The 144,179-nt window shown below is 47.7% G+C and overlaps 2 protein-coding genes across 4 annotated transcripts in view; one reads left to right on the forward strand and one right to left on the reverse strand.

Annotated features, from left to right (window-relative positions):
- The first annotated feature begins 3,433 nt into the window (after positions 1-3,433).
- Positions 3,434-87,149, forward strand: LOC119445029 (uncharacterized). 3 transcript variants are annotated; one of them, XM_037709357.2, is made up of 8 exons: positions 3,434-3,981; positions 9,931-10,399; positions 48,968-49,218; positions 53,326-53,480; positions 58,415-58,443; positions 58,929-61,744; positions 72,477-72,596; positions 80,833-87,149. In XM_037709357.2, the coding sequence occupies exons 1-8, from the start codon at positions 3,571-3,573 to the stop codon at positions 80,881-80,883; spliced, it is 4,302 nt and encodes a 1,433-aa protein (XP_037565285.2). In that variant the 5' UTR covers positions 3,434-3,570; the 3' UTR covers positions 80,884-87,149. The 3 variants fall into 3 exon arrangements, with proteins under 3 accessions (XP_037565285.2, XP_049519853.1, XP_049519854.1); XM_049663896.1 differs by having other exon boundaries at positions 48,974-49,218; XM_049663897.1 differs by lacking the exon at positions 72,477-72,596.
- Positions 87,150-101,030: 13,881 nt separating this feature from the next.
- The window catches only part of LOC119446102 (cytochrome P450 3A41), a 49,608-nt gene continuing 6,459 nt past the window's right edge, over positions 101,031-144,179 (reverse strand). The window contains exons 2-14 of the mRNA XM_037710452.2: positions 137,447-137,543; positions 137,162-137,214; positions 133,499-133,595; positions 132,891-133,010; positions 129,723-129,811; positions 128,274-128,419; positions 125,568-125,683; positions 124,605-124,680; positions 123,624-123,781; positions 121,176-121,264; positions 118,110-118,247; positions 112,683-112,845; positions 101,031-101,160 (exon numbers count right to left, since the gene is read on the reverse strand). Coding sequence (XP_037566380.1) covers positions 101,065-101,160; positions 112,683-112,845; positions 118,110-118,247; positions 121,176-121,264; positions 123,624-123,781; positions 124,605-124,680; positions 125,568-125,683; positions 128,274-128,419; positions 129,723-129,811; positions 132,891-133,010; positions 133,499-133,595; positions 137,162-137,214; positions 137,447-137,543 — 1,438 coding nt within the window. The 3' untranslated portion in view covers positions 101,031-101,064. The remainder of the gene's footprint in view (positions 101,161-112,682; positions 112,846-118,109; positions 118,248-121,175; positions 121,265-123,623; positions 123,782-124,604; positions 124,681-125,567; positions 125,684-128,273; positions 128,420-129,722; positions 129,812-132,890; positions 133,011-133,498; positions 133,596-137,161; positions 137,215-137,446; positions 137,544-144,179) is intronic.

Genomic DNA, 144,179 nt, shown 5'->3' on the forward strand with positions numbered 1-144,179 from the left:
AGGTGAAAGCACCGTCGCCGCGTTTAGTGTGGATAGCCGGTCGGCTGCACGCATTGAAAAGTACACGATGGCGCTTCGCTGCGAACGATTTGGCCCAATTTTATGGTAATGAAACGCGCTGACTGAATTGAACTGACAATATATTGCTCTCCAATGCCGCATTTTGTATACCTGATTAAATCAAGCAGGCACGGTGACTATTTGTCACCGCCCCGTTTCAAAGGGGATGCCATTACATCATCATCATTATTGTCAAATGCGGAGGGTTTCACCCAGTGAGACCTCGAGGTGTAGCGTACACCTTCCATAAGCTCTTGGATTTGAAGTGGACGGAAGCATCAACTGCTCAGCAGTTCAGATAAGCAAAAGACGCTTACAGTATTGATGAAAAAAAAAGCAGGGAAGAAATTGATACATCCGGATCCTTTATAGACATAAGTAGAGGTACAAGGTAGGTAAAGAAGTTTGGTGGAAGAGAAAAAGAAAAGAAGAGATGGTATGCAAAAATGCTAGAATAAAAGCATGTCTAGCATACCTGAGTAACTCAAGCAGGCTAGGTGAACATTTGTCACCGCCCTGTTTCAGAGGGGCTACCAATAAATCATCACCACCGCGGCTTTGGCAGCGCCGGCCGCGCGGGGAAAAAAGAACCAGAAAGCTCGCCTTCGCGCATCCGCGGCTGCACGGTAATGAGGAAGTAAATGCTTCTTTCGGATAAAATGGAATCGAATTGCGCTTTGTACGTATGCGAATGCTGCCTCTGAAACCGTGATGCGTTCAAGGCGTCCGTGTAGTACTCAGTAGTAGTCAGCAACTCCGCTTAACAAAGGGCTTCGTATAATTTGTGTGTGTGTGTGTGTGTGTGTGTGTGTGTGTGTGTGTGTGTGTGTGTGTGTGTGTGTGTGTGTGTGTGTGTGTGTGTGTGCGTGCGTGTGTGCGTGCGTGCGTGTGTGCGTGCGTGCGTGCGTGCGTGCGTGCGTGCGTGCGTGCGTGCGTGCGTGCGTGCGTGCGTGCGTGCGTGCGTGCGTGCGTGTACTCCTGTTTGGACTCTTTATACACTCACACAAAGGTTCGCTGTGTGTAGATTTCAAGTCTTTGAATCTGCTGTACCCCTTTTTTTTTACTTGAAAAAGGAACTCAAACTGCCATTCAACGCGGGACTCGCATTCACTGAAACGCGCTGGTTACAAAAAGTCACGATCCCTGTACAACGAAGTTAAAGTAGCAAGGTAATGCGCGCTTTACATCACCAATGTCAGGCATTTGTCTCTGTTTCGTTTATTAAAATTTCTGTCGCTGCGAAATGCAAGCAGTTAATTATTTCAGTTAAACAAGCTAGGTCTGTCCTTGTGAAGGACAGCACGTGAGCAGGATTGCCAGGCTGCTTCAGACAAGACCGACCGACCGACCCGATCCCACCCGTCCGACCAACCGACCGATCCGAAACTCCTCGTTGACAGACGAAAACGGCGAGATACCGAGATTTCTTTAATATTTTACCGGCAAACTTTATTGTACCCCTCCTTCCACGTGATGCTGATGAGGCCCCCCGCTGTGTGTAATAAATAAATACCAATAAACAATTAAAAAACTCGCCTGACTCAAAGGACAATGCTTCGCATTTAAGGGACACTACAAAGAAACACTGAATCCGTTTACATTGATTAATTATTTGTAAAGAACTCTATTTTTGAGGTTTTCTCGGTAGAAGTTGTAGAAACTACCAAAGTCCAGTCTTTGGCGCTGTTAGAGTACAAGGTGATCCATTTCTACCGCTTAATATTTAACTAGGCCGGGAAGACGGCATTACAGTTCATGACGTCATGGCTAACTGGTGCGGGGATTTCAAGGCGGCCTCGCCACCGGTCTTTTTTTTTTTTTTTCGACTTTTCTGGTCTATCGAGCGTCATCTCGCGGTAAGAGCGGCTGTTCTGGTATTGTGGAAGGGTAGTTCCCTAGCACATCTCAAATCAATTTTCTCTTTGGCGTCTGTTTAAAACCGATATAATCACAGAACACGACAGCACCCATTCACCGCAATTTTCGGCTAGGCCAGAGTTTCGCGTTTGTATCGTATTTTGAAGCTGCACTACTTTCGCATACTTTGAAGACGCAGCAGCGTCCACGGCTTCTGGCAGTAGTTGAAACATAACCCGTATCTTTGAGTTAGCATTACGTGCTCTTCACGGGCACCGTATTTACTCATATCGGTCTTCTCGCTGCTTCTAAATCAGTTCGGGCGCAAGTTGCAGCGACAGTGTACTGTCCTCTTCTCTCCATCTGTTATGTGTGTCTCTCGTTGCGCTGATTCCTCTCATCGCCAATGTACTAAGCGTTCGTCACTCCACTACATGCTATATCAGTGAGGTGACCGGTTGCAGCGACGCTTTCGTGGACTTCTGGGCTGTGCGCGAGGTGTGCTTGTGTCCGTGACAAACGACCGCCCGGTCGAGTCACTTTTTTTTTTTGCGCTTGCCTGGTCGGTGGCGTGTGTGTGGTCGACCTTTTTCTCATGCTTAAGCACTGTACGTGTAGACTAACGGGTCTTTTTCTCCTTTCGCGACGCTCTTCGCTCGCAGGTCTGCAGTGTCTCAGGTGGTGGCGCGAACGGGCGGCATCATCCCTGTGGTAGGTTCCGATGACTGGAGCGGCGGTCGTGGCGGCGCGCCTGCATGCCCTGGCGGCGTGAGGCGGCCATGCAGCAGATCGGTCAGCTGCCGCCCATGACCCAGGAGCAAGACGTTCGCACGGCGCAGACGCCCCCCGGTGCGAACGGCCCCAACGGCTCGGCCAGGCAAGATGGGTCGGCCCCGCCTACGCTGCAGCAGCGAAAGTCGTCGAGCGATCGACCACCGCTCTCCAGCGAGCTGCTGGAGACCCTCCGGCGAGAGTGTCTCGAGCGCAGTGTGTGCACCCGGGTCGCGCGGCTGCCAAGCGTGATTGAAAAGGCGCCGCAGCCCATCAAGCTGGAGCCGCCTTTCTTTAAGACGGAGGAACCGCCGTCGGTCCCTGTTTCTATTCCCAGGGCCACTACCTCGTCCAGGACCGAGAAGACGCACCTCAAGTCTCTGCCCCGGACGCTGCAGCAGAGTCTGCACCAACAGAACCACCATCAGCACCACAACCAGCACGTCAGGACTGCTTCGGGCAGCGTGAATCACGAGAGTGGTCGCGGCCACGAGAGCTCCGAATCGGAGCTTCGCGGGTCGAGGTCGTCTCCGTCGTCGGTGGAGCGTTCCCAGCATTCCCAGCGAAGAAGCTCCAACGCGGAGCTTTCTTCGCCTCCTCCATTGCATAGCGCTGTGCAGTCCCCGCAGCAGCAGCAGCACCAGCAGCACCAGCATCACCAGCAGCCACAGCGACGTCGGGCTGAAGAGGAGCGCCTTCACACCGAGGGCGCAATGGTGTGCAAGAAAGAGGACAGTGAAGTGCGCGGAAACGTCGCCAACTGCAACTACGTACTCAGTGATAACTACGAGAACTTGTCCGGTGACGAGAGTCCCGCGTCGCGCTCTCTGGAGACGTCGAACGTCGACCACAAGGCCATCGAACTTTTCCTGCCTCTCGTAGATGCCATGGAAGGGCAAGGGCAGAACGACAGCTCTGCCACTACTACGGCTGTTGCTTCGGAAGAGTTTCCCGAAATCGCCGGTGACGTCGACTGACTACGACGACCTGCCCGAGGAAGGCAGCCTAGTCATTGATGACGAAGGCGTCGATGGTGAACCGAGCGCAGCTAGTGGTGCTGCCGTCGCGAACGCTGCAGGTTCCAACAAGGGGGTGTCTGGAACAAGGATAAAGTGGCCACATCGGTCACCTACGGCCGTGACGCCGGATTCGCCACAGGAAGCATCGGCTGCTTCCCCCGCGCCGAGAGCTGACCACATCCCTACGTCCAGGAGCCAGTCCGTCGACGACGTCGCCGACACTGGCTCCAGGTGGCAACTACTCAAAGACCTAAAGAACAAAACGTCCAAGTTGGTGAGCGAATCATGACTGTGTATTGTGTGCATGGTGTCGTGCTTAATCAGTGTGAAGGTGCAGTCATTGTGTAACGTGTTCAGACCCCTGAGCGTGTGGCCCGAGTTTTTTATCGAAACATTCGGTTTGGCGGTGGTGTGTTACAACTTACAGGTGTGTTTAGCCTGGCGAACACACGGTGGGCTATTGCTCCACCTGAGCTTCTCTTGCAGTGTCACTTGGTAGGGTTCCTTTTTTTGTGTTCGCGTTCGAATGCGCTCAAAGACAAGTAAAAATGTTCTCTGCCTTCAGAGCGTTTCAGCAGCTGACAACGCTTTGTGTTAGACCCACCATGGTATTCTACAGCTTGGGAGGACGGGCGTAGTATTTTAATGTGTTAGCTCAGGGAGTGTCAGAGTAGAAGAAAGTGTACGTGTGTAAATTGGACCAGCCGGTCAGTTGGTAGAAGTACATATATATATATATATATATATATATATTGTAATGAAGAGAATGAGTCACGGAGGCTCCCGCGCTCGGACTGCGGGCGCGGGCAAGAGAGAGGAAGACGAAGCAGAAGTAAACCAGGCGTTCTGGCGGAAGGCCGATTGTCTGTGCTTCCATTCATTACAATGGCGCAGTCTACAATGAACCTGCCTTGAGGTGTTCTAGCCTTCAGTGTGCCTCGCACGGTGCTTCGGCGTCCCTCCTTCCCAGGAACGCCGTTCACGCTTCCCCCGGTATGGAGCCCGCCACCCTACCGTCGCAGGTACCCACTGCACCGTCCGGGGACGGCGTCCAAGCCTCCTCGGCGGCTCTCGGACAAGGATGTGCTGATGCCCTCGTCCACGCCATCGCCGAGCTGACACAACAGCTCCAGGATATGACGACCGCGTTCGCGTCCGTCGGCGGTTGCATCCTGCCGGGGAACGCCGTCCACGCTTCCCTGCCGCCGGCGTTCGTGGAAATACCAACGTTTCGCGGCTTTCCAGACGACGTCACCCTTTGGCTCCGAAACATCAATGCCTTGGGTGATCGTCATGCCTGGCCCGACCACACAAGGTGGCTGGTTGCAGCACAACGACTATGCGGTGCCGCCAAGGCATGGGAAAACTATGAAGGCATCAAGCAGCTTTCCTGGTCTGCATGGAGCGCAGCTCTGATAGCTGCTTTCGGCCCGCTTCCCTATGCCGGCGGTGAGTCCGATCAGCACAGTTCTGCGCACGGCGCTCCGGAGAGCTACCGCTTCGATCCTGCGGCAGGTGTGCCCAGCAACGCCTCAACAGGCTGAGCCGCAGGCTGCCCCGCCGTAAGTGCCGGCTCACCGGCTGTCGTCGTCGGCTCTACCGAAGACGGTGGGACAGCGCTTCGGGCCCTCCGTCTTGGACCTGCCCTGCCTGGGAACGCCGTCCACGCTTCCCTTGGCGAAAATAACATGCCCGGCACTTCTTCGACTCCTCAGCCACCAAGGTATGCCGTCGATACTTCCTTGGTGGTAGAACCAGCTGCCACGACTACCACAACGACCGCACTATCCGTGGACACCGGCCCTAGTACCTCGGGCAGCTGGACAAGCAGCCCGGCGGAGATGAGGCACCGCGATTTCCAGCAGCCAGCGGGAATATCCCGGCAAACCACTGCTCTTGCTGTGACCTCCGAGCTTACGCATTCCAGAAGAGCCGTTCAACCCATAACACCTGTTGGCGGAAGCGAAGTTCGAGTTCACGAGCGACGGCCGGCTACGCCTCTGAACATCGCGGGTCCGTCGAGCTGCGATGATGGGGAGCTACCGGTCCGCAACCGTGATCTGTCTATGGATCGCGCAGACGATAAACTTCTCGACCCGCCGGAGCCACACCTCGGGATTTCGCAGCAACCGTTGGCTGAACGTGTGACCATTCGCTAAGCACCGAGTGAGGTCTCACTAAAGGAAGCCCAGGCGGCTGGCATCGCTGAGACCGTAATTATCAAAGACCTCATCGTGCCGCCTAAATGTCCCCATCATACGTACAAGATAGCACAGACTAAAGCGCAGAAACAGCTGTTCCCTGGTTCAAGCGCGGAAAATATCGCGGGCTCTGACCAGGCATCGCTTTTGACTCCGCCTTCGGACATAGATGACTCGGCAGCAGTCGGCAAATTGTGGAGCTTCGCCGATTCGAGTGCATTGGCGAGCCTTGACCCGTCACCGGCAACGTCGCGAAGAGGCACACGATGGTTGAGCACAGCATTTCGCTGTGTGCATGGCGCATCAGTGCGGCCAGCCACTGTGCAGTGTGCCGTGCTTTGCCAAGTGCGACCTGGGCGCAACACTCAGTGCCGACCCCCAGAAAAGCTGGTTGCGCACAGGACGGCCCTAACGATGACGACTCCCATTCCGAAGTCATGTCGATTATAGATGTGCATCACCAGCACGCTCTCCCAATCACCTGAGCTATCTTCGGCAGCGTGGCCGAGTGTAATGAAGAGAATGAGTCACGGAGGCTCCCGCGCTCGGACTGCGGGCGCGGGCAAGAGAGAGGAAGACGAAGCAGAAGTAAACCAGGCGTTCTGGCGGAAGGCCGATTGTCTGTGCTTTCATTCATTACAATATATATATATATATATATATTACATATATATCATAGGAAGCCCACAAACATAGACACCAAGGAAAACATAGGGGAAATTACTTGTCCTCACCAATTGAATTAAGGAAATTACAAATTAATGGAAATTAAAGTGGATGAAAAAAACAACTCGCCGCGTGCGATGCTCTTAGCATTGAGCGCCGTTTACCTACCCACTTTCTGGGTATTTATGTAACTACTAGAACTAACCCTGGGAGTGTTAGCCAGCGCCACCACTCACAAGCCTTGGTGGCGGATGTGGAACATCCTTTCTGCCGCAGGCGTCACGAGTATGTGATCTTTTTATGTGAAGGCAACTGGTCAATAAACCCACATATGTTACCTGAAGGCATCAATGCTGCCGGATTCGTGACCCTCGTTAAGTAATGAACGAGAAGCAAGGGAACCGAGGCGCCCGATTTTATTAATCATATCATAGGAAGCCAACAAACCTAGACACCAAGGACAACATAGGGGAAATTACTTGTACTCACTAATGAATTAAAGAAATGTTCTAGTAGTTAAACATAAATACCCCAGAAAGTGGATGGGAAAACGGCGCCGCGGTAGCGCAATGGTAATAGCATCGCACGCGTAATGCGTAAGACGTGGGATCGTTCCCCACCTGCGGCAAGTTGCTTTTTCATCCACTTTAATTTCCATTAACTTATCATTTATTTAATTCATTTGGTGAGTACAAATAATTTCCCCTATGTTGTCCTTGGTGTCTATGCAGTAGCCGAAGACAGAAGAAGGTGAGCTTCATCCTAATAGGTATGTACCTATGTCATGGTGCTTACGTCAGCCCAGCACTTGATTAAGTCGTTCGCCGAACAGGATCACTTTGGTTTTGAAAACTTACGTCAATGTTTTATTTTATTTATTTTGAATTCATTGCACTTCATTGAAATTCATTATTACTAATGAATGTGGGGTTGTCTTTTCACTTGACGTCTTTGACTGCGTTAGCACTTAATGCAATCGCAGGGATGACGTTTGGCTCTACGCACGCGCGGCAGCAGTGGAGAGGTCTCTAACGAATGCGCATTATAAAAGCCATTTCTAGATCGGACTCAAAAAGGAACATGCCGAACATATCTCGAGAACGTCTGGCTTTCATCTGGCCCAAACGTCAGGAAATGTATATTATAAATAATTTTGTGCGTTGAAATAACCACCATACAAGGCAATCTTAATAATATTACGGATAATAATCTACCACCTCTTTCAGTGGCAGTCTATATACTGCACCGATAGGCGTGGCATGGAGCACTGTACTATAATCCGGAACGTAAAATGGCAAAGATTCAGTAGTAAAACCCGAAAAATTGACCGTATTAAGGTCGCTTGCATGAGGTTCGCAGTTCGCAGAATACTCGTATCATGCTGGACTAAAGCTGGAGGCTGTGAAGTTTACACAGATATGAATTACTTGGACGCATACTGTGGCAGTTTTGTACAAAGTGCCTCGACAAAGTGCACGAATGATGCCTTCAGAAAATTTCTCGTTAGGAATCTTATCGCCAGAGTCTGCATAATCTTGGCTTGATTGCTTTATATCCTTCTGCAATTTGAACAGTCACCAGCTGCCGAACATGCGACCTTCGCTTTCTGTCGTTGAAGAAATACTGGTTCTATTGGGCGGGGAAACAAAAGTACTTGGGGTTACGTAACATTGGTACCGTAGAGTTCCTGCCTGTCTTAGTAGTTTCTTGTGAGCACCGCATTCACGTACTATGAGTAACTGCTAATCTTGCTTCTGAAATTGTGATCTCGACAATTTCGTGAGACTTCGCTCATTTCTTTCATTAACAGTTTGGACAGTCCGGGGTATCTCTGAATTTCTGTCTTTCAGAAACAATGAAATTGTAAACATGGGTCGAAATTATATCTCCTGTCTCTGCGCAGCATATAAAGTTTCAGTTAGCGAATAAATCCTTACAGAAATTAAACAGTATGCTACCAATCGCGGTTAAGTTGTTCGTGTAGGAAAAGAAAAGGAAGAAAGGAAACTCATTTGAGCACTGTGCACTATTTTTGTTCCCGATGATGACTGGAGCCAGTTGAACTGCTCGACAACCTTGCCGCTTGTTACCGAGCCTGCATCTTTACGTCTAACCTGACTTATTTTATCGTTAGACTGGCGTTCGGCTGATTTGAGAAAAAAAATGGAAGTGCTGACCCCATGTTTCTGCGAATGAATGCTTGCCGGATAGGACACAGCACTTTCTCACCACGGGATAGCAAGGCACCACCTGGAACGTGTGTACATTATTGGGATGGCAATTATATGAACAATTCAGGCGAATTTTCACCGTCGCCGTAATGTTAAACTGCGAGAAGGAGTGGCTCGCGCGCCGTATGCTGCGGGTGCAAGGGCGTGTCTGAGAGGGCCGGTGAGCCGAGAAGGATGGTGGCTTGACGCGCGCCCAATGTTGGGGATAACGTGATCCAACGCGCGTTAAGGGAGTATATTGTGTTTCTTCACCTCTAGCCTGGCCGTGCGTGCGTATGGCCCTCCGCGTGGCTGAACGTGAACCCAGCCCGCGCGCCGTATGTTGGATGTTACATGCGGCGGGTGCTAGGTCTAAGGGCGAGCCGAGATGGCTAGTGACTCGATGCGCGTGGCCCTCTCGTGCGCTTAGTGTTGATGGTCGCACATACTGAGTATCCGAGGCGCGGCACTGTTGAAATTGTGAAGCGAGCGGCAGCACGAAGCGTTAGCTCTCCGCTGCCGTCTCTTCTGACCGCACGCACTTGCTGTCAGTGAGTGATGATAGTCTTCTAGGCAGATATGTGCATGTTTGCCTGTGGGTGTGACATTATTGCTTGTTTAGTTGTTAAACGAATGTTTACTTAAATTTATAACGTCGATAAAACTATGAACCTGACATCGTGTGATTGTCTAATACTTTGCTATATCGCTGTGAATGCTTCGCTTTACGGGCGAAACTGCAAGTTTTTCCCCCTTCTGTAGAATGTACTGTTCTCGCTTATACTGTATGCTCCCGCCAGGAGTGGCCCCACATACGGGGACATTAAAGAAAAATTCAGGTACCAGCTCACTAGCGCGATCCTGTTTAACGCGACGGTGCGCTGAAATGCTGGTAACAGCAATAGAAAACTACTCATTCTGACAGCGTTCCAGCCTACTAACCTGTGAGACAGACAATTCCAGGAGCGAAGCAAAGCTTGTTAAAAAGTGTTACCGACCGGCGCTTGCCCCCTCCTACCGTCCTTAAGTTATCTTTCGTTCGAGATTGTGCCAGCGGCCTTTCGCCGCAAACCCTGCGATTTACCTCGTGACTTTTCACCATCGTTCGCAGTACGTGTAGTGACACTGCCGACTTCTTCGTCGCAGGGCCTACTTAGAAAATCTACACCCGGGGACTCCACGAGAGGCGACGACTCGGGCGTTACACAGCCTCCGCCGCTGACGCCCCTTCAGGGAGTCGACTCGCCGCCGCCAGCCCGACGGCCGGGCAGGCGACCGAACCCGCGACCAGCGGCTGCCGCGACGCCCAGTGCTGGGGACGGCAACGAAGAAGACAGGGCTGGCGGTGCCGCGAGGTTGGGGCCAGGGCGCCTGTCCGTCGACGACCACGGTGACGGTACGTCGGCGGCGGGGACGACGCCCCCGCTTCGCAACGGTCCGCGTCGACGGTCCCGCTGGAAGGCGTCCGCCTCGCAAGAGGACGAAGACACCGGCGGCGCTGAAAGCGGGAGCACCGTGGATTACCAGCTCAGCTCGGACGAGGAGACGTCCAAGAGGAGCTCCGGCCAGCCGACGCCTCCTCCCCTTCCGCCGCCCGCACAGGCATCTCACATAGGTGAGAAGATGTGACGTTGCTTAGATCGACGGGAAGTTGAGCAAGCTGGCACGGGGTTCGTGTTCCTAAACGCGGACGTGCATCGACTGGCACAAGGAGGCACGAAAAGGACGGCGCAAACGTAGTGTTGGGTTGTGCTTTTCGTTCCTACTGAAATTAAATGTAAATTCTGGGATTTTACGGGCATGGTCTCATTATGAAGCACGCCGTAGTTAGGGGCACTGAGCACGCTGCCGGTATCGAACCCGGACCTCGTGCTCCGCAGCGCAACGCCATAGCAACTGAGCCATGGCGGCGGGTTTTTCATTCCTAGTTTCGTCTGTGTTAGCGCGCCTGCCTTTCAGTAAAATGTCGTTGTTCTTGTTTTGTTCAATTGCGACGTTATGGGGGAAATTTGGCTGTTGAAAAAGCCCACAATGACGAAATCGCAGATAAAAACAAACAGAAAGCACTGAACGGGAGAACAATATAAAAATAAAAATAAATAAAAATAGAACATTTCGAAATCTCCCAGAACAAAAAAAAAAAGCACTACATACCAAGAACATGACAAGAAGTTTCAAATACAGTGGACACCGAGTAAACGAAACTCGCTTAAACGGACATGCCTGATGAACGGAACATTGTTATAAAGTTTTTGACTGCACATAGGCACTCTGTTAGCAAACTTGGTTTAAACAAAGCCCTTTTTTTGTGAACTGTGGCTAAACGGAACTTTAACCGAAACTACCACATACCTCGTCGGCGTAGGGAACAGGAAACGTTCGACAAACATCTCAGATGGTGATGGATGGATGGATGTAAAACGAAATGTAAATGAAAGTCCTGAGGTACGCGACTCAGCGCGCAGCGGGCCGCTCCCATGCACGTTGGGACAGTCAGGCCATGCCCGACCGCCGCATCGTGGGCCCTCTGGACAGCCCATAGTTGCAGATGGTGATGTTATAAATAATAAACTAAATCGAATTCAACAGGCAGTTTGCGGGGAAGTTAATGCAAAATGAATATTTCGAAGTAGCAACGATGTTCCCATTGTGAGGACTCCGCTAGGCAAGTAATTATTCGTGCTGAGAAGGAAGACAGCACTACGGAGTAGGTACGGCCTTGCAGTATGACGCCAGCAATACGAGACCTCAGGTTATGCCATTGTTACCTGGTCTGAGAAGACAATTGAAAGTATTATCGGTCGAGTTCGAGGATAAGACTATATATATGATCTTATTGACGAACATGTTGAGAGAACAATTTCGTGCGCGGTATGTTTCCGACCAGATGGTAAGACATGCTGTTGAAAGTCTGCAGCTCTATATTGAAAACGAGGATCTGCGCAAAAATATCGGGAATTCTTTCGTGCATGGACCCTGCGCAAACGGAGATACAGTATCACAAGCACAGCGCAGTAAAGTCTCTCTCTCTTTTTTTTCTTCACAAGAGTGAAGAAAAAAACACACTTGGATGCTTTTCGAATCAAGGGATCCTTAGTGATTATTTTTCTTTTGCTTAAAGGAGTCCTGAACCACCATTCGGGCTTGTTCAAGAAAACACAGATAGCGGTGAACATGTCGATGAATATGTCGGTGAGCATGAGTAGGTGAACATGTCAGCCAAATCTCGCAGCCGTGTGGGGCGCGTGGAGCTCCGAAGCGGAGCGCGAAGTCACCCGTTTATCAAACACTCTATTTCTAACTGAAGTATTCTCCTCACTTTTTTCCGGCTGCTATATTTTGTTCAAATAGCGAATTCCCATACGCGGCTGCTATTGGCCAATAGCTGACATTAATCAAAGTGGGTCTTTCATAAGTGCGCTTCTTCGTACATTTACTGCGTAAATTTATTGACGCAGTTTAATGCCGAAGTAAGCGAACATCTGCGTTTCGAATAGCGATAGGAATTGCGTACTTCCGGAAGTACGACTATCGTATTATCGCAGACTATCGTCTGCTAGCGCTCGGCCGCGCCGCCCATTAGGAATGAAACTTTGGCCGCACTGCTTGTCAGTGTCGTAGCGGTCAGTTCTTGCAAGTATACTCTTAGTTCTGAACACTCAACTAGCCTCGAAACACTCGAAACGTAAGGTCAGACCAGACGAGTTACTGCTGGCTAGACGTGGCAGACTTCGCTTCGTGTTGAGCTCAGTGACTCCGGAAGTATTTTCTGAGTGGCGGTGGGGAGGCGGTTGACACGCACACATACCAAGAGAGCAAATGGCAACATTTTTGTATTGCCTTTTTGTGTGTGTGTGCGTGTGTGTGTGTGTGTTGAAAGAAAAAAGGGAAGCAGTGTGCTTTCTTTATTTTATTTGTTGAAAAATCGCGAGATGTTACGCTCATATTCATAGAAAAATTTGTCGCAGTTTCACCCGAAAGGCGAAGCACCAATTGCGATAGCAAATTAGTAGAGAGCTATACGGAGTAAGGATAGTAGTTTTATCAGCTGTATAAACTTGGACATGCAGCAGCACCAGCAACGCGCAGAACTGTTGTCGACGCCGTTGGCGTTTTGCCCGCGTTCGCACCGAATGCGCGCGGCGTTTTTATATAAATACGTTTTTGGTGGCTCAGCTAAACGTCGCCTCCCCTCCCTCCCTCCCGTCCCCCACAGCCTTTCGCGCGACGGAAAAAGTTGCGTTTGCTCTCCATATATGGAAAGGATTAAAGAGACGCTTAATTCTCCAGCCCTTCAGGGAGCACGGCGCAGAACGCGCGTTTGCTCTCCGACGTGCGTTCGCTCCCCGTGAAAGCGCGCGTCCCTCGCACCCTTTCACTCGCACATGCAGCGTCCGGAGCGCGGCGACGATTTCGTCGCCGTTGACGTCACACGGAACCTCACGGCGATGGCGACGGCGACGCCGACGGCAGAAATCTGCTTTGGGGTGTCCATATAATTGATATCGCAATAATTTTTTGTTGCCGTGCATCGCTAGCACTGTAGCACATTTAGCCTACACGGTTAATGCACCAAAATGCTCTATTATAGCTTTAAAATACAAATTATGTGTGCTATTTGTCTGGTAATTTTAGAAAATGTGTGCAAATGCAAAACAAGAGCAAGAAACACCTGAAGCTGAATTTTCGGCGAATCAGGGGCCGAATTCACAAAAGCTTTTCTTTCGTAAGTGCTTCCTTCCATTGGTGGGCCGCCTTTGCTAATGATATGTGCGGCGTCAGGATTGGCTGAAAATTTCTCTTACGAACAATTCAAGCGTAAGAAGGTTCTGTGAATTCGGGTCCAGATTTATTACTCTCCAGATTTGCGTATCTGTAATCACAAAAGTATCCATTCTGCAAGTTCTCTTTAGAAGTGCGTCCAAAGAAAAACTACGCGATTAGAATATAGCATAAAACAGAAACAAAACAATATGACCTTTATTCTTTCCATCTTTTTAACCTCAGCTGCAGATTAAGTGTAGATGAAAAACGGAAAGCAAATCTAACAGAAATGAATGCGAAAGTTACGAGATTCCTGCGAAAGTCGCGACATTTAAGTTGCTTCCATTGGCTGCTATTTAAAACGAAGTTTCATTCGAGAAGCCTTATCGTCAGAGTATGTTTCTTGCGTATTATGTCTGCATTGCGAGGACGGGGGAGTCGGAACAGGCACCTACCGCTAACAATGCAAAATGAGGAACCGAAGTAAAACGATAAAATTTGCACGTGCGCTAAAGAAGTGTAGAGAAACACGTATTGGCGTCCTTGTGGAGTAACATCTTTGTGGAGTTGGGTGTGGTGCGGCGGTTGCACAATACTCGGCTGTAACTGCGTCGGCTGTAACTCCGTCGGAAGTAGCAGCGTCGGAAGTCTTTACCACCTTCTCGCCTCGCGACGTTTTTATATAAATGCGCATTTGCTGCCGCAGCTAAACGTCGCCTCCCCTCCCTCCCTCCCTCCCGTCCCCCCACGGCCTTTCGCGCGACGGAAGAAGTCGCGTCTGCTCTATATATAGGGTGATTGTAAAGGAGGAAAGAGACGCTTAATTCTGCAGCCCTTCAGGGAGCACGGCGCAGAACGCGCGTTTGTTCTCCGCCGTGCGCTCGCTCCCCGTGAAAGCGCGCGTCCCTCACGCCCTTTCAATCGCACATACAGCGTCCGGCACGCGGCGAAGATTTCGTCGCCGTTGACGTCATACGGAACCTCACGGCGACGACGACGCCGACGGCAGAAATCCTCTTTGAGTGTCCATATAATTGCTATCGCAATAAAATGCGTATTCCGCACTGAACGTATACTTTCTCCAGCATATTTTGTGGTGACATGTCTATTGCCCGCAGAGCTGGGACCCTGGCTCAGCTTAGCCAAGCAGAATTACCTCTAGCTGACTTCCTTCATTTTCCTTTGTTCATGCTTCGCTATCAGACTCGCGTGATTTGCCAAACACGCGGTTGTCGGCTTGTTATCTTATCTGATGAATGCGAAGAAAGGGAACCGAGGGGCTGAATATTTTTCTCATCACAATCTTATGAACCAAACGAAAGCATACACGAAATTAACTTTGGTTTATTTGGAATGTAGTAATAATTGGGAAAAGGGAAATGAAATAATCGGAAAGGACAACTTGGCCGTCGACGGAAGCCGAACGCACATTTTCCCGCATTACGCTTGCGATGCTGTACCGGTTGAGCTGCGGCGGCGGTCATTCCTGCTGTCCAAGTTCTCAGCTATTTGTGTATGTGTACTATACATCTGTCCCTGGGACACGTGCACCAGAGACAGATGTGGCACATCCCCTCTACAGTAGGAGTAATGTCGTCGTACGTGAACCTAGGAGCCGACAACTGAATATATTGTTGTCTAGTTTGATACATGCGGCGCTGTTTTTTTTTTTTTTTTTTTTAGTAAGGGAATGGTAATTACCATCGCTTTCACTTTCCTAGTTAGCGTTAGGTTGACGTGCAGCTAGGCTCTCTTAATGCGCCCCGCCGGTATACCGTTTCGCAACGCTCAGCATTGCTAATGCGTAAAAAGTGCAGTGTCCTTTACTGCGACTTTTGGGAAAAGCGTAGCCACGTGCAGCGCTTGCCGATCGCTCAGCGTGAAAAGGGGATTTCGAAAGCAGCAAAGTCACGCTGTGGTTGTGACGCGGAGGGAAAAGCTCATTATGCGAATGACGTCGTTCGCCGGTTGACACTCGCTGAGCATGATTTAATGCCTCTAACTGTGCCTGACACTCTGCTGCCGTGATTGATTTCCTTTTTGACGTCTGCCCGTTGCGCAATCGGAAGACAAGAATGCTTAGGCCGCGTCACCGCGTCGGTTTTTCGTCTTGGCCTCATGCGTCTGTTCATTGTGGAGAGATGAGCTAGGCGAAGAGCGAGAGCGCTTTGGCGACACCCCAGCAGCGACGGCGCTGATACGTCTGTTGTGTTTAGTTGGAAGTGCGGAGCGCTTGGACTGCTAGCAGGAATGCGCGAGAGAAATTTTACGATCGCGAACTCGGCGAGTGCGGTAGGTGCCAGATTTGCTGCTGCTTTTCTTGTTGTGGTTGTTGTTGGCTGCGATCCCGCGAAAGGTATCAGTGCTGTTCTGTCGTGTGACTGTAATTCCGGCATCGGAAGTGGACGACCTGTGTGTAACGCTTAATTCGTCGGTACTGATGTCGTTGAAGGATTTGCGGTCGTAGTGTTCATAGAGGTGCCGAGTGGGTCGTTTCATTTCGTAGTTTCGTGATATCGTGTTTACATTCTTCAAAGACACTGGTACGTGACCCTTCAGAAGTAACGCATTGCTGCTGTTGCAGTTTAACTCGATTGTTTTTATTGATGAGGAGAGAGAGAGAGAGAGAGAACGAAAAGAGACAAGGCAGGAATTTAACCAGAAAACAGTCTGGTTGGCTGGCTACCCACGCTGGGGGAAGGGAAAAGGGAAGAGAGTGAATGCTTTATTAGAGATGGCACTTGGGCCTAATTGGAGAAGGGGAAAGGGCAATTGAACGATGAGGGAGAAGGAGAGACGCGGCGAGTGCGCTCACGCGCGCGAAAGGCACCTCGTAGTCAATGGCGGTCGCGCAAGCTATTCGTTCTCAAAAAGCGCAAAAAGTGTCGTCGCAGCTATCTGGGCTAATGATTAGTAGGGACGGTGTTCTAGTAGAGTTTGCACGGACATCACGGGTTATGACCTAGATGAGAAACTGTAAGAACAGGTTGATGTCGCTGAGGCAGACCAGTGCCATTGGCAGTAGCAGCCGGCGTTTCTTTCTTTCTTTTTTCTTTCTTTTTTTTTAAGTCCGGAAACATTTTTAACTAGAGATACTCCCGCCCAACTTCCTACCAGGAAATGTGTCACTTGAGTCACCGTAGGCCCTTATTTCAAACACCGAAGTCGGTTTAAATAAGACCCGCCGTGTGGTTGCTTAGCGGCTATGGTGTATAGCACTGCTAGATCCCCAGGTGGTCGAAATTTCCGGAGTCCCACACTACGGCGTGCCTCATAATCATATCATGGTTTTGCCACGTAAAACCCCATATTTTTTTTCGGGTTTAAATAAGCAATGGATGATTCGCAGTCTTGTAGCAACATTAGAGCATTGGCTTCGAAGACTACTTGGGCCATATTGTGGGGTGTCTGTCGTATTTGTAACCACGTTTCTCTCGAAGAAATTGCCAAGAAAAGTTTTGTAGATCCAGCGCATATGTGGGAATCTACGTCAAGCAAAACTTTATAATGAAGCAGATAATTAAACGCGATAAAATTGAATGCGTGTGAGCCATCGTGCCATTGTCATCCTTCGGTTCATCGCCGCATGGCCGCAGTTGTGGCCGGGCCGTCGTCTTCAGTGTCGTTGTCATCATTGTCGTCGTTCTTGGACTGTCAACGTCGTTATCCTCGCTGTCGTTCTGTTGTCTTCGAGTCAGCTGTGACTGTTTTATTTATTTATTTATTTATTGTGTCCCTTAAACTGTGTTGTTTGAGTAGAGTCGCATATTTATTACCCTGTTGAAGGAGAGATCGAGAGAGAGACGAAAGAAAGGAGACAGGCAGCGAGGAAAATGTGTTTCGCTACCCTACACAGGGGAGACGGGTGAGGTGGAAGTAGAACTTCCAAGAAGAAACTAGAGCGAACTAGATACACACAGAGAACGTAGGTACACATCTCAGCCGGTCACAATGACCGCACACTATCGTGGCCCAGGATCGCGTGCAGCACACCGAACACTAATTCAGGCTGCATCCGTTTGTGCAAATCTATTCTTAAAAATTACAAAAGCTTCCGACATTTACTTTCCTGGCTTTCTCTGTAGCAGGGCCTTCGTCTCCTTCTCGTCGCATCGTTAATGAGGGCGGCACGCATCCTAAAATGGTTTGCTCTGATAATGGTCTGTGCTTAGTAAGACAATTGCGCGCTACCTTCCTTCTTTTTCGCTTTATTATTATTATTGTTTGCTAGAGTTCTTGTTTGTCTTCTTGCATTCATCAGTCTGCGGAGTTTGTTTTTGGTCATTGTGATAGCCGAATCATCACTGGCTAGGCCAGCCGTCCCAAAGGAACTCCGCGCAGAAAGCTAAATCTGCGTTTCTGAAGTTCCTCAGTGTCAGGAGCCTAGAAAGTGTACTTCAAGGACGCAGCCTGCTACCGTTCCTACCGCTGAATTGTGTACGCGGTTTACTCAGTGCTCCTCTCACTTTCTCTTTTTATCTACCGACCTCTTCCACTCGTGCAGGGTAGTCAACCAGAGAAACCTCTGACCAACCTATCTGCCTTTCAATACATCCTTTCTCTCTCCCTCGGTGGCCCCTTTGGAATCCCGTCGTTTAATAAACAACAGCAACAACACAATTCCAGCTATGTCTTCTTCGTTATGATCGGTGCTGCCTTGTCATCTGAGCAGATGCTTTTCTGCTAGGTTCTGCGTAGGTGATGTAGGGCGGTTTGCTTTGTCAGCAAGCCGTTGTTGCAGCTTTCTAAACGATACGCTTAGGTGAGACTTTATTTCTCCATGTGGGTGACGAATACCCTAGTTCTTAGAACGCCAGCCTGACAAATATAGTCACCACTGTTCCGTGAACCCAACGGCTTCTCGCTGTGTATGTATAACCTCCGTGGAAACTTAGTGGCTACGGCGCTGCTCTGCTGAGCTCTAGGCGGCAGGTGGAATCCCGGCTGCGGTGGCCTGGCCGCATTTTGATGGGGCCGAAATGCAAGAACGCCCGTGTACTTTGGTTTACGGGCATTCTTAAGAACGCCAGCTGCTCACCCCTACTACGGCGTGCTTCATAATTGTATCGTGGTTTTGTCACGTAAAACCACAGAATTGTTAATGTGTGTGTGCGTGCGTGTGTGTGCGTGTGTGTGTGTGTGTGTGTGTGTGTGTGTGTGTGTGTGTGTGTGTGTGTGTGTGTGTGTGTGTGTGTGTGTGTGTGTGTGTGTGTGTGTGTGTGTGTGTGTGTGTGTGTGTGTGTGTGTGCGCGCGCGCGTGCGTGCGTGCGTGCGTGCGTGTGCGTGTGCGTCTGTTTCACAAAAGGGCTCAGCGAGTTCTAGCAGACTTAGAATTAATGTTTATTTAGCGGAAAGTTTAGCAAAATAATCGGTAATACTGAGTTGCAGTATCTGTTTGCTTAACATAGACATTCCGATGGCAGTCATGGAAGCGACATTTTACTTTTTGGAGCACATTTCGCAGCAGAAAAAAATGCCACTTTGGAGCAGCCGTAAGTGTTTTTGGAGCAGAAGAAATTCTAGTTTGGAGCAGCTATTGGTGTTTTCGTAGCAGACGGCAAAATATGCCATACGACTCCTGTAGTTTGAAGCATCGTAGAAGCATCGTAGAAGCATCTCATAATTATTAATATTTATTATGAAACATATTGCACGTACAATAATCAACGCAAATTGCAAGAAACAAACAATTAAGTAGATGGATGGTTATCGAACACACAGTAAAATGAGCTATATCTTTAAAATACCAGTACTTGTGGCAAAAATAAGATCAAACTGATACATCGCAGCACCACATTATAAAAGTAACCACGATCACATATAACCGTTGCCAAAGCAGCTGTTGATAATCGGTTGAGATCGAAGTAATCTCAGTCACTTTCACATTTCAACAAACTATTCTGCATGTCAAGATCAAAAATACAGCTAAATGAGCTAGTATATATTTAAAATGCTAGTTCTGGCAGAAATGAGATCAAAGCCAGCTGTACATCTGCATTGTACATCTGCAAGCTGTACATCACAATGTAAATGTATTCAGTCGCATATCACAGTTGCCACAGCAGCAGTTGCTAATCAGGATGTGATCGAAGTAATCTCGCACACATTTCGCCATAGACACCGTGGAGACTGTGCACCGTGAAAAATGCCTCGGCAGGCTCAGCTGCAGCCAAGGCTACGATTGGCTTCACTGCGTTTTCGAAAATGATGAAAGTATACAGCTTGTTTTCGGTTTCTTTAGGGCAAACTGGTTTGGTCACACGGTGGAAGTTCCTCGTCTTCATTTTCACAGCGTCGTTTCGGAGCAGGTTCGGAGCAGTTACTAACAAAAAATTCGTCGAGCTTTCCGCTCCGTGAACATGGTTAACCAGCGAAGCTGAAACGTGCTGCCCTGGTGTTTATCACTGGGTTACTACTGTGGGTTCAATAAAGTATTTCTCAATTATGAGGCTACACGCACGTTCGGCTGCGACGGAGAGAACGACGTCGCTGACGGTATGCCCGCAGTCCGCCGTTGTCGCTTGCGTTCGATGTCTCGAGTTTGCCCGGCGGCATGGTTTGCAGCATTTGCTCGCCATTGCCGCTTGCGATTCTTCGAAGTTACCAGATTTTCTTCTTGTAGCGCAAAAAAAAAAAAGACACGGACGTAGAAGAAGAACGGACACACACGCACACACACTTCTACGTCCGTGTGTGTGTGTGTGCGTGTGTGTGTTTTGCTCTTTAAGAAAAAAATCTGGAAACATGTGACACCAACTAGCCCAAATGTCTACACTGATGGACTTTATTTTTCGAAGTTAAATTGCTTCAACGTTAAATCTGTAATGGCTCATAACCCCTTAAACAATGGCTCATACCACCGTAAACGCGGCCTCTCTGTTACGACGACAGAAGAGAAGTGAAATTCCACGCTGGAATGATTAGCGGCATGGCAGCCAGCTGTGGAAGCCGACGACGACGAACGCGGGGGCAGTGGCACGAGCGGGTGCCGAGCGCGAGCCAACTGCGGAAGACGACGACGACGCTCGCGCCAATGCTTATAATGACAGTTTTCTGTACAGAGATGATTTCGCCTAGCCATATACGATTTCGCCTACGCATGTAAAGCTTCCCTTTAAAATGACAGTTTGGGGCCGCATGTAGCAGCATATCTGTTTTGGAGAAGTTTGGAGCAATTGGAGCAGCACTTCCATCTGTATGATCTACATTTTCATTCACATATTTCGTTTCTAATAACGCGGATAGCTTTCCGAAAGATACTGAGTAAGCATGTTGTAGTCGGCGTATAAGAAATATGACTCCGTAAAAGTTTTCGCCTTAGACTTCATTCGACATTGCAATCGCAAATCGATGTACTCGTGCATCTTGAGTACGTTTCTGTGTTGCTAAAGCTTGGCCTATCTCTCGCCATAATTTTTCAAACTTTTGTGTATTGACGAAAAACGTGTAGGGTTTCTAGCTCAGTTCTAGCTGGATCCTTCGAAAATTGAACAGGGATTGAGAGGGTGTGACTCTTCAGAACTTTTGCGACAATGCGGAGCTCGCGCCCGCGCGATGTTGAGCGTGTCGTGTGGAAATGAAGCGCGTGCAGCTGTGCTATTATTATTATTATTGTTACGTGTGGAAGGACACAGACGAAAGAGGCTATTTACAGGCTATTTACACAGAAGCCAGACAGCCAGGCCCACAATCGCTCGCACCAAGAGCACAGACACACTTCGTCGTCTTTCGCGCGGCGGCTCGTCTCTTCAACATCTTTCGATGTTATCGTAATACTACCCCCCCGGCGGCAAAAGCGCCGTCACGGTGCTGTTAAATATCCAAGGTGCTTGGAGAGGTGTAGGGTTTGAGCCGGGCGACGTGGACAATATCACTGGTGGTCACAGCGGAGGACGTAGTGGGCGTGGCTAGAACGATTTCGTAGGTGACATCGGTCACTTGGCGGAGCACGCGATATGGGCCTGTGTAACAGGAGAGCAGTTTTTCACAAAGGCCAACTTTACGCGATGGTGACCAAAGCAACACGAGGGTGCCGGGCGCAAAATGCACATCACGGTGACGGAGGTCGTAGCGTTGTTTCTGTTTTTCTTGAGACACTTGCAGACGAGCACGCGCAAGTTGGCGAGCATGGTCAGCACGGGCGATTGCATCACAGGCATAATCGCTAGTTGAAGCTGTGGGGAACGGGAGCACAGTGTCTAGTGGTAGCGTCGGTTCTCGGCCATACAATAGGTAAAACGGGGAAAAGCCAGCAGTTTCGAGACGGGAAGAGTTGTATGCAAAGGTAATGTAAGGTAGAGCGAGGTCCCAGTCACGGTGGTCGGCGGAAACGTACTTCGATAGCATGTCTGTAAGCGTGCGGTTCAAACGCTCAGTGAGGCCGTTCGTTTGTGGGTGGTAGGAGGTGGTAATTTTGTGCTGTATTGAGCAGGCACGCATGATGTCGTCAATGACTTTGGACAAGAACGTACGGCCACGGTCGGTGAGCATTTGACGCGGAGCACCATGCATCAAAATGATATCGTGGAGGAGGAAGTCCGCGACGTCAGTAGCGCAACTGGTCGGAAGAGCGCGTGTTACGGCGTAGCGGGTCGCGTAGTCCGCAGCGACGGCTATCCACTTGTTTCCTGATGTAGATTCCGGAAAGGGGCCGAGAAGGTCTAAGCCAACACGATGAAAGGGCTCGGCAGGGATGTCGAGTGGCTGCAGGTAACCAGCGGGGAGCTGGGAAGGCTTCTTGCGTCGTTGGCAAAGTTCACAAGCAGCGACGTAACGCCGGACGGAACGGGCAAGGCCCGGCCAGAAAAAACGGCGACGTACTCGGTCATAGGTTCGAGAGACGCCGAGGTGTCCTGCCGTTGGGGCGTCGTGAAGCTCTTCTAGAACGGTTGAGCGGAGGTGTTTAGGGACTACAAGTAGGAACTCGGAGCCGTCCGGATGAAGGTTACGACGGTATAGAGTACCGTCGCGGAGTACGAAGAGGCATAGAGTAGTATCGGCCGGAGAGTGTTCCAAACGGTCGATGAGTGCTCTGGTGTAGGCATCACGACGTTGCTCGTCGGCGAAATGAAGGAGCTGGGATACTGAGAAAACGGAAGCAGCACTGTCAGTATTGGAGGAGTCAGAGTCGTCAACAGGGTAACGCGACAAGCTGTCAGCGTCTTGGTGCAGGCGGCCAGACTTGTACACCACGGAATATGAAAATTCTTGTAGCCTCAAAGCCCATCGACCAAGCCGGCCTGTAGGATCTTTGAGCGATGAGAGCCAGCAGAGAGCATGATGGTCAGTGACGACAGAGAAAGGGCGACCGTAAAGGTAAGGGCGGAACTTCGCAACTGCCCAGACAACAGCAAGGCATTCTCTTTCCGTAATGGAATAGTTGCGCTCCGATGGTGATAGGAGGCGGCTTGCGTAAGCAATAACGCGATCCTGGCCACGCTGACGCTGGGCTAAGACGGCACCTACGCCATGACCGCTGGCATCTGTACGCAATTCTGTAGGTGCATCAGGGTCGAAGTGGGCGAGAATGGGCGGTGAGGTGAGAAGAGTGACGAGACGAGAGAAGGCAGTGGCTTCTGAAGTACCCCACGAAAATTGTACGCCTTTCTTCAAAAGATTAGTGAGGGGTCTAGCAATTGCCGCGAAATCCTGAACAAAACGACGAAAGTACGAGCATAGCCCAACAAAACTGCGAACGTCTGCGGCTGTCTTCGGAACCGGAAAGTCTCGGACGGCGCGAGTTTTGTCGGGATCAGGCTGCACTCCGGAAGCGTCGACGAGATGGCCCAGAACAGTAATTTGGCGGCGGCCAAAACGACATTTGGACGAGTTGAGTTGCAGCTTCGCCTTTCGAAATACATCAAGTATAGCTGTTAGACGCTCAAGGTGAGAGTCGAACGTTGGCGAGAAGACGATGACGTCGTCGAGGTAACAGAGACACGTGGACCATTTAAAACCTTGGAGCAAGGAGTCCATCATACGCTCAAAGGTGGCCGGGGCATTGCATAACCCAAACGGCATTACTTTAAATTGGTATAGGCCATCAGGTGTTACGAACGCGGTTTTTTCTCTGTCCATGTCGTCGACAGCAATCTGCCAGTATCCAGAGCGAAGATCAATAGAAGAGAAATAGCTGGAACCGTGAAGGCAGTCAAGGGCGTCGTCGATTCGTGGGAGCGGGTAGACGTCCTTCTTAGTAATTTTGTTCAAATGGCGGTAGTCTACACAGAAGCGCCACGTGCCGTCCTTCTTCTTAACCAACACCACAGGTGACGCCCAGGGACTCGAAGAAGGCTCAATGATGTCTTTATCTAGCATTTTGGTCACTTCATTTTGAATTACTCGGCGTTCCGACGCAGAAACGCGATATGGTCGTCGGTGAATAGGCGTAGCATCGCCAGTAGGAATCCGATGCTTGACCGCGAGCGTCTGGCCTAAAGGGCGATCGTCGAAGTCGAAAATATCTCTGTAGGCCGATAACACTTTGGAAAGGTCTTCAGCCTGAGTAGAGGACAGGTCCGCCGCAACCATTTTCTTTATGTTGGGATCGGCGCCCGAGGCTGGCGCGAGGGGCACGCCAAGCTCGGAAGAACCATCGGCTGATAAAGCTGCCACTTGATGGTCGCCGAGGCAGTCAACGTTGGCAAGGCAAATACCTTGCGGGAGAATTTGTTTTGCCAATCCAAAGTTGAAGATAGGCATGCGAGTGCAGTTATTAGTAATGGTAAGAATACTGTGAGGCACGGTGACGTCATACTGTAGTGGAATGTCGGGCAGAGGAGTGACGAGGTACTCGCCATCAGGAACAGGTGGGGAAGACAACAGTTCAATATAGGCTATTGACTTTGGTGGTAGGCGAATAAAGCCTTTGGGGCGTAAGCGGCACTGGGGTTCATCAGGAGGTTCTGCGAGAATCGGCAACTCAAGGCGAAGGGTGCTGGCAGAGCAGTCAATAAGAGCAGAATGTGCAGAAAGAAAATCGAGTCCGAGAATTAGGTCGTGGGGGCAATGAGCAAGCACGGTGAAGAGGACAGGAGTGTGGCGGCCGGCGATGCTGACACGTGCCGTACACATGCCGACGATAGGGACAGTACCGCCATCCGCGACGCGGACGACGCGTGCCGACGCTGGGGTGAGGAGCTTTCTGAGTCGTCGTCGGAAGGCAGCATTCATAATGGAAATATGGGCCCCTGTATCGATCAGTGCAGTGACAGGATAGCCGTCGACGTCAACGTCAAGAAGGTTTTGGTTCGTAGGCAACGTGAGCAGAGGATTTGAGGGCAGGGTCGACAACGCAGCTTCACCTCCAGAAGCTGCAGTGTCTAGTTTTCCGGCGGCATCCGGGAGGTGATAGGCGGCGACGAAAATCGACGGGGTTGGGGCGAACGAGACTGGTGGCGTCGAGGTGAGGGCGAGCGGCTGTAGCGACGGTTCGGAGCAGGGGCATCAGCGACAGTGGGTTCATGGCGGGAGGCATAGGGAACAGAAGGTCCGAAGGTGCGGGGATAAGCGGTGGCGTATGTCCGAGGAGGAGGTGGCCATCGATTGCGGCAGTGACGAGCGACGTGGCCGATGCGACAGCAGTGGAAGCAGATCGGCCGGTCATCAGGTGTACGCCATTCGGACGGGTTGCGGCGAGATGTGGCAGAAAGGGACTGCCGAGGGCGAGGAGGGCCACTAGAGAACTGGGGAACGCTAGGTTGAGACGTTGAACACACGGAGTTCAAACCCATGTTTTCAAATTCCTGTCTGACGACGGCCTGAATCATCGCAATCGTGGTAGCTGGCGGATCAGGAGGCGTCGTGGAGAAAGCTGAGGAACAGGCAGCCTCGAGCTCGCGACGAACAATTCGGGTTACGTCGTCACAGGTGGTGGCCTGACGCGGTCGACCCTCACATGTCGATGTAGCAGCAGTGTTGGGTAGCCGCGTGATGTGGGGTGTGATACGGCGGCTCTTAGCGTGTTCAAGGCGACGGCATTCTTTTATGATGGCGTCGACAGTCGAGACGTTGCCGAAAACAAGCAAATTGAAAGCGTCGTCGGCAATGCCTTTTAGCACATGGGCCACTTTATCTGCTTCGGACATATTATCGTCAGCTTTGCGGCATAGAGCCAAGACGTCGAGGATGTATGAAACATACGGCTCTGTAGAGGTCTGCACACGAGACGCAAGAGCCTTCCTCGCGGCAACCTTGCGCCCAAGAGGGTCGCCGAACAGTTCCCGAAGCTGTTCTTTGAAAGTGTCCCAACTGGTGAACTCGTCGTCATGCGTTTGGTGCCACACGCGTGGGGTGCCGCCGAGATAAAAGATGACATTGGCGAGCATAATGGTTGGGTCCCACCTGTTATTAGCACTGGCGTGTTCATAGAGCTTGATCCACTCGTCAACATCCTGTCCCTCGAGGCCAGAGAACACACCAGGGTCGCGATGTTGGGCAACCGTGACGATAGGCGTAGTCGGGCGAGCCGAAGCCGTTGCAGAGGCGGTCTCGTCGCCGGGGGGCATGGTGACAAGCTCGATGTACCGACCACTTCGGAGTTCCGTGGTGAGGACGGGGATCGCTAACCTCCACCAGAATGTTACGTGTGGAAGGACACAGACGAAAGAGGCTATTTACAGGCTATTTACACAGAAGCCAGACAGCCAGGCCCACAATCGCTCGCACCAAGAGCACAGACACACTTCGTCGTCTTTCGCGCGGCGGCTCGTCTCTTCAACATCTTTCGATGTTATCGTAATATTATTATTATTATTATTATTATTATTATTATTATTATTATTATTATTATTATTATTATTATTATTATTATTTGATTTGTACACATATACACACAAGGACACAAATGGATTAAGGAGGGAGCAAGCTGACAACTGCCACCGAGAGGGGCACAACGCCTGCCTACTCCTATAGGAGGAGGGAATAGAGGAAATGAAAATATGAGAAAAGAAAAGAGGAAATAAAGAAATGACGGAGACACGGACAGAACAAATAAAAAAATAATAAAAACAAAACAAAATACAAATAATGTCTATAAACGGGAGGCCAAGTCAGTGTCCTTCAGAAAACTTAGCAAGGCTCGATGGGCCTGGTCACGTCTTGCAGCGCTCCCCTTTGGAAAAAGGCAATCGTCAAGGGTCGCACATTGCAGCCCCATAAGTCTATACTCCTTAATTAGTAATGCGCGCTGCGCAACGAATGCGGGACACTCTAAAACTAGATGTTCAAGTGTCTCACAGGAGCCACAAAACGTACACGACGGGCTGTCCACACGTCCTTGTCGGTATAGGCGTTCGCGCACCAACACAGACCCAACCCTTAACTTGTATAACAGTGCTCTAGCACGACGGGGCAAGCCTCTACCACGAACGCGGGGAGGGAACGATCCGTCTGCAACACGCCGGTCTGGGTGCTGCTTTAGGAGGTGTCGGCGTATAAGGAGACGGGCGTTTTCAAACGTGCACGAAATGTCAGGGCAGTCACATTCATGGTGGGCACAGCTTGAAGCGAGGCGATCAGCCTCTTCATTTCCAGCGATGCCCACGTGCGAGGGTACCCACTGGGCAATGAGGGACACTCCACAGGAAGTAATTTTGCCCGAAGTTTCTTGGATACTGCACAACAATGGGCTATCGGCATCTTGTCTAAGTCTGCTGAGGGCAGCACGGGAGTCTGTAAGAATGATGACCTTCAAGGCGTTTAATTCTTCGTGTACGTATTTCAGAGCAACATCAATCGCTGCTAGTTCTGCAGTTGTTGATGAGGTTGGATGTAGTATTCTGAATACCCGTCTGATGCCAGTCGAAGGGCAGAAGAAAGCTGCAGAAGCGCCTTGCGCGTCGCTGTGTACAGATGCGTCCGTGAATATTTCAATATATCCTTCAAATTTTTCAAATAGGTGGGACTGGGCCAATTGAAATAGTGCCGGAACAGGCTGACTAGATTTTTTGTGGATTTCAGGAATTGTCAGATAAATGGGGAAGGAGCATTTGTTGCGCTTCTTCGGAGTAGTGAAAGAAGTAGTGTCTCGTGAACTCTGAGTAATGTCCACAAACAATGCCGCCATTTTCCCCATCCGAGAGAAAGGGCGCTGAAGCAGCCGATTAATCAGTGCTTGGCCGTCAGATGCTCGGTGCAAACGTTCGATATGGTGTAGCGCTCTCTGGTCTGCTTGCAAGCTCAGGGGCAACTGGTGCGCTTCCGTGAGTAGTGGAACAGATTGTGCCTCACGAGGTAAGCCAAGCATGACTCGGAGGGCAACACGATGGTCCCGTTCCAACTCAGACATCATATTTGGCGGCACGTTCAAGACTGGCAAGGCATACATCACGCCAGAGAGGACAGACGATTGGTATACCTGAAGTGCTGTCGTCTGGTCGCAGCCAGCGCCCCTAGCAGTCAAGGCGGCCACATACTTGAGTCAGCGACCGCGATTTGCACCGCACAGAGGCTAATGGCAGGGCGCCAAGAGAGGCGATCATCGATAATTACACCCAGGTAGCGGTGGTGTTGTACCCATTGTACCGGTGTCTCTCTGAGGTACAGCCGGCTCATGCTGTGCTAGATCGTTCAATGCTATCACGCACGCTGAAGGCGTCTGGAGACTGGGGAGGGCCTGTAAGGTGTTCTCGGAGTGCTTCATTGACGCCTACCAGACCTAGCGATTGCGTCGTGTCCTATCAGAACGCTTGGTGTCGAGCAGTCGTGGGCATTTAGAGGCGTGCCTAAGGGGAATGTTTATTTTGAGAGCACCCACCGAAATGCATTGAGAACGAATAGATCGTTTTACTCAGCATGATATCCACTGATTTTGATTAGTCTTATCGCATTCCGGAAATGTTGAGGCCTATCGCATGTTTAGAAAAAACGAAGCAGGATGATGACTGCAGGCATTTAACGCCTTTTGCTACTAACAGTTGTTTACGTGTTGAGTCTGCTTCTAGATATGTCACTGATGTTTGCTTTTTGTCTAAGTATGGCGGCCGTTGTGCACACATCTGTATGTAAACTTGTGCATTTGATCCAATTTCTCAAAAACCCAAGTACTTGCAGGTCGTGCATAGCTCTATTGAAGGCTTTGCGCAAGCTATATCTCTGCGTCGCTCGACAACCCTGTGGTGTTTAATACAGTTTGATCTCAAGTGTGAAGTAAACATGAAAAACGATAATTTACCGATCGTAGTGAGCAGATTTTTCATTTACAGCGTCAATGTCGTGTTGTCGATCTAAAAATAAAACCTGCAGGAAGACTGCTATGTTGGTTAACAAAGAAAAAAAAAAGAAAAGGCGTTTTTGTAAACTGCAGCGATTGCGACAGCTAAAGCACGAAAAAATGTATATATTGTATTTGCCACTCTTAATTATATCAAATCATTACCAAAGAGGTCATTTTGGAAAAAAAAGAGAAAGAAATGTAAACAATACAGCGATTGCTTCGAAGCTGTAATATAAAGCGCTATATATGTGTATGACGCTCTAAACATCTGTAGTTGTAGGGATTTTCAACAGTCTTTGTAAAAAAAAATCATGCTATGAACTTAAGCTCTGCTTTCTGGGATCCGCAGATCTCTATTGACTGTTTCTATTCAGATCTCTATTAAAGCTAAATACCTCATTAATTTATCTTCCTCTGCCATGTTTGTCTCTTCAATTCAAATTGGTTCAATTTGTTGCTTGATGAGAGCATTTTTGCATTTGAAATGCAGTTGGTATAGGGAAATCAGAGTCAAATTGGAAAAGCCTTGCCTCGGAGTCAAACCAAATTTTCCTTTTGAAATACTCGTGAAGCGCAGAAATGCTCTAATTAGACGGCCGTTGAAACCATTTGAATAAAATTTTCGCAGAAAATGTGAAATTATCATAAATTTGTTATATTCTGAAATCTGTTAAGTATATCGGAAAATTTTAATTTATAAATAATGTTTTTGAAAGCATTGTCGAAAATTGGCAAGCTAGCAAAAAGCCCACAAAATGTGCAAATTCATGACTATGTATTGAAAACATATCGCTGTTCTGTAAGCTGCGTCCGTTGGACTATATGAAGCGAGCAAATTTGATAGAGTTCACAGATTTTGTTATACAGTTGCCATTGTTTTGAGGGCTTTTTAAAAGTCCTGCTTATAGATTACTTGTATATTTCAGAGCGCTACAGATTGCATCAATCTTGTCCACTTTAGATGTTTCAATAAGTTTAATGTGCAGAATTCATTGTGATATACATTTGGGGGGTTTTTGAGTTATAGAGCTCTGAGCATTATTGCTGCATTCTTTTTGAAATTTTACGAGATTCAACAATTCTTGCAAGAAGAATTGCCGACGTGAGTAAAAATCTGCTTACAATTGGTAGATTAAAACTTTTTTCTATTCAATATAAGAAAAATCGGCGCAGTGGATGTTGCGAAAAACACGTTTTCAATTCGCATGTGCTTAGATCTCCTTTCCCATGTGCTTCTTAACTGGAAAAGAGCTTCGTTTTTGTGCCGACTCCAATTTTCCTGTTCACGTACACACGGGACGCTGCAGTGTCCTCATCAGGGCGGTACTGAACCTAATTTAAATAATGCTGTGACATTCAATGGGAAAGTCATGGTTGTTATGGCAAGTGGTCGGATAATTTCCATTTCGGCACATATGTTGCCCAAGTTTACAAATGCGGCAAAGTATAAAACACATTTCCGCATTTGCGTCAGCACTACTACGCAAACAAAGAAGAAAGCGGGTGATCAAGTGCCATGGAAAAGTTAGCGACCGAAGTGTCCAAAATTTCCGATATCGTCGAATAAATCAATTAGTCAAGAGGCATTGCCACAATCCAAGCTGCATTCAGTAGGGCGTTTGCGAACGCTTGCTAAGAGCCGATTGGTTTTATTCTACAGCGCTGTTGTTTGAACATGCAAACTGCGTAACAACAGTTGTAACACAGGCGAGACGAGATTCGTGTGAAGTGTAAATTAAACGGCTCTTTTAACGTGCTTTAAATGCTCCGTCAGAAGATGCTTCAGGAATCGTGCTGTGTGTTTTTGTTGTTGAGTGTAACAAATGTAATTTCGATGTCTTATTTATTTACTTTTAAGGTTTCTGCTGGCTTTAGAATAAATCCGTAAGCAGGAGTGGACAGTGAGACAATGTCTCTCTGATTAAACATTGTTGCACACTGTAATGTTACACACAGTTGCACTCTATGAAAGCGCCCTCAACACGCAGAAAAGTTTCCTCTTCAAATCTTGTCGGTATTTGTTGAGTACTTGTACATTTTCGATGGCCATAGTCGAAGTTCTGCGACTATGAACCACGAGAACATGACTATTTCTCTAAATACAGCGGATGGATGTCATTTAAAATGCCCGACAGTTGCTGATGAGAACATTTCTTCGTATCGCACGTATTTGAATAATACATTCTAGCGCTCACCATTGATCTCAAGGCAGGAGTGAGCGTCGTCCGTTTTGCCGGGGCACGTTGTATTACCATCATATGCGCATACTTTGCGGATGTGCGAATACTGAAACTTGGGGTGATCTCTCGAATGTGATCATTTGAAATATGCCACGGCGTTTCAAATGTGATTTTGCATACCGAACATTTATATATATTTTTCTGTTCGAAAACAAAATCAAAATGCATGGGAGAGACGACGAGATAAAAAATTGCAGTTTCGCTCATAATGCAACGCAGTGACGCTTTAGCTGGTGCTATTTTATGCGCAGTAAGCGTTGCACTATTTCGTCTGGCATCGGTTGAAGCAAACATTCGCAGGTGTGCGCGAGCAATCTGCCATCGGAAAAAAAAAAAAAAAAAGAAAAAAAAAAAGAAAAAAGCTTTTACGTGGACATGTGGTCTTCGTTTGCGGAGGTGGCGCTCTCTAGCGGGGGAAAAGTAAAGAGGCGCGACTTCTCCCTTCTCTTTCATATCCGGCCTTCCGCTTCTTACCGCTGGCTTCGTTTTATTCCGTTCTGCTCGGTGCTGGTAAAGAGATGAGAGCTGCAGTGCATGGCGTCAGCCAATGTTGTTCTTTTCTATTCTAGCATCGGCAGGCGCGGAACATTATGCGAAGTAAATCCTGCACGGTTTCGTGCGGTTGGAGTAAACCTTCGCAGGTGGGCGCGGATCAATCGCCGGTCCAGTTAAAGAAGCAAACTTCAATAATTATGGAAAGCTGGGCTGGCACTCCGGCCGTGAAATTTCGTCTGGGGCGTCAGCCCCTCACCCTGCACTGATAGCGCAGCCGCCATGTTAGAATATACTCGTATCTTGAGATGCTGCGCGTTACAGCGATCCGTTATACCCGATCGCATTTACTATGGTGCTGTGGGAGTTGTCAATATGGCTCTCGATATGGCGTCTCTGACGTCGCGTGAACACTCATGAGCAGCGTAAGGTTCATTACGTCATACTCTCATTTTTACACCGTTCGGAGATTCTCTTGTTTCTAAACAATAATCGTCATGTATACATTCGTGCGGACTTTGATCCCTTAGCGCTGCACGCCCGATGCTACAATAGAAAAGAATAACATTGGCTGACGCCACAGGCTGCCGGTCTGATCTCTACACCAGCACCGAGCAGAAGGGAATTAAATGAAGCCAGCGGTAAGAAGCGGAAGGCAGGATACGAAAGAGAAGGGAGAAGTCGCGCCTCGCAACTTTTCCCTCGCCTGAGAGCGCCACCTCCGCAAACGAAGAGCACATGTCCACATAAAAGTTTTTCTTCTTTCTTTATATTTCTTTCCCGAAGGCATATTGCTCGCGCACACCTGCGAATGTTTGCTTCAACCGACGCCAGGCAAAATAGTGCAACACTTACTGCGTATCACATATATCACCAGCTAAAGCGCCGCTGCGTTTCAAGCAAGCCCGATACTTTCTCGGCAGAAACAACGCTATGTCATGCTGATATGCTCATATCTTTCGAAACATTAAAGTAGTGGCGCCACAGCGTTAAAGAAAGGACGTGCACGCAAAAGGGATAACGATTATTGTTCGTGGACAAGATGAGACCCAGTGGGCGGAAACTTCTTTTTAGAGCGCACTCTTCTATAAAGCGTTCTACGGCTGACAAAAATTTGTCTCCGTTACACATTGCAAAAGGAGTTGTCACCCTTTGGGGTGTATCTTGTCCCCAAAATATAATCGTCATATGTCTTGCTTGCGTTTATATTTTGCGCTCGCTACTTTCCTGTCAAGAACGCTACGTCACTCTGATAACGCGCATGCTGTTCGTGACCTGGAAAGTACCGCGCGCGCAGCGTTATTATAATAATAATAATAATTATTATTATTATTATTATTATTATTATTATTAGTAGTAGTATTAGTAGTAGTAGTAGTAGTAGTAGTAGTAGTAGTAGTAGTATTTGTTTTGAAAACATATATACATTTGACAGGAAAGGGAAAGCGAGGAACAGGCAGGCAACTGCCACCGGGAGGGGCACAACGCCTGCCTACTCTTCAGAAAGGAGAAGACACAAGCGTAGAAATGGAAGATAGGAAGAAGGGTAGGAAAGAAGAAAGAAAGAGAAAGATGAAAAATCTCAACGCTTAACAGTGGAAAAACACGCAAGATAGATTACGATTATTGTTTGGGGACAAGATGAGCCCCAGAGGGAGCAAACTTGTCTCAGAGTGTGATGGAGAGCCGCGCAACTTCACATAATACCGCTCATGGTACCCATATAACTACGAGAAAACAAAAGCAAAAGAAAACCCGTCTACAGAGAGTAGCCGGACGCTCAGGCTCAAACAAAAGCGCGGACATGACAAAAGGTAACCCGAGGCAAGCGCGTCGTGTTGTGCCCCCTTCCGGGACAGTCGAAGCCGGCGACTGAAAATGAGCGCCGCGCCGGTAGCGCGCCCGCGCCGAGGGGGTCACTCAAGAACCCTGGGAACGCGAAGGAAGAACGTGCCTCGCACCGTTGTCGAGGAGGAGACGGAGGAGTGTCCTGTCAATGCGGGACGCGCGAAATCCGGCGTATTTCGACGCCGATGCCCACACCCACTGTCTCCCGGCAAAAGCCGGATGGCGGTGTTGGCTGCCGCGAGTGGTCACGTGGATGCGCCATCCGACGAAGGAATAGATCAGTCTGGTTTCATACGTCGTCCGGCCTGCCTTGGCGCCCTCACTCAGATCATCCCAAGATTTGGGTTCGATTTCGCAACGCGACTGACACCTGCGGATTTCCGGCAAAAGCTCGCCTGCCTTGAATGTCTGCTTTGGTAATGTAAAGCGTCATATCTACTTAATCCAGATATGTCTGCTCGAGTATGCCTGGGTATCATTCTTTTAAGATTAGCGTATAAGCTCTCAGGTGTCCTAAAGCTGTTTTTCGATTTTGTGATGAGCCGTGTTTGGTAGCACGGTAGTACATTCGTACCGTACTGCTAGCGCAGCGACATTGTAGTAAATATGCACCAGGAGCACCGCCATCTGCAAAGCTATGCGATGGGGCTTTGAGTGACATCGTCCTCCGCGGGGATTTCATTATGAGTATTTGACAGGCGGTTACTGATCATTTCTCAGCTATAATGGTTTGTTTTAAATATTGGCTGCTGGGCATAGAGTAATGCTGGAAGTACTTTCTTCGAAAGTTAACTACCGCGTTGCGTGCACTTTCGGCCCCGGAATTTGTCTTTAATTGCATGAGATAGCAGGATATGCCGTGATAAGGTTATGCGCACAAGAAAGTGGGAGGAATGAGGAGTCTTTCGAGTAAGAGTAGGTAGAGAAACAAGAGTCTTCGAAGCAGATGAGGGTGTATGGGAACTGATGCCTTCTTTGGGTTGAAAAAAAAAACTCACCATCCTGGCCCAGTTAAAGTTAATGTCCAGCGAAGCTGTTGAAAGCCACCACTGCAACTGCTGAGGGGGATATGCAATGCTTTATGGCTTTAGAATAATGGTAGTAGTGCTATTTTAGAGTAATGGTAGGAATGGGAGTAATGATAATTTTGACAGCACGCCGCCACCCATAGCGGTGCTGCAACAACATTGAGATCAGTTGTTAGGCTGGCTATTTTATATACAAAAGGCTAGGGACGTCACACCCCACGTCGAAAGCTGGCGTCGCCGTGGCAGTTTGCGCAACAGTAATTTTTACCGGGAAAAGCATGCGGGAAGCGCTACCTGCTTCGCATTGTTTTCACGAGCGCCTTTTCATCAATTATGTGGTTCGGATGCTTGTTTTGAACTTGTTCTTTTTTTTTATCGTAATGTATGCTGTTCTGTATGTTGAATGCGTGATTCTAAAGTATGTATGCACTGTTCCTTCACTTTGCCGAGTGCTTGTAGCCTCTGCCTTACGGGGCTACGAGCTATTGCATATTTTTGCTTGCATACAGGGGTATTAGCTACTGATGATGATAGTTTTCTGTCGACGGACGCGAAAATGTCCCCGACACCCTAGCCATATACAGCTTCGCTGTTAAAAGTGTCAGGTGAACTCTCCGTCGCCTTGTGTAGAGCTGGTTACCGATATATGGTTACAGAAATGAAATGGGTACATACCGAGTGTTTCAGCGAACACTTACAAAAAAAATTATAAATGTCCTGTGGCAGATAGCACAATTCAAGTCCATGAGCTGGTCTACTCGAAGAGGTGGACTTTGTTTAGACAATAGTTGAAACACATCATCGACCGATTCCCAAAAGTCATTAGTTAGTTTTAACTAATTTCCTTATGGCACATATGGTAATTTACAAATTCTAGCCGGGGAGTTCGCAAGGCGGATCCACTTAAAACGAATACTCAGGATGTCGCCAGTTTCGAGATATTGATTCCCGAACTTTTCGGAGAAATGCATTGGCGTTCCATTTACTTTCGTGCTCCAATGCATAAAACGACAGTTTTGTTAAGAAAGTAAAGTGTAACTACAATACATTTTTGGCGCAAGTTTGACGGCGCATATCTCGTAAATCTTGCAGTCTCACCCGCTAGAATTTGTAAATTGTAATATGTGCCGTAATATAATTCGTTAAAACCTTAAATAGTGATTTTTTTAATTAGTCGATGATGCATTTCAACTTTTGTGCTAGTAATGCATGCCTCTTCGAGTGGACGAGCTCATGGACTAGAATTGTGCTATCTGCCACAGGCAATTAAGAAAATTTTTGTAAGTGTTCGCTGAAACACCCTGTATATATCCAAGTGAAATTATATGAGGGTAGCGTGGCGTCATTTGCGGGAGATGTGTCCTTAGCCGTACCCCTTACATAGCTCCGAGAGCAGTTCTCGAGTCCGGCTGTGTATAATTACTCTGTAATTAACTTAGATAAAAAAGTTATACCTCCCTTCCACTCCGTGAAGATGGTCGAACAGCGAAGCTGCGTTAGTTACACCGAGTGTTACATGTGCTTGTGTTTCGCGTGATGCAATTGCGTAAACACAAGTAAACACAGATCTACGACACGAACTTATATTGAAACGTTGCGAGGTGAGAAGAGGCAGTGCCTTCCGACGCTACTCGACAAGTGTCCAGTTCTCTGGTCGAAACCTGCCGAGCCGCCGCAAGATGCATCGGCTGCAGTCACGGACACCGCGCGCGTTCGGCGCGAACGCGGGGAAACGCGGACGGCGTCGGCAGCAGCTCTGCGCGTTGCGCGTTATGCGAAAGGGCGCGCCGCACAGAAACACCTCTTGTACCCATCGCCTCTGCTTCTCGCGCCCAGCGCACCCTCTCATTGGTCGCCTCCTCCCCCAGCGCGCATCTCCTACTCTGCTGGTCACTTGACCTGCCCTCCCCCGGCGTGGCTCTCATCCTCTCCTGGTCACGTGACCTGCGTGACACAGGCGGACGGACGGCGCAGCCTCGACCTACAACAGTTCAGCTGTTGAAAGTATTGAATTCATTGATTATGTACATACATGGTGGTGTTATGAATCATTGGAAGAGGGAAAGTGGCCCACGTGGCAGTGTGGCTGCAGCTGTTTTAATTAAACCTGAGCCATATCAAGTCATTTCTATAATGGCCCGTGAATAGTGTTTGCCTGCACTTTTGAATGCATTGTATGTTGAGCGAATTGTAGACTAAGACAGCATGTGGACAGGAAAAACAAAATAATAATTGAGTCTGCTTCACCTGCAGTGAGCATGCGCTTGCTTGGTCCCGGCTTTGAAGCCTCTGTTCTATTTTAATCTCGAGGCTGTATTGTGTTATTAAATATGATTAAGCAATAATTTGCTTGGCTGACACATAAAGAGGGCCTGAAGCTTGATATTTCGCATTACAGATTCTTTCCGTAACTGTTATTTTACAAAACACAACAGAAATTGCCTCTCCTTTCCCTTGGTAGTAAATTGTGTTCCCGGCTTTCATAACCCTCAGTGAAGAAAGAGCTGCTGGCAAAGGAAGATAGTTGGCACTATACCTAAGCATAGAAAGTATATCTAGACAGGGGCATGGCATAATTGTGAAGTTGCACATCGGCCTCGATTGGCCCTTGGGACTGCGACTAATTAACCAGCGGGAATAATTAGCCTCCTTTGAAACCTGAATTATATAATCCGATAGCTCTTTTGTCACCATTCCTGACATCATAAACTTCACTCAATATTGCATTAGAAAAATATTTCATAGCATATGCTGGCACAGTTTTCAGCGTACTGCTCTACAAACTCTGCAGTTTGCCCGACGGCATGGGTTACACGAGCAGCTAGTTTACGAAATAAGGCAACCTCATCACCATGTGCTCGAGAAAGGACACATCATTGTATTTCAGTGGTTGCCGAGCCACTGCGGAATTCTCGGCAACGACAATGCAGATGAAGCTACTCGCTCAATTCACCGAAAACATCAGCGGGTGCCTATACCGCTCTCAAGAACGGATCCTTCGTGACAACTTCAATCACTTGCTCGCCACATCACACTTCTAAGATGGAATTCCCCAGGTTTCAGCAACTCACGCTTGCACTCTCTCGACCCTAACTTGCTACTTCACCTGCCGACTGGACTCTCCCGTCACGTCTAAGCATACTTCTAAGCATGCAGTGAATAGCAGTGGAAAGATTGTCTCCTTGCCTGACCCCTTTCTGGATAGGTAATTTTACACTTTTCTTGTGGAGAAGCAAGGTCGCTGCAGAATCTTTGTAGATATTTCCGAAGATATTCACGTATGCCTCCTGTACAACTTATTACGCCATGCTTCCATGACTGCTGGTATCTCTACTGAATGAAATGCATTTTCATAATCTATGACAGCCATATAGGGAGGCTTATTGTACTCTGGAGTATTCTCAATTACCTTATTGAAGACCTGGACGTGATTCATTGTTGAATATTCCTTCCTGAAGCTATCCTAGCTGTTCTATTGGTTGACTGAAGTCAAGTGTTGCCCCGATTCTATTCGAAATTATATTGGTGAATATTTTATACTATACTGAAAGCAAGCAAATGGGCCTATAATCCTTCATTTATTTAACGTCTTCCTTCTTCTGAATTAGTATAAGGTTGGCAATATTCCAGCTCTCTGGTGCTCTCGAAGTCGTGAGGCATTGCGTATACAGGGTAGAGCACTGCACGGGCCGATTTTTGCGGCCCGGGCCCGGCCCGGGCCCGTTTTCACATTGGGCGGCCCGCCCGAGCCCGATCAAAACTTTTATGTCGAGACACGGGCCCGGCCCGGGCCTGGAAATAATCTACGTTACCCGCCCGGCCCGGCGCGCCACCCCTTTACCTTAAGCCCGAGCCCGGCCCGAGCCCGACTCGAAACCGGCCAGAACCCGGCCCGAGACCGAAAAATACATGTTTTTCAGAGTTGAGAAGCCCGAGAATAACTCGCAGAAAGCCCGAGCCCGGCCCGGGCCCGCGTCAAAAATCCCGAGCCCGGCCCGGGCCCGGGTCAAAAAGCACACGCCGTGCCCGAGCCCGGCCCGAGCCCGGCCCGAGCCCGTGAAAAACTCCTCTACCCGGCCCGGCCCGGCCCACGGGCCGGGCCGGGCCCGGGCTTTCGGGTAAGCCCGAGCCCGTGCAGTGCTCTAATACAGCCCCTTAATCTTTTCAAGCATAATATCTCCTCCATCTTTGATTAAATCGGCTGTTATTCCACTTTCTACTGCCGGTTTTCTCTTGGACATGTCCTGCAAGGACATTCTAACTTCATTGCAAGTTATAGAAGGAGTCTCTGTATCCTCTTCATCAATACTTCCAATGAAGGTTGCGGGGCAGCTCCGGGCACTGTAGTCAGTATAGAATTCTTCGGCTGTTCTTACGATATCGTGGAAATTGCTGATGACATTGGCCTGCTACAGAGTAGAAAATGATAGGATAGCGCAACTAGAAAGAGAGAATGATAAGCTAAGAACCATGATAGACAAGCTCATTACGGAGATGGCCGAAATTAGAAGAAGCTTTTAGAAATCCGCGAGAAATCAGCCACACTCTGCTAGCAGCGGGAGCAAGCAATCGGAAATCCCTCGTCCCATGGGCATAACCAATGAGGAGGGGGATAAGAAGATACCCGCGCCCAAGAAGCGGGCCATAACAACATGTGAACAAGCGCCTACCAGGGCGAAATCTGAAATCAGAGACATGCTCACAACGCTCAACGAGAGGGGCAAGCAGATAAACGAAAGGATGACGCAATTCCAGTCAGGTATTGCAGCCATGGAAGAGCGCACTAACCAGAGATTCCTCAAGATCGAAGCATGTCATACGGTGGTCCCAGCTCTGGATCCAGGCCCCTAATCCTCTCGTACAACGCACGAAGTCTAACAGCCTCACTGCACTAAATAATACTCCCCAGCCCAAGCAAGATGGCTCTGCAGGGGCTGCCAACAATATAAAGGCGCACCTGCAGCAATTTATTCGATCCCACCCCGAGAAACCGCACGTTATCCTACTCCAAGAAACGCTCACCCCCCAACGTCACTTTGTCCGGGTATCGCTCGGGCAACAGTAATGAAGGGGGGGGGGGGGGGAGGAGAAGAGGTATCGCAACCCTATAGTTAGTAACAGGGCTAAGCACATCAGGCACGATCGACAGATGATTGGTAAGAAGATTGAATACATCACACTGAAATCATTCCAAAATCTTCACTTCGCAATCAGAACAACATCTTTATTCTCAATGTCTACAGCAGCCCTAAATATCTGACGCAAAGATTCTAGTCCTTGCTTACCAAAAACAGTCAAACTAGCTCGAGACTCGCCGTTAATCGCTGTCGGAGACTTTAACGCCCCCTACCACGCATGGGGTTACCCCTATAATGCGAACAAAGGGGACAGTCTATGGCGCGAAGCGACGGACCTAGAATTTACGCTCATCACGGACCCAGCATTCCAAACTAAATGCGGCACATCGACATGTAGAGACACGACTCCCGACCTCACTTTTGTTCCCAACACTACGAAACCGACCTGGACTAACTTGTACCAAGACTTGGGTAGTGATCATAATATATTAACGATCGACTTACGGATTAGGCAGAAGAGACTACGCAAGTTTCCGGTCGTCGACTGAGGCGAATTCCGTAAATTTAGAAAGAAAATGGTGATTGGAGAAGTCAACCTAAGCTTGGAACAATGGACCGCACAACTAAGGGAGGACGTTGGCGCCGCAACTAAAGAGGTGCTAACGGATCTCCCGATCGACAAGATGGACAGCCGATTGGTGCATCTCATCGAAGCTAAACAATCCCTGCTCAACCGATGGCAGGGTCAGAGACTCAATCGTAGGCTGAGAAAGAAAATTGCCGAAACCAATCAAGTGACAGAGGAGCACTACAAAACCCTCTCTAAGCAACAGTGGGATGAGGTTTGCAACTCTATAGACGGCCGAATGAGAAAAGGAGGAACCTGGAATCTACTGAAGCACTTACTAGACGAAACTAACTCTAAATCGAAGCAACTCAACACGTTAAGCAAAATCTTGCACGTGGCACAGAATGATTCATCCAAGTCATAAGTTATTGTACAGCTAGTGAATAGGTACTTACCTATCCGTCGAGGACACGCAGCAGCCACCTCCTCGATTGGAATATACGGAAACACGCAAGCCAACTTTAGATGCTGAGTTCACAGTAGGAGAGGTCAGGGCGATTTTACACGACCTTAATGGAAAATCTGCGCCTGGTCTGGACAGGATAACAAATAAGATGCTCCGCAATTTGGATGACGACTCTGTAGAGTACTTGACACAACTAATCAATGAGATGTGGAAGAGCGGTGACGTTCCTGGCGAATGGAAGACCGCCAACACCATTTTAATCCCAAAACCGGGCAAGCCCCCTGGCCTCGAAAATCTGCGACCGATCTCACTCACATCGTGCGTGGGAAATGTTGCTGAACATGCAATACTGACTCGATTATCTCGGTACCTGGAAGAGCACGAAGTTTACCCTCATACGATGATCAGCACCAGACTTGGTCTATCTGTGCAAGATGCCATGCTCCTGCTCAAGAACCAAATAATCAGCCACAAGTCTAGGGACACGAGAGCAATACTGAGACTAGACATGGAGAAAGCCTTTGATAATATTCTCCATATGTTTATACTCAAAACAATTTCGAACCTCGGTCTGGGTAGTCACTTTCATCAATACGTCGAAACCTTTCTCAGTGGAAGGATGGCCACGCTCAAGGCTGGGGACCTAACATCAGATGCGATGAAGCTAGGCAACCGAGGCACACCCCAAGGAGCGGTCATCTCGCCCACTATCTTTAATATCTCCATGATAGGTCTCGCTAGAAGACTCGAAGGCATCGAAGGCATAGAATACATCATTTACGCGGATGGCGTCACGATATGGTGTACTGGAGGCAGCGACGGAGAAATAGAACGAAGATTACAAGAAGTCGTAAACGTCACTGAAGAGTACCTCATCCCAACGGGACTCCGAAGCTCACCCAACAAATCCGAACTACTATTATAGAGACCTAAGAGAAGAGGCCGCAGGGGATGGATTCCTCCTGGGGATAACGAGATAACGGCTCTATACCAGGAGTGGAAGCGCCATCCCTAGGGTGGACTCCATCCGGATCCTCGGCTTGGTGATAGAAGCTAACGGGTCCAATAATCACACGCTTCTACGTATCGTTAAGAAAGTGGACAACGCAGTCAGGCTCATCAAACGAGTAACTAACCGCCGACATGGGCTTGGAGAAGACAACGTCGTCAGGCTGCTTCACGCCTTTGTGCTTTGTCACTTCGCCTACTTAGCATCCATGCACAAGTGGCAGAGATCCGAAAGAGACAAACTCAATGCATTGTTAAGGAAGGTAATCAAGGTAGCTCTTGGGCTACCTATGTACGCGGAAACCGAAAAACTCATGCAAGTAGGTATTCACAATACACTGGAGAAAATAGCCGAGGCACAAGAAAGAGTCCAGTTCTTTAGACTCTCTACCACGCGATCAGGAAGACAAATCCTCAAACGAATTGGTATACCAAATACAACAATAGATAATAAGCATATAGAAATTCCCAAAGATCTGCGGAAGAATATCAGTCATGCCCGTTCCAAGGAATGTTCACCCCATTCATAACGTGGGCAGAAGGCAAGCCGGAGCCAAAACCCTGCTAGAGAACGCTAAAAATCAGGCTGAAGAATGCTCGTTCGTCGACGCCGCTTTCATGCCCAATAGACGAGCCTTCACAGCAGTCCTTCTGAAGGGCAAAGGTGAATTCGTCAACTCGGCTTCCACGTACACCACGCAACCAGCCATTGCAGAACAAGTAGCCATCGCATTGGCACTTTTAGACCAAAATAAATCCAGGATCCACAGCGGTTCTAGGGCAGCCGTCCGAGTATTTGCCAAAGGAGTCATCTCTATAGACAGGCCCTGGCAATTCTCGACGGAAAGGTCGTCAAACCACACATGATCATCTGGTTTCCTACTCATATGGGAGAAATCAACGGTGCTTCCGCGAACCTCAACGAATCTGCCCACAATTCTGCACGAGGACTTGCCAACCGTGCAGCCACAAGGCAAGAAGCTGCTGAGTTTCCTGATTGCAGGGACCACCTCCTCACGTACAACGTGCTAACCAAGCACTTCTACCTAGAACGCAGGGTCTTCCTCCCTCCGCACAGTAAACTAAATAGAGCTCAGGCCATTACGCTAAGGCTCTTACAAACAAAAACTTATCCGAACCCGCTATTAATCAACAAGATCTATCCGGAGATCCCTACTCCTACAACGTGTGATAAATGTAATGACACCATAGATCTTAGTCATATGCTCTGGCGTCGCTCCGCGTTACGCAGCGACAAGAACAACACTGAAGAGCGGTGGGACGCAGCTCTACGCACGCAGTCTCACATTAGATGGACAGCTATGAGCAGTCCAACGGGCCCGCGAACCGGCCGATAGGCTTGGCCCTTCGGTCCCAACGTGGGAGCGGCCCGCTTCGGGCTAGGAAACTAGCGCGACCCAATGGACCATAATAAAGTTTTTTCATCCATCCATCGATTGCCCTGTTCTTCGCTGCATACACCTTTCCCTGCTTTATGGCAAGTTTTCTTCTCACTGATTTCTTGCCGCGGCCATTTTTTACTGCGTCTTCAATCTTTCCGACGTTATAATATCGAAAATGGCTTACTTTCTACTTGTTTATCAGCTCTGGCAGTCTGATCTCTTGAGTTAGACACTTTCATGGTTTGCCGTTTCTTTATTAGGTCCTTGGTTACCTTAACCGAGAAATTGTTAAGAGTAGGGCTGAATGTTAGTACGCACAAGACAAAGGTAATGTTCAATAGCCTGGCAAATGAACCAGGATTCATGATCGCCATTCAGCCTCTACGGTTTGTGCTGGAGTACGTTTATCTAGGTTAGTTACTCACAGGTTCCCTGTGAGTATTTGACCTAGATAAACGTACTCCTATTCGAAGGAAATTTACAGAAGAATAAAAATGGGTTGGGGTGCATACGGCAGGCATTACGACAAAGGAAAGTGTATAATCATTGCATTCTACGGGTGCTACCATATGGGGAGATCAACGAAGAAGCTCTAGAACAAGTTAAGGACCGCGCAAAGAGCCATGGAACGAAAACGGTTAGGCGTAACGTTAAGAGACAGGAAAACAGGTGTGGACCAGAGAGCAAACGGGGATAGCCGATATTCTAGTTGACATTAAAGGGGTCGAGGCACCAAATTTTGAGGGTATAAAAGGCCGGCTGTAGGATTCCTCTGTTTGAAAGGACACTCAACATGAAGTGTTGGACACAGCAAACGTTTAAAATACATTTTAATTCGCTTCCAAAAAGTGCCTAAATGCTCGTTCTCGCGATCGAGACCCATCGCTGGCGCGGATTAACATCGACGTCACTGTGTTGGAAGCGTAACGCGTTTTAGTGACGTCATACCACATTCGAGTGACGTACAATGACCGGTGACCCACAGCACGGGGCAAGCCTCGAGAGCCTCGAGTCTAGAGTGCAGTATAAGCTGCATCGGACGCAGACGCAGAGTCGGAATCGCAGCTGCCGCAGCTAGCGATGGCAACTGTCGGCGTGGGTTTGTTTGCCTGCGCTGGTACAAAACGTGTGTGCGAGAGCAGACGATGCAGTAGTGCGTGCGTGACAGCCTTGTGGGCCCACGTGACCAAGCTTCCTAGCCAGTGACGTCCCTGTCCAACTCGGCGCCTAGAAACCGAAACCGAAAATGGTGCACATAAATAATGCGATATTAAATTATTTACCGAGAATATATGAACCTTCCAGCGTGTATCATGCTTTCTGGGGCAATAAGAAACGTTTGAAACAAACAACGCGCAAGCCGACAACTTTGATGTCTCAACCCCGTTAAGAGAAAATGAAGCTGGGCAGGCCATGTAATGCGTAGGGTAGATAATTCGTGGACCATTAAAATTACAGAATTGGTGCCAAGGGAAGGGAAGCGCAGTCGAGGACTGTAGAAAATTAGGTGCGGTGATGAAATTAGAAAATTTTCAGGCGTAAGTTGTAATTAGATATCGCAAGACAGAGGAGATCGCCGGGAGAAGACTTTGTTCTGCAGTGAGCTTAAATATAGGCTGATGACGATGAGTGAGTGAAATAACTTTATTGGGGTACAAGTTTTCCTGGCACCACTGCTAAATATATTACGTGAAGGATCTGCAATCCTTCATTTACGGTGTTACCGGAAGTTACCATGATGTTACGATGCTACAGGCAGGAATATGGTACTGGAAGTTACCACAGACACGTGACCTTTGCTCTTAAAGCACGTGCCGGAAAGCACGTGGCAATCTTGAAGCCTGGTCACAAAAAAATGTTGCAGCATCTATTGATGATCATCAAAGTAAGCGAAAGGCTTCTGCGGACCGCAGAAAACGAATGGAGACTAGCAACAGTTCCGAAATATGCCGCTCACGTCGACAACATTGTTCGGCGATAACGGCACAAATTATCGTCGACATGTAGTGGTAGATAGCATGACAGCTTGACGACCATGGCCTGGCGGTGTCACGACGACGGTGTGTCGAAGATGGAATGACAACGATGTAATGACGTCAATGAAGATGATGACGGGATACCATACTTTGGTGCACGTCAACGAGCCCCAGCAGGCGGTCAAAATTAAAATGGAGCCCGCTGCTACGGCCTGCCTCATAATCAGATCGGGGTTTCGCCACAAGATAATTTAAATCATTGTAGTTTAGACGATCACGGCGCGCCGTAGCCAGCAGTATGACGGATATAGCATGACGACATTGTGACGTTGATGGCATACAACTGCTGCGCACCTGCACTTCCTTCTTTCGTTTACTCCGCGAAAACTAGGTGCGTCTCCGACTTTATTGTTTTTTTGTTGTTGTTTTGTGGAGGGGGATGGAAAGGAAATGCATTCGCTGTAAAGTTATTCAGGACGAAGCGGTGCATCTAGACGAGAAACGCTCAGCGGGCTACGGTGACGAGCGTGCCGCGCAATCGTCAGCCTACCCAGGTGGTGGATGATGATGATTTCTTATGGCATCCACCTTGAAACTTAGCGGCGAGAAACACTCGCGTAGCCTGCTTCAGCTAGTGAGCTTTTGCTACACTTAATGCGGTTTAGTATTTTGCCATATCTTTATATTGCTTCTCTTCATTGTAACTTCCATCTCTATATTGTAAAGTTACCTATTCCTGTAACAGTCCCAACTCCATATAGACCGCTGCCCAGTTAGCGCTCCCATCAGCTTTGAACCCAAGTGCTTTTGGAAGGAAAACGTTTCCTACTGTGTTGGTAGGTCTGAATGTAAAGAATAATTTATGGAAAAGCACCCAAGCATGTGACCGTTCATATACGGTGGAAATTATTCGATTCTATTCTCCCCGCGTGGCTGTAGTAGGTTCGTATCGGCATTCTATTACAATATATTGAGTTATCTCCGTAGTTTTTCGGCAGCAGACACATGCTTCATCGTATGGCGCATATTTTTTTCGCTATATTTTTGTCCCCAGGCAGGCCGCTCGGGCCTCAAATTGCAAGGCACTACCCTTTGTGTTATTGTACAAACTTCATTTCTTTATTTCTTGATTGCCGTCTTTGTGAGACGCCGTTGACATTATATTGCGATAGCAATTACATGGACACTACAGGCGCGTTTCTGCCATCGCCATCGCCGTGATGTTCCGTATAAAGTCCAAGGGCAATAACATCGTCGCCGTGCGCCGTATGCTGCATGTGCGAGTGAAAGCGTGAGAGGGTGAGCCGACGATGCCGGCTCAATCTCGCGCGCGCAAGAATGGTGTGTTTTCCTTGGCACGTATTTTCTTGCTCTTTTAGTGTTACGTAGTAGAAGTAAAACCTTCATTCATGGGATGCCGCCAAGGCCTGCGATGGAATAAGTTAAGATTATCACCACGTTCATATGGTCACAGCGGGGAATCCAAATCGGTCTTCCAGATGTAACAGAAGAGTGTGAGATACCAGATGCCGTTCAGCCATGTCTGTAGGCCTTCTCCTTCTTGCATGCTAACTTTCGCTTGGGCTGCATGATGACGTCTGGTGCTTCCAGTAGCAGGACAAGTCCACGATAACTGTGACGTGTCCACGGGTTCATTATCTTGATGACAGAGAGAGGAAGTAATGGTTTATTTCTTTGCTTCACTGATACTGCTGTTTCCATTCCACTTTTCCGTGACGTGAGGTATTAGGGCGACCCCCAAGCGAAGCCTGCGTAGCACCCGCTCGTCACCTCAGCACTTAGGAATTAGAGCGCGTGTATGAAGGCAGAGGTAGTTTTCGGGAGGTAGGAGGCGTAGTGTGGGGTCAGGGGTCAGCAGTACAATGGAATGTGGTAGGGCCTGTTTTATTTGTAGGCCGCTTGGAGAGTAAGTCGGCGGCGTTGTCTTATGGTTACAGCACTTCGTCCAGAAATCCATTCAGTGATGATTTTGCAGCGCCGTTGTCAGTTGAACTGGCGCATCTAGTGGGCGATACGGAGCGTGGTATGAAAACGCTTTGATTCCGCGAGTGTTTTTGTTGAATCTGCTCTAAGCACGATAGCTTTACTGCTGTATACTAGTGGAAATGGGACAGCTTCGCTTAAAAATGAAACTGCCCCGGTTGCCCTTTATTCTTCTCGCTTATTGCATAGCGAGAGCGTCGACTTTGGCAGCCTTAATACCATGAGGTAGCATACGAGGGTTTAAATAGGGTGTTGCGTGCTCACGTGCTACGTGACGTCTGCGGTTGAAAGGATGCTCCACATCCGCTGCCGTGTCCGTGAGTTGCGTTGGTTTCCACTTCTATCTGATCGTGTATACGTACACAACTACACAGGAAAGTAGACGGAAGTATGGCCGCCGCGGTAGCTCAGCGGAAGATGTAGGTTCGCCTCCCACTTGCGGTATGTTGTCATTCGTCAACTTCGTTTCACTTGCCCTTATTATTTATACGATTCAATCAACAGAAAAGTTCATTTCGCCTATGATTTCCCTGGTTTCATTGTCTGCTTGCTTCATAAGGTTTGCTTGATAGGTCCTGTCGGTTCCTCGTATTTTTCTTGCTCACGGCTTTTATTGCGATAGCAATTATACGAAAACTCGAGGCGCATTCGCGTCGGCGCCGTCGCGCTGTGACGAATACGCTGTCTGCGCGTGGCACGTTAGGTCTCCAGCATACCTGCCAACTCCCTCGAAGTGTTCGTAAAGTTAACGAATTTCGGTTTGTTCTACGATTTTACGAATGTTGCGTGAAATTTTGCGAAGAATTCTGTTCGCGAAAAAGTTTCGCTCACTGGTCGCCGAAGATATTTTGAAAAAAAAAAAGACGCAGTTTCACCCGAAAGGTGAAGCAACGATTGCGATAGCAAATTAGTGGAAAGCTATATACGAAGTAAGGATATATCAGTTTTATCAGCTGTATAAACTTGTAAAATAGGCATACTAACTAAATTGACAAGCATGGTGTCACGTGCACATAAGCAAACATGTACACATTTCACTCGGTGACCGCGGAAACTCGCTGTCACAACGCTGGTATGTGAGGAAACGCGGCAGCAGCAGCGAGCGAATTGACCTTCGCGCAGCCGCTCGCATCAACGCAAACTAAGCCGCGAAAACGCAGCACAGGGCGGACTCAGCCCCGTCGCAGATGGCTTTCAAGATACAGCGGCCGCCCGGGCCGGCCGGAGTAGAACGCCCCTCCCCCCATCTCTATCCTCCCCCCCCCCCCATCCCTATCCTTCCCCCGGAGCCCTGCGCGAAACGGAAGACGGCGCGCTTCGTCCCCGCTTTCTTCTCTTGCGTGCGCGAGGATTGAGCCGCGATCACCGGCTCACGTGACCTCGCACGCTTTCACTCGCATACAGCATACGGCGCGCGACGACTATATTATCGCCCTTGGACTTTACACGGAACCTCACGGCGACGCCGACGGCATAAACGCGCCTGGAGTGTCCATATAATTGCTATCGCTACAATATTTTCGTGGTGAAATGGCACCAGAGGCATAGTTGCTTCGCTTAAGTTTTTATTCAGACAAGTGGTCATAGCAGGCAAAATCGACAACCACAGTCGCTACAAACGTCACTGTTAACCTCAAAACAATGTGCTGCTTGTCAGTTTCTGCTCGCCCAAGTTTCTTGCTCCTTGTGTGCTACGTTCAAAGGTAAATCATGGTTAATAAAGTGCGTATGTATCCCACGAAAGGTGCGTGCTCAGGGCAGACATAAAAAAGGAAAGGCGCAATATCCTCACCCCCGCCGAGGGTAAGGATAATGCGCCTCCGCCAGGGGGGGGGGGGGGGGAGGGGGTCTGTGGCATTGTGACTTACTTTATCAAGTAAGTCAATGTACTTGCTTAGTTGCTTAGAGCCTCCTTCCTTCGCAACCTCCGTAACTCTCGCCCAGCTAGCCGCTAATGGTTTCTTACTATATATCTAATTCCTCGCACCATGCCAAACCACGGTCATAAATCGTACTATAGGCAATACTATACCACCGTTATGTTTGCATGCGGGCAGGAACCTGTTGCATCATGGTAATCTGTTTCCATCGCAGGAGCAGGTGGCAAGAAGCAGCGCAAGAACTCGGAGGACAACCACCGGCGCGGCAGCGGAAACTCGCTCAGTGGAGAGCAGCACGGCGATGAGTCTCGTTACAAGCGGCTCGCCCAGGAGCTACCGGGCTTCAACTGGCTAGAGCAGAAGATCATGGGCCACGGCGGCGGAAACTTCGCCGATGCGCCGCCGTCCATGTCCAAGCACGTGACCCGCGAGGCACCCGCGGTTGTCACTGCTCCTGCAGCTGAGGTGATGCAGGTTACGTTTAGCGTATCCACTCCAAGAAAAGTTTGCATCCATTGCGGCTTATCCATAGACGATACACGTAATTTATCCAGCGGGCGCTTCCTTTTTTTTTTTTTTTTTTTTTTTTTTTAATGCACGGTGCTCGCTACTTTCCTGTCAAGAACGATAGCTGAGCGGGTTTACGTGCCAGCGGAACGAGCGGGCGAACGGAGACGATAGCGAAGCGCCGCACGAAAGAAGAGTTTTCAGCGATCCCTCGCCTGGTTGAGCCGAGATTAGAGCTGAATAAAGCTTAGAACTGAGTAAAAGAGCGCTTTGCTGTGCCACCTGTCGAACAAGAATGAAGTTGGCGTCAGCTCGCGGCCACGCGCTCGCTTCAGGTTCTCGATCGCGGCCATCCACTTCGTCGCCTCGCAACGGCCGTGTTGCTGAAACCTCTCGCAGGATACAGTGGTCCTCTTCACTGCTGAGACACCTTCGAGACTTTTTCGCCTTCAGGCGAGTCAGCGCCGCGTTTGAATACGAGCCGACGACATGCCGTTCGTGCGGGTGGTCGCCATGTTTGTTTCGCAACGCGCGCTCCGCTGGGGAGAGGAAACCAGCGGAGCGAGTGGCCCGCTCCGTGAGCACGCTGGCCGCCCTAGCGTACCGCACGTGCGCAGTGGCGTCTGCGCTCGCCCTCTGGGTCCGCTGGCCCGTAAACCCGCTGAGCTATAACTCTCTAATCTGATGTGCACGTCCCGTTCGTGATCTGAATGTGTCGGGTGCACAGTGTTAAAGAAAGGAGCGCAAGATTGATGACGATTATTGTTTGGCGTCAACATGAGCTGCAAAGGTTCCGAACTTTTCTGATTGTGTATTAAGATCTGTGTGATTTAAGATTAAAGGAAGCTCACTGATGATTTATTAGTGATAGTTCATGAAGTGATTTAATAAGATACCTGTAGATTCTTCAGCCGCCTCATCTGCAAAAATGTCAACTTATGTACGCATTTTCGTACTCTTTTGTGTTTACGGAACTGTGTGTCTCTTAGTGTTACAGTGGAATCTCGATGATACGAATCTCACGAGGTCACAAAAAATTCGTATTAGCCGAAATTCGTATCATCAAAACACAATAAAACTAGCTAAATTAAAGAGCCGAGAGGTGAACTCACTCAGGCACACGTACGTAAAAAGCATTTACAGTATTGACCACTTATAACGTAACCGTTTATAGTGCAGAACTGGCTACAACGCGGCCTTTTCCGACTCCCGTTTACCCTCCCATAGAACTCCATATATACACATATCGCTTTCAGTGCAGCCGCGTGAGACGAAATTGCGGCTTCCGCGGGAAAATCTCGCCGACAAGGGCGGTAGCGAGCACCGCCCTTGTCGGCGGTAGAGCGCGGGGGACGCGCGCCTTCACGGACAGCGAACGCACAGCGGAGAGCAAACGCGACTTCCGTTGCGCGAAAGGTTGTGGGGGTATGGGAGGGAGGGAGGGGGGGGGGGGCGACGCTGTACGTGCTGCGGCGCCAAATGCGTGTCTTGCAACCGAGCTGGGTAACTGGCGACGCAATCTCCCCCCGCGAAAGGAGCAAAGCGGGAAGGTAGCGCGGGAAGGAGAGAGTGGGGGGGGGGAGGGGGGCGCTCCTACTCTGCCAACAAATGCCTTATTGTACTTTGCGCCTGTGCCGGCTGTCGGTGTTGTCGCGCGCACGGTATCTTGAAAGCGATCTCCACACGTCTCTGACCTTGTATGCGCTGTGCTTACGCACGCTCAGTTTCCGTTGAAGCGATACACCGCACGAACCTCCGCTTGCTGCGGCGGTCGCGCGTGGGGAAGCGCGGCCGCTGCAGCGAGCGAAGGGACAAAAAGAAAAGCACAAAAGCAACAAAAGCCCACCGCTTCAAACTCTTCGCGCCCAGTCGCGGCTTCCGCGCTGTCCGGCGCCGCGTCCGCGCCTCCGCACCAAAAGAGAAAGGGAAATGCGCGTGACTGCGCGCTGTTCTCTTTCGCGGCCGTCGGTGGGGCGGCATTTATTCGTATCAACCGACGCGGGTCGAAAATCGATTCGTAACAACCGTTCTCTAGCACGTTGCAAAGTAATGGGAATCGGCCGGGACCTCAGAAAAATTCGTATAATCCGGAAATTCGTATTAGCCGTGATCGTATCATCGAGATTCCACTGTACTTTACTCTTATCGGTGACTTCTTTTACAATTGTATGTACGCATTTTCGTACTCTTTGGTGTTTATGGAACTGTGTGTCTCTTAGTGTTATTTTACTCTTATCGGTGACTTCTTTTACAATTGGGCAGAACTTCGAAAATGGTGTGTGGTATTTTACTGTGTCAATATTCTCGTGTTTTTAGTTTTGCTTGCCATACGAAAAGGGGTTGCTGGTGCCGTGAAAGGCACCAACCTCTTCTTCAGTTACTTATCAACTAAAAAAAAAGAAACGAAGAAAACAACTGGAGAAGAGTGTGATAACTGGCTGCAGAAAAAGTCGCAGGGCAAAGTGCTGACCACCATCTGGACTTGTTGTGGCGATCCCAATCTATGCACCAGCCAAGAAACAGCACATTAAAGAAAACCAAACGAGGCAACAAAAAAGAGAGAGAGAGAGACGGAAGAGGTCTACTTCATATGGAAAATAAACCTGTGCCGATGACAGCGCCCTAAGAAGGCTGTCTTTAGTAGCTGTCCTCTCTGGCTTTGTCATGAGCTATGCTAATAGCTTGCACATATTTCGCGCTTGATTGTTTGGTCTTCTAGGCAATCTAACTTTATTGGCGTAACCAAGCTCGAGTTTTTGTTATCATTGGGCCATACTCAAATCTCCACAACACCACGAAATTAATTGGTTATAAGGATGTGTCGAACATCGGAACACTTGTTTGGTCATCTACTGTAATTTATTTCCTGTCATTCATTACTTTTTCGTACGTTTCTGTTAATCCCTTGTAAAGATTACCACATCTTATAAGCCATAACGGCATCCATGAAGGCTGCTTGCCACTCTAGTGGTGTCACAGTGCCCTTTAAGGGCAGGTCGCTAAGTTTCCACAGTTATCTTTGGTATTTTAGTTACTTTAGATCTGATGGCCAAGCGCAGCCCAGTGCAAAAGCTTTCTTTTAAGCATCACGAAAACAATTTGCTCATGGCGTGCGATGTTCGACGTGTACCTGAGAGACCTTTCGTGAATTGGAGCATGAGTCTCTGCAGATGTAGCATCAGTTGTGATTTAGTAATTTCTGCTGTTTGCGTACAGGTAACACTGCTCACGATGAATCCATCCTGTGGTTTAATATGTCGTCGCATATTGTAGATAGTTGCCGTACAAGACCTCGGCAGATCGTCTCTGACCAACACTTTCGTGAATACTACCACTCTCGCGAGATTTCGCGTGAGTGGCATCCAATGCATTGGTGCCTGCTGGCGACAACGTTCTTTGCACGGGGATATCACACCGTCCTTGGCACTGTGGTAAGAATACGATCGCTCAAAGGCGCCAATGCGTCCGGTGCTAGTCACGCAAAATTACAGGAATGTGTGGCCGAAACTTATTGTCCAGCAATCTGTCACCTTTTCGTATGTGGCGTCAACATAATGAATAACATACGACATTAGTCTGACAAAAACGGTTCGACTGACTCCTATGTACCAGTGCAGGAGTGCAGAAACTGATAGCACGTTTAGCCAGGTTATAGCGTGGCTGTAGCTACCAGTGCATGATTAAAAGTGAGGCACGCGCTTGCTTTTCGACATGATGATTTAATTATGCAATCTCATAAAGAGCAGTGGTGATTAGCTCAACAAGCTGCACAGTCTAGCAAAGCCACACTGTGACTACATTGGCGTAAACGATGTGTAATTCTAAGTGTAGTTTCATGTACATGGTCACCTTTGCTCACTCTGCTGAGACATTAGTTGCTGTTGATTGTGATGTAATTGGTTATGTTGCTGGTGGACCTGATTTACTATTATTAGTTAATAATTGCATGTTGGCTAGTTATTTGTCCTAATTGTTAGTGAACCCCTATACATGCCTGTGTGCTTGCAGCCCTTTGGTAAACAATAAATACACTATATATCAGTACTCATGTGATCCCACTTGCAGAGAACGGAGCAGAAAGCAACTACGCCTACACAGGAGCCAAAGCGTGTTTATCCTCCGGGCACCGACATCCTTAGCCGTTCCATGTCCGAGATACAAGACGATTGCTGTGACGACGATGTAGGCGACGAGGCGCCTGTCATGGAGGCTACTGTAATGTAAGTCATTCTCCGAAATGTGCTGGAATCATTTTCTATGCCCAACCAGCGCTTAAACGTTGCTTGCCAACCGCAGTGCCATAGCACACAGCCTAGTGAACGGAGGACACAGTTTTCAGTAACATATGCTATGATTTCGCATCTGCACTGCTCATCCTGACGTACATGTGCGCAGCTTCTGACCTGATTGAGCAACTACGTGCTGGAATGCAGGAGCGCATGCGCTGCTGCTCGCAAGGCACATTGGCCAAGCTTGATTGGACGCGTCAGGCTAAATCATATGTTGATACAGGCATTGTTTGTCGTCTTTCAAAATGTCATGCCCTCCCCACCGGAAGGCGTCATTATATTAATCTGGTTAGCATTTTTGGGCTTCGTCACACAGTTTTTATTCTGAGTATCTCACCGTTTTCCCCGACCTCTTCTATTAAATATGAACCTTTCGAATTTCTCCTGTGCTGGTCGAAATCGAATGCACCTCACATGAGTTCCTCAAGTACAGCAACTCGGAAGCTTTAGTGATCTGCACCACAAATGCACTAGATGTGTGACACTCTTCAGGGAACCCCTTTGACGCCAACTTGAGTCACTAGTATCTGGTGAGCGAGGGAACAATTGCGTTCGCATGCGCCGGCGTGGCACGCATTTCAGAGGTCACGTGCGTACTTCTCGGCAGCGCAACTAGATGGCACAGCGTGCCCAAAGGGAAATGCTAGAGTGGAGCCCGACCGCAGTGCACGCCTCATACATGACGAGTTTCTCAGTGTTCGCAAGCACCGGCTCCCAATGCATTTTGGAAATCATGTGCGGGCTTCGCAGTGGTGCCACTAAATGGCTAAACGTGTACCTGTGGAAGCACGAGAGAGGAGGGTTGCAGCACAGGGCTCATAAGCATCGGTGCGCCACCAGTGTAATCTTGGAGGCCACGCAGAGAACTTCGCGCGGACTTCATGGCGGTGGTGCTGCTAGATCAGAAGGAAGCGCGAAATGGGAGTCCCCCTGCAGCACATGCCTCATGCATGATGCGTTTCGGCAGTGGCAATACGTTGCACCACTATATTGCTTCAATGCTAAATTCCATTACCGTCGGCAGTCGTCAGGAGATGTGCTATGCCAGAGTATTTTTTTTAGTTCCGCAGTCAAACAGTGCGTTGTGGCAAGCGTTGGCTTTCCATACGATTAGCAATGACAAGGCTGCTCGTGTCGCCAATGTTCTTGTGCTAAACCCACTAAGGTCTCAGTTCGTAAAACTGTGTCATTCACCTGTGGCCTTTGACAGTCGGCCAGTTTATGTACACCCATGAGCAAAAGTATGCATGCCACAGGCCCGCCGAGAAAACTAAATTTATTGGTAAATCAGACGCATGAACTTGAATTTATTAGTGTACTGGAAAGTTCGCGATACCAAGCTTGGACTGCAGTCCTCAATTTCCAGTCACATGCATAGGCGGAGAAGAAAGTCCCTTTTATTGCGATCTCTCTGGTCCGTATACTTTTGATTAGAGGAGCAGGAACAAGCGCTATAAATCAGGCAAAAGATTTTAAAGGGGCCCTGAGCCACCTCTCGGGCTTGGTGAATTAACATAGTCCACGGGTAGCATACGTTGCTGTGAACATCTCTGCCAACTTTTGCTGCCATACGCGGTGTGTGGGGCTCGCAACCGGAGCGTGAAGTCACCTTTCTCTCAAATGCTCTCTTTTCAACAGAAGTCATGATTCTCACTCTTTTCTGTGTGTTTTATTTCGTAATAAAGCAGATTCCTGTATGCGGCTGCTATTGGTCGTTGCGGTCGGCTTACCACGGCTGCCGCGAGGTGCCGCCACGAGTCCACTGGCTACACGCACTGCAGCTTGCTGAGGACAACTGCGTTTGGATTAAGTTTAGCGCATCGTAGGCACCAAAATAGGAAGTCGTGGCATCTATGTTAACATCCAAAATGAAATTTCAACTGCGCCATGGTGTCGTTTCGAAGGCAAAGCGTTGTGGCCATGACTCACTCCGCCGTAGCCTTCGCAGTGCGAAGGAATGGGAGCACACCGGAGGCCATGTTTGATTGCCAATAACTCCGCTTCTGCTGAATGATTTGAAGTACTCTTTGTGGCAAAGTACTTCTTAAAATAGCCAATTTTCACTTCAAATGCCTTTCTCCATTTCGATAAAAAGCGGTTCAAGGCCCCTTTAAGAAAGGCTGGACTGAAGCCAGAACTACCTGAAGACTAGAACCATCGGTCGGGTTATGGCCAGTAAGTTTGCAGAGACATTTCTGCCGTTCCTGTACTATGAAGAACTGGAAGGATTCATTTAACCTTCTTTTACTCTGCATATGCCTTGTGGCAGATCTTCCGGAATTTGAAAGAAACACGCTATATTGACCCTTTTCGCAGAGCACGGCTCACGGCGCCGTGCCATACCTCTCTTCAGCGACCGCGCACGAATACGAAACCATTACCGCTTCTACCTTGCTTCTCTGCAATCAGCTGTCGGAAACGCAACTGAGTTTTCGTAACACGCTGTGCTCCAATCATGCTAGATTGAATCATGTGGATTGAAGAGGTGTGCAGTAGTTGGCTGCAAAAATAGTGACTGGCATTTTAAGGAATAGAATGAATCTGTGTGGCCAAGTTCACGGACCGCTGCTGCAACTGTCCAAACGTGTTACTGGCACTTCGTGCTGTACAGCTTTCCTCGAGGATACAGAAATTTGCTCATCCGCCAGCCTTGCATCGCTAACCTTCAATGAAAGGGCTTCATCCCTAGAACGTCGGCAAGAGTGAGTACCACTCATTAAACAATGACAAAGAGAGTATAGCGCTGCTTCCTGTCATAGTAAGTTTCTCACACGTTATGTATATACACTTCTGGCCCAAATGGCAGGAAAACTTACGCCCACTATGCCGCCGACATATCGAGAATAAGTGAATGGGTGCACACTTGAATATATGTGCACTATATACGCACAATAAATGACGGACTACACCGATGGCGCACGAATGGTCGAAACTGAATGTTTCGTGACGGTCCGCAAGAGTAAGCGAGTTACTAGCTGTAATATATATTTACTACAACGTATTACAAGGTACAAAACAGCTATGTTTCAAGCCTTCTGTGCAACAAGAACAAATCTATCGGAACTGAGCACACCCGCGAGCGATTAGGCAGAAAATAATCAGATAGTGGTCGCACCGAGGAACTTCACTGAGTCAGAAACTGACAAGCCACTGCTTCAAAATATTTGACGAATAAAAAATAAAGAGCAAAACACACTAATCCTGACTGAATTCATTATCGAAAAGCTTGGATAGCTTGGAATACATATTTAGCCCCGCTTTTAGAACAAGCACCATATACGCTGCTTGCGCCGTTTGGACATAGCTTAATCAGTTCTGAAAGTACTTTTGCATGTTCTTTGAAGCTGTGATCAAAGCTTCGTGTCGTCCCCCTAGTCACCGTCTACGATATCTCTGAAAACAAAGGTTTTCTAAGCCGCACCGGCGTCATACACTTCCATTGTAAACAAGGAGGCAACAGAGGCAGTTGAGGCAAGCAGTGGATGCGTCACCACGTGATCAAACATGGCAGCGCCCACGGGATCGCCGCGAAAGGGGTCAATAGTGTATGAAATATTTCGTGAGCACGTGCCCCTTGGTATCCCCTTGCTTCGGTATATTACTCGCATGCTTTGTTTGTGTTTTATTTGCCTTAATTTTATGCATTATTTCTTCTGCTGGCAGTAAGTGTGTCCGAGTCTTCCATCAGATTTGTCAGAATTTCTAGTGGAACTCATATCATGGCTGGGGCACATTCCAATGAGTGAGAAATGTTCTATGTAATCATTTTGTGTAAAACATGTTCCTAAGCCGTATACTGTACATGACACTGGCATGACACAGCTTGGCGCAGCTATGCAGAATTGTGCCGCCCATTGGCCTATTTTATAGCTTCTTCATCCTTTTTGGCACCTCAGGCCTTGCACTCTAGTTTACTTGTTTGGATGGGGCTGATGTGTCCAGCACAGTTCTGAATTTATGGGTCAGATATACATTTATCTTTGTTTTAATATCCAAACGCAACATAAGTCACCTCTGGCATGGAATTGAATCACCTTGCTTTTAACTTTTTAACCTCGCAATACCTTAAGGGAACTTGAATATGCTCAATGCTTCCTTAGAATATTTTTATATATATCTATCAGATTAAATATCAGATCGTTTTTTCTTTTCACCTAGACAGTCACTTGTGCTCTGTAAAAAAACAAAAAAAAAAGATCTTAATGTTTTTTAATGTGTCTCCATCCAACGCTGGAATTGATTTGCAGCAGTTTACTTCAATGAAAAGGCTCGCCGACATGTATACTTGTGCTAGACCATTAATTAATGGCTGATAAAACAGCATTCGCGAAAATGTGAGGGATCATTCGAACCAACGCTGTACTGTGATAATAGGTGTTATGCATTGAAAATTCGCTTTATCAAGTCGTCGTGATAATCTCTCACCATTGCAGTCTGTTGTCCATTGAGGCATGCGGATTGCCTTATGGACGACCCCAGTTTTGACCCACAAAATCATTCAATGCGTCATTATTTCTTAGAAGACAGAGCTTGGCTGACACATTTAATTGCAATTGATTGTAATAAACATTGCAGTTCTTTCTTGAATGTGCCTATGTGGCTTTTCTTTCGAGAACGGCAAGCATATCACTTACACATATGAGGCTTAAGTTAAAAAAGCTCCTGGTTCATAAAAACTGCTTGCTACTGGTCGGCCGCCTTTACTTATAAATGCCTGTAGTCCTTGGCAGGCACCTGCTCTTACGAGTAGTTTTGGCGTAATAACTTTTTTTTTCTCAGCATGGGTCCTGTTTTCTACACATGCATGTGTACGGTACATATTAGGACTGTGAACTGAATGCAGAATTTGTTACCCTGCTTTCCAGAGATGCACCAGAGGAGGACAAAAATGGAGGTAAGACATTCCTTCACAATCCGCAACACGTTTTATGAAGAGTTATTTTAGCATGGCTGTAATTAATGGTAAAAATTAACGAGAGTATGAAGCTAGAGGACAACACTGAATAATCTGCTCCAAGTTTGATTGGATGTATTAAATTAAAACTCGCTCGAGGTGAGCACATGAAGTCTATTGCTCAGAAATAATCAAATTGAAATTATATGCTTACGTGTACGTAAAATAGTCATGCCTTCTTCGCTTTTTGCGGTGTGGCTGATCGTGGGGATGAGGAAGCACGCCGACATTGTGCGCATGTGCCAGGTGCGTGTAGATTGCGTACCACATCTGAGATATACTATACTGGAAGTTCGATCGATAATGGTCCAGTATTTATCACTAGTCTAATGATTGCGAACATTGCTTTACATCTGTAGTTTTAAATCTGTAGTTTCTTCGTGGGGAGTAAAAATTGACTTGTGTGCACTTTTTGGTCGTTACAGGTGATGGGCAGTCTCAAGAAATGGTGCAGCAGGAAATCCCAAGGCAGATTCTAGTCACTGCGCATCCTGATACCTACACGAGCGATCCTCGCCTTTCACAAATGATAACGTCCACAGCCCTTATGCGACCGCAATATCCCTTAGAGGTTCATATGGCTGGCTCGAATGCTGCGCTTGAGTTACCAATGGGCACCCCTGGCCTATCTTCTGCACCGATGTTAACATGCGTTCCTCAGGCCATGCCAGAAGTGGAAGCCGAGCCTAGGCATTCCCCAAAAACCCAAGCCGAGGTCATTCCACAGGGGAGGACAGCCCCGGAAGAACAGTCGAGCGATTCTGACGTGCTCTATCTAGGAGTTTCGAGGAAGAGCTTGTCACCGGGTTCCGAACACAGCGGTGGCGAGCATAGAACGTCCATGTTGTCTGAAGCCAGCAAAGTATCCGAGATGTCGAGGTCTGCAGATGCCAACGCTACGCAAGCAGCAAGTACTCAAAAACCGCGTGCTGGGGCACCAGAGCCGATAAATTTGAGTGATGCAGCCAGACGAGGTGAAGCTTATGGTACACCAAGGGAGCACTATTCCTTCTTCCAGCCTCATGCATTTGTCATGGCTGACCATCAAAGATGGCTAGAGGAACGCCGCTACCAAGAAATGATGAACTCTCGCGGACCCATCATGCAGCAGAGGCACCCGCCTTCGTCACAGATTTCACCCGAGTTGAGTCAGAGGAGGCTCTCTGGGGGTGCACAGATGTTGCCGAGTCGTATGGAAGCACAACAGCAGTACAGAGCTGCGGTACCTGAGCGCTCACCAACGCTACGCCAAGTTCCACCTTCCCACCAAGGTGCATCACCTCATCAAGCACTAGTGCAGCACCAGTCAACCCCGTCGCATCAGTCACAGCTGTCGCATCAGCCATCGCATCAAGCCCAGTTGCCGCAACAGGCGGCCCAGTCACACCAACCACCGCCGTCACACCAGGCACATTTCCCGCACCAGGTGCCGCCGTCACACCAGCCGCCGCCGCCATCCCACCAGGCACAGCTTTTGCACCAGACACAATTATCGCATCAGATACCGTTTTCGCGCCCAGCGCAGCAAATGCACTCAACGGCTTCATATTATCCAATGCCTCGAGCGCACCAAGCACAGCCAGGTGGTCAGCCTCTTCAGCCACTTCCTGCACTGACGCGCGACACCCCACCTCGCAACGGAAGGCCAGAACTGTACCAACAACAGCAGCGTTACAAAAACACGGAACAAGCATACGGAGTGGGTCCTCACCCTCAAATGGGTGCATACATTGGGCCTCAAATACCTAAGCAAAGTCCTGACCCAGCTGCTAAAAACATGTCCCCACCAACTGGAAACCCTTACATGAAAGATAGCAAGACAGAGTCCTCGTACAAGGAAATAGTCACTTCCCGACAAGAAAGACCAGGAGCTGCGTCACTGCCGGCAGCTTCAGCAAACGCGAAGCCTCCGTCGAGTTCACCCCATGTACAACGCCCTGAATCAGGTGGCCATTCTTCACAGACGAGCAGTCTGAAAACGGAAATGGAGATGCTAAAGGACGAGTTGAAGTACTTGGACGCCTTGGCGGCTCAAAAGGAGGCTGAATACGAGAAGGTGGTGCACACGAGAACTGAAAAGCTCAAGACCCTAAACCAACTCGAAGCGAGGTATAAGCGTTCGCTCGAGCAGCCGCAGTCGTATCCAAAAGATGACCTTCGGTATCCTGGTACCTCAGTTGAGGTTCGGCCGGGACAAAGCCCGGCCTCTCAATCAGAGAAGGCATCTTCTCTTCTGGATGATCCGAAAGCTGTTCCAAGGCAACGGTCATCATCAATCGGTGGAGGTGGCCAGCAGAAGACGTCGTCTCCATCTCTGTCCTCTCCACTGGTGAAAACTTCATCTGGGCATCAGGCAGTTCCTGGACTCATTCCTTACCCGCTGCCACATCCCCCTCAGCAGACCAGACCACCGCTATCACTGCCGCCGCACGCCAACATTCCATTAAACATGCCAATTATTGGAGCTGGAATGTTCAATATGCGCAACGTGGAGCTCCAGCGAGATTTTGCTCCCATGATGGGGACCCAGCCGCTCAACTCGCCAATGGTGCCAGGATACGGCAGGCCATACTACCCACTCGACAGGAGCAAGCACCCAATCCAGCACCCTATGGAACCGCCGAAGCCTGCGGTCAAGCGAAAGTACTCGCCTGGCAGTGCCGCCAGCCTTCCACAGGCAAATGGCGAAATGCGCAGTACCTCACAGCGTCCTGCCATGGCACCGACGGGACAGCGCCAGAGGGAGCCCGAGAAGGTTACCGCACCCTTGAGCCAAGAGCACGCGCAATGGCTGCATGCCATGAAGTCGCGCGAGTCTCAGGGCGCGCCACCGGGCTATCCCACTGGTGTTCAGAGTGCCTTTCAAACGTACAATTCATTTCCCACCAGGCGCGTCCTACCGGAAGACCTGCCCCTGAATCCTGCGATGAGCAACGCCGCTTGGAGCAACTACGCGGAAGGCCTGCACGAACAGTATGCTCTTCAGATGGCGAAACATGGCTTGTACCCGGGCCATCCCGCGTGGAGTGGATTAGAGAAGCAGCAGCAACGTAGCAGCGATACTACAAATGCTGCCATGCTTGGAAGGGAGCCTCCGGCAAAACGACCGTCCCGTGAAGAGCCAGTAATGCAGCAAATGTCAAAAGACAGACACATGATGCGGCCCGGAGACAAGCCTGTTGCCCATGCAGCGTCGTTGGGAAGTCAAGCACCGCCCCAGGAACAGGCTCTATCAGCGCAGGTATTTGTTTGTATATTCGAGAGAGCTCTGACAGCCTCTGGGCGTAACAGAGAGGAGTGACTATGCACAGTACTAAACTGTTAGATATTGCCGTCATCACTTATGAATGGTCAGAACCACCAGCGTTGAACGTGGGGAGGTAGTTGGGTATGAATGTGTTGTTGCATGTGTTGATCAGGCAACACAATGCAACTGGCAGTTCTGCAATGAGGTATCTATAGGGGAGAAAGGAGATATGTTGAAATGATAGAAATTTCGTAGTACATAGTAGTAGTAGTGGCAGAACTTATACAGGGTGTTCATTTTTAGGTTTTACGGAATGTTTAGAAATCGCCTGTGACAGGTAGCATAATTCTTATCATTGAGCCGGGTTATTTGATGAGGTGGACCTTAGTAGCATGAGAAATTGAAACACGTATTCAACTAATTAACAAAAATTCAGTAATTAACTTCTTAGTTAATTACATTATGACATATTGTAACTTACCAATTGTAGCCGGTGAGCTTGTCAGGCGTATTCGCTTGGAATAAATTTTCAGAATGGCACCAGTTTGGAGATTTGAACCATCAAACTCGCCGGGAAAATGCACTGTTGTTCCACTTACTCTTTTTTTACCAAAATGCTGTTTTACACTCTGAAGCGCAAAAGTAACTGGCACGCCCATGTATTTTGTCCCACACTTTGGGAAATAATATCTCAAACCTGGTGTCATCCTGAAAATTCATTTCAAGCGGATGATGCATCTTGCAAACTCACAGGCTACAATTTGTTAATTTCGACATATGTCGTAAGGTAATTAACTAAAAAGTTCATTAGTCAATTTTATTAAATTAGCAAAATATGTGTTTTGATTTCTCGTGCTACTAATGTCTGTCTCTTCGAATAACCCAGCTCAGCAATAAGAATTATGCTACCTGCCACAGGTGATTTTTTAAAATTCTGTATAACTTAAAAATGAACACCCTGTAAGAAAGCCAGAGGGTTCAAACTGAGCTTGTGTGCTCTAACCTACCACTTTGCACTTAGGGAAAGAGAAAATAGGAACAAAGGAAGGATGTGTAATGACGATGACAAAAATAGGGGGGTGGTGATGCTAGTCATAGACACAGCACCATATTTAAACTCCTGAGGCTAGTCCTGTATTGTGTAAAATGTTCCCGCATGGGCCCATAGAATTTTTGTTGTATGTCTCGGGTAGGGACCAAGGATTTTAAATGAAATCTGCAGTAACGGCCTGGTGTCGATGTCTGCCAGACAAGTGTCCAAAATCCGTCGCTTCTGTGTACTGAACATAACAAAATATATGCGTCAGCGTCTTTAGTACATGGCAGTGGTCGTGATCAGGGCTGTTCTCATTGCGGACGAGGTGTGCATAATGCTGAGTGATTACCACGCCAAGCAGTATTCAGCCTACCCAAGCCAGCATCGTAGAGTTTAAGTTTCGGTGGCATACAAAACTTTGTTTCGTTGGCGAAATTAATGAGACACCTGGGTTGACAGTGTGATTTAACTACTGGTCGGCTGCCTCTACTAATAAATGTTTAGCATTTTTCGTCATCATGGAGCCTGTTTTCTGGGCAAGAAACTATGTGCACTATGGTGCCATCATGCAAGGCAGCTTACGGTGTCAGAAAGTTCATAGCCTTCCAGTCCTCAATGCACATGTAGCGACTGAAATTTAATTCTATGACCCATCTGTGGTGCAATGTTTATAAGCTCTGTAACGTCGAGGGCCACATGTAATGTGGTCCTTGTCTGACTATGCATGCGATTATTTGTGATGCAGGCTTAGAGTCGCAAAGCACCATCAAAGCGCAAGGCAGTTGGTCGTTTAGGATAAACAATACAGGGGAGCTTCTTTTGTGCCTTTTTTTTGCGTTGTGAGATATCCGCTATTTTGTGGCAGCTTTTCATTGTAGATGCACTGGCACCTTCAGTAGTGATCATAAACTAACATAAGCAGAACAGATAATTTTTGTGAGGTGTCAAGTAATTTTCATTGCCCATAGCGCCTCACCATACATATAAGTGAAATGGAGTAACAGAAAGCACTTGCTTCCAACCTCTCCGGCTGAGCCTATAGCTAAATACGGTTAAACCTGGATATAACGAAATTGACAAATTCCTGAAAAACTTTGTTATCAAGAGGATTTCGTTATATGCAGGTGCGGCACAAAAATTCGAAAAAGAAACATTTACCGTACTTACTCGATTCTTACCGCTTACCGATGGCGTCGTATAAGGCCTGTTTATAGTCCGACGTTATCTGCACGCGGGCCAGCGTCGTTTGCGGCCAGTCCTGCTATGCCGGTTGCGCTGCGCCAGCCGAAACGCCATCTCCGGCCTCTATACTCCGACACGCGTGCCGTCGGCTGTTATCTTCAGAGCATGCGCAGAACGATCCCAAGCCCACGCGCCGCTTTGAATGGCTGTCTGCGACTGTCGGCGAAGCGGCGTGGGCGCCTTTATTTCTTCATGCGAAATGGAATTGTGGGTCGGCGCAGTCGGCGCGACCAATGTGCGAATGAGTCAGGAGCCAATTCGGCGCCGGGCCCTTCGGGCCGTGTCGGAAGCCGCCGGTTAAGTTGACTGCGCCGGTGCAGTCGTTTTTGCCAAAGTGACGTGGCGTGCGTGCGCGCGCGCTCGCATTACGTCGACTATAAATGGCCCTATAGTGTCACTTAGTGTCAGGCTAGTGAAGTGAAGCGCAGAGACTTGCGCAGGTAACCAAAGAATGGCGCTGCCAGCGCGTTGAAAAAAAAAAGAACGTTTTTTTTTTTTTCGGCAACACCAACTGGAAAAGGAGAGTGCCTGCTTGGCGGGCTAGGCCAGCTGCAGCAAGCGGCGGGATCAGGTATGAATGAAGGAAGGGGGAAAGGTCACGCCCGCGGCGGCAAGATTACCGGGTAGAGGGAGTAGTAGTAGTAGTAGTAGAAGTTGAGGAAAAAAGAAAAGATGCATTTTTCTGCAGCCCTTATAGGGAGCACTGCTCAGCATTTGAGGGGCGGGGAAAGGGAGAGAGAGATTATAGTTGGAAAGGGCGAAAGAATGGGTTAAAGTGCAGCGCGATAACTGTCTCTCAATAGAGGACACCTCAACCGCGCTGCACAGGGGGATGGGGACTGAAAGATAAGAGAAGGGAAAGAGGTCGCAGGCGCAGGAGCGGAAGCAGCAGCAGCATCATCTAAGGCGCCGCAGGCGCGTGGGGTTTACGTCGTAGTCGCACGCTATCAGAGAGAGAACACACCACCCGGCAGCGTACGCCGTATGAGAAAAACACACACACACAAACAGAGGAAGAACGGAGTCGCCGACAGACACCCGCCGGACCCCAACGCAGCACCCCGGGCGGCCCCTGAAGAGCCGCCGGGTGCCCAAGGGGGGGGGGGGCTACAGGCGTTTGACCAAGCCCACGTCATCGGTAAAGTTCAGCAGTGCGCGGAAGAGTTTGCCGTGGCTCGATGTGCAGCCCGAGGGGTGCAGGAGGTCCTCCACCGTCAAGCAGGGGAGGTTCTGCGCGCGCCGTCGACAAAGCACTGCACTCACACATCAGATGTTGCAACGTCTCGTCAGCTGCCTCGTTCCCGGCGACACCGACGTGCGACGGTATCCACTGGAGGCACAAGTCGCACCCCTGTCACTGTAGAGCATGCAGCCTGCAGGCAACGCGCTGTGCCAGTGGCGGCGAACGCTCGTTGAGCAGCAGCTGGCGCAAAGCGGACCTCGAGTCGCAAAGAATCGCCACTCGGTTCAGGAACATTCGAGCGATTCTGACGTGCTCTATCTAGGAGTTTCGAGGAAGAGCTTGTCACCGGGTTCCGAACACAGCGGTGGCGAGCCTCTTCGAGGATGTCGGCCGCCAGATGTAGTCCCACAAGCTCCGCTGTGGTGGAGGAAGCTCGGTAGGACAGGCGGCACTGTCTCGCGACATCGAGGTGCGGCACAACGCAGGCGGCGGCCGCGGAACCGTCCTGGCAGACAGAACCATCAGTGTACAGGTGTGCCCTCCCCACCAGGTCATCGTGTATCCGAGCAGCAGCCTCCTGCACCACAGCGCAACAAGGCGTGCGGTGCTTGGAGCGGACGCCCGGCAGGTCGAGGCACACTCGCAACGGCACACGCTGGTTTGGTGGCGGCCAAGCAGCAGGGGAGGCTGGGGCGTTGACCACCAGGCTGTCGAAGAGCTCGAGGAGCTTCCCCACACGCGACTTGGGCAGCTCGAGCAGGTATGACAGCATGGGGCCGGCACCGGGGGCACTGGAGAGGCGCTCCAAGTGGCCAAGGGCGCGCAGATCAGGAGTGAGGGAGACGGGCCAGGCGCCGGTTTCCGCGAGCGTCTCCACGACACGGGAAGCACTGGGCAGGCCGTGGCAAATGCGAAGCACTCGTCGGTGGTCGCCGTCGATGCGTCGCCACAGATGCAGTCGCAGGTTGCACAGCGGGAACGCGTACAGGACCCTGGACAGCGCCGCTGCACCGTACATGCCAACCGCGAACGAGGGGGGGCAGCCGTCACCATGCACGAGGAGCCGTCACCGCGCCCTCAACTTGGCGCATGGCAGCGCAAATCCGCTTCACGGCGGGGAGCTATGTCAGGCGATGGTCGATGGTGAGCCCGAGGTAGCGCACCGTCAGCCGCCAGGGAAGGGGGACACCATCGACGACCACGCAGCCAGTGTGGCGCCGGGCAGCAGCGCGTGGGTGGACCATGATGGCCTCCGACTTTGCCGCCGACAAGCGCAGGCCAATAGCCCGCAGGAAGTCGCCGACCGCATCCGCCGCCGCCTGGAGCTGCAGACGCATCTGTGCCATCGTTGCCGGCGGGCCATGGACGAAGGGCGCCACGTCATCCGCGTAGACCACGGCACGCACAGGGAGGCGCCCACTGCTGAGCACGCACTCGCTGATGGGTGCGAGTGCGAGGTTAAACAGAAAGGGGCTCAACACACTCCCCTGAGGCACACCGCACGTCGCTGAACGGGCGGGCGACCCGAACAACAGCCGACCTGTCGGTTAGGAAGGCCCGCACGTACGCCAGGAGCCTGCCCCCCACACCAAGAGCGCGCACAGCCGAGATGATGGTGTCGTGGGGCAGGGAGTCGAACGCGCTCTGGACGTCCCAAGAGCAGCAGGAACGCGGCATGGCCATCGCGAGCTCGCTGATGCCGTGCGCCACAGCAATGGCGAGCACAGGGAACCGTGGTGTCCTGGGGTTCAGCAGCGCATTCAGGACGCGCCAGCCGCGGTGTTGGTTGCGGGGTCTCGCGAGCGACGAGCAGAGGCCCGCCAAGCTACGTCGGCGCAGCTGCCTCGCGTGTCGCCTGCACACCGCGTCAAGACGGTTCTATGTAGTCTAGTCCGCGGCGGCAGCGGAGCGGACCGCGTGTCGCTGAGCACGTCGGCGAGCCGCGCGGACGTTCAGCAACTAGATGTCGGGGCAGGGCGTGCCGGCGGGGACGATCACGCGTGTCGTGGCACGGCCCACGCACTCCGCGATGTGCGCGAAGTAATCACTGCAGCGCGACGGTCTCGCACACATCTCGCGGAAGAGCGGCCACCGCACGACAGCGTACACGCGCGTGGCGCCGCGACTTGGCTTGGTGGGGCACAGGGTGATCGGGTAGTGATCCGATCCGGCGGTGTCCGGACCACGCTGCCAGGAGTAAGAGCAGCACTCCGAGACAAGCGCCAGATCGATCAGTGTGGCGACTCCGTCCCGGACGGTGAGGCCCGCAGCCGCAACGGCAGACGACAAGTCCCCTCCTCGCGCATTGCTCCTGGCACTGCCCCAGTCGCGGTGGTGAGCGTTGAAATCGCTGCACACGACGGTGTCGGGAGAGAGCAGCGCGGTGAGGCGCACAACAAACGAGTAGTCGGCGCGACGGGCACCTGCGCGAACGTAAACACTGGCCACCGAGGTGTTGGTGCCGTGCACGCGCACAGTGACGGCCACGCACTCGATCATCGCGGAGCACAGGTGGTCCGTGGGGACCCGCGCATGAGGAAGGGCGGCTCGCACGTAGACAGCAACGCAAGGACGGCCAGGCGGATGCACGTCAATGGAGCACGGCGCAGCGTCACACTCAGGCATGGCACAGTCCGACGCACTGCTGTAACCGATGTAGCCCGGCAGCGAGACCTCCTCTGCACGCGCGTACGTTTCCAAAAGGGGGATAGAGAGTAGGAAAAGCGGAAGAAGGGGAGGGAGAGGGTAGTCATCATCGTCTCGGGCAGGGTGCCCTTACAGTCGGTCAGCCAGCATCGAATCGGCAAGGTAGCAGAGTACGACCTTGAATACCCTGCTGGAACTGCGGGCTGGGAAGAGCAGGTCCGTGCTGAAAGCTGAAGGCCCGCCTCGCGCACGCACGCACATGTGCGCTGGCTCTCGCCTCGCAGTCGATGTGAATTCGAGCGCGCCAAGCGCGACGCCGCTGCTTCGCATTCCGTCGTGGCAGAGAGGGTTGCTGCTCGCGCAAAAATTACAAAATTTGGGTCGAAATCTCTAGGTTGTCGGCGGGGAAAATTCGTTATTTTGAGGGGCTCTCCCGCTGCCACTTCGTTACGTAGAGGTCTCAAATACATGTGCTTCTATGGAGTAACGGCGGGGAATAGAAAAATTTCGCTATATCCAGGAATTCGTTATACAGAGGTTTGTTATAAGCAGGTTTAAACGTGTATCTAGCTAAAGCGAATTGGAGTAGTGTTGCATGGCGACCCCAAATTTATTATATTGTAAGCACATTTCACGTACTTCATCGTTCTCATTTGTATATAGCCATCATCATCCCTGTTTCTCTTCTTCTTCGTGTTTGAGCCTCGGCCATGCCGGTGGAATAAACGGGTCTGCCAGTGCTGCCTGTCCTGGTCGTCTTCCGTCTTTCAAAGTGGTGGAGGTGCGGGGTAGCGATAGTGCCGGCGGCCGACGCAGGGGTGGTCATAGCTGTGGGGGTGGCCGGGCGCAGGCGGCGACCGGAACGTAGCTCCAGTTAGGGCAGGAACGCAGGAGTTTAGACCTAACTAGCGATCTATAAAGTTTTCTGACGTGTGCGGCTAAGCATGCAATTTACATAGAAAATTGGGCGTGCTATATGTTTTAGCTAGTAGAGATAGAAGATATGTTAACCTTGTTAACATTATGAATGGTGTGGCCATTTCATGGAGAAATTCCCATGTGCTAGCATTAGCCATTGAATACATCATTCAACTATTGTCAAGGTCAGTCTGAAGGATAGTAATATCACTGATATTTGGCATCATGCAGTGAACAACAGTTATTTCCAAACTGCCAGAATCATTGAAGGAATGCAGTGTTGAAGGTCCTTGTGGCTGCGAAAGTGTAGTTTAACTTTAGAAATTTTTGCATATGTGCGTGGCGCATATTGTGGTTGGTATTATATAGTTCTTGAAAGCGTCCAGCCGGTAGTGTCTTTCTGTAGAAATAAGTGTGTTGATATGCTACTGGCTTGGTAAGGTGTACTTAATTCATTGGAATGCTTTCCACTGTTATCAACAAATAAAGCAGATCACTTTTTTCGCTTTAGCAGAGGAAGCCAGCGCTTTGAAATAACAGTGAACAAATAGATGTGTAATGGCGTGCGTGCACAAGGGTTTCTTGCATTAACTGCTGTTTTATTGCGGTAGCAATTATATGGACACCTCAACCGGATTTCTGCCGTCGGCATCGCCGTGAGGTTCCGTATAAAATCCAAGGGCGATAAAATCGTCGCCGCGCGCCATATGCACGAGTGAAAGTGTGCGGGGGACGCGTGCTATCACGGAGAGCGAATGCCCGGTGGAAAGCAAACGCGACTTCCGTCGCGCGACAGGCCGTAGGGTTATGGGAGGGAGGGAGGCGGGGCAACACTGTGTTGCGGCACCAAATGCGTATCTTGCTACCGGGCTTAAGGGGAACTGGCCACTCAATCTCCCACGCGAAAGCAAGAAAGCGGGAAGGCAGTGCGGGAGGGAGGGGGGGCAGCTTCTGCTCTGCCAAATACTGTGCTTGTACTGTGGCCGTCTGTGGCAGTCGCTCACACCGTCTCTTAAAAGCAATCTGCACACGGCTCTGACCTTTGTATGCGCTGTGCATTCGCCGCTCAGTTTCAGTAGAAGCGATAGACCACACAAACCTTTGCTCGCTGCGGCGGCTGCGCTTGCTGCCAGCGTTTTGACAGTCGTCTGCGCTCATTGAGTGTGATCTATTCATGTTTGCTTGTGCATGCTGACACCACGCTTGTTAATTCAGTTAGTAAGCGAATGTGTCCAAGTTTATGCAGCCGATAAAACTACTATCCCTACTCCGAATAGCTCTTTACTAATTTGCTATCGCAATTGATGCTTCGCCTTTCGGGCGAAACTGCAACATTTTTCCTTGGTATGAGGTGAGAAAAGTAACTAAGAACGTGTTTTTTGGGAGGGTTCACTCTTCTGGAATGCCTAATGCTGTAAATAAGTTAGACATTGTGATTTTATACTGAATGCGAAAGTCCGAATCAAACCAAGTACGTGGAAGCGTCTAAATGGAACAACAGCCCATAGGAAAGCACAAATGGAATGAGTGGATGAAGTGAAGGAAGAGACACCAAGGAGGTTTAGAATAGTGGTCTAGAGCTTAGGTTGCGCCTACAAGTGACCACTTTGTGTTGAAGGTCTGCCCTGCCTGGAAGCTGCTTTAGAATAGGGTTCCCTGCTAGCGTTAGCATCAGGCGAGCGCCCTTCCTGTACGTGGATAGAAAATGAAAACATAATGCCAGAGAAAAAAAAGAACATCAAATAATGCAATCCATAATATTTGACAGGATGAAAAGTACACCTGGGAGTTTATTATTTTCAATGAGGGAGGCGTTGATGCATTTTTCATCTTTGGGTTGTATTGCACAGAGGGAACAACCAAATAAAGAAGAAAAGAAGGACAAGACGACTCGACTCGCATAGCGCAATGAACATTTGAAAGGGCCCGTTGTACGAGAAATGAACTTCAAGATAGTGGAAATTGGGGCTTGTTCGTTCATGATCTTCAACTTGTGTAGTGGAGAGGAAACGACCGCAAAAAAAAAAGGCAAGGCGATGCACAAAGCGCGAAGGACACACAAAGTGTTCTTTTTGTGATCATTCCCTCTGCTATATACAAACCGAGCATAACGAAAGAACATGCCTAGATTTCCACTATTTTGGCGTTTTTGACATGTTTGATCATCATCATCACAAGCATCATCACCACCAGCAGCAGCAGCTGCAGCAGCCTATTTTTATAACCACACACACACACACACACACACACACACACACACACACACACACACACACACACACACACACACACACACACACACACGCACGCACGCACGCACGCACGCACGCACGCACGCACGCACGCACGCACGCACGCACGCACGCACGCACGCACGCACGCACGCACGCACGCACGCACGCACGCACGCACGCACGCACGCACGCACGCACACACACACACACACACACACACACACACACCAAAAGGACAGGGCGATGCACGAAGTGCAAAGGACACACAATGTCTTTTTTTTTTGAGGTCATTCCCTCTGGTACGACATTGAGACAACGCAAAGTAGGTTTGGGGCATCTGGCACACCCACGCTATTTTTAATATTTAGCGTTAGGGGCGTGCGAAAAACCAAACCTAAATATATCATTTGGTTTCAGCGCATGCGCTGTGGTGCGATGTTAATCGTTAGGGGATCCCTATTTTTGAAGGTACCTATTCTGAAATAGCCTACCGTATGTTACATATAATTAAAAGAATAAAAAAGAAGTCCACTAGTGCCCAATTTCAACTGATAAAAAAATGTCACAGTTTCACCCGAAAGGTGAAGCATCAATTGCGATAGCAACTTAGTAGAGAGCTATACAGAGTGAGGATAGTAGTTTTATCAGCTGTATAAACTTTGACATGCAGCAGCACCAGCAACGTGCAGAACTGTTGTCGCCGCCGTCGCCGTTTTGTCCGCGTTCGCACCGAACGCGTGCAACGTTGTTGACTGTTGCCAGGGCCTCTGGGGGCGGCTCGAAGGCTTTCGACGAGATCAGAACGGGAAACTCGTCGAGCAGCGTCGGAAGTCTTTACCACCTTCTCGCCTCGCAACGGTTTTATATAAATACGCATTTGGTGCCGCAGCTAAACGTCGCCTCCCCTCCCTCCCTCCCTCCCGTCCCCCCATGGCCTTTCGCGCGACGGACGAAGTCGCATTTGTTCTATATATATAGTGATTGTAAAGGAGGAAAGAGGCGCTTAATTCTGCAGCCCTTCAGGGAGCACGGCGCAGAACGCGTATTTGTTCCCCGCCGTGCGTTCGCTCCCCGTGAAAGCGCGTGTCCCTCGCGTGCTTTCACTCGCACATACACCGTCCGGTGCGCGGCAACGATTTCATCGCTGTGGACGTCATACGGAACCTGACGCCGACGCCGACAGCAGAAATCCTTCTTGTGTCCATATAATTGCTATCGCAATAAAAAGTGGCTCAGGTGACTCATCTCTGTACAGAATGGCACCAACTGTGTGCTGCTTGTGGTACGATGGGTCTTTGAAGATAGTGGCCAGCTTCCTCATCTCGTGAAGCGCGCTTGTGTTGGTTTTTAGCATTTACACGAGCCATGTTCGACTTATTAATTTCATCCTGCTTGAGCCCTTGGACCTAGAAGGTGATGCTAACTCTCTCCCCTTGTCCTCCCATTTTTTTCCTCCCCAATTGACAGCCGACACAGGCGCCGCAGAATCCGCAAAGCAAGAACAACACTTGTGTCATGTGTGGCCAGCATGCCCAGTTCATGTGCTCTGGCTGCCAGAACATATGGTACTGTGGGCCTCAGTGTCAGGTGAGCACTTTAGCCGCTATCCTGGTATTGTTCCAGCGTGCTGAGAATGCAAACCATCGCATGAAAAAAAAAGGTTGAAATTTTTTTAAAGTTTTGCCGTGCAGACAGTTTCTCACAGTTGGCAATCATTATCATCATCATGACCAGCGTCATCACCACCAGCAGTAGCGGCCTATTTTTATGTCCACTGCAGAACGAAGGCCTCTCCCTGCGATATCCCATTACCCCTGTCTTGCACTTGCTGATTCCATCTTGCGCCTGCAAATTTCCTAATTTCATCACCTCACCTAATTTCCTGCCGTCCTTGACTGCGCTTCCCTTTCCTTGGCATCCATTCTGTAACTCTAATGCTCCACTGGTTATCTGGCCTATGCATTACATGGCCTGCCCTGCTCCATTTTTTTCTCTTAATGTCAACTATAATATCGGCTGTCCCTATATGCACCCTGATCCACATCCCTCCCTTCCTGTCTCTTAATGTTACGCTTAACATTTTTCGTTCCATCGCTCTTTGCATGGTCTTTAACTTGTTCTCGAGTTTCTTTGTTAATCTCCAAGTTTCAGCCTCCTATGTTAGCACCGGTAGAGTGCAATGATGCACACTTTTATTTTCAATGATGGTGGTGGTAAGCTTCCAGACAGTATTTGGTGATTCCTGCCATATGCACCCCAACCCATTTTTATTCTGTAGGTTTCTTTCTCATGATCAGGGTCCCTTTTAGTAATTGACCTAGATAAACGTACTGCTTTACAGACTCTAGGATTGAACCCTACTCTTCCACTTTCTAGGTCCACTCCTAAGCCTTCATACTCTTCTTTCAAGCATGCAGTGATACCATTGGAGATGTGTCTCCTTGCCTGACCCCTTTCTTCATAGGTAATTTTCTATTTTTCTTGTGGAGAAGCAAGGTAGCTGTGGAATCATTGTGGATATTTCCCAAGTTGTTCACATATGCCTCCTGTACTCGTTGATTACGCAATGCCTCCATGAGTGCTGGTATCTCTACTGAATCAAATGCCTTTTCATAATCTATGAAAAGCATATAGAGAAGTTGATTATGCTGAGATATGTAGTGCGCTGATCGCCATCATGACTGAACTGTTGCGACTGGCCCAAATCAGCACTCTGTTAAGATAACCTTAGTGAGTCACTTGTTGATCGATTTTCGAAATTTTTGACATGGAGTCACAAGGCTGCCAAACACAATCAGCAGCATTTCAGAAAAATACTTGGACTTAAAATGCGGATGCTTAGATTGCTTCAAGTCCATCAGAAACAAGCTCACCGTCATGGCTGCCTTGTTTTGTGTGAACGTACTGACAAGGACATGTTGTGTACGCATCAGAAACTTGAGTATTAATGAAGCAAAGTGCAGCGAGTTGTAAACGGTGCCGAAACAGACCCTGGCTCCCCGCGGCAGCGTGTCGGGATAGCTATAGAAGAAATTCATGGCTAAGCACTACAAAAAAAGTGGTGGTGACTCACCTTGCTTATGGCCTGGTATCCTCTTGGCCATGTTTGTTATCTTTCAATGTGGAATCTCTATGATACAATCACGGCTAATGCGAATTTCCAGATGACACGAATTTTTCTGTGGTCCCGGCCGAGCCCCATTACTTTGCAACGTGCTAGAGAATGGTTGTTATGAATCAATTTTCGACCTGCGTCGGTGGATACGAATAAACGCCGCCCCACCGACGGCTGCGAGAGAGAACAGCAGCGCAGTCACGCGCTTTCTCCTTTTCTCTTTTGGTGCGGAGGCGCGGACTTGGCGGCGCCGGACAGCGCGGAGGTCACGACTGGGCGCGAAGAGTTTGACGTGGTGGCGCTTTTCTGGCTTTTGCGCTTTTCCCCATGCAGGCGTGTAGAAGCCGCCCCCCACCTTCCTCCTTCCCTCCCTCCTGCGCTGCCTTCCCGCTGTGCTCCTTTCGTGTGGGAGATTGCGTTGCCAGTTACCCTTGCGCCCGGTTGCAAGATACGCATTTGGTGCCACACAGCACATTGTCGCCCCCCTCCCTCCATGCCTACCCCCCCCCCCCCCCCCCCCGGGCCTTTCGTGCGACGGAAGCAGGGCCGGGCTCGACTGGCGTGCCCGGCCTTGACGGAAGTCGCGCTTGCTCTCCGCTGTGCGTTTCGCTCTCCGTGCGTGAAGGCAAAAGGTGCGCTTTCACTCGCACATACGGCGCGCGGTGATTTATCGCCCTTGGACTCGCGCTCCACGTCTCATGCTCCTCCTCCGCATCGCCCCCTCGTTGATCTCCTCTCCCGTCGGTGGGTGCTCGCTACCGCCCTTGTCGGCGAGATTTTCCAGCGGAAGCCACATTATAACCGGTATTTCGTCTCACGCGGCTGCACTGTAAGCGGTATGCGTATACATGGAGTTCTATGGGAAGGTAAACGGGATCCGGAAAAGGCCGCGTTGTAGCCTGTTCTGCACTATAAACAGTTACGTTATAAGTAATCTATACTGTAAATGCTTTTTACGTGCGTGTGCCTGAGTGAGTTCACCTTCGACTCTTTAATTTAGCTAGTTTTAATTGTGTTTCGATGATACGAATTTCGGCTAATACGAATATTTTTCGTGACCCCGTGAGATTCGTATCATCGAGATTCCACTTATTTAAATAGGAAAATGAAAAGTTGCATAATAAAAAAGAAAGACTGGAGAGATCGAACGACACTAATGCGAAGAAAGTTCGTTGAAATTTATTTTCATCGGGGATATTGACTCGTCGTTTGTGACAAGATGACAAGAGACAATGGGGACAAGAGAAACCAATGTTAGGAAAACATTGTAAGGCAACGTGAGAAACATCCAAACACCAAAACAATTTGCCAGAAGTTGGTAAATGATGGGCCGAAATGGAACAAACTTGTCAGAAACCAGTGTTCCATGTTGATTCTGGCTGTAGCTTAGAAAAAGAAAAACGACGAATTCCTTCATTGTCAATACCCAGTAACATATTCTTCTATCTCGCGTGTCGTGTTTTTACAGTATAAATAATAAATGAAGTGTACTAAACACTTCATGCTCTTTCCAGCTTTTTTTTTAAGCATAGTTGCACTGTTCATGCTGATTTATTTCGGTCATGGGGCTGAGGCAAAACTCACAGTGAGGAGACACCAGTGCCATGTGTTGGAATAACATACCCGCCCGTCGATGCGGAGATGAAAAGAAAAAGAGAGAAGAAAAAACTGCAAGAGAAGCAATTTCTAGAGCGCACTTGAAATTTCGTGATAGAAGTAAATCGGTTCACTCGCAAAAGAATGTTATTTTTTTGTTACATTCGTTGTAGTTTGGGATAACACCATTTAAGGTTGTCTTTTCATATCTGAATTAGGGCTGTGCGTTGATTAAAAATTTGACCCCATTTAATTGGTACATTTTAATCGATTAAGCATATTTGTAGGTTTATGTACACAAGTGAAATAAATCAACGCCAGTGATTTGTTACGATACATACATTTTTACGAAAGAAAAAAAACTGGCTGTTTGAATTGACAGCTGTCTTTATCATTACTTGAACGACACTTGAATGGACATTCAAGCATGTCAAACTCAAACACAATCACAGGTCCAGCTGCAGAAGCAAAGAAGCTTGTTATTGTTTTCTGGAAGTATTGACAGTTCTGGCAGTTCTTGCAATTCTCTGGTAGATTTTGATCATGAGAAAAAATTTGTCATGATTAAAGCTGTAGTCGATTAATCGGAAGGTTAATCAATAAATCGCATAGCCCTAACCTGAAACAATTCATGCCTTGCAAACTTACAAACATTTCGCCACAGTAATGCCTTCTACTTGAAAAAGCGCTCACTTTCTTACCATGCCTTGTTCCTCTGAGCGTTTCCACTATATTTATCAAGCTTCTGAATTGAGTTTCTTCTGTTTGTTTGGTTCTGCACCTGCACTGCACATGGCACTGAATCTATGCTGCACAGTCCTAAGAGCTCTTTCGCTTTCTTTTCTTACATACCATCTCATTCAGGCTGTGCAGGTAGGTTCTCGTTCAATTATGTTCTTCCCCACTTTTTTACATCTTTTTTTGTCATTGGAACATGATTTAGTCTTATCTGAAACATGTGTAACAATATCAACTGTTTGAATATGGCAATTTACTCTGTGTCATGCCTAATTTTTCAATTATGCATGCTCTTTTGTTCACGCTGGCTATTTCTTTTTTTGCTTCTGTCATTTGCATCTCATAGATATTGTGCCGAATCTGCAGCAGTTCGTGTAATGAGAAAACATACAAAAAATGCATGCGGTATCAGGCTCAGAGTAGTGCCTGTTTTTGCCGCCACTAGGAATCGCACAATGTGTCTAGAGATAAACTGTTGTGGGTTGCTCTAACAAGTGCTTCCGGCACATGATGGCCAATCAGTTTCAGTGTTGTTGTTTTTAGGAAAACAGCTGATAAGTATTCACTCCTATATAACTTGTACATTTTTTCTACCTAGTGTGCATAAATTGGCTGACATGACTTCTTAGTCAGAAATATATTATTTAAAGGTTAATCTAATGTATCTAAAATTTAGGCCACTGCGGGCGCCTGAGTACTTGAGTTGTCCATTCCTGGTAGGAATGGACAGCTCAAGTACTCAGGCGCCCGCAGTGGCCTAAATTTTAGATACTTTAGATTAACCTTTAAATCAGAAAAGTATCAGAAATATATTATTTAAAGGTTAATCTAAAGTATCTAAAATTTAGGCCACTGCGGGCACCTGAGTACTTGAGTTGTCCATTCCTGGTAGGAATGGACAAGTGTGCACATTCTAAATGATTGGGACAATAGTCGGTGCAAGCATACTAGTAGGCTGTTACCAGCTACTTGCTGTGTGAAATTGCCTGTGGAGTTGAAATATCTAGCCCGCTGTCGTACGACAGCCAGCTAGTGCTCTTGTGGGCCAGTGGTTATTGAACTTCGCCCTTGGCTCTCGAATGTCCGAGTTATTTCATCCTATTCTTCCACCTTTGTCGCCTCGCTCACTAAAAAATACTTTCAGATTGTTTTAAGTACTTGCTAATAAAAAAAATGAAAAAGAATGTGGAAGTTTCGCCCGTATGTATTCACAGCGATGGCAAGGTTTAGCGTTGTGCTTAGACTCTTTCGTTTGGTGCCTCTGCTGGGGATTCTTCCACAGGGGTGAATGCGCCACAGTAGAGTTCACCGGAATGCCTTCTTTAATTTGTGTTTTTTTCCTTTTATATCTGTGTGCTTTTCAAATAATGATTATTAATTCTGCGTAATAATATTGCTTCCATTTTTAACATGTAATCTCAGCTTTAAACAGCTTCACTCAGTCCTGAAATTTTATTTGTTCGTATCATTGTTATAGATTGCTCTTAACACTGAGAACAACCCACCCATTTCTTTGCCAGTCTCCAATAGTGTACATGAGCCACGAGTTGGATGGGCAACAACAACAACAACAAGTCCTCGAACGGTGTTCCAACTACATGCTGGTGTGACATATTGGCACGACGCAGCACACAAGGCAACTGCTGCTGGGTAGAAGGAATAGCGCTCTGGCAGCTACGAAAGATATCTTGCACGCATGAAATTCTTAAGGATGTTCTATTCCTCTCATACAATTGCTATCGCGCAAATACACCTAAAGATAAGTGCGATAAGCACATGCAGTCAAACCTCGGTATAACGAACATGGATATAACAAATTATTGGGTATAAGAAAGTAAATACAAATTTTCTTGCGAAGATCAGTGTGTTGCAAATATATATGCTTATAACAAATGTCGGATATAAGGAAGGTATTTTCATGTCAGATCCGACTTCGTTATAAGGACGTTTAACTGTGCTTATTCATTCGCTATGACTAACCATATATAGTTTTCAAATCTCGGCGTGAAACATGACTGTCACTTTAAATAAATGTCGCAAAGACGTTTCAACTTTCACCTTGTAAAAGTGCAATTGATGAGTTTATAAATTTCTAGACTAAGAGTGACCTACGTAATCGTTATCCAATACCAAACACTCATGCTGACCGAAGGCAATTATCATCGGCAGTCTTAAGATGCCGTTACACATTCTCGGGCACCATTGATGAAGCTCAGGATGCGACGAACATACTTGATTGTGACAAAATAAACACAATGCAGAATCAATGTTTTGTTATATTCAGTATTTGGAATGTAAATTGATCTAGTTCATGCTGCCAAGCAGTGGTTTGTCATCTTCGGATAATCATCTACCTGTGTGTTCTTTTTTCTTTTATTCTTGTTATTTTGCACATACCGTAAAATTCCGAGCAAGCGCCCCTACCCGTGCAAGAGCCCCCCCTAGCTTCACTGCCAACTTCAAATTTTCGCGCCGTTCCAGGAAAGCGCGCCTCTCCCCCACCCCCGCTCCGCACCAACACTGGCCTGCCACATCCAGCCCACGAAAATAATGCCAAATTGGCAAATCGCAGTGCCTCAATGAGCCATTTCATCGAATCATGGTCGCACCCGGCGCCCCTATCGTCGCTAAGCCTTTTCCACTTCATTTTGAATCTGTAGGAGACGGCGGTTCGTTCGCAAGCAGTAATGTTTTTTTGTCGTCGTTGCCGCTTTACCTTCTCCTCGCAATAATTTCACACGATGAAGAAAACATGCCGATATTTGCTGTGCCACCAGATGCAATGCGAGCATGGCCAAGCCGCGGTTCGCTGTCCGCCGTCGGTAGCCATGCACTGCAGCTGAGCTTGACTTGTATCGGAACTCTCATTGGTGCTAAACGTTTCCCTGTGGACATGGTTATTAATAAAGTGAACACTACGCGTCGCTTTACTCTAGCGGACATAATTTTGCCTGGAATAGAAGCTGCCTAACCAATGTTCGTTTCGCCGGTCGCGGCGACGCGTCGGTGCAGTGTCAATGCGCTCTTTCTGTAGTTCTTTCAGTGGTTTTGAGAGTGATAAACACCACTAACAAATCTTTGGCTTAATAAAGTTGATGTTTAATAAAATTTTAATGCCATTCCCACTGCGCTTCTTTTTTTTGGCAGGAAAATTTTGTCGTTGCCATCCTGAATTTTGGTGCTGTTCCGGGATAGCGCCCCCCCTAACTTTGCTGGTAATTTCGACTTGCTTGAGGGGGGGCACTTGCTCGGAATTTTACGGTAGTACTTTTTTTGTCAAGCTATCATGTTACCAGCAGCTATGTCACTGTGTTACTCAGGCCTAGATCATCCTGCTTGAAACGATAAAGAACTTGCTTCTTAGTCCTTGAACTCGCCGCACCCTGCTTCTTCTGAAACACAACCGCACTTCCTTCTGTGAAGGCCATAACAAACGGCAGAAAAGCAAGCGATCAGTAATGTGCATTTACAGGGGATTTTTCACTTGCTGATTTGACAAGCAGGCACATTGAAGGCACATTAACCTGTTCGATGGCTTCTACTCTTTGTCACACTTTGTGCTCGCAGATTTGGCTGCAAGTGAAGAAAAATAAGTAACAGCTTGAGAGCTTGTTCTTCTGTAGAGAGAGGTAAAATTGTACTTGTGGTCAGGTAAAACTTATTTTAGCGTGAATGCTGTTGTCAGAGAAAGATATATGTTCAGACGTGATCACTGATGTCGAGCTCATTTCGTTCTATGTAAGCGCAAAATATGTTGTGCACAATAAGAGCAGATAAACATTGAAATTATTGACAGCTTTAGTAATTTGACAGGAATTGAATTCGACGTTCAAGTGGTCTGATTGTGACAGTATGCTTTCTTACAGTATGTTTTAGTGCCAACTATAATGCATAGTATATTGAAACTGCATGTTTTATTCATACCAACACTCAAATCATGGGTATCAACTTCACCGATGGTGTAAAAAAATAAAGTCTATCATAAGTTTACTCATGCTTATGGGGCCTGGTTTACACAACTAAGGTTGCTGCTGGCCCATGTAGCAGGGTTGAGCATTCCAAGAGTTCTTTTTTAAAATGTTCCTTTGGTGTTGACTGAACATACTGTGGCTCAGCACTGCACAAATTTTCGTTCAAGAAACGGGCTCTCAGCCCAAACAATGGTAGACATTCAGCTATGTTGTTACGACATATTGCAAGGAGTAGCGCAAATTAAACATGAACACAGGAAGGCGATGACACATGAACTATTGTGTCGCATCTTTTGTGTCCTTACTATTCCCGTGTGATGTTTACACTATTCCATAGGCCTTGGAAAAGTCGAAAGTGAAATAATGAAAATGTTCAAATCTTTTTCATCGTTATGTTTTTCAGAGGAGCCACTGGGTGAACCATTCCAACGTCTGCATGGGGACCAAGCGTTGAGGGCCATGACGTCGTGCCTCACTGCGGTCTAACGCTCAAGATGTGACATGGGGAAGCTGTGCTCCGTGTAGAGGAGCAAAACCGATCTCGTGGTGGGCAAATGGAACCCATCCGGCTGATTCTTCGTGCAACCGCAAACCTCGGCTGGGAGAAGCCGTGCAGCGCTTGACAAGACAAGTCAAGAATCTCCTTCAAGTGGTGCAGGACCTGGAGTGTAGCGATCTGTGTGCTGTGCCATAAGTTCGTGCACGTGCTGTGATGTGTGCGCGTGTACCACGTTTTATAATTTCTTTCCCCTCACTATATTGCGCCTGTGACTCTCCCGACAGCTGCTGCATCTTGACTAGTTGAGAAGCTGGCGCCACCATCACTCCGTGCCGCGACATGTTTACTGCCGTGCTCTAGTCAAAACACTTACGTTCCTGTCCACTGCATTGAACTGTGGTGCAGAGTGACTCCTTCGCATCTTCTCGAACTTCTTTATCGCTTTTGGCGATGCATTGGCATCGTGAACTGTTACCGATGGGGAAGAATGGCACGAGCAGTGTTAACACTTTTTTTCTTTGAATTTCGCGAGCTTGGTTGGAATGATATCCGGCGAGCAAACTTATATTCAACGGCATGACCAAAGACAGCGGGCATTATTGTTTTGCCAGTGGCCAGAAAGTGACACAGCTGGTGCAGCGAGATTCAAAGTTTTTCGTTATGTTTGTTTGTTCTCTATCGGTTTCATACACATCGTTTTATTTCTTTCTCAGGTGTGCTTAGCAATGAGCATTATTTATGAGGGCATACTGTTCTGCACCACATACAGTCATATTCACTCTACTCCCACTCTTGTTCATTATTTTCCTGTCTGTTTTATACGCAAAAAATTCACTTGTGCCCATATTTACTGGTGGCTAAGGCGTTGCCATTGATTTGAAGGTGTAATTTTTTTTTTCATGCTGTCATTGTTAGTTTTTATTGCATTCCCAGTTTTAGTTACTGGACGCATAAATTTGCTATTGACCGTTTTTATTGTACGATGTTGAAAGTGGTGCTGTCCTAAGCCATATATACACGCACTATTTAGATAGATGAAAAGGGTACATATCAAAATGCACTCTATTTATCCGGTCATGTTGTGATCTTCATCGCAATCCAAAGCTTTATTCTTTATAGGAAAATCTAATAGTTGTGTAAGAATCAATGAAAGCAGTGATGTATAACTCAACGAGTTCCCTCTAATAGTCGCCAAACGTGCCATCTAAAAAAAAAAAAGTGTATTAGTAACTATAGTCTTAAAAGGGTGCTGCACACTGCCACTATGCTGCAGGTATTGACAAAGCCTTCGGTGATGAAACGTGGTTGGGCAGTGCCTTAAGCTTCTATGTCGAACTCAGCTAATGCGGTTAGACTATTGCAGCAGTATTCTTAACAGAACTCTTACACTCAGTGTCTATAGATAAATCATGAAAACCAAAGCAGCACTGTAAAAGAGCAGCAGTACTCCTAGCAAGGCCGGAGTAGCGCTGAATTATTTTTACAATAATAGATGGTGGTACAGGTCTTAATTACTCCAAGTTGTAGTGATATGTTTGTTTTTTCTGTTCACTCGGGTTTTTTAAATCAAACCAAGTCTGTTGGGCCAAGGACGTTGAAAATATTTTAAATGAACTGTAATTAAGTGTAGCGGATATTACGTGCTTAAGTGGCAGAATCAGGTTAGCGAGCTCTCACTGTTTTATAAGTTGCATAACAAAAAAATAGTGTCGGAGTTCAACAATTGCTTGTGTATGATTTAACCTTTTAGACCTTATGCCTATTGAAAGCACGAATTCTGGAGATCAGTCATTTGGGTGGTACGTTGCAGTACGTCTACAGTAAAGGTTTTGTGTAGGTGCCGTATATTGTGTGTTACCGCCGAATCGTTGCGGAAAATTCGGAATTCTCGCAGCAGTGTAGCCTAAGCTCCAATTACCAACTTGCATTTACAAGGAAATTGCTTTCTGTCATTGCACAGAGATAATGTTAACATGAAAACATGTACCACTTTGGTGAACGGTTGCCATGTTGGGAGCATGTGAACAAAGCTGCGTGGTGGTGGTGCTCATGCCGCAATCCTAAGGATCTAGTTTTTAAATTTGAGGCAAAGCTTCTAATGCTCTAAAGCCATGTGACCATAAGTGAGAAGGTTTTGTTTACACTTTGACTTGGACATATTTGGGAGATGGTGCCCTGCGAAGTGAGGTTAGTATGTCAGTGTTATCCGCAAGTGGCAATTTTAGAGTGACACTAAAGGCACACATGAAATCAAGCTAAAGTGACACATTAGAGATCCAACATATGTAAAGCGTCAGCTATAGCCATAAGAACTTTTTCTAAGTGATAAATAGACGTACAAGTCGGACAGTGCTTGTGACACCGCAGTATAAACAGGGTGTGTCACGTAATATCTGCCCATTTTACTAAATTGTGTGCTCGCTATGGAAAAACAATAACGCAGTTCAATATGCTTTTGAGGAACTCACAATTGCAAGCAGCTTTATTGTTATTTACAAGCGTTGCTTAATGCTGAAAGTATTGATGTAATTGCCAGAACTTTATAAAGAAGTTGCGGAGCATATATTCAGACGTATTCAATGGAGTTTTTTCCGTGAAGGTAGTTGTTGGTTTAGTTGCTTTAGCTAGCCCAAAGAAAGCGTACCAAACCTCGAAAAGTATGATGGTACGTCCTCGACCATCCTCTAGCTGCCTGTTCATACACCCTGATCTGCCTGCACCAGTGAAAATTTTATCGGGAACCTTTTTTATGGCGCTAAAACCGTTGCTCCAAAGCAGCTAGTCATGAGGCCGTTTTTCTGATCTCGGGCACTTTCTTGGAGCTAGAAAAAGCAGCAACACATATCCATAAGGAACGAAATCGCTTAGATATTGTTCAATACTGAAACATTTGCATTGAAACATTGGCTTTTAGGTTGATTATTAGGTAAATACTTGCTGAATAAAGTTTCTTGTTACTATATGAGGCTCTTTAAGAAATAGTTGGAATTCTTCAAGATGACATCAATCCTCTGATCGGACTAGGATAAATTTTAAACTGCGAAGCTTACTTTCTTTTTTGAGAAATCCATATGGGGTTCCTTTGTTGTTTTGTGCTACAGTCGGGTGGATGACAATTTTCCATTTCTAGATGACATCGAACGACACTGATTTGGTTAAGACACCTCTGCTGCTTCTTTTTTTTTAATGTTTGGGGCAAGTTATCTGAAATAGAGACAAAGACGGGGGGGGAGGTTAACCAGAGGATATCCCCGGTTGGCTACCCTGTACCGGGAGCGGGAGAAAGTGGTGCGAAAGATGAGAAGTTAGCACCTTGTGCTGAATACCAGCTGCCAATTATGTAATATGTACTTTCTTTAATTTGTTATTTACATGATAAAAAAAACTTTCTCCCGTTGCATTTCACCATGCTAGAAAGTGTGGTTTAACTGATTTTTTCATTTCAAACAAAAAAAACTTACTGATGTCACCTCCTCGTACTGCTCTGTCAGCGCAATTGGTGGTAACCTAGGGCATTTTCTATGTGGTCCACTGACTTGAAGAAAAATGCATCACCAGGCTGATCATTGACATCCGAGAGAGCCGATAAAGACGTTTACCATGAAGAGATTTCAACAATCACCTTTTTAAGGTATGCATGAGCGCTGATTCACCTGGTCTGTTTTGTGTCATCATCGCACTGCTTGCTCGGTTTGCCGTTTCACCATTTTCTGCTAAACATGCAGCACCATCACTGAGACGCTGTCGACTCAAAAGGCGGCATCTGAATTGCGCAGGATGACATGGGCTGGCTTTCGTCACCCCATTTGTTGCGAACCTTTTAGTATCAGTCTCCTCCACAGCTAAGAGATCTGGCTTAAGTAAACCTCACGGGATTTCTGGAAACTTAATTTAACTGTCTAAATTGATCCATTATTTGCCTGGTGGTGTCGCTGTGTGGCAATGATCATTTGCTAACGTCGAAGTGTTGTTCGCCATTGTAGCAGCAGTGACACCGCAATTTAGGGAAGTGATGAAGTCCATCAGCGCCGAGTGCGTTCACTGAAACATTTATATGACAATCAGAAGCTTTTTCCAAGACCACCTCACTCTTCATGGTTTCAACATCAAGTGCATATGCTCAATGCTCCCTCAATGTGCATGCTCTGTGTGCTCAATGCGAAGTGTGCCATGTGCTCCGTGCAAGAGCCAGGAGAATGCGCATTATCTAGATACTACAGTATAATACCACCGCTGTTACTTCGACAACAGTGACCATTTGGATAGTTAATCACGTAGTGATGTCAACAATGCTCCACTCTATTATTGCTTTCCCGCGAAGTTTACGCACCACCCGTGCAGCTTAGCAGACGCCTTGTAGTCGCCTACAATTTCGTGCCACTATAGTGTCATCGGAAAATATGAAGTCAACGCACTTTTTCAGGACTAACGCGGCTTCCTCTTCGACGCGCATGCTCAAAGTTTGCTCACAGTGGTGTTGCTGCATTGCTTTTGACATTAGGCGGTGTGAAAATGGCATTGTGGAAAAGCCTTTTATAAAGCCTTTTATAAAGCCTTTCATTAACAAAATCTTAAAAGGCGCTTTTTTATACAGCTTGCCTCACTAGTGAAATATATTGCTGGAGTCTTAAGCGCTCGTAAAACTCATAGCTCTAAATGATCTCATTTAACGTCACTTTGCAAATCATATGATGCCATGTGTTGCGTCTCGATGGAAAGGTACAAATGTGGGGCTGTTTAAGAAAAAATGTTGTCATTCAACATAAGCACGCTTTCTACTGAAACAGTTTTCTACAGTATACACAATTGTCACTGCTCCAGCTCTTCAAATAGATGCCTGTGTGTACGCACCAAAAAAAGAAAAAAACTGATAAGCATAATGAATCTGATTATACAAATGACATTACTGAATTTGCCAGCGAGCACATTCAAGCAGTCGTACATTGTAAACTTAGTGTTGTTTTTTGTTTCCATATTATTGTTGCAATAGTGCCGCTACGGGGTGCCATATAGAGCTGTCTAAGCCTTTACAGAACAATGCATCTTTACGACGCATGTGTGGTACAGTGCAATACAAAATTCATAATAACAAGTGCAAATAGGCGTCATTGCTGCTCAACTACATTACAGTTTACATTACATTAGGAATCTACATTACAGTTTCAAGACTCCACCGGACGCTTCTCAGACGTAAAGACTAGGAAAATACCAATGCTCTTATTATGTTTAACAACAGTACAAATGAAGCAATGTTATGAACTAGATGCTGGCTCATTCCTTTATCATCAAAGCTTGGTCTTATAAATGCGGATACATGAATCATTGACTCCGAACACCTTCACGGTACAAGATCACTAAGCTTTTCAGATATATTTAGAGTTCTTAGCTTCTCGCAAACACGGCTGATAACAGTCAGGGTAAATTTATGTGGCTCTAAATTTTAAGGAGCGACTTTTGCCATCTGGGCGATTCTTTTCATTCGACCGTGTGATTGTTTTTTTTTTTCTTTTTTTCATTTTTGAGGCGGCCAATGCTGTGCTGTTTATCGCTGCCATGATTTTACAAACGCGTTAACAAAACGTGGGGACGCATAGCCACTTTTCAAGGTGGAGTTTGTGCGAACACAGTGAAGATGCCTGGACAAGCAACGTTGCTCAATCAGTTTGCCCTCCGTGCAGTGCTTATGGACCAAACCAAAAGTCTATCTTTAAGAATTCTTCGGCAATAATTGCCTCGCGTTTTGTCTATACATTTAATACAAAGTCGCATGCGAGACATTGCTTAGCTGGCCGTCCAAGGCGCTGTGATCTTGTGTACTGTGTTGGAAAGGGGCGTAAGGAATAGGCTCGCTCGACATAAAGCTAAACGTTATCTTGTCTTGTGACCGCTTCAAACAGTAGCGTGTGTTTTTTTTTTTCTCCAGATGTTTGACAGTGAAGCAAGCAAAGGAAGCTATTATTTAATCATGCCATCACGATTCTTTTATTTATTATCACTGGAGATGTTGCGATGTTTTTGGCATTGATGTTTTATGCTGAAGCCTCTGTGCCTCTTTGTTTATTTGCTCTTGTAACTTAATCATGTACAGTGGTTGTGTGATTTATTGTGCAAGTTTGTGCTCACTTTCACGAATTTTTGCCACATTGTTCTATGGTTGACTGTGTAAAAAATATTTCAATACAGATTTGCTGTTTATTAAAATGTCTGATATTTCTTTCGTTTCACTTGCTTCATGTTAATTTTATAAATGACATAGTCTCGCTTTTCAACTTTATCAAGTCGTGCCACTTGTGCATCGTATGCGGCGGCAGCACGCTTGCAAGTCTTCCGATATCACGGTAGATTTACAGCATGTTCTTCGACCCATTGCTGCGAATGTTATATGCACTTTTTTCATAAAATATAGGAAAATGCTTACATAATCTTTCATGAAATAATCTTTTACTTTTTCTAGCGGGTACTACCATATGTCAAGTGGTGATTGCAACATATGTCCCTGCGTACGATAGAAGTCGCATACGATACATGGTTCAGTTTTCGTCTTGCACAAAATCTATTTCTCTTGTTCTGTGGCAGCCTACCTCGGATCACAACACTGTGGCGAAATGGAATATATTTTTTTCTGTCTTAGCTGCAAGTTTTTTTTGCTGAGGTCCTGATGGCATAGCTTAACGGTGGCACGCAGTGTCAACTAACAAGACGTTGCGGAAGCAGATGACTTGGACGTCGTGCAAACAGATGCTGAGGCAGCGATCTTTATACAAACTGATATGCTCTCTTTCATGGCTTGCGGTGTTTAGCTGGAAATTGCTCGTTTTCACTGATAAAATGTGATTATCCCAAGCAAAGAAGCTCAAGTATCTAGGAAAGGTGCACAGTGTACCAACCTAACAAAATTTCAAAAGGCAGAGAAAGTTGCTAACAAGAAAATATAACATCTATATTATTGCACATTCGAACTAGAGCAGAAAGAACATTTAGACTTTTATTTTTATTCATTTACAATTCGGTTAGCGTTTTCACGCTGTTACAGGGTGGGTAAAACAACATGACATATGTTCGACAAACAGTATTTCTAGTCTTTTGTAAAATCTGTCATTCGGTCTGTTCGGTTCTTTCTGTTTGAATACTGTCTATTCGGTTCTTTGCGCAGGCGCGGAAATGCAGCAGGTGGCTTGTTGGCAACCACCTGTCAAACCAAATGATCGATACGTGCTACGGGCATTAGCGTTTCCTCGGCGCAGCCAAACCGAGCAGCTGGCTAAGTCAGGAGCTGGGGTAGCCGTTAAAACTGCATCGTGTTCACGCTTCGCGGCATCTCGAATGTTATCAATCACCACCAAATTGTTCTTGAACCACAGTCTGTCGCACACTGCGCTTCTGAATCCGAAATGTCTGTCCAGAAAGTCCTTCTGAAATTTCGCATACGCACCCTTGTGCTCGTCCAATTTCTGGCATGGTACCTGCGTCGCTTGGCAGCATTCTCCGCTTCGCGACACCCGCCTTCCTGTCGAGCCCTGCGCTTACGAGCAGCCTCTCTGGGTCTCTGGCACGATCTTCGCTGCTACTCACTGCCAATTTCCTAGCTTTCCTCTTGCTACATCAGGTGTCAGCACATGCTTTACTGGTTTACTCTGCCTCCTCATTGGGGGCGAGGACTTAAGGACTCGCCATCTATCGGAAGCGCCTCGCTTGCTTAGAATGAGGGATAACGCGGCGCGCTCCTCATAGGTTTGGCAGTTGACGCTCAATAAAAACACCACACGGGAGCCCTCCGGGACATTTCTGTAAGTACTCTCGAAACTGGAGGAAGTCATTTTACTGTCAAAATAGTAATCTGGGGCAAACAGAAAGCAATGAATGGTTTACAGACGCTATCTCTTTACCGAATGCGTATGTGAACGGCCGCCGCGCGTGGTCGCCTCGGTGGAGACCCTCTAACCAGCTATTTGCGTGAAAGGTGGACGATCGCTGAGAGCAAATTATGTGAAATATGTTCTTATAGTGGGCTGTCTGCATCCCCAAATAGAGCATAACAGAATGAAGCTTCAATGCAGCGATCGCACGGGTTCTAGCGACCACGTGCACTGCGCGTCGGTATACATCATCATCATCAGCCTATATTTATGTCCACTGCAAGACCAAGGCCTCTCCCTGCGATCTCCATTACCCTTGTCTTGCGCTAGCTGATTCCAACTTGCGCCTGCAAATTTCCTAACTTAATCACCCCACCTAGCTTTCTGCCATCATCGACTGCGCTTCCCTTCCCTTGGTATCCATTCTGTAACTCTAATGGTCCACCGGTTATCCATCCTACGCATTACATGGCCTGCCCAGCTTCATTTTTTTCTCTTAATGTCAAATAGATGATCGGCTATCCCCGTTCGCTCTCTGATCCACACCATTCTCTTCCTGTCTCTTAACTTTAGGCCAAACATTTTTCGTTCCATCGCTCTTTGTGTGGTCCTTAACTCGTGCTTCTTTGTTAATCTCCATGTTTCTGCCCCATATGTTAGCACCGGTAGAATGCAATGATTGTGCACTTTTCCATTCAATGACAGTGGTAAGCTCCCAGTCAGGATTTGGCAATGCCTGCTGTATGCACTCCAACCCAATTTTATTCTGTAAATTTCCTTCTCATGATCCGGGTCCTCTGTGAGTAATTGACCGAGACAAACATACTGCTTTACAGACTCTAGACGCTGACTGGCGATCCTGAATTTTTGTTCCCTTGCCAGGCATTATCTTTGTCATCTGCATATCCATCTTCAACCCAGTTCTTACACTTTCTCGATTAAAGTCCCCAATCATTTGCTGTAATTCATCTCCATTGTTGCTGAATAGGACAATGTCATCTGCAAACCGAAGGTTGCTGAGATATTTGCCGTTGATCCTCACTCCTAATCCTTCCCAGTCTAAGAGCTTGAATACTTCTTCTAAGCATGCCGTGAATAGCACTGGAGAGATTGTGTATCCTTGCCTGACCCCTTTCTTGATAGGTAACTTTCTACTTTTCTTGTGGAGAACCAAGGTAGCTGTGGAATTCTTGTAGATGTTTGCTAAGATATTCACGTATGCTTCCTGTACTCGTTGATTACGTAATGCCTCTATGACTGCTGATATCTATACTGAATCAAATGCATTTTCATAATCTATGAAAGCCATATAGAGAGGTTGATTGTACTCCACAAATTTCTCGATTACCTGATTGATGACATGGATATGATCCATCGTAGAATATCCCTTCCTGAAGCCAGCCTGTTCTCTTGGTTGGCTGAATTCAAGTGTTTCCCTGATTCTATTGGAAATTATCTTGGTGAATATTTTATACAATACTGAAAGCAAGCTAATCGGTCTATAATTCTTCAATTCTGTAATGTCTGAATTCTTATGCATTATTATAATGTTGGCGTTCTTTCAGCTTTCTGGTACATTTGAAGTCGTGAGGCATTTTGTATAAAGGGCCACAAGCTTTTCAAGCATGATATCTCCTCCATCTTTGGTTAAATGGACTGTTATTCCATCTTCTCCAGCAACTTTTCACCTGGTCATGTCTTGCAAGGCCATTATAACTTCATCGCTAGTTATACAAGGAGCCTCTGTATCCGGTTCATCACTATTTCGAATGAAAGTAGCTTGGCTGTTTTGGGCACTGTACAGGTCAGTATAGAATTCTTCCACTGCTTTTACTATGTCATCGAAATTGCTGATGATATTACCATGCTTATCTTCTTTCAGTGCATGCATCTTGCCTTGTCCTATGCCAAGCTTTCTTCTTACTGATTTAATGCTGCATCCATATTTTACGGCTTCCTCAATCTTTCCCACTTTATAATTTCGAATATCCCTTACTTTCTTCTTGTTGATCAGTTTTGACAGTTCAGTGAATTCTATCTGATCTCTTGAGTTTGACACTTTCATGCTTTGTCATTTCTTTATTAAGCCCTTTGTTAGTTGGGAGAGCTTACCTACTGGTTGCCTTGGTGCCTTGCCTCCCATTTCAATTGCTGCATCTGATATCAACCTAGTGATGGTTTCATTCATTACGTCTATGTTGTCTTCATCTTCCTGTTCCAAAGTTGCATATATGTTTGCGAGCACCAGCCTGAATTGGTCTGCTTTTACCCTTACTGCGTCTTGGCTGGGCTGTTTCTTCTTGACTAACTTTACCCTTTCTCTCTTCAAATTGAGAGACATCCTAGACCTCACTAACCTATGGTCACTGCACTTTATCCTACCTAACACTTCCTACATCCTGTACTATGCTGGGATCGGCAGAGATTATGAAATCTATTTCATTTATCGTTTCTCCATTAGGGCTTTTCAGCACATGCCTTACAAGGTTTGCTTCGCCGCCTCAGAGAGGGCGCTGGAGGTTTGAGGCACAGACATTAAAAATCTATGGGAGAGTAGACATATACAGCTCCACTGTAAATTGTACCAAGAGCTTACAGACTGTGCAGTGGCGTACCAAACATTTGTCGAGTGGGGATATATATATATATATATACATACATACATACATACATACATACATATTGCTAAAAAGTACTCAGATTTTCATTTTTTTTTTGCAACTATATAAAATCTAAGGATCATGCAAGGACAAAAGGCAATGAGCGCCTTACAGAGGTCCCAGATCCCACCCAGCAGCAGCAGTACAGTGCGCATAAAAATGCACATTTGCAACAATTATAACAACTAGAGGAAGGATTGCACTTGGTGTTTAAGTTGACAGCATAGATTATCGCTAGATTAGGTAATAGTATTGTCGAGGTTATAAAAGAATTAAGTAAAATCAACATAAGTTACTTGCCATATTCACAAGGAATAAAGACAGCAGATGTGAGCCACCTTGGAGAATTACAACCCCATTTCAGCGAAGCTGTTTCTTTCGAACAGTTGCAATAAAATTTTCAGCTTCTTTTAATAATTTCACTTACATTAAAAAGTCACCCGTATATTGGTTGCCCATAAGCAATCTAAACAGTGCAAATTTTTGGAACAAGTCACCACGAAGGGGCCCTCATTTCTTTTTCAAAATATGGAATATCCACTGTTTTTCCCCTGCCGGGAAACTAGGAATAGTGTAGCTCTTGTTTAGAAACAGCCTGAAAATTAAATCGACAAAGTCAGATGTGACAAATGCTTTAGGAGAAAATTCAAGTCGGTGTTCTATTGGTATTGAAATGGCTCTGCACGATCGACTAAGGTTTTTTTCACGAACATATCTACTATATAAGTCCTTGATTACACGATGAAATTGGGCAGTTAAACCTGTAAGAGGTTTGATTACATTCTTGATGGTGATAAGATACTGAGACGGCAACGCTATGTAGGCTATCTCTGGACAGACATTAAATAGTTCCAGCATTTTATGATCCAATGATTTCATGCCTTAAGGCACACCAGCCGTTGGGCGCGGCTGGTTATATTCTATCCGGACCTTTAATTCGGCCGCAGGTTAAATATAGGAAGCTGATTGTGCTTTCAAATACGGATATAGTGGTCACAAAAAAACTGGGCATGATGCAGGTAGTGCAAGCTGACATTTGTGAGGGCGGGTACCGCCCAACGCCACGCCTTCCCCGCAACGCGAGCGTGTTCGGCGAATCTCGCGCATCATCCGCTACAGCGCGTCCCGAGGCGCCACAAAAGACAATCCTCGCTGCCCAAGCAGGGGATACAGTACAGTACAGAGAAGCATTCCTTATGTGGCCGCCCTATAAAGTACGAAAATTTAGCTTCAGCTGTAGTTTTGTTGGATTTTCCAGCACGCAGCCGAAAGTGCCCGCTTTCAAAAGCATACTTTGCCCCCCCCCCCCCTTTTGACAGTGGGGGGGGGGGGGGGGGGGGGCCTTGCCCGCCTATGAGACTGTACTGGTGATTTAAATCGGACTATATATAGTTGCCTACATCTACAGTTTGTCTTCAGCTTTAGAAATCTGTATGACTCTGGCCACAAGCCAGTCGTATGGCACAGTGTCCTGACGCATAGACAGTATAACGAGTTTGACAAGCAACATCTGCACTGAATCACAGTAACGCTTCAGAAGCACGTTTGAAATGATGTCAGGACCTGGTGAACATTTAGTATCCAGCTTCAGCAGTATAATGCCATGATGGCTTCCTTGACAAGAATAGTTTGATTTTAGCTGTGCGTCATTGGCAATTTACATGTTGCCTGTAAATCAGTATCTCTGATGAACACTGAGCTGAAACATTCATTGAATTCCTCAGCAATCAAAGCTGGACAAGTTCTGTGCTGCATTCTTCAAGTAATATCTTACATTGTCGTCTTAACCCGTTGAGCGTCAAGGACGTAAATATCGCGCCGCGAATAAGTCCCAAATGGCGGATGCCGTATATTTACGGCGCCGTCTATATGTTTGTGAAAAACGCGCCAATTTTTCAACATTTTGTTGCCCACCAAGTGCTGCCACTCTGTGTAGATACAAGGATTCGTTTTTTACAGTGAAGCTGTTAAGGGCTCACTCTTCGATGGTCGCGTCTGGATGTAGAAAAAAAAAAATCACCCCATATCCTTGAAGTGAATGATGATGAGTGGGCGAAGCACCGGGGTTCATTCGGGCCAAACGCCGGAAGCGTTCTCCGGAAGCCGGAAGTTCCGGTTCCGGAGCCGGAAGCGGAACCGGAGGTCAGCTTCTGGTGCCGGAACCGGAAGTGGAACCGGAGGCGGAGCCGGAAGCCGGCTTCCCGTAGCCGGAGCTTGGCGTACATATACTGTACACACACACCCACCAACACACACACACACACCCACACACACACACACACACACACACACACACAACTTATATGTACTGTACATGTGTGCAATACACATGTACATGCTCTGGTATACACAGTATACATGCAAACCAGAGCTACGGACAACGGACTACGAGGGACAAGGCTCGGCCCTAAGGTGCTTCGCCCCTAAAAGCTCTCATTGGCCGTATGCTGTATGTGCGAGTGTAAGCGCGCGAGGGCGAGGGACGCGCGCTTTCACGGGGAGCGAACGCATGGCGGACAGCGAACGCGACTTCCCAGTGGAAGGGGAGCGGTGGGCGAGGAGGACATCGAGGCACCCTAGACTCTGCGTGTGCGTGCCCGCTCCCCCACTGCGGCGCACGCATGCACGCAGCCCTGCCGGCCTCTGCCACTTGCTGTGCCGCCGACTTTCTCTAGGCTCTCGCCCGCATCTCCCCTAACAGTGTCGACAACGGCGTTTAGCCGTTCCGTCGCGTAGACATCGCACTAGCGCTCTTATCAGTTGCCCTTACGACACGCCATGGCCCGGCCGCTTGCCGTTCGTTCGGAGGAACAACGCAACGAGCGACGGGAAACTGGCGACTCAATATCACACGCGAAAGGAGGACAGCGGGAAGGCAGCGCGGTAGGGAAGGGTTGCGGGTTCTGCTCTGCGAGCAACTTGTACTTTGCGCGGCGCCGGGCGGTCTCGCGCACTGTATTTTGAAAGCGATCTGCAACATGGCTACTACCTTTGTATGCGCTGTGCTTTCGCCGCTCAGTTTCCGTTGAAGCGACAGACCGCATGAACCTTCGCCCGTTGCTGCTGGCGCGCTTGCTCACGCCAGCGTTTTGACAGCGGTTGTGTGCGGTCACACAAAAAACGCGCAGAACTGTTGTCGACGGCGGCGGCGTTTTGCGCGCGTTCGCACCGAACGCGCCCGGCGTTGGTGACGTGTTTATGAAGAACGTGCCACGCTTTGCCGTACACCTTATGGCGGTGTACCGTATTGACAATAAGGCCATGGTCCCTGTGGTCACTAAATAAATGAAAACCACCGGATCGTATATATTTCTCATTCTTTAATAGGTCACATAACCAATGACAAGATCACATCTTCATAGTCATAATTGGAAATACATAATTCCCACCATAGTACAGCTAAGTTGGTTTTCCATCTCCACTCCAGTGGAAGGGCTGACTTTTTTTTAAACAGCGGAACTGTTTAAGCCTGCCGTAATGTGTGCCGTCTGCCACTGCGTTGCCTAGCAACCACCTCACGGAGCGTCGCACGCTATGCTATGTAGTCCGTCATTTATTGTGCGTATACAGTGCGCATATCTTCAAGTGTGCGCCCATTCACTTATTCTTGATACGTCGGCGATAGAGTGGGCGTAAGTTTTCCTACCATTTGGGACAGATGTGTATAGATAATGTGCGCGAAACTTACTATGACAGGCGGCGGCGCTACTTCCTTTGTCATTGTTAACGAGTGGTACTCACTCTTGCCGACGTTCTGGGGGTGAAGCCCTTTCTTTGAAGGTTAGCAATACAAGGCTGGCTGATGTGCAAATTTCTGTATCCTCGAGGAAAGCCGTACATTACGAAGTGCCGGTAACACGTTCGGACAGTTTCAGCAACGGTCCGCGAACTTGGCCACAAATATTAATTCTATTCCTTAACATGCCAGTCACTATTTTTGCAGCCAGCTACTGTACACGTCTTCAATCCACATGATTAAATCTAGCATGATCGGAGCACAGTGTGTTAGCAAAAACTCAGTTGCATTTCCGACAGCTGATCGCACAGAAGCAATGTAGAAGCGCTAATAGTTTCGTATTCGTGCGCGGTCGCCGAGGAGAGGTATGGCGCGCCGCCGTGAGCGCCATCTCGTTTCTCTAAAACAAACTGCTCCGCGAAAAGGGTCAATAGCTTTCGCCCCACTTCCCCTACGTGTGCTCGGACTGCAAGTGCTTCGCAAGGCGTTCCCGGATGCCACGGACCACGAGGAAAAGCTTATACACTTCGTTTAACTTAGCATCACTTGGCATTACTTCGTATAGCTTTCATCACTTCGTATAGCCAGGACCAGCTAGGAACCGATCAGCTCCGCTGTGTCTTTAGCCTTGCGCCGCTAGTGCAAGCTACCCAGTTTTTTTTTTTTTTTTTTTCGCTCCGTAGTCTCTTCGTTTTCGTTTCACAGCGCTGGCGTTTCAGTGACCGCTCGGGCATCTGCGCGTATGCTTGGGCGCCGTCATTAGTTTTGTTTTTGTTTCGCCGATTTCTGCCGTTCGTCGCGCTAGTAAAAACCAAGATGGTTATATATACTAAAATCTTAAAGGGGTTACAGCGCACACAGGCGGGTACAGAGTGAAGAAACAACAGGACACAGCGCGTGTGTGGTTTCTTCAGTTGGGAACTATTGGAAAGATGCACTATAGCGCTGTGTCCTATTCTGTCTTCACTCTGTCCCCGTCTGTGTGCGCTGTAACTCGTCTAAGGCGCTTTACCGACTAGCCCGCCAAGCCATTCTTGTATATATACTAAATCTTCTGGAGTGGAGGTGGCTCACCGAAAGTGAAGGTGGTGGCCGCCATCTTTGCTCGGGGCAAGAAAGCCCGCCCTGCCGTGGTTAATCGTAGCAGAGCACGGAGTGTGCTGCCACGCTGCTATTGCAATGGTATTTAATGATTGTGGCATGCTTTTCTATAGCATTGCACCACCTCAGTAGACCATGGTGAAATCGTACATTCCTTTCGGCTGCACAAAGCGGCTTAAGAAGACCCCTGGAATAACATTTAACCTGTAAGTACACCTTTCGCTGTGCTTACGGCCGCCTGTATGGTGTTCATTTCGTTCAGTTGGGAACCATTGGGAAGGTGCACGTACATGATGTACTAAATTACGCGTGTATTGATGTTAAATTTACACCTTAAATACTAATTGGCACATCGCTGCGTGTGGATGGGCTGGAATTTCACCGCTAGCTTGCAGCGCGCTCGGGTTGTGCTCAAATACGCGTGTGGTCTGATTGTACGTACCGCAATTATATGCTTGCAAGAGGACTTAAGCACAGGGGCGTTTATGTAACAAGCATTGGGGACTAAAGGCTACTAGTAAGTAGATGTAGATGCGCTTTAAATTTCTAGTTTATTAATGCGTAAGCATTCTTTGGCGAGTACCCCTGTGGTAGGTTAATGGCGAGTACCCCAGGTGGATGATGATGTATGGGGTTTTATGGCGCAAGGGACAGATATGGCTAAAGAGCGCCATACATGGTGATGAGTTTCTAATGAATTGTTTATGAAGTAGAGGAATCTACTGTGAATGGTGGATATAGAATGGCTGTAAATAGGCCTGTAAATGAATGGCTGTAAATAGCCGCTGTAACTTGCCTAAAATATACATAACTATGAAAACGATGACAATGACTGGAGATATGAGCAATGACCATGAAATGTTTGTGCTGAAGCGATAATGTCATAAAACGTGCACGTGAAAGTAGCACCGGTGCCTCAACAGGGCCTTTGAACGCAAGGGCTGAGGTGCACGTGCTCTACAAAAATGCTGTCGCAGCAGCGGCCTTTGAAGAGAGGATGTGCTACGAATGTAGGGGGCTGATAACTCGCAATATACCGGCATCTTCAAGAAACTTTAAAACTAACTTGTGGTCAAAAATTCTTGGCCCTTCCACTCCTTGAAGATGGTAGAACAGCGAAGCTTTGTTAGTTACACCGAGTGTTACATGTGCATGTGTTGCACGTGATGCAATTGCGTAAACACAAGTAAACACAGATCTACAACAGGAACTTATATTGAAACGCTGCGAGGCGAGAAGAGGCAGTGACTTCCGACGCTACTCGACGTGTGTCCAGTTCCCTGGTCGAAACTTGCCGAACCGCCGCCAGGGGCATCGGCTGCAGTCACGGACACCGCGCGCGTTCGGCGCGGACGGCGTTGGCAGCAGCTCTACGCGTTATCCGAAAGGGCGCGCCGCACAGAAACACATTCTCTTATCGCCTCTCCTCCTCGCGCCCAGCGTGGCCTCTCATTGGTCGCCTCTTCCCCAGCGCGCCCTCTTCCTCTGCTGGTCACGCGACCTGCCCTTCCCCGACGGGGCTCTCACCCTTTCCTGGTCACGTGACCTGCGTGACGCAGGACAGACGGCGAAGGGTCGACTAAGAACAGCTCCGCTGTTAAAAACGGTTCTGTGCCAACAAACATTGCTGGGTATCGAGGAACGTGTTGTTTGTATACTAAGAAGAAGTATTTTTTTTCTAATTCCTTGCACTCTATTAAAACATGGATTACAGTCAGCGTCTCACCACATTTACTACAGAAGGAAGATTCATTACCAGTCAACAGGTGAGAGTGTTTGCCATACATGTGGCCAATTCCAAGGAGGCAAAAAATGACTTCGGTTTGTCGTGTTTTCGTACTGGGTGGCCAATTCCCTAACTGATGGTTTAATGGCGTGAAGTGTATTTGTGGCTTTCGCGTCCCATAAGTGCTGCCAATAACTCCTAAGGCTTTTGCGCTGGAAATGCTTCAAATCTATTGCAGGAACAGAAATAGAAGCGGTGTTCCCCTTTCTTACAAGGGAAACGGCAGTTTCATCTGCAAGCATGTTGCCCTCTATACCTCTGTGGCCTGGTGCCCAGCATATTGTGACACATTGGTTGGACGTATATGCTGTGCACTGCACTGAAAAGAGCTCACTGAGCACAGGGTTTTTGTGCTTACGAGGAGGCGTTAATGCTTTTACTACGCTTAAAGAGTCAGTGAATATAACAGATTTTTGAAGCTTTGTTTTCATTATATGCTTCCCTGCACACAACAGCGCAAAAGCCTCAGCTGTAAATGTGCTTGTTCCTTGATGCATTTCACCTGATTCAGAAAAGGATGGACCGATTGCCGCATAGTACACACCAGCATGTGACTTTGATGCGTTAGTAAAGAATTCCAGGACAGAGTACTTTGATTGAAGTTCACGAAAGTGCATTCGCATATGTACTTCCGGAGCATGCTTCTAGATCTCAACGAATGATGTGTCACATTCTATAAGTTGCCATTGCCACGACGGTAACGGCTTTGCCAGAGGCGTTACGCGATGCACCGATTTCATCGCCGAGTTTCCTCACCAACATTGAAAAGGGTTCCGTTGCTGTAGCTCGGTTATGAAAAAGTGTGGCATACGTAGTATTATTTATGATGGGGTAACAAGGATGTTGGCAGTCTGAATTTATTTCAGAAAATACATAAGTATAGAATAAGACCTTTCAAGGTTTAGGGACCACTCATTTGACTTCACATAAAGACTTTGCACAGGGATTGTCCTGTCACCGCGCGCCGTATGCTGTATGTGCGAGTGAAAAAGTGCGAGGGAAACCGACGATCGGGGCTTAATCTCGCGCGCGCAAGGCAGGAAATCGGGTAGGAACCGCACCGTCCTCCGTCGCGCGTAAGGCACCGGGGGAGGGCAGGGAGGGAGGCGGTGTTGTACTCCGGCAGCGACTGCATATTGCGCGGTCGCGTGGGCTCTATCTTGAAAGCGGTCTGCTTTGGGGGCAGAGTCTAGGTGCGCCGACGGCACATACCTTTGCGCGTGCTGTGTTCTCGCCGCTCAGTTTGCCCTCGGCGTAACCGAGTGAACGAAGAATGAAAGAGCCAATGCGGAGCGCAGCGGGCGATGAAAGACGGCGATAGCGAAGAGAGCGAGAGGAAGGAAACGGAGGAGGAGGGTATGGCGGAAGTGTAAGAAGAAAAGCGTAGTGCGGCGCAAGATAGGCGACGACCCTACGGGATGGCGCCAGAGGAGTGCGCCGTTGCCTGTTCCCCGATGGCATGCGGCGAGCGCGTCCAGCGATACTGTGTATTGAAATAAAGCACTGCATGAGCAGAGGTCCATCTGCGGCGGCTAAAGTCCCTATATAAGAAAAGTACCGCCATCCTTTGATAAACGCCGCTTTTCTCTCTCCTGTATCTCCGATTGGACGATGATAGCGCGCGCTTTTCACTTTATATTTTCTTTTTTTCCGCCTCAGAGCCATGTTGAAAGTCCTCTGCGCAGCCGCAGTCGCCGGCGGCGGCGGCGGCGCGCGCCCAGCCTAAAAGCTTCAACGTGGACTTTCTAGGTGCGCCACCGTCGACTTGGCTTTCGCAAGCAAAAAGTAAAGAAAAAAGCAAGCGCTTTAGGAGAGGAGGCGGCGAAGGAAAGAGTCGATGGCGGTACTTTTCTTATATAGGGATTTTAGCGGCGGCGGCTGTGAATCACTCCAACGCGTCACCAACGCGCTGCCTCTCGCGATCTCCCGATTAGCGAGGCAGTTGCGCCACAATTCGCTCCGTTTGCAACGTGACGCCCGAGCCATACAGTCCGCGCCAGCCAATCTATGGCGAAATGAAAACACGCATGGAGCTGCGATAAAATTTTGAATTAGGGAGTATCGTCTTCGTCGGTGAGTTCTTTTATTCTTATTATAAATATTTATGCAAGCCCATCATAACTCATGAAGAAAGAGTGCATGTTTACCCATGGAAAATATATTTTTTTATCAATTTATGGTCATCTTAAACAAATTGGGGTAACTTTTTTCGAAATAGGCCAGTCTGAATATTTTATATCTGCAATAAACAAATCAGACCCTAGCGTGTTGCATTTGGCCAAAAAAATTGACCCAGAAAGAGTTAAATTGCTACTTGGACTACTTCAATTCCTTCCGAACTTGCGCGCTGAGTAGAGAAGTAACGTCAGAGTTTCGAAGCTTTCTATTCCGCGCGCGCGATAAGCGCGGCTTCAGATGAATCACAGTACATGTCGCCCATGGATTGGGTATATGTTGCTTATATTTTGTGCGGGACGAAGGAAGATAAGCAATATTTCACAAGGAATTTAAGATAATTCCAGAGGTAGTTTACGTCATCTATCAAGACCATTGCATAAGAACATATTCCATATAATCTAGAATGGGCGTGTGATCAGCTTAATTTTGTAAACGTGTATTGACTATACAAACGTGTATAGGACTTTCGTTATAACTTTCAGCAGTAATGCTTAATTACCACTAATGTACCTTCTTTTACGGCCTCGATGGCTATTGTGTCGAGTCGTCAGTTCGTATCCATTCTTTCGTTAGGCTTAGTTATGTTTGAGATCGATAGGAATAACTTCCACATGATAACTTGTAATTCTATGTCGAACCAGTCAGACTAACTCGTTGACGAGGTTCCATTAGCTCGAAAAACGGATTTGAGCGGCTGCTCCTTCTTGGCACTATTGAAATACTTATCTGATTTTCTCAAAGGTATGTAATTGTTGTCAAGCCGGTGACAGTTGCAGGCAATAGAATTGCGAGCAGATATGTTTACTAGAGAAAGTCACACTAAGTTCGCACGATGGAGTGGCGCGAAACAACACGCAGCTTCACTGCTGGGCTTGGTTCCAACAGGAGGCGCCTGGGAACAAATTTCACGGGAACCTGAAATAAGGAGAGACACATTTGTGCGATCTATTTCGCTGTCAATAAGCAGGGCTATCTAATGACCTTTATGCCATATTTAATACAAGGAGTAATTCATTGCAAAAATCATGAAATAAAGTTGACCAAAAGCGAATTTTTTTGTTTGGCATGTCATTTCAGACACTTTCTAACTGTATTGGTGCTTAAATAACTTTAGTGTGATATAGGTATTTTGGACAATGCAGTAAAATATTAATAAGCAATTTGATAGTAGTATTGCCTAGGAAAAAAGTCTAACTTGTTAATTTTTTCTCGGCGTTCCTCGGCGTTCCCAAGGGACTTCTTAAGACCAAAGTTGCGAATAAGCACTTCTACATATGGAGGACGAATTTTTGTAGGTTCACTAGGCGAAGTTGAAATAAATTTTATAGTAATGCTCTTGCAGAGTCATGTTTCGCGTACACGAGCAAAATTTGAGAGCACATCGCTTGAGAGAATAATGTTTTTCAGCAAAAATGTATTGTGAAATCACTCTGAACTGACATTAAATACTAAATAACCGTGATTTTTGAAGCTAAATCTGATATGGTCGAATGACACGTCTCGGTTATTTGGCTTGAAATGACCCACGTGCTCTTATAAATCATCAATACCCGACGCCAATGTGAAAATGCACTTCATTTACTACGCAGCGAATCAACAAACGCTTGTAAATGAGTAAATGTAATAGTAAGTGCGGTGTATTATTTTCGCTATTTGCGCGTCGCTGGCGATGGTACGTACCGGATTCGGGAATCCACAGCTCCGCGCAATTAGTTGCAGTGTTCAGGACTTTTTGAGCTACAAGACATTTCCCAACCACCTATACCATAGCAGCCCAACAAATCCCGAAATAGCTCTCGGTGATATTTCGGATAATCTCCCTTCCATTTCTCTTTCTTTTTTGATTTTGGATACCAAATATCGATTGCGATTGCTGCGACGTGTAAACAAACTGGCGTTCGCACGTCACAGGCCTCCTGCGATAAGTGCGATTTCGATTTCCGTCGCATGCGATGGAAGTCGCACTTCCGGTACGACGAAAATTGCACCGTGTGAAACGGCCCTGACACACACAATTGCTCGCCTTATACAAACACGTTGATCCACCTCGTAACACTTTGCAGAACTCCGAGTGATGCTGGTTAGCCAGCTACCAGCAAAACGCTTCGCATAATATCGACTCCCACAGTGCATGGAATCTGCATAATCAAGCTTTCTTTAGCTACTTCGCCCATTTTGGATAGACGTCGGCTCGCCTCACGCAATACTGTCGTGCCAAGTAGACAACTTGGGTCACTGAGTATCAGTGGCGTAGCCAAAAATTTTGTTCGGGGGGGGGCTCAGGTTGCAGCGCGGCCTCCTCCTTATAGAATTTGTCGAGGAATCAAATGCGTGAATAATAACTGCATTGCCAATTTCATTGTATATTAGATGCTGCAAACGAATTATTGAACGCTATGCACTATCCATTAAAATATGTATGTTTTCATAACATAATATATTCGTATGCCCCAAAAATTGTGGCATAAATAACTGATATCAATGCTTCCGTGTTTTTTTGTCTAATTAATAAGTAAAGAAAACATCTCATGAACTTTAGAACTATTGACCCTTTTCGCGGAGCAGTTTGTTTTAGAGAAACGAGATGGCGCTCACGGCGGCGCGCCATACCTCTCCTCAGCGACCTCGCACGAATACAAAACCATTACCGATTCTACCTTGCTTCTGTGCGATCAGCTGTAGGAAATGCAACTGAGTTTTCGCTAACACACTGTGCTCCAATTATGCTAGATTGAATAATGTGGATTGTAGACGCGTGCAGTAGTTGGCTGCAAAAATAGTGACTGTTATGTTAAGGAATAGAATGAATCTGTGTGGCGAAGTTCGCGGACCGCTGCTGCAACTGTCCGAACGTGTTACCGGCACTTCGTGATGTACGGGTTTCCTAGAGGATACAGAAATTTGCTCATCCACCAGCCTTGTATCGCTAACCTTTAAAGAAAGGGTTTCATCCCCGGAACGTCGGCAACAGTGAGTACCACTCGTTAAACAATGACAAAGGGAGTAGCGCCGCTTCCTGTCATAGTAAGTTTCGCGCACGTTATCTATACACATTTGTCGAAATGGCAGGAAAACTTACGCCCACTCTATCGCCGACGTATCAAGAATAAGTGAATGGACGCACACTTGAATATATGCGCACTGTATACACACAATAAATGACGGACTACACCTATGGCGCACCAATGGTCGAAGCTGAATGTTTCGTGACGGTCCACAAGAGTAAGCAAGTTACTAGCTGTAATATGTATTTGCTACAAGGTATTACAATGTACAAAATAGCTACGTTTCAAGCCTTGTGCGCTGCAAGAACAAATCTATCGGATTCGGAACTGAGCACACCCGCGAGCGATTAGGCAGAAAATAATCAGATAGTGGCCGCACCAAGGAACTTCACTGAGTCAGAAACTGACAAGCCACTTCTTCAAAATATTTGCCGAATAAAGAACAAAGAGCAAAACACACTAATCCTGACTGAATTCATAATTGCAAAGCTTGGAATGCATATTTAGCCCCGCTTTTAGAAGAAGCACCATATAAACTGCCTGCGCCGTTGGGACATAGCTCAATAAGCTCCGAAAGAGCTTATGCATGTTCTCTCAAGCTGTGATCAAAGCTTTGTGTCGTCCACCTAGTCACCACCTACGATATCTCCGAAAACAGAGGTTTTTTAAGCCGCGCCGGCGTCATACACTTCCATTGTAAACAAGGAGGCAACGGAGGCAGTTGAGGCAAGCAATGGACGCGTCACCACGTGATCAAATATGGCAGCGCCCAGGGGATCGCCGCGAAAAGGGTCAATATCAGTTCGAAACCAGCCAAGCAGTGCGTGCAGCTTATATGAAAAACGTAAAGGCCATGAAATGAATAAGTTGAGGACAAATATTTCGATGAATCTTTGTCATTCAAGAACCTTATTTACATTTTTCCACATATGCAACGGCCAGGAAGAAACCTCAATGACGCTATCCCTCGTTGCAATCGATTGCGCAGGAGCAGCTGTAATTCGTCGTGTATTGTAATTACACCGAGATAATACTCGCAGCAGTGAGTACAAATAAAAAGTGGGAGTTCTGCAAAGTATATACTAGAAATGCGAAGATAGAATGAAATATACAAATGCGAAGATACAACTCGCTAAAGGGCAAAAAAATAGTCGCTGGAAACAAAGTTCACTGCTTGTATACACAAAACCTCGCAGAAAGATATTTAAAAATGCGTATGAGTCTCCAATAAATCTACGTATTTAAGCAAACGTCAGTGTATATAATGCGTCAAATACGACAAATAAACATGTTGCTCAGTCACAGATAGTAAACTTTGAGCACAAAAAGACAGATGATCTTGGCAAAAACATAACTATGATCGCAGAAATCGTGATATGTACTTGGGCCATGCAGCGGTCGCGACAGTGCCATGTGGGTAGAGTAATAGAGGAATAATGCATAAATCAGTACGAAAATGTGTAATTTAACTGCGTGCACAACGCCAACAATTATTCTGCACCCAAAATTAAAGGAGGGTATTCCTTCGTTTCAAAAAAGAAATAAAAGCAGGTAGCTGAAAAGGAAAGAAAAGGACAAACGAAGACCACAGATGATGCGGTAAGTCGAACTACCCAATATCCGAGTGTTTTTGGCGAACGCCGCGTGGGCCGGGCTTTCAATGAGCAAGGTAGGTCAAAATTGGTTATTGGTATCCTCGTAATTTTTGTATCCGCGTGATAATTGTGATCATGATGCTAAGTGCTAGAATAAACGGCGAAAATTTCTGAGGTTTTAAATGTCATAATTAAGAACTTATGGACCTGAAGGAACAGTGCTTTTTACTTGCATTGATTTTTGCTTCTTCGCTATCTAAAGGACAAACTCCTCGCGGCGGGAAAGTTGAGCGAAACGGTCACGTTGATGCCGACGTCTCTGTGGGTGTATAGAAGCGCCAGCCTAACCATGCGTTCCACAGACATTGTAGAGCGCAAGTAGTTTTTTAGTAAACTCTTGTTAAAAAAATATTCTCTCTGCTCTGGCAGTGGTCACTGGAAGGGTGACTAGAAGCTGCAGCAGTATTTGCACATTTACATAGAACCTGCTGTCGCAGTGAGAGATGGGCATCTATTCCGGTGCTAAAACCTAAAACACTCCCTTGATGTCGTTGGCATTCTTGTTTAGGTACCTTGCAGAAACAGTAGGCTGTTCGATTCCAGCGATGTCCGTCGTTTCGTCAGGAAGTATGGAGAAGCAGCCTGCTTTTGAATCTAAGCTTTCTTTGATAATGTCACCACAAATTTCTATAATTTGGTTTTGTGCGTCTGGGCTTAAATACGAGGCAATAGTGGGGCAACTTTCCAAATGGTTCTTCAGATATGTATCTCCACAATCAGCTCGCATGCGAAGAAGCACTCTGAAAATGCCTGTATTTTCAGCAGGGGCATTGCTTAAATCCATAGGGCCCCTGTCCCTGTGGCCCCGGAGAGCCAGACCTTGTCGCCCGCAAAAAAAAAAAAAAAAAAAAAAAAAAAAAAAAAAAAAAAACTTCAATAATAGGCCGTTCACTTTCTTCTGTTTTCTCATATTTTACTTTGCCTGCCCTGGTCCAGCTGATCAATCACATTGGGCACGCTTCCTGAAAATGTTTGGAGAAAATTATCAGCTGCTAGCTGACAGTCACGGTGATATTTAGTATTTTCGTGTGTGGGGGAGATTGCGAGCGCGCGCTTCCATTTATGGAACGGCTTGGACACGAGCGTTCCAGTGCGCGCATGTTGGCCCAAGTTTATAATAACATTAACCCCATAAAGTTCTAGAATTGAAAATCTTTTAAAGCATGCCTTTGGAAATGTCAGCGCAGCTTTCGCGTCAAAAGTTTATGAGAACTTTACACCCATAAAGTTTCGTAATTGAAATCTATGCGCTCCGTATATTCCGCGGCCGCTGCGAGATGCCGCAACGCGCCCGCTCGCTATCGAAAAGCCGTTGAAAGTTTGTGCTCGGATGGGGCTCCTTGCGTTACGTGACTCCAGGTGCAAGGGCGTTGTCACGAAATCCAGCCTGAGTTCGCAATGTTCGCGCCGAAATGTCTTTTCGAGCGTGAATAGGACATTGTAGACAAAAGCCAGAATGATTGCCGGCGTCGGTGGTAGTTTTGGTCGGTGGTGCATGCCAGCACGAAAAAATTTCGGGGGGGGGGGGGGGGCTGGAGCCCCATCAGCCCCCCCCCCCCCCCCCCCCCCGGGAGAACGCAGGGCAGCCGACGCGTACGGACGCGTCTCCGCCGGCTCCGTCTTCTTCGAATGATTGCGATCGGAAGATTTGCTTCAATCCTCAAGATTTTTCACCATTCTACAGATCTCATCGAGAGGATTTCACCGAGCCTGTTTTTGACCTGGTAGGCCCATTTTTCGCCATTTTTGGAGACTTTGAAGTTTTCTCCTACCGATTCCCCCGCTAACCCTAGATTTGGGATTAGCGGCGGCGAGGAGTACGGCCGGGCGCCCGCCCGCGCCGTCGGAACGGCATTATGCCGGAGGTGGAGATGGTTGAAGGGGAAACTCTTTCCCGCGAAGAAGCTGACGCGCCTGGGTGGCGGACCGCTTTAAGCAAGAATAAGCGTTCTTCCCGGCAGCAAGAGAGCGTTTCTACTCAAAGTGACGGCACAGCTGGCCGCCGCACGGCCAACGCGCAGGGCGTCGTCCGGCGCCTTGCGACCGCATCGAGGCTCCCCCGCTTGCCGCGGAGCCATATTCGAGTCATTGTCCGACCCAAGGGAGGCCTGGATCTCAAGAAGGTTAGCCAGATTCGTCTGGCCCAAGCCCTGGCGACGGCGGCGAAACTACCCCCGGAGGAATCAAAGGAGGATATCATCTGCCCGAACTTAACTCAGAATATTCTTGTGGTCTCTACCCCAGAGCCCAAGAATGCGGGCGCCTACGCGGCGCTGCGTCTCATCAGGCTCGGCTCGACTGAGTATCAAGTTTCTGCCTACACCGCGGCCTCCGACGATACCTGCAAAGGCGTCGTCCGAGGTGTCGACGTGGACATTGGTGAGCAGCAGTTGGAGGCCATGATCGTCAACCAGCGTAATCCTAAAGCCATGGAGGTGCGTCGCATCAAGGAAACGACTACGGTCGTTGTTCTCTTCAGTGGACTAAAGGTACCTAACTATGTTATGTGCGGTACGAGCATGCTTAGGTGTACGTTGTACATGAGACAGACTGATGTTTGTTATGGGTGTGGGGCTCTCGGCCATCGGGCCGATGTTTGCCCCACCCCGACGAAGAAAGTGTGCCGCGGGTGTGGTGTGAGCGACCCTGCGGAGGATCACCAATGCCAGGCGAAATGTGCCTTGTGCGGGGGGGCACATCTAACGGCAGACAAGGCCTGCAAACACCGTTACCAAGTCCCCTTCGTGGTGAGACAAAGAAGACGGCGTAGGAAGCGCGCCAAGAAACGCCAGCAGGCCCAGGAGGGTCTGACATCACGGGATTCCAGCGTGGCACCACCTGCGAGAACGCACTCTCTCTCGCCAGCTCCTGGGAGACGCCGTAGCCGCTCCAGGAGGCGCTCTCGCTCCCGAGGACGCTCTCGCTCCAGGGGGCGCTCCCGCTCCAGGGTGCGCATCCAAGAGGCTCCCACCACCTGGGCGGATCGAGTCAAGCCAAGGCCGGCGCAGCAGCCAGCACAGGTAACGCACGTGGCACTGCCAGAGCAAAAGGAAGACCCTAGGGTCGCTTTTCTAATTCAGGAGAACGCTACCTTGAAAGCTCAGCTTCAGCAGATGAGGGTCGAGTTCGAAGCTCTCAGGAATTCAGCACAGCCCCCGGCGCGGCCTTCGTCAGTGGAGCGGCGGCCGGCTAAGCGGAGGATAGGTCCGGAAGGAGAGGTTGCGGCGGCGTCCGACTCGGCCGTCCTTGAAGCAATCAAGGAATTGCAGAAGTCGGTGATGCGGCAAGCGGAATGGTTTGACCTCGTAGCACGTAAAGTCGCAGTGATCGAAAGCAGGCTTGGTCTCGGCGAGAATTCATTGGTCGTCCCGGTGACGCCCGTCTCACTGGTTCCCCAGGCGGGCCCTGGTATGCCGATGGTTCTGGCCCCCGTACATAAGGACGTGCCGAGAAGTCGGCAAAACAGTGGTAGTAATCATGGCTCCCAGCGGAAATGAGTTTGCCATTTGGCAGTGGAACTGCGCGGGGTTTAGGAAGCGTAAGGCCTCCCTCCAGCAGTATATGTCTCCATTGGCGGTGAGGCCGCATGTGATTGCCTTACAGGAAACCATTGACGCGGCGGTTGCCTTGCCCGGCTATCGATCTGTATCAGTTAGGGGGGAGGGGCAACGCGGTCTGGCTATATTGGTTGCGAGGAAATATGCGTTTGTAGAACACAAGCTTCAGCTAGGCAACTCTACTTTGGAGGCCCAGCTGGTCGAAATCATCCCGAATAATTGGCTTAAGTGTAGCATCTTCATACTGAATGTCTACAGTACCCCTCGGAATCACAAGCAGGCGTTTTCCTCGGTGATCGCAAAGGCGGCTGCCCTAGCGGGCAAGTCGCCGCTCGTAGCTGTCGGGGACTTTAATGCACACCACCCGGCCTGGGGATATCCAAAGGCCACTGTTAAGGGGAGAAACCTGGTTCAAGCCATGACGGATTGTTCCTTAGAGCTGGTCACGGACCCTCAGTTCCCAACTAGGGTGGGCACCTCTGTTACGAGAGACACCACTCCGGATCTAGCATTTACCAAAAACGCGGCGGGCGTACAGTGGGCTAACGTGCAGGAAAGCCTGGGAAGTGATCACTTTATCCTCTCGGTCACCCAGGAAACCCGGGTGCCTCCGCCTAGGGAGTTCAGGGTGACGGACTGGGACGAGTTTAGAAAGCTCCGCAAAGCTGATCAGACCGAATATGGCACGTTGGAGGACCTCTTCTCGCGATTAGCAGAGGATGCTCTCCTCGCAACCAAGACGGTCCAGACTGACTTACAGGTGGATGCAATGGACTCACGTCTTGCGCATCTGTTGGAGGCTAAAAAATCACTGGTTGAGAAATGGCGCACGCAGAAGCTCAATAGGAGGCTGCGGAAGCGCATATCGCTCCTCAATAAAGAAATCGAGGACTATTGTCAGGAACTGTCTAGGCAGCAGTGGAATGAAGTTTGCTCAAAAGTGGACGGGAAGATGCGCACCGGGGGTAAATGGAACCTCTTGAAGGTGCTTCTCGATGAGACTAATTCCAAAGGTAACCAGAGGTTGGCAATCGACCGATTGATCCAAGCACAGAGGAGCAGTGGGGTCGATGACACGACTATACTTACGGAATTGGCGGAGCGATACCTTCCGGTTGGCCCCGTAGGGGACTGGGATTACCCGGACTACCGGGGAGGGCCGCTGGAGGCAGTCGACTCGCCCTTTACGAAACTTGAGATCGAAGAGGTGCTTCATGAACTTAACAGTCGCTCAGCCCCTGGCCCTGATGGAATCACGAATAGGCTGCTGCGTAATCTTGATGATAAGTCCATTGCTAAGTTAACCGAGGAGGTCAATCTCCTATGGGCAGAAGGCCGCGTTCCGGAAGCCTGGAGGACCGCCTCGGTGGTACTCATCCCCAAACCGGGCAAGGCACTCGCCAAGGAGAACCTACGTCCCATCTCCCTTACCTCTTGCGTGGGGAAGGTGATGGAGCATGCGGTATATAATAGGGTCATTAGGCATATCGAGGATAAAGAGCTCTTTCCACATAACATGGTAGGCTTCCGGCCGGGTCTCTCCACCCAGGATGTGATGCTCTTGATTAAGAGGCAAATTATCGACCGACAAACCCGAGATATTCGGGGAGTATTGGCCCTTGACCTCGCCAAGGCGTTCGATACCATTTCACATAAGTTCGTCCTGGAGGCGGTCGAGAGCATGGGGCTGGGACCAAAGTTCCACGCCTATGTTCGTGCCTTCCTCCGGGACCGCACAGCAACCATAAAGATTGGTCAATTAAAATCGCGGGCCTTTACTCTGGGTGCGAGGGGCACGCCGCAGGGAGCGGTCATTTCGCCTCTCTTGTTCAACATAGCTATGAAAGGCCTCTCAGAGCGTCTTTCCACTGTAGCGAATACCAACCACGCCCTATATGCGGACGACGTTACTGTCTGGTGCATGGGAGGTTCGGATGCTGAGGTGGAGGAGGCGTTCAGTCGGCACTCTCTATCACCGAAAGTTTTCTGGAGGGTACGGGGCTTCGACTCTCCCCCTCCAAATCGGAGTTGCTTCTCTACAGACCGGTTCGGCCCGGGAGGAGGCCCTCCACGCCGCTTGATCAGGTACAGATTACGCTAACCACAAGGGATGGGCTGTCAATTCCCAGAGTCAACTGCATTAGAGTGCTCGGCTTGCTTCTTGAGTCCAACGGCAGGAATTCACAGGTTTTGGCCCGCATCACCTCCAAGACGGAGAACATGCTCAGGCTGATTTTAAGGGTCTCAAACCGCAGGGGAGGGCTGAAGGAGAGCAATCTCCTTCGGCTCTACCACGCGTTCCTCATGAGCCATATTAATTACGTCGCATCGGCACTGAATTGGTCTAAAAGCGAGGAGGATAAACTAGACACTTTAATGCGAAAAAGTATCAAAAGGGTGCTGGGACTCCCCATGAGCACCGGCACGGACAGGCTCATGAGCCTGGGCATGCACAACACCCTATCGGAGGTTACTGAGGCACAGAAACTAGCTCAGGTCGCGCGGCTCTCCTCCACCAAGGCTGGGCAGCGTCTCCTACAGTCGCTGGGCTGCCGTCATATGGGCAGCACCGAACAGAAGGTGTTTTTAACACAGACAGTGAAGGCTACCTACGAGGTGGAACCTTTCCCGCGTAACGTGCATCCGCAGTACAATGTTGGCCGGCGAAAGGCACGGGCCAGGTCTCTGCTTGACTTCGTAGCTAAATCCCCGGGAAAGGTGGCTTTCGTTGATGCGGCGCAGTATGGCCGCTCCGATAGCTTTGCGGCCGTGGTTGTTGATCATCGCGGTCGCGTACTCAACTCAGCTTCCGTTGGGAAGGTGTCTGCCTCCGTAGCAGAGCAGGTAGCAATAGCTCTAGCGATGAAGGATCCTTCGCGTCCTGAGATATTCACTGACTCCAGGGCTGCCGTCCGGGCCTTCGCCTCGGGGGTGGTCTCCAGGGAGGCTGCCACTATCCTCAGTTCGAGGGGTGCGGTAGGCTTTCACACAATTACGTGGTTCCCAGCCCACATGGGCTTAGGGGTTCATCCGTCAGTTTCCAATGTCAACGAACTTGCCCATAACCGTGCGCGAGAAATCACGTGCCGCGGCGGTCCGGGCGGGTCCGCAGGCGGGTTCGCGGAGAGCTTCAAGGATCCACTAGGCACCTTTCACGAAGTTACGTCTCACTATCAACTGTCAAGGCGGAGGTACCCCCTCCCGCATTCCAAGCTCACTAGACCGCAGTCGTCCGTTCTCCGGATGCTGCAGGCAGGTTCGTTCCCGTCTCGTAGCACGTTTAGTCACTTTGCTGAAGGCATAGATCCAGGATGCCCTAGCTGCAGGGAGAATAAGTGCACACTCGCTCATATGCTCTGGCAGTGCCCGGCGTTATGTGGCGCCAAGTTCAGCACACAGCAGGACTGGGAGAGGACCCTTAAAAGCGGCGAACTCTCAGTCCAACTCTCGGCAGTCCAGGAGGCCTGCGAACGGGCGGAGGGCCACGGTCTTCCAGTACCGGCGTGGGCGCGGCCAGCAACCGTGGCGGACCCCCCTTCGGGGGGTGTCTGATCGGGGTTCTTCAGGACCAAATAAAGTTCATTTCACCTCATCACCCCCCCCCCCCCCCCCCCCCTGGCTACGCGCCTGCTGAGTATGTACTATAATAGATAACTTGCTGTCAGGCCTTGCTGTATTTTCTAGCGCACAGAGAAAGCGCAGATGGTGAGCAAAAGAGCAAGGAACCTGATTGGTTGGCGCGTGGATGACGTCACGCAATAGAGCAAGGGAGGTGATGACGGCGCGCGCCAGCTGCGAGTGCTCCATCCACAACACGTACTTCCCCGTCGAGCGCGGCCGCTTGGTGGATAGGCATTGCACCGAAGGTGCAGCCTATCTGGTGATTGCTGCAGGATACTGGTGGATACTGCAGGATACTGCAGGATACTGCAGGATACTGCAGCATACTGGTGGTGGCTACAGAGTTTAAACTGGAGTGCTCTGAATACCGCAATAGATATGTCGTTATGGTATAATTCGGCATTTTGGTTGGCAGCGAGATTTCTACTTTGTCTGCTTATCTGCCTGCCCATAAGGCTTCGCGATTCACAGATGACATGGGGATATGCGGCAGGTTAAATGCTATCACTGACCTTAATCATTCATGATAACTGCTGCCTTTTCTTTTATGTTTTCATTTCTGTGCACAGAGAAAGGGTGGCGCTACGCGCAGAACATACCTCGGTGTCAGCGCACCGTTCAAAGCGGACGTCTCTCAGTAAACGGGCGAGGATGCTCTTCGCCTGAACGAGGGCCACACGCAATCCTATGCAGTTTCGGGGTCCCGCGCCGAAAGCCAGAAAAGTGTACGGTTTCAGCAGGTCCTTGTTCTCGGGTAGAAATCTGTGCGGCGGAAAATAATGCAACAGAATAAAAATTCAGAACTGGCTGATAGGTTAGGCTGGGAGTGCAAAACCGATACAAAGCAGAAAAAAAAAAAGAACCACACTGAACAATACCTGCCTTCTACATTTATTGTCACAGGGTTGGTATGGCACCCACCGATTCTTTGCGTCTTGACTGGGACGACTGGTCGTTTTTTTTATCCGATAGTAATATAGGTGGACATTACCCACTTTGGAGGTATCACGTTTCTCTGACACAATATGTTGGCCGATTCCGAAGGCAGCGAACTCTAGAGCACAAATTTTTCATGTGCCAAGAAAATGACAACGTAAGGGTGTGTAAATGGCGTCATGCCACCCAAAAAGCGTAACACAGCGTATCGAAGCGCTAGTTGACACGATGGAAGAATGCAAGAAACTGGAAGACACATGCACCGGTCGTTTTAAAGAGCGACTCCGGCATGAGAAACGCATGCGTGTGATCGTGGTTCAATCGCATCATCGGTCAAACATTTTTTACAGCATTACAGGTAGACTTCACGAACCACGAACTTTGGAGGTATCTAAAAAATTAACTCCAGGTGTGTTGAGCGTATACGCTAGCGCGTAACAGTGTACAAGAAATCACACGTTTGTATGAGATACGAGGTATAGAAACGTCACTTTGATAAATGAGAATGTGTACACTCACTCGTGACGCGTGCGCGCGGCTGTCGCGACGTCTCAATCTCAGTATGCTATCACATACTTACAGAGCTAGAAGTGCTAAATTCCGGCCTAGTTTTTTTTTTGTTATTCTATCGGCATTTTTCACCTTAAAAAATTTTGCAAGCACAGTTTCGACAACATTGAGTAAATTTTCGCCATTCCAGATATTCTTTCTTTTGGGAGCTCCCTCTTGAACACTGTCATAAGGATATGGAGCCGTCGAGGAATTTGTACTTGTTCCAAGATAATCTTATCAATAAATTCTTACTATATTGTAATCGCTCTTTATATTATTCATTCTTTTCATTCTAGCTACCGCATTTATTTGCACCTAGGCATATGCCTTTTTTTATTGCGATAGCATTTATATGGACACTCAAAAGCAGATTTCTGCCGTCGGCGTCGCCATCGCCGTCGCCGTGATGTTCCGTATGACGTCAATGGAGATGAAATCGTCGCCGCGCGCCGCCGAACGCTTTATGTGCGAGTGAAAGAGCGCTAGGGACGCGCGCTTTCACGGGGATTGAACGCACGGCGGAGAAGAACCGCGCGTTCTGCGCTGTGCTCCCTTAAGGGCTGCAGAAGTAGGCGTCTCTTTCCTCCTCTACAATCACCATATACAGTAGAACCCCGCTGTTACGTTTTTCACGGGACCGTAAAAAAAACGTAAGAGCCGGGAAACGCAAGAGCCAGGAAACAGGAAAAATTGAGAAATGGGAGTAGTGTTGAACTGCACACAATATTATTTTAATTCTTACGTGTGACAAAAAGTAGTTTCGCCCGACAGCCGAAGTATCGATTGCGATGAGCTATACAAAGTAAGAATAGTAGTTTTATCGTCTGTATAAACTTGTAAACATTCGGTTATTAACTACTTAACAAACATGGTGTCAGCGCCCACAGGCAAACATGAACACATCACACTCGATGAGCACGGACACGCGCAGTTAAGCGCCGCTGCAGAAGCGAGCGAAGTGACCTTCGTGCCGTTGTCTATCGCTTCAACCCAAACTGAGCGCCGAGAACACGCAGCACGGCCAAAGCCACGAGCCGCCGACGCACCTACACTGCGTAGAATCTGCCCCCACGCAGATCGCTTTCAAGATACGGCCCGCGGGACCGCGCGCGCTCCGCCGCACAGTATGATGCCAGAGCACAACGCTGCCCGCTACCCCCCCCCCCCCCCCCCCCCTCGCTCCCTCGCTGGTGCCTCGAGCGCAACGGAAGGAGGCGCCCTTCCTCCCTGCTTTTCTTTCGCGCGCGAAACGCGGTCGTCGGCTCCCCTCCCACGCTTTCACTCGCACATTCAGCATACGATGATGATAAGTGGTTCTTGAGGGAAAGGGAAAGGTTGGCGCTATCTTCTGCAGCCCTTGAGGGAGCACGGCTCAGCGCCATTCAGCATACGGCCGCGCGGCTTCCCTCGCACGCTTTCACTCGCACACACAGCATACGGCGCCGCGAGCCGACGACTGCGTCTCGCGAAAGCATACGTCATAGACATCATCTTTAGATAGCAAAAGCGGATATCAAAGGCCATACTTTTGCTGGCGGAAACCGAAAATACATAATAAATGTCGCCCCCAGCACTTTGGGCGGCCAATGCCATCGTCAAGCAACCAAGCCAAGCGACATGAAAAGTCAAAATGGCCGCTCGGGCCAGCGCGGTGTGGCAGTTAGCAACGTATGATGCGGGAACGGTCCCACAGTTGCGACGTAACAGCGGGGTTACCAATGCATTGGGTTCTATGGGAGCTGTGCCGGGACCAGCCGAAAACGACGTAACAGCCGGGAAAACGCAGCACCCGGGAACGTAACAGCGGGGTTCTACTGTATGTAGAGTAAACGTACCTTCTTCCGACGCGCGAAAGGGTGTGGGGGAGGGGGGCAGGGGCAGGGAAGGGAGGCGACGTTTAGCTGCGGCACCAAGTGCCTATTTATATCAGAGGCTCCGGCAACAGTCACCAACGCCGCACGCATTTTGAGCGAACGCGGGCAAAACGCCGGCGGCGTCGACAACAGTTCTGCGTGTTGCCGGTGCTGCTGCATGTCCAAGTTTATACAGCTGATAAAGCTGCTATCATTACTCCGTATAGCTCTCTTCAAATTTGCTATCCCAATTGATGCTTCGCCTTTCAGGTGAAACTGCGACAACTTCTTTTTTTCATAGACGTGAGTTACGAAGCTTCGACTTAGATTCGAGGATTTATTATTGCGATAGCAATTATACGGACACTCAAACGCAGATTTCTGCCGTCGCCGTCGCCGTCGCCGTGAGGTTCCGTATGACGTCAATGGAGATGAAATCGTCGCCGTGATGATGATAAGTGGTTCTTGAGGGAAAGGGAAAGGTTGGCGCTATCTTCTGCAGCCCTTGAGGGAGCACGGCTCAGCGCCAATACGCCGAACGCTGTATGTGCGAGTGAAAGGGCGCGAGGGACGCGCGCTTTCACGGGGAGTGAACGCACGGCGGAGAACAAACGCGCGTTCTGCGCCGTGCTCGCTTAAGGGCTGCAGAAGTAAGCGTCTCTTTCCTCCTTTACAATCACCATATATGTAGAGCAAACGCGCCTTCTTCCGACGCGCGAGAGGCCGTGGGAAAGGGGGAGGGGGAGGGGGAGGGAAGGGAGGCGACGTTTAGCTGCGGCACCAAGTGCCTATTTATATCAGAGGCTCCGGCAACAGTCACCAACGCCGCACGCATTTTGAGCGAACGCGGGCAAAACGCCGAAGGCGTCGACAATAGTTCTGCGTGTTGCCGGTGCTGCTGCATGTCCAAGTTTATACAGCTGATAAAGCTAATATCATTACTCCGTATAGCTCTCTACAAATTTGCTATCGCAATTGATGCTTCGCCTTTCAGGTGAAACTGCGACAACTTTTTAGGAGCCGTTGGAACCGGACGAGTGACACACGCCGTTAACGCCAGCTTCAGAAGATTGCACTGTAGCCACTAGTATCTGCTGCTGCAGCCGCACACGATCACAGCTCAGTGCAGTGGTACGCCATTTTTCCCGCATTTAATACTTGCAGTGCGGGCACAGCCATTGCCTTTCCCAAGTTCGCTTTCAGCGAGACGCTGGCACCGGTTTTCAGTACACGGGTGTCAGTAAGCCGGAGCAAGTTCGTGGAATGCGCTGCGCATATTGTTAAAAATTATTTGCTTTTTGTGGCTGTGTGTTGTCGTTTACTATGATCTCGGTCGGCTTGCATTTGTGGGGATGCGCGACTCTTCCGCGTCCCCTGATGTTGTTCTCCCCGCATGGCTCCCGTCTCCTGTAGTCAGGCTTCGCCACGTGGCTTTACGGCGGCGGCGGTCGGTGTGGTTGCGGCGTATTGCGAGAGATGGCACGGGTGTTGCGCTGCTAACGGCACCTAACGGCGAGGTTACTTGGGCGCAAGAGGTGGAAGGCTGCTCCTCTTTGGCGTGAGGTCGGCGAGCTCCGCGGACGCTTCGCGCGTGCGCCGACTCGCTTCGTAGGACCATCCCGAGAAGGCTTAAGAGCACGACACCGGAATGATCGAACACGGATCGTTCGAACGCGTCACCGTTCGCATGACCGTACACGTGAACGATTAGGCGTTGGCGTCTAGCATGCGGGCGAACATATTCGCTCGCTATCCGATCGCGGTGAGTCGGACTTTCTCAATTTGTCGAGCGCCCATCTGAATATTCTATGGGTAGTAATTCGGCTAGCAGGCATTAGTGTATGAAAGGTGCAATAAATGCCCTTTTGATTGTTTGCACTGCTGTGTTGTCGTTCCTTCGTCCCACGAACATGTTTGAGACCCCACACGTTCGAAGAAATATTTTTGTAATTTTTGTTTTATTTCCTGACCATTCAAATTTGGAGGTCACCTTAGAATTTAAGCAGACGTAGATTGGAGTAAATATGGTAATCATCTATCACAGACCTCATCGTTTACCAAGGGCTTTGTCTGTGAACTACTGAATAGATGCATGGGTTCGACCGTTGTTTACGAGTGGTGGAGGTGTGGGGTACGTTTATCAAAATGACTAAAGACTGGTAGGGATGTTAGGCGGACGTTATGGTCTGAAAGACAACTTCATTGTGCGGAGACGACACAAACGTTGCGCTGGAGGCAAAGTGTTAGTGAAGTCGCGCAGCAATTCCTCTGATTATTCACCGGAATATTTGTTGTTCTGGTAAATAATAAATGCGTTATCTAATGTCACTTGACGTTCTGCCAATCTCCGGCAGTGGGTATGTGCATCATTAAAAGAAAACCAAATCAAATGAGCGCACAATTCCAAATGCTAAGTATTGGGGCTCCTCACTCAATTTAGGAGTGGTGCCGCCGCGAGGTGGCTGAGTTTCTGATTCTTAATATTCTTTGCTTTGTTTTCAAACATACGAAAGCCACAATGGCTAAGGAGTCGAAGGGGAGAGAAGGGGTCAGTAGGTGAAAGAAATGAAGCAAAACCAACAGAAAAAAAATGCAAAAAGTGAAAAGGCTATGTGTGTTGCTCTTTTCACACCTGCAAGTTGAACAAATGACATTGACAAAAGAAGACAGAAGTGCAGAACCGACCTTTCTGGCTTGAAAGTGTAAGGATCTGGGTAAAATTCTGGATTGTAGTGAACGCCCGTCAAGGGTATCTCGATGCACATTCCGGGCTTGAAATCTATTCCGTACAGTGTCGTCTCCTGGTTACAGCGTCTTGTCAGGCTGCATGAAAAGGACAAGGTTAAGAGACGCAACGCTGAAAAATCAGACCCATAACAGACAGCGAACTCAAAAGAGACTAGAAATGCAGAAAAATTACGCAAGCACCTACTATGTGGGATAAAACAATTGGTACATAATGCGGTCAATCCTGGTCAACTGTGTAAATCAATGCAGCTGTTATTGTTGCTCACAGGAAATATATCTGGATTTTCTATATATATCGTTTGCTTAGTCGAGGTGCTCCGAGGGAGGAAAGCGTGTGCCATTTTAGAAAACAACAACAGTTGAAGTTTGCAAACCACCTTGGGGTGACTTGTAGCTCGCCAATCCCAAGGAAATTCCCTAACAACATGAAACCTTGTTCTTCCCTTATCAAGTAAACGTGCATTGACGTGACGTACTCTGATTATATGCAGCAGCCAACTCATCGTTAACTTCACCTCCATCTCAAAAACTAGGTTAAAGCAAGCTCTTTAACCTCAAGCTCAAACGATGAGGTTTCAAAATGCTCTCTCGTATTTATTCTAGTGTCAGATTCATTCTACCGTGAAATTACACAGCTTCAACCTCAAATTGCGAGCTTGACTCCTTGAAAGATTTACTTCTCCATGCAGAAAATTCTTGTATCCTGGTTGTGCCCCAGCAAGGGTTGGCTCTGAAACCTCTACGGTGTTTTTTCGTGGTCAAAAATTTGATCAGTTTTTCTTGCCCAGCAATTTAGGTTTGTTTTATCCATGTACTTATGACCTTTTTATGCTTGTGTTGCTCTTGTACTTTTATAACCTGTTGTGTTATGTTGTTTCTGATCCATGGACTTGTTTTGAAAATGTCTTGTTATTTATAGTTATCATATTATATTTGTTCTTGCTAATTTTTCTTCGTATTTGTTTGGGAAATCTTTCAGTGGCCAAACTTGATATCTTTTACAGCTTATAAATGAAGTCCAACCCGTGTTACTTCTCAAGCAAGAACCTAAACCTGAACTTCAAATTGCGAGGTTGATCACTCGAAATAGTCACTCATACTCATTTGATCGTCAGATAATCTCCACCTTAAAACAAATGCCTCGACCTAAAACTTTAATTCTGAGGTTGACATCTGGAACGATTCACTCATATTTGCTCTGCCGTCAGGTACATGTTTACTACATAGACATTTCCAAAACATAACATGTAAACGCGTGCAGCAGATCACTTAAGTAGGAGCCTTCGGCTTCCAAACATATGTGTAATTTGCGGAAAGAACAAATTGCTCGATCTTGAGCTGGTATGTTTTTTTGTTTTTGTCGAAAAGCAAAGGACTTGAGTTATTAGTAACAAATGAAAAGGCCGTTTCCTTCCTTAGCAGCACATTTAGGGCAGTTTACAGAATTTTCGCAATTAATGCAATTGAACAAAATAAAAAGAAATCAAAATGAATTCTATTCTGAGGTTTGACGCGCCAAAACTACAATATGATTTTGAGGTATGGCGTACTGGGAGACTCCGGAATAATTTTGACCACATGTTTTCTTTTTTTTTAACGTGTACCTAAATCTAACTATGCAAGCTTTTTGCATTACGTCCCCATCCTAAAGAATGAGAAGAAAGAATAACCAGGCAGGATATGAGACGTTTCTTATACCATGTGTAGCTTCGCCGGCTCTTGCTTTTAATTGCCTTTTGATCAGGAAAGTTCTAGGCGCAACATATTTCTCCAAGTGTTCGGCGCTGTGTGTAGTAGATTAAGAAAAAAAAAAAAAACCCGTTCAGAAGTGTTTTTCTATCTCTGCATTTTAGCTCGAGAACATACCTTTGTAAAGGGCAAGAACAAATGCCTAGAAACGCTTGCAAACATTTCGCTGCAACCAAAGTATTTGCGGAATTTCCGTACTTGAACCACTGATTTCTTTGAGCATTTGCAGGTAATAAAGAGCCCGTAGGCTAAAACGATGGTATATTCAGATGCGCAAGATCTCAATTATTTATCCAGATGCGCAAGATCTCAATTATTTATCCAGATTCGCAAGAGCTCAAAAGAGTGAGAAGCTTTACGAAACAAGCTCACGAAACAACCCCTGTGCACGTTTACGTGCACATTTTTCTGTATTCGCTGGTTTGCGAAGGCTGAGGTTAAGTATGACGAAAATTCGAGAATATTCCCTTAAGCGTTTTATACTTGGTACAAGTATTCCTGTGCCGTTCCTCTTTCTGTGTGGTTTTCAAGTAGTTTCAAAGAACTATTAATATAAATTAAGCTCAAATGACATTTTTATTAACCATAAATAATTACAATGAAAATGATATACAGACAGGACCCTAGACGCTCTCTCGGAGTAGTGTGAGGGGTCCGTAGATTAAGAAAACTATATTATGAGATTAGAAATTTCCACAAAAAAAGGTGTATAAATGAAATGATTATTTAAAACAGAACATAATAATATGGGCGTATCATAGAAATTAGCGCAGAAACAATAACAAATAAAGCTGTGAATGGGGGTTTCATCATTCAGAACGAAATTTGTGATGAAAAACTGACAGGTCGACCTCAGTCAAAGTTGTTATCCGCAATGTCATCCAGGCTGGTGTAGTGATTGCATAGAAGAAGCGTGGTGTTGTACATGTCTCGAATGAAAAAAATAACAGTTTTGGCTTCGTTCTGTGCATGAACCTTTGTTAAAATCTAGGGGGCAGAGAGTGGTGGCAGGCACTGCTTCAACAACATCAGCGGCCGAGCCTTAAAGTGCGCAACTGTGAAGAGCGACGAAGCATTGATTGCGGTGAAAGCTAGTTGCGACTGATAACGCAATTTGGGAAAACTCACTGCTTGCCACGTGTCCATGTTTACAGTGTAAATATGACGTGTGCTGACTTTTAACTGCTGAAATTACCGGTAAACGTTAATATGAATGAAACATGCTAGAAAACACTCGTTAAACTTCATACTTACAATGAATCCGGTGTATACATGCGGAGGGACTCCTTGACGGCAGCCTCGAGAAGTGGCATGGCGTTCAGTGCCTCGAATGTCATTCCATCCTACAAAACGAGTAAGAAAAACCAAGACATTCGCATGTGTGCGGGTTTCTCTTGCAGAATACTGTATGATTTTCGCTTAGCCTAAATTTCGTATCATCGCTTTATGCCGAAGGATGTCGTATCTTTACAAGATCTTGTATCATCACTGCCAAAGTCTAACACAATATTACTATATCATAGTTACTGTTTGCTAAATATACTGAATGTTGCGACAAGTTAACCTGAGGGCGCCTAAATATAAGCGAGTGGGTGCGAAACAGTTTTTTATGCTCGTAAAGATGCTATAGTTATTCAAACAAGTTATTTCCACCGTATAAATAATGCGTGTACTGCATTTATGCCTGGTTCCGATTAAAAATGACGGGAAAGAAAGTGTAATCGGCAATCACAATTACAACGTGTGAATCGGAAGACGGTTTGCGTGATCCTAAGTTCTCGCAAAGGTACGTTCAATTCCAAATCCTAAATTTGCATGTGGACCGGCCCTCGGTAGCCGCAATGCCATGTCATAAATTTTCATGTCATGTCATGAAAAAAAATTACACCATCTTCCCGTAGGAGAACCCTGAGTAGTATGCGAAGCAGCCATGGGGTCGACTCAAGGTAGTTTTATCAGCTGTATAAACTTGGACATGCAGCAGCACCAGGAACCCACAGAACTGTTGTCGACGCCTTCGGCGTTTTGCCCGCGTTCGCACCGAACGCGCGCGGCGTTGGTGACTGTTGCGGTGTTTCTGGGGCGCCAGAGCACTGCACGGGCCGATTTTTCCAGCCTGGGCCCGGCCCGGGCCCGTTTTTACGTTGGGCGGCCCGCCCCAGCCCGACCAAAAGATTTATGGTGATACCCGGGCCCAGCCCGGGCCCGAAAATAATCTACGTTACCCGCCCAGCCCGGCCCACCACCCCTTTGCTTTAGGCCCAAGCCCGGCCCGAGACCAAAAAAAGGTCACCGAGCGGCATTAAAAAAAATAAAATAATGAAGTGAATGAAAGGAATGTATTCTTAAGGCATAAATACATGTCATATGCAATTATGAATACCATTTGAGCGGTCTGAACGCAAATACCAGCGCGCGAAGTAGTACGAATGACCCTACCGAGCAGTATCGCCAGCAGTTTCCAACGGCGCGACCTTGATGCAGCCCAATCCACTTCTATCGCAGCGCCACCACAGTAGTTTTCTACGTAGGGTGCCTCACTGCAAAGCATGCGCCGCCCCAGCCACTCGTCCCACTCAACCGTATTCTAGTACACTATAGCCGAAGGGCAGCCACGACCACTCGTGAGCGCAGCGCATGGATTGAGTAAATGGAGAAAGAAAGCTTCTCGTTCCTCCATGGTGAAGCGTAATGCACTGCTGCTAGGCGGCTGGTTGAGAACATGCGTGCAATCATGGATGGACGCAATGCCATATTTCAGCCGCGTGACGAATTATCTTATCTTATCAGTAATCGTTTTACCAATTCGCCTTTGAAGAATCAGAAAGTCGCGACCGCGCTTGCACCGCGCTGAAAGCATGAATTACATTGATTTAGGTAAGGAATACAAGGGCATCCTTTGGTTTGAGGTGACTTCGGCATTTCTCGACTTTTACATTCTGTTCAAACAGCGCAAAATACGACGGAAGAAGAAAAGGGAAGTACACAGGAGTATTGCTGCTAGCTTCCAGCTGCGCCGGGGCAACAAGTTTTTCGGAGTCGAGACGCGTGAGGATAACTCGCTGCACGTTACATGCACACAACCAGAAAGTCAAAATATCCGAGCCCGGCCCTGGCCTGAATCAAAAAGCACGAGCCGTGCTCGTGGAGTGCTCTAAGCGCCTACCGTCTCGCCTCTAACTCGCGCGCGGAGCCGCAGGTGTTGCCATTCGTTGCGCAATCCGGAGAGGAGAGAAGCGTCGGAGAGGAGAGGAGGAATGCCGAGAGTAGAGGAGTTGAGAAAAGGAGAGGAGGGGGAGGAGGATGCGCATGCGCAGTAGGGGTGTGGACAACGCACGGCGGAGGCAGGGAGGGAGTGAGATAGCCCCGACCATAAGATGCTTCGCATCTAAAAAAGGATGAGGGTGGCTCTTCTCGCTCACTATAACCTTGGTGGGCCGCGATCACTACAGCAATCAGTCGTATATGCTATATTGCAAGACAATGACGCCGTGGTGTCAAACGTCAAGCTAGCTTCAAACAAACAGAAGCGCGGCTATGCGAAAGGCACATCAGCCCGTGCCGTCGCCCTTTCTGTGTCAACGCACCATACGCAGTGAGCTGACCGCTGAAACACATTACTCATAGCTTTTGCTCCACATCTAAGTTACTTTGAATCAAAGTGTGCGTGCGACTTGTGTAGGTGCTTGAGCTCGTGCTTACCTTGCTAACGGCTTCGTCGATTTCTTCAACCAGCCTGTCCTGATATTCGGGATAGAGCGCAAGGTTGTACGCTGTGAATGTGAGCGCTATAGCTACGCCGTCACTTCCGGCAATGAAAAACACCATGATTTCTGCAGCCACGTCCTTCATTTCAGATTCTGTAAAAGAGGATAAAAACAGCCTCGACCTAAGCTATATGCGCACGTTCAACCACACAGTCGACTCGATGAACTGTTTGCAGACGCTATATATTCGTGCCTTCTGTTTCTATAGAAATATTATTCTATAACCATGCGCGAGAGCAGGCAATGCCGGAGCCAAGTTCCCAAGCAGCACTTATAGCAGTGATCAGGGCCAGTATTCACGAATAGCCCCTACACTAGAATTGTTCGTAAAAGCAAATTCCACTAATTCCCGATTCTGGGCACATTATTAGCGAAGGTGGCAAGTCAACGGCAAAGAGACATGAAAAAAAAAAAGCTTTCTAAATTTGGACCCCAGTCTCGTGGAGATATCAATATAACGCAATGTGGACAGCTTCAAGAAGAGCGAATCCATCTTAGAGTGTTAGCACAGCATGCGTTCTTTTTGCGAATTCTGGAGGAAGACGATGGCAAATAACGATAACCAAATATAGTATAGTAAATTGTAGTTATTTCACGAAGTCTTAAATGCCCACGCTGCAGACGTTAAACCAAGAGAAGTCTGAGAATGATACCACCTGTTTTCGATTTTTGCCGCAAGTGTCCAAGGAGACGGTGGCAATGTTCTGCTTTGCGTTTTTAATACAGCGTGTTTTCCTTACTTTTATCGACAGTCTAAAGCTAGTTTCATCTGCAGTTGAGGTCAGTGAGCGCGCTTTTGATTATGGAACACTGGGAACGAAAGTTTCTGTTGTTTCTTTCAGATGGCTCCGCGCCGTAGTCGCTTATTATGTAAACTGGATGCAATTTATGGGCAATTTACTGCCCATGGACTTACCCGTTAACTTTCGACCACTTGTATTTTTCATTTCCATCACAGTGTCTAAACACAGTTGAAGGACATCGTTGTGCCTCTGCAACAGATTCCAGGTGCGATGCCATAAATATAGGATAGCAGAGGCGATTACTTCTTCGCCTAGAATTAAAATTCATGTGTATGCTTGCTAACAATTTCTTGAGTTATAGCACGCAAAGTCGCACTAAAGGCAAATTAGGTCAAGATAAAGCGATAGAATAATGTTGGAAGGTGTTGAATGCATCAGTTTAACCAACAACAGGGCTTTCACGTGCAGGAAAATGATCAAAACGTAGGATGAAGCTGCCGCTGAGAAAATATGGTAGGACCTCCTATGATGTAACATGTAGCATGCACATTTCTTATAATGTAATGAACCACGGACGGTAAAAGAGTTTAACTTGGTTTCTGTAAATATAAAACGGACTGCAGTTTCTCCCGTTTCGTGCTTTGTGGGGGGTTGTACGCGTTTCCACTGCTGGTCGTGACAGTTTTTTTTTTATCACTGCAGCGTGGCCCCCTATCTGTGCAACACTGTGATTTTTTAAAACTCGGCAATAATGACCAACCGAGCATGAGCTCATGGATAACTTGCGCAGCACATAACACGTAACGTTCGTTTTCTGGCGATTTGAATCGCTAAAATTGCAGTGACCACTTTATCTAGAACTAAGTCATCTTTTGGCATAAATGAAACTTTGCGGAGTTTCTAATAGACTAACTAAACATCTACATTGATTTAATGTTTGCTTTAAGTGTTCTTTAAAATTTCTCCTCGGAACACACGCAGCATTGACATATGCATCATTCACAAAACATAGTGAATACCTAATAGGTAAATATACCTGTGCACATTGAGTGCCTGTAATATTAATGTGTCTCCAAAGCTACAGGTGTAGACTACCATCCCTGTTTGTCGCTATATGTTGACAAGTAGCTTTTTACCTCATTAGAAGCCAGTCGTTTTTCCACCATGACTTTTGCGAAATTAAGTACTTGTTGAGAACCGTAGGTACTCGGAAACTCTATTGGTAGCATCTTGAAAACCCTTGACATTGCGTCTGAAATATTAAAATAAAGACAAGAATGTGTATTTAGATGCTATAAAAATTAAATTAACCTGAAATTCTTAGCAAATTCGAGTACCGGGGTAGCATGGTAAATCTTTTTACAGCGTACGCTGCGTAATAATAATAATAAGAAGAAATACATGCAATGTGATCACTCCAAACTTTTTGATTTTTCCAAATATTGAAATAAACTTCCCCAAACAAAAACCTTGCACTAGGCCGCACAAGGCTTGAAACAGCGAAGCTGGGTGATCGTAGCCCAGCATTTTCCGAAAGTGCGCGTGTACTTTTCATCTTATTACTCATGATGATGATAATGCCTTTTCACGCGTCTCGGACTTACATCCGTCACTGCGCGTTGCTTAGCGCAGCTTGCAACACCGATCACCGCGTTAAAAGCAGACCCGCTCCGTGAATGCGTCTCTCTCTCTCGGACTTACGGCCGTCACTGCTCGTTGCATAGCGCAGCTTGCAACACCGACACCACGTTCCAATGCCGATACCGCGTTCCACCACGTTGCTATGCTAGCAAGTGGATGTCGTGTGTTCTGTTACCAACTAGCAGTTCACCAAGAGCTCTTTTAAAGTTTTGCGGCACTTTTCGGCCGCCTACAGACATCACAGTCGAAAAAAAAAATCCATGAAATTTCTGTTGTACGAAAGAAGTTCCTGGCGTACGAAATAAGTTCCTCTAGTTGCGATAGACGTCTCTGAAGTTATGACAGAAACATTCTGTTGCAACGACAAGAGTTCTGAAGACGCAACAGATATATTCTGTCGCCGCGACAAGAATTCATACGTTGCAGCAGGAACTTTCGGTAATGACAACAGTTTTGACGTCGCAACAGGAACGTTATGCTGCGGCGTAACAAATTTGCCCATTTTTCTCGCGACGACAAACTTTCTGAACTCTGAAGTTTTGACGAAGCCTTTTCCATCGCGACACTCATTTCCCTCCTTAAATGTTGCGTCAGTTTTACATCAGTGGTATGCTGATAGTACATATACCGGCATTGACGTTGACGTGGCCGGTGACTTCGATTTATCGTCATTGTTCCGTGACGACGTGACAGACACAATTGTCCTACCAGACTGCTGTAAATTTACCGCTGATAGAAGCAATTAATGACTGAATTATAGGGCTTGACGTGCCAAAACCACGATTTGATTATGAGTTACGCCGTAGTGGCATTTTGGACCCCCTGGGGTTCTTTAACGTGCACCTAAAGCTAAGTACACAGGTGATTTCGCATTTTGCCTCCATCGAAATGCGACTGCCGTGGCCGGGATTCGATCCCGCGACCTCGTGCTTAGCAGCCCAACACCATAGCCACTATGCAACCACGGCGGGTAATAGAAGCTATGCGTACCTCCTTAGAAAAAAAAAAGAGAATGAAAAAGACGGAAAGTAAGAAAAAAGAAAGGGATAATAGCAAGGAGTTCTTCCGTCGTCTTGTATTTGTTTGCATACCTGTTTGCTTTTCCTATATAATGTTTTATTTTAAAGTGGATAGCATTTTTAAACATTGCCTCGGACATACAGCACGACACACACCTTCAGCTGCATTACTCGAAAAGGGAGACATTACTTGCACAAGACGTAAAAAAAAAGCATAATGGACAAATTAGCAGAATTTCGCGAAAGAGCTGTTTAAGTAAATATAGGCACACGTTGCAAATTACGCGAGTGAGTTCTCGAGGCACATTCACTTGAAAGAAATTTTGAAAAACAAGCACCAGTTTGGAGCAGACGCTGTTAAACATGCGGCAGAAATCCGCTGCAAACGCTATTTGTGTTCTTTTTACAACGCAGCATACAAATGTTAAAAAAGGAATTTATTTCATTGCACATTTAGGGAACGCATGTTTTGAAACTGGTGTCATCCTCAAAATTTGTTCTAAATGCATATGCCTTGCAAACTCACTGACTGCAGTCCGTAAATTACATGTGATGTAAAGCAATCGATTCAAAAGGTGATTAGTAAAATTTCAGAAATTCGACAATTGTTAAATTAAAAATTTTGATGTTTTGTGGACATAATGTTCGCCTGTTATATATAGAGAGAGATGCAGCTCACGGAGTCAACAACACACACACACACACACACACACACACACACACACACACACACACACACACACACACACACACACACACACACACACACACACACACACACACACACCACACACACACACACACACACACACACACACACACACACACACACACACACACACACACACACACACACACACACACACACACACACACACACACACACACACACACACACACACACACACACACACACACACACACACACACACACACACACATATATATATATATATATATATATATATATATATATATATATCCGTACGCACCTCTGTAGATTCGACATGTCGGTGATGGACATTGTCCAGAACTGGTTGAGTGAAAGCAATATCTAAGGCCGTCGTACACGCAGCTGCTGAGGCAGTGCTTTATTTCTTTATCACTCTCTTAGATACACCTCATGGTATGACACCTTATGGTATGACGCCGCGCAATGTTCAAAACAGCCGTGCCACTCACATAACATGACGACCTTCCATCCGCCAATAGCACTGAAGAAGCCATTGCAGCAGGTCACCAGCGGGTGGTCTGGTGTTTGGTGAGAGTCAAGGTCAAGACCGAACAGAAACGCGGCCATGCCGTCCATCGAGCACTTCTCGAACAGTCTGAAAAATCAGAGAACTGTAGCGAAGGTGAACACGATGAGACAGAGAGAGAGTGGGGGAAAGAGCGTTAAGTTTAAAAAAAAGTTAGGCCAAGGGAGGGAGGTCAACCTAATTAACATCCGTGTTTGCTACCCTTCGCAAGGAAAATGGGTTTGAGCGGAGAAACGAAGAAAAATGAAACAAAACACTGAATGTGTCGCTTCGTTCGGATGTGCACATGCTTCCGAAACTGCAGTAATTCACGCATCGCTTTTTGGGATGCTGAGGCACGTGGCCGCGATCTAAGCCCTTTAGTCACTGAGATTGATCTTGGATTTAGGTGATGTAACCTGTTGCCGATTATAAGTATACTGGTTGCCGTAGCGGGCACTGATGTAGATGAGACGTTTGACAGAAAGAAGTGGATGTAAGGTGTACACGACAAGCTTTAAATATATGTATAGTATTGGTTAGCCATGTACCAACGCCCTTTATTTGCCTAAATGTGTAAATTTACAGGAAACAGTGCATAAGAGCTTAAAACTAGATTAGATGGCAATATAGATATGAAGGGGCAGATACACTGGATGGCGTGCGTGTTATTTATGTACACATGCGTTGAAAGTGCAGCGTGTATAGCGAAGGTCCCTTGAAGTAATCGGTTCTCATTCGTTTTAAAGTTTTCGGCGCCGACACAAACTTCTTATGCCTATTCACTCGTGCTTTTGTCTACATCGGGCTCGTAAATATGACTAGTAATTAACGATGTGCAAATGCGCAGAATTTCGAATACGAATCGAATATTCATAGTTATTCGAGTAGTATCGAATTCAATTACCAAGTGTACGGCGTTTCGGAATATTTGTCCGTGTCCGAACACTACAAGATGAGAGTAGTTGTTAGTCTCTATCGTGCACTAACATTGCAAAGTCGCATCAAGTATGCATCCTTAAATCTATATCTATTAGAAATTGCGAAGCAATATTGAGAGGCACCGGTTTCAGAGATAACGCGTGAAGTGCTTTTTTTTTGTTCCTCCGCTATCCTGGAGTTAGTTGCATAATCGCACAGGTTTCTTTGTTTTCAGTCTCCATGCACATTTCTAACTTTAAGCTGAGCGAAATATTCCTTCGTTTTTTTTTTTACATGTTCCCTCTGAGGTGATCTGTTAATTCTTTTTCTTTAGCGGAACTATGTGGCATTCGAGTGGATAATCGAAGTATAAATATCCCGAAGAATAGCATTCGATTTGATAAGAAAATTTCCCTACTGAAACACCAGTGCGTATCAGAAGCGGGGAGCACAGTGCCCAAGAGAATCTTACCTTTGAACTTCGACGACGTTTCTTTGTTTGGCCTCCTCTATAAACTGAAGGCGTAGCCGTTCCGAGAATTCAACAAACCTTGGGAATACCTGCGGCGAAATGTAAGAAAGTAAGGAAAAGAAACAAAAAACGGTAAGCGACCCTAATCTTTGACTTAGGTGTCTCTTAGTGGCGCTCGCACCTCGGCGTTGGTGTTCTGAGCTTTGGTGTGCAGTAATGGGTGATTTATAAATGTTTCTAATTATTCCAGACACTTCGGTAACTCAACTAGTAACTAAGCTTACGCTCTGATATCACATTTATGATGAAACCCATGAATTTCGTAATGTACGATTTTTTCCCATTTTTTTCTGAACTGCGTCCCCGGTCGTCTCAGGAGGTTAACCGAAAGTGCCGCGCAAGAAACAAGAGTCACTCGATGATCATGACGCTGAAAAACAAGAACGTAAGACACTTAAATGCAGCTTCTTCGAGCTATTGCTGGTGGAATAGATAGACGACGACCAGCTTTTGAAATTCTGGCCGGCCGCATTGGCACCATTATCCAGAACTATCATTCCACTGCGAAACACGGCTATGTATAGTGTTTTGCTGCGGAGCAGGAGGTCACGAGTTTGATTCCTAGCCGCGGTAGTAGCGTTCGAATCACGCAGAACTGCAACAACGCTTGTATGCTGTGCTTGGGTGCAGGTTAAAGAACTCCAGTGGGTCAAAATTAATCATGAACCTCTCTATACGCGCACACACACGCACACACGCGCGCGCGCACGCACATACACACGCACACACGCGTGCACACACACACACACACACACACACACACACACACACACACACACACACACACACACACACACACACACGCGCGCGCGCGCACACACACACACACACACACACACACACACACACACACACACACACACACACACACACACACACACACACACACACACACACACACACACACACACACACACACACACACACACACACACACACACACACACACACACACACACGCGCGCGCGCGCGTACGAACACGCATCACCGCAGCACATCTTTCCAAGCTTCAAACCCGTTGCACACATTACATAGAGGTCCCTGTGACTGCCGTTCTACTTGCGGCCGGTTGTCTACCGAGTTGGGCGTCATCCTGACTAGATTACTGGTGGCAGAAAATTTTATGGTTCCCGCAGATGTTCTCGTTGAACACGTTACTGGTTGGATAAATCTGTGGGGCAGGAGCGGTTGCATATTTAAGTGACTGCCAATAGCTTTGATTCACTTCAACAATTCAAAACTACACAGCTGCTATATTGATGCCGGTAGATGGGGGACTCCGAAAGAATTTCGACCAGCTTGAGTTCTCTAAAACAAACATATATTAGGTGCGCATGCTTCGTAGCATTTCACCGCCCATGGTATAGCACACCCGTGGCCGGGAATGGTACTTGTGACCCCGTGCTAAGCGCCGGGGGCCATAGCCATACTACCACCGTAGGCGGGTGGAAATATCAGCATTGTCTCCGATGACATCAAATATTCCTGTTTCTTCACTATAGTTTGCTTCAACTGTCAGATAATGTCAATTACGGTAACTGTGATAATAGCGAAATACTCCACAATTCTGTAGATTTGGTGATGTGTCGTGTAGTTGTTGTGCAAAAAGGATTCGTGCATTTGTCGTGCCGACAACAGAAAAAGATGACCCTGACCCCTTCCTAAATGCGGTCGCAACTGCTGCAGTAGAGCTCTTGTGATGCGTTATAAGCATTTGTCAGCTTTTGTATTTTGTGCTATCCAGCTTTCCCCGTTCTCGTTTCTGCTTTCAGTCACGAAACTGCACTAACTCGCCAAGTTTGTTTTTCCACATTCACGAGGTCATTCGCGCTCATTAAACATACCTAAGCGTGTGTACCTAAGCGTATGTACCATTAAACATACCTAAGCCTTTTGTATGATGTTTGGTGTACTCGTGTTAGAGACTGTGCGACCACAACGCGTCATGTTTAGCTGCCTTCCACCGTTTCCCGTAAGTGACTATGGCGTCCTCCCACTGAGAACAAGATCGCATTACAGGATCGATTTCCGCCGCGATGCAACAATTCTCCTGTATTATGATGTAGGCCAAGATTAGCGTCTCAGGTAGCAAGTGTTTTTCCTGAGCCGTTTCCTACGGTGCACGGCATTTGCCCCGAGTGCAGCTTTAATACGTTAGAACTATGGTATACTTATTACTTAAGGCCATAATAGTTGCCTTCATGTCTTTCAGTTGGCATGGCTTCTATTTCCTGCAATACAGGCAGCACGCAGGGCTCGTCCCCAACATCCTAGTTCAAATGCGTCACGTATGAAAAAGATGCCTAAAGTCCATAGCGGTCCTTGTAAAGCTGCCGACAAAGAGGGGGGCGATCAGACAAAAAAAAAAAAAAAAAAAAGGAGAAGCAGACAGAGAAGGCCACGGTGGAGGCTTATTCACTGCACTAAAGAGGTTCAGATTTTACCCTCGCTATGGAACTTTTTAAAGTTATTGTTAATAGAGTGTTTTAGCCGAGCGCTGCTGTCAGCTCCGCTCAGACCGGCATATGCTAGCAAATGCCACGCAACCGCTTAGTGGGAACGCTATTGCGCTTGCGCACAACGCTCATGCAGGCAGCGGAACGACGACCGCATCCCTCGCTCCGCTACAAAGCCGACTGAGCGGAGCGTGATAGCGTGTCTACTTGGCCTCTTCGTCGTTTTGCAGCCGAGTTGATGGCGCGTCGCTCGCGTCTCGGCAAGACGCGCTTATCAAATGTGAAATCTACGCAGTTCCCTGAAGTATCTCAGAGCGTGAAATCTTAGCGGAGCGGAGCGTAAGCGGCGTTCTGCTAAAGCTGTCTAATGGTTGTCGAACAGTAGCGCTGATTGAATTCGCCTAGACGTTTACTCAGCAAGCAAGGCTGACGGGAGCTTTTTATGCTCTACTTGTTGCTCTGAGTCTTTTTCTTTTTGTGCGTTTCTGGGCATGCGTGCGTGTGCTTTCTTAGAATTTTGTTTGAGGATATACTATGGATGACGTGTCACTTTACCATTGTTGTATTGAGCTACTGTGACTTAAACGCGCTATTTTCTATTCCCGGAAGCGGACCTGCCTTCGCTATATAGCAACCATGACGGCGTACCAACCAATTTTAGCTTGCTTGGAGTGAACGCAGGTGATAGTGCCATCCGTTCATCTTTCCACATATCCGACGACATGTTGAGCAGCATGTTGTCCCACAAGGCATTTCCAGTTACTTCACTCTCCTGAAACAAGAGAAATTGAAGTAAAGAAATTGGGCATGCGTAGTTTGTATTTAGCCAGCAGTCGTGAGCAACGATGCTTCTATAACTGTGTATTCCAATAATAACTCCGTGCTTTAATCCTCGCCTTTTCGTGCACTGGCAGTGAACGAAGAAAGAATTGGGATTAAATAAAAATTGCATTGTAAAGATAAGAGTAGCCGGCGAACAGAGAAAACGTTGAGAAAGACGTATTCGACATATCGATGTCATGCAGTTTAACTGTCACGCGCATCACTACTGCTTACGCACAGAGTAGCCGGATTATCAAGTGCAGGGAGCACGCAGATGGGATAACACATGACGTCACGTTGGTTTTGCGTGCGTCTCGGCACCTCGAGATGAAATACATCGTATGCAAACATGACTGCACACGCACACCAGCGGCTGACGTTTTGTTTAGCACGTCTTCAAGCAGGCGCGAATGCAGTAGACTGATTCCTGATCCTCACCGTTCTGTCGACGAACGACCGAAAATCTTTGGCACACACAATGCGCAGTACATCCGGGTCTCCAACGACGAGACAAGGCACGAAGCCTTGATATGATCTGAAATTGTAAAGGAAACATGAAGATATATCACCCCGAATGCCTCTCAATGAAATGTCGAAGGTACCCACGCAAAGAAAGCCAGAACTATATGCCGAAAACACGCTCAACAATATATTGTTCACAAAGTACCTTCAAAGTAATTTTTGAAGCTACTGTCTATAAGCAATGAGGCAAGAGCATTGCTGCTGTTAGGTGGGGCGGTTACCATGAGCAGGCGTTAAATTAATCATGACAAAATTTACTAACGAAACGTACGTAGCAAATAAGCTGTAAAAGCTTTCGGTAACATCGATGCTTAAAATAAAAAAAAAGCGATTGTCACTTCGTAGAGAAACCCATCTGGTATAGAATTAATTTAGCGACATTAAATGTCATACATTTGAGATCAAAGCTGACCCTGCGATCACTTCATGGTGCGTAAGGAGGCGGGAAGTGGACCGCAATGTCTTTCTCCTCGTTTCGATCGACGTGTGGGTGGGCCGGTGTTTCACTTCAGCTAACCTGTTGATATGAAAAATGGATCCTGGGCCATACCGCGACATGGAGTCGGCCTTCACCAAGTCTTGGGTGGTGCAGGCGGCGCATCAGTGAAGCTTTGCACATCGACACAAAGTGTTGAGGCATAAGATTTTAGGGCCGTGGTGTTCGAGTTGGAAGGGCTTAGCCTTGAATTTATTGGCATGAGAGTATGTAATGTACTCTCATGCTATAATGTACTGCCATGGCTACTTGCGAATCTTTAGGTGCTACGATGGTTTTTAGCAAAATGTTTGGAACTAACATCCCATCCGTCATGTGTAGCGCAGAACTTTCACATGGTAAGCTTTAAAAAAAAAAGCACGCCGTGTTTCTTGTGCTTGTTTCTTTGCCTTAATGCTGTTCTTGGGGTTTTTGCAAATTTACCATAAATTACGAACTCGGTCAAATTCACGCCCTGCTAAACCTTCCCCAGAAAAGGTTTGTCCTCTAATGTCGACTTATATGTGCTCCTGTCACATGCGCTCTGTCTAAACTACTGTATTGACTATAACGCTGTTTCGTAATGGTGGCAACCTACAACCTGTTCTCCTCCGTAATAAAAAAAAAGAAAAGGAAAAGAACTGAGCTTAGTGCATACATGCAAACGGATTCACGGCTACAGCAATATATATGCAAATGCAGGGTCACGGCTTCAATTGACGTCCTCGGGCACTATAGTTATAATCCTCATGTCTGCTCGCATCTCAAACCTGCGTCGTTTTTATCGCAGAGGCAGTTTTTCTCGAGGTCTCATGGAGAGCTCAGTTTCACAGAAACTACGTCATCGACCGACATGACTTAACCCAGGACAGCACACATATATTGTCTCGGCGAATACGTATAGCCTTCTGCGCCACGACTGCATATGCGTCACTTGCCGGCTCAGTTCCGTGCGGAATTACGCAACGTAACAACAAACGCTATTACAATATCCTCACTGCAGCAAATATGTGCCTTGAAGCCCCCCTCCCCCCTTTTATTCCTATAATAAACCGAATTCGCTCCTTTTGGCATCTTCTTCCGTTCTAAATTCAAAAAGCTTTATTCGTTTCTTTCACCCGTTTTCTGGGGCAGAACACTGGATGCAAGAGAATGGAGCACCCTATGCAGCAGAAAGTAAAGGAAGATAGACGAAAGCAGCAAAGGCCGGCAGACAAACGTTTTCATTGTTGGATGAGCCATAATAAGCTGCCTTTGCTAAGTTCGATGCCGCACATAGAAATATTTCTGTTTGCACTGAAGTTATCGTCAGGAAGTGAATTGCAGCGCCACCCCTTGGCAGAAGTGGTTACTGCGCTTCTTTGACAATCCACGGCAGTTCTCAAGTAACGTAGCTTCTTTTTCAGTCAAGGGACGGTGATGTGCTCAACTCCATGAAGTGGAGGAAGCGTTTAGAGTCGAGGATCCTTTCAGAATACAGGGGTTAGCATCGTAAGAAAGCTGCCTTAATTATACCCGTGCCACACGGGCAAAGCAAAGTGCACTTTGAGCGAGTGCACTTCGCGACTAGTGTCATTCGCAGGCTGCCACACGGGAACGCTTAGTGACACTCACTGCAGAGTGCACTCGATCGCCGGCGTGTGTGTGCGGCGAACTCACTTCGCGGCGGCGAAGTGTGTAGCCTCGTTAGCAATACTTAGAAGATACATAAAGTGATATTGAAAGAAGAGTCAGGAGTAATTTTTAATAACATTGTTTTAAATTGCTAACGTTACAAGATAATTAAATGTGCCACACCACAAAAAAAAAAAAACAAGAACAGCAAAAAAGAAAAAAAAAAAACTACTCTCGCTCTCGGGCTGTTCACGACTACGCTGGATAATGACTGCGCAGTTGTTAGGCGGATCGAGTCGTTTTGACTGTTGCTGGTCAAGTTGTAGTCGTTGCCGGCGCTTATAAAGGTAGATTGTGAATGTTGTTTCTAACAATAATGAACTGTTTTCACGCACACATTTTTATATTAGTAAATATATGCTTTCCCGTCTGACTCCCGGTCGCCATGGCCATCAATTTGAAAGAACACTTTTCTTTCTCGTGTAGCAGCGCACCGCCAAAGTGACACTCAGCGCGCTGAAGTGCACTCGCTCAAAGTGCACTTTACTTTACCCGTGTGGCACGGGTATTACTCTGTTATTCGTTATCGCATTGCTACAGCGGCACAAGGCGAGCGGTTGAAGATGCAATAATATTATGTGCTAGAAGGACTGAAAAAAGACCGTCGTCAGTTCTTGCTTATCTCAGTAGCTTTGTCATTTACCCAGCACAAGCAAAGTATCTTGCCACAAAATCGCGCAGGTCTCACGATATGAGGCTTTTCCAGTGCCCCCATTGTTCTAGTTGGTTATCCAGAAACACGAACGTCATGCACGTGATTACATCTTATCAACCACCCATCTGTGTGTGAACGCGGAAATTTCTTCCTTCCGTACGAGAAATGTATCACTTAGGTCGTGTGGAAAAATCGCTGCAGGTGGCTCACATGGTTATAAATACAAGAACGTAATGAACATCGTTCGCTTGGCGTTTAAATAACTCAACAAACGCGAAGAAGTAGTGTAGTTTACAATTTACTCCGTGCGTGGCTAAATCCAGGCATTTATTCCAGTGACTGCAATGTAGCTACACGCAGTTCGATAAAAGCTGGTCATCTTACGCTTTTGCGGGTGCTTCAAATTAACAATATTCATACAGACAACAAAAAATTTCGCCCTTTGGGGCTTACTTTAACCTAAACATCTCTCCCCCCCCCCCCCCCCCCCCCAGCAATATTCGTCATCTGTCAAGCTTTCCTCTCCTTTAACGCTGTGCGCCCGGTACCATCTGGCCAGGAGCGGCAGGCGTATGCATATCACCGTGACGTAGCGTTCACGGCACAAAAGAAGCGAGAGCGCAGCATTAACTAAAGAAAGGAAATGTATGCTACATTAAGAATATTTTTGGGGGACAAGATAAGCCCCAGGGGGCTAGAAATGTTGACACATTTTAGTAGCACCTCAGTCAAGTTTGTCGAACGCAACTGGCAATAAATTATTTTGTAGTCTTACCCGTAAAGCTTTCCGTACTTCAAATGATTGCTCCGTACCACGTCCGGTAGCGGCTGTAACAGAGGGAATGAATGCGCAATATACATCACTTGATTTACAATTCCACAACCTGTTACGGATCAGAAACATTCGCACAAGAAAGACAGAGAGAGAGAGACGAAAATGATAAATAAGAATCAGGGATAGTGTATATACTTTTTCGTTATTAATTGTTGTAAAGAGAGTATATAGTACTGATTTGCATTTAAATTATGTTGTGATTGGGTGCATTAGGAAACGTCTCACCTTCGTGAATGTGTCATAAAGGACGCCAACGTACTGGGCCAGAGACAAGTACGGCACACCTTTTGCCTCCCAGAAGCTGAATGTCCGATTAACCAACCTGCGCCGCGATGACAGAAGAAAAAAGTTATATTTATAAATCAGCTGGAGGTGAATGAACAGCGCGTGTTCGAACAACGCTCAACAGACGAGCGCTTACTCATATCCAGCTTTTCTGGACATCAGGATTTAGTTCGCGTCAGTGCCACCACGTGGCGTATTGACCTTAAGCTTTTCTAAGTACCCGCGGTGACGTAGTGATGACGTAAACTAAAAAATTAATTAATTAAAAGCTATTCCTGCGTACTGAACTGCACCACAAGGCTTGTCCCGCCGGCGTTATCATTGTTCTTGATAAAGAGTAGCCGTTAGTTCCCTGGAAATGACTTATCATGCTTAGACGTGTTTAGTCGCGCCACAGCAAAAACAGCGTTGAGTGATTCTGGACTTCTTAGTGGCTTTAAGAAAAGCAGCCATGATTTTTTTTTAATGCTACGAAGTGAACAGGCTAGGAAAAGTCTAATTTCGCCTTAAAGGCGAAGCATCGATTTTAGCGACGGCGAGCGCGACCTCATCAACCAGGAAAGGTGGCACGCAATACTGCTGTGTTGTTGATTGTCACAAGAGCCTCGAAAGGTCAAAAGCCGCCCGTGAAGTCCTACAGAATTCCCGGAAGGTGGTACGAGAAGGACAGACGACAAGCGTGGATAACTGCGGTGCGCCGAGTCAAGTAAGTGACGTACTTTCGCATTCGCGTGCAATATCGCGGCCGCTCGATAAAAACGCAATAGTAATGTGCCAGTATCTAGCGCGAATGGTGTTTTGTTGAGACGTGTCGCGTAGTTGAATCGTACAGTGACATCCGCCGTGTTAGCTTAGCGGTAAATGCATACGTGTAGCGCCGCTAAGCTCGACGACGCGAGCTTGATTCCCGGCCACGGCGGCCGCATTTCGATGGGGGCGAAATGCAAGAATACAGTTCTTACCATGTACTTTGATTTTTGTGCACGTTAAAGAACCCCCGGTGGTGAAATTTATTCCTGAGACCCTACATTACAGTGTGCCTCATAATGATTCGTGCATTTGGCAAGTAAAATTTAATTGATTGTACTGTTCGTTCACTCGCGATCGGCAAATAGGAGCTCAAGATAATTATATTTTTTCCAAACGCTGCAACTTAAATTCCTAGTTGTGCAGCCAACTAAAGGGGCCGCACGTTATTAGTCTTTTGTGTGGTGGCAATCCGTATTTAATGCAAGCTGCAGTCATCGCATGCGTCTGTAAGCGGCAGATCGCAGAGCAGCTGCCCGAGACGCGCGCGTTATCTTTGTTGTTTGGCCAGGCTTTTTAGGTTCACAATATCCAAGCATGTTTTAAAGTAATTGCCACCTTGCACATTCTTCCTGCTTCAGTCTTCCTGCCAAGAATCTTCGTTTCGTGTAGTAGCCGGCCATCGGTGTGAGCTTACTTTAGCTGCGGCGGGGCTATTCGCTCGACGAGAAACTAGATTTGCTTTGATGACGCATATATCGCAAATTCTTGCGCTCGTGCTGCTGGTCCCAAGGTAATCGCTGGTTACCATGATCTGGGTTCATTCGCGGAGCAGTTTGTACGAGTGATTTCTCGTGACCAGTGAAAAGATGCCTTGCTCAATAATGATTAATTAAATTAAATTGTGGGGTTTTACGTGCCAAAACCAGTTCTGATTATGAGGCACGCCGTAGTGGGGGACTCCGGAAATTTGGACCACCTGGGGTTCTTTAACGTGCACCTAAATCTAAGTACACGGGTGTTTTCGCATTTCGCCCCCATCGAAATGCGGCCGCCGTGGCCGGGATTCGATCCCGCGACCTCGTGCTCAGCAGCCCAACACCATAGCCACTGAGCAACCGCGGCGGGTTGCTCAATAATGCAATGAGTTGCCATGACTCTAACATCTGCATTGAATAAGGCATGATATACATTAAATATTTTTACATATTATAAATATTTAACTGTACAGTTGATTACAAACGGAGTTCTTGTGCTTCCGTAGACTACTTAGGGCTCTGACTACACTTAATGAGTCTGTGAAGACAATAGCCCTAGCGACATTCGTGAGCCTTACGTGTTGAATAGCCGAGAGTATAGCGTATGCTTCCGCTGTAAAGATAGATGTGTGTGAATTTAGTGCCCCAGATGTAGAAAATGAGTCTCCGAGAGCTGCGTAATGAACACCAGCAGTGGACTTCGAAGCGTCTGTGGAGTATTCTGCGCAGGACTACTTCTCCTGGAGTTCAAGAAAAGGGGAATGTATATGTGCCTCCGGTGCTTGTTTGGATATTTCTATGAAAGAGATAAGGATTATAAACAGGGATAAGGTGCCTCAGAAAGGCTGGCCAACGTTTCGATAGGAGGACCTATCTTCGTCAAAGGCGGCCTCGTCATCCTCGGCGGGTTAGTTTTAAAGGGTTAGTGGAGTGACATCACGTCCGATGTCGGCTGTGGCTGGCTGTAAAGGGAGCCGACATCGACGTGACGTCACTCCACTAACCCTTTAAAACTAACCCGCCGAGGATGACGAGGCCGCCTTTGACGAAGATAGGTCCTCCTATCGAAACGTTGGCCAGCCTTTCTGAGGCACCTTATCCCTGTTTATAATCCTTATTCCTCGTGTGCTACTCCATTAGTCAGCCATCTTTCTTGATCTATGAAAGAGATGTCGCACGGAATAGTCTGTCATTCCCAAGGCGGTGGAAGCAAAGTAGGGGCCATTAGTACACCCTCTAGAAGAGGGACCTCTGTTTTTTCTGACAGTGCTTCCAACCGGAGAGACAGAGGGGGCCGGTTGGCTGGGCGGTTACGGAACAGCCTGACAGTGGACATGTCGCGAATGGTAGAATGACATGGATGCTGGATGTCTGATTTAACTTTCAGGGCGTAGGAGAGACTTAAATATATCCTTTGGAGATCCAGAGACCACTAATTGGACTCAACGTACAGGCTTTCAACAGGACTAGTCCTGAAGGCACCTGTAGCCAGACAGATACCCAAGTGGTGAACGGTATCTAGCATCTTCAAAGCACTAGGCGTAGCAGAGTTATAAACTATAGCTGCGTAGTCAAGGCGCGACCGTATGAGACTTTTGTACAAGCTTAAGAGGCACCTCCTGTCACTTCCCCAAGATGTCCGGGACAAGATCTTCAGTAGATTCATTGTCTTCAGGCACTATTCTTTCAGGTATTTCAAGTGGGGGATTAGAAGAAGAAGAAATAAACTTTATTTAATGTGCCGGCACTTTGCCTTTAGTGGCCACAGGTGTCGGCTCGAAGTCCTTGGACTCGGGTGGCATCTTCGGCTTGCCGGACGGCCCAGAAATGATCTTCGAGCTCCGAACTTTTCAGGGCCGCCTCCCAGCGGCGGCGACGCCGACGGAGAAGGTCTCCGGCGGCCCAAGCAGCCGGTGCAACGGCGGGAATGAGCGAGCTCGAGGCTTCCTTTAATCTATTAACGCCTGCCGTTATGGGTGCGTCGCGGCGGCGGTTTCAGTACCGTTGTTGCCGGCACATTCCCAGCGCCTGTCCTGTCTTTGTTCCTTCCTAATGTGCTGGTGCTGTTGGCGCTTTAGCTTTTGAAAGCTATGCACCAACTAGCCCCACAACGTGTTTTGTCGGATATAAGCCAGGGTAACAGTGGCGTAAGACTGCCGGACTTGGGTGACTATTTGTTTGTAGTAAGCGTAAGTTTACGGCCTCTTTCCTGTTTAATTTAACGTGCGGTGGCGGGAATTTGCGTCTTTCGAGTCTGTAGTGTTGTGTGAGGTCTCTGAACGTGGTCAGGCGATCGACCCACAGTCATTGTGATTGTTGTTGTTGCAGGCGTGTCTGTCGTATAGTGTCTCGATCCGGCAGATCCGACGCCCGGCACTCGGGGGTGGAGGCGGCGTCCACGTAGTCTGCCACGGCTCGGCGAGTGAGACCTCGAAGTGGGGGATAAATGTTAATTTAGAGTCTAAAATGAGGCCCAAAATTTATGTCATGGCTCACAGGTAGCTGTTGTCGATTAAGATAAATAGTGGGGCCAGGTAATATACCTCGCTTGTTCGAGAAGAGAACACACGTGCTTTTTAGTGGGTTTAGTTTAAATCCATTCTCGTCAGCCCACTTAGATAATTTGTTTAGCCCAAGCTGTACATGTCGCTCGCAGATAGAAATACTACATGATTTAAAACCTATTTGTACGTCATCCACATATACATAATTAAACATTGTACTTGGTATGACAGTTTGTAGCGAGTTAATTTTGACAATAAATAATGTACAGCTCAGCACACCACCTTGTGGTACACCAGCTTCCTGCGTGAATTTTCGAGACAGGACGTTACCAACTCTGACACGGAACGTGCGATCAGAGAGGTAGCTCCGAATTACATTTAATAAGTTGCCTCGGACTCCCATTCCAGCCAGGTCAGGGAGAATTCCAAAACGCCAAGTTGTGTCGTATGCCTTCTCCAAGTTTAAAAATACTGATAAGAAAAACTGTTTGTGTACAAAGGCATCACGGATATTTGTCTCGATGCGGACAAGGTGATCTGTTGTGGATCTACCTTCCCTGAAACCGCAATATAGGGGATCGAGTATTTTGTTGCTTTCAAGAAAATGGATGAGGCGCCGGTTAATCATTTTCTCAAAGAGTTTGCATATACAACTCGTCAGAGCCTATAGCTACTGGCTGAGGAAGGATCCTTGCCTTCTTTGAGAATAGGAATGACGATTGCTTCTTTCCAGGCGGACGGAATGTAGCCGGCAGAGAACGCGGAATTAAAGAGTGATAGTAGTGTTTTGTGGGTTTCGGGGTTTAGGAGTTTGATCATCTCGTACAGGACTCTGTCACTTCCTGGAGCGGACTTGTTGCAACCATTTAGTGCAGCCTGAAATTCCGCCATATTAAATGGACAGTTGTAGGGTTCATTTCTATTTCCTTTACGATCCAGAGGCAGTCGCTCCGCTTGTTTCCGATATCTCAGAAATGTATCTGAGTTGTGGGATGAACTTGAAATATTTTCAAAATGTGCGCCTAGAGCATCCGCTTGGTCAATAAGTGTGTCTCCTTGTGTATTTACTAATGGTAGAGGATGAGTTTCGCGGCCTTTTATTTTATTTACCCTGTTCCAGGCTTTTCTTTCATCTGTATGTGAATTAATGCTGGAGATGAATCTCTGCCAGCTTTAGCTTTTAGCACGGCGGCACGCTCTTCTACCTTCCGACTTTATTTTCTTGAAGCTGATTGTTCGGCAGTTGGAGAGTCGCGAAGGCTGACTCCAAGCCTTTTTTTGATTTTTGCGAGCTTCCTTACACCCCTCATTCCACCAGAGAATACGTCGTTTAGAAGGTGATCCGTTCGTTTGAGGGATACAGAGTGACGCAGCATCAGTTATAAATGCCGTCAAATACGACACTGCATGATCGATAGGAAAAGTACAGATGTCATCCCAGGTCATATATGTCAGCTCTCTGTATCGTTTCCAGTCGGCACCGTCGACTTTCCAACGGGGCGGATGTGGAGCACACTCATCGCCTTTTGTTAATTTTAGGATGATTGGGAAATGGTCACTCACGTATGGATTTTTGATGACGTTCCACTCTAGGTATGGCACAAGTGTACTTTATGCGATACTTAAACCTATAGATGAGTATGTTTTGTGTGCCACACTGGCTCTTTTTTATTGAGCAAGCACGCATCTGTGGCGAAAGAAAATTTTCAATTAAGCGCCCTCTTGCATCACAACGAGAATCTCCCCAGAGGAGGTTATGTGTATTTAAATCGCCTACTATGATGTAAGGTTCTGGAAGTTCTGTTATAAAGCTTTGGAATTCTGTTTTGGATAGTTGGTAGCTGGGAGGGATGTATAGAGAGCTAATTGTTACTAGTTTATGAAACAGCACAGCTCTGATTGCAACTGCCTCAAGGGTAGTTTGCAGCTTCAGATGCTGGCAGGAGACAGCTTTATCTACTAGTATGGCCGCACAACCCGAAGAGGCGAGGGCATCGTTGCGATCTTTGCGATAGATCGCATATTGTCGGAGAAAGTTAGTGTGTGAAGATTTAAGGTGTGTTTCTTGGACGCATAGCACCCTTGAATTGTACTTATTTAGGAGTTCCTTAATGTCATCAAGATTGTGTAATAGACCTCTGACATTCCAGTGTAGTATCTGTGTATCCATTTTATGTGTGTCTTGTGCTGTGTGTCTAAGAGCGATAGATTAAGCTAGCTCACCAGGCCTTTCCTGGCCCCGTGATGGGGGTTTTCCCTTGTTTCCCGGCGCGCTCCACGGAGCTGCGCCGTTCCTTTGGCGTCTGAGACGCCGGAATAGTGCTAGTTGCATCCATCGCCTCTTCAGAGGTGTTGGATGATGCCCGCGCAGCGGGCACACTCGGGGGTTTTTCGGGCCTGTCTGCATGAGCAGTGGCCCTGGGACCGGCAGGCCCGGAGGTCTGGTGGCCCTTCGTGGCAAGGGGCGGAGCAGTACTGGCTGCTCCTGCCAGGGGGGCTGATGGCGGAACCACCGTAACGCTTCAACGCTTCGTGTGACGCGGACGGTCGCGGAAGGATTTGGCGCTGCCCCCTGGCGCGTCACATCACTGTAGGGCGGATTCGACTGATTATGTGCAGAAAAATGCTTGCTCGCTTCTGGGAAGGAAATGTTTAGTTTGACTT

Source organism: Dermacentor silvarum, chromosome 3, assembly GCF_013339745.2.
Source record: "Dermacentor silvarum isolate Dsil-2018 chromosome 3, BIME_Dsil_1.4, whole genome shotgun sequence".
NCBI classification, from domain to species: domain Eukaryota; kingdom Metazoa; phylum Arthropoda; class Arachnida; order Ixodida; family Ixodidae; genus Dermacentor; species Dermacentor silvarum.

What these genes read in the sequence shown, in the direction of transcription:
- LOC119445029 (XM_037709357.2), top strand. Translation starts at nt 3,571, where the DNA reads ATGCCATGGAAGGGCAAGGGCAGAACGACAGCTCTGCCACTACTACGG. An exon ending in AGAACAAAACGTCCAAGTTG is followed by an intron (nt 3,982 to 9,930) that starts GTGAGCGAATCA and finishes TCTTCGTCGCAG; the next exon opens with GGCCTACTTAGAAAATCTAC. An exon ending in TCACTGCTCCTGCAGCTGAG is followed by an intron (nt 49,219 to 53,325) that starts GTGATGCAGGTT and finishes TCCCACTTGCAG; the next exon opens with AGAACGGAGCAGAAAGCAAC.